The 144,179-nt window shown below is 44.9% G+C and overlaps 1 protein-coding gene across 2 annotated transcripts; it reads left to right on the top strand.

The window, feature by feature from the left end:
- The first annotated feature begins 26,263 nt into the window (after positions 1-26,263).
- On the top strand, positions 26,264-118,331 carry ZNF831 (zinc finger protein 831). 2 transcript variants are annotated; one of them, XM_061437018.1, is made up of 6 exons: positions 26,266-27,129; positions 45,513-49,061; positions 50,160-50,299; positions 62,541-62,692; positions 113,470-113,630; positions 114,417-118,331. In XM_061437018.1, the coding sequence occupies exons 2-6, from the start codon at positions 45,549-45,551 to the stop codon at positions 115,251-115,253; spliced, it is 4,803 nt and encodes a 1,600-aa protein (XP_061293002.1). In that variant the 5' UTR covers positions 26,266-27,129; positions 45,513-45,548; the 3' UTR covers positions 115,254-118,331. The 2 variants fall into 2 exon arrangements, with proteins under 2 accessions (XP_061293003.1, XP_061293002.1); XM_061437019.1 differs by lacking the exons at positions 113,470-113,630; positions 114,417-118,331 and adding an exon at positions 100,871-104,526 and having other exon boundaries at positions 26,264-27,129.
- The last annotated feature ends 25,848 nt before the right edge of the window (positions 118,332-144,179 follow it).

The following is a 144,179-nucleotide window of genomic DNA, read 5'->3' as shown; positions in this document are numbered from 1 at the left end:
TGTGGAACCCCAAGCCCTTCATTTTAATGCCTGCATCATCTCTGTGCCCTTGAAGAGCCAGGCCCCTCACTTCCTCAGTAACACCCTCTGGCCTTCACCCATTGGTCACCTGCTTCCAGACATGCATTAATTTCCAATTCCCAGGCGCCAGGTGTCAATTGTGTTATCAGTGACTCAGTAGATTTAGTTGCAGGATTAATGCCAAGACACGGTAAAGTATTTAAGGACATATTCCATGTATTAGTTTAAAACGGTGATTAACACTGGTTTTGGAGCATTTTGAAAGATTGATTAAATGACTGAAAACCACCTTCTGGCTTTGCCATGTTGTTCAACAAAAGCGTTTGTGGAAATTAGGTGTAATTCAACCACCTCATTATGCAATTAGTTGCTTAATTCTGTCTACAGGCATTCAGGGTCATAGTTAGGATGAAATGGTGGTTTCTAGAGCATGGCTGGGCTTTAGAACAGGTCTCTGTGCTTTTTAGGGTGCTGTGTCCTTCTGCCCCCTGTCCCTCCATCCCCACTGGTCCAGTCTCCCTGGCCTCCCCCTGTCCCCCCAGTCACCATGCTTCTCTGTAGCCCACTGCTTCGGTGCTGGCTCCTCTGCCTGCCTGTGTGGTCACCATTTCTGCTGTTCACCATGTCATTTTAGTTTTTCTCAGAAGCACGTGGTAGACGGCACTCCTCTCCCTACCCCTGGAAGCTAGATGGCCCTAGTAACTTGCTTTCACATCATAGACAGAGAAACGTGTCGTTTCTGGGCAGAAGGTCGCACAACCTGCATGAAATTTACCCCCATCCTTTCTGTTTGCCATGACAACTAGAGATCTTCCAGACAGCATTTTCTCCATCAACCTTGGGTCTTGAAGTGAAAAAGATACATTGCAGCCTACAGGCTTATGGACACCAAGCGTAAATTGGAAACAAATCTTTATTTCTTACAACACAGAAACTTGGAAGTTGTTTTTTTCTGAGCATAACCTAACTTCTCTTGCAGATAGTAGGGGCAATTTCCCCAGATTTTCCTTTGGCTAATGACTTTTTATTTTTGAGACTCTTCTCAAATATCTTATCCTCAGAATATTTTGCTTTGTCTGTCTCCTCCCAGCCAATTGTGATTGTAAGTCTTTTCTTGGTTTTCTTCAGAATACGTACAGCCACCTGACATTATTTCAGTTGTCGCCTTACTGCGTTCCATTATTTGGAAGTTGTGGGGTTTCCTTAGTAGCTCAGTGGTAAAGAATCCCCCTGCCAATGCAGGAGATGCGGGTTTGATCCCTGGTCCAGGAAGAGCCCCTGGAGAAGGAAATGTCAACCCACTCCAGTATTCTTGCCTGGGAAATCCCATGGACAGTGGAGCCTGGTGGGCTATAGTCCATGGCGTATTAAAGAGTTGGATATGACTTAGCAACTGAGCAGCAACAATTTAGAAGATAGATATTTTTTCACATGATCATACAGGTAAAATCAGAATATATCTTATAGTCCATGCTGTGTTATGTAGGTCCTGACATTTTTGAATTGACCATGTGTGTGAACATCAAAATAACCATCATCCAAATCTGAAGTTCCCTTCTGCAGCGGACACATGTAACTAATATGCAACTGACCAGGGTCAGCATGCTACAAGAAGATCGTGGATTGGAGGGGAAGCTTCTGTAACCCTTATGCATGTCATGGTTGTAGGGATGGAGTGGAGAACTTGAGCAAATCGTAGACATTTAGCAACAATCCTGAAATGGGAACCAAAGCAGGAAAACCATATACGATTCTAAAGTCTGCTTTGAAGAGTCCAACACTTGGGACTTTAAATCCTTTGATGGATTCTTTAAAGAAATGCCACATCATCAGGGTTATGGATGAATGCATGGAGGATGGGAGGCCATGGAAAAAACCCAGACACTGATGACACAAAAGTCAGACTCTGTGTAAAGAAGTTCGAGGACTAATGACAATTTGTTTCACTTGTATTTTCATTTTTATGTATGCACAATAGTAATATGTGATAAAAAATATTTGTCTAAAGAAGTCTCAAAGAACCCTTTCAATAAGTAAAATTAAATGTTCTAAGTGATAAGAAAGCATTTGTATCATGGTTTAACTGGCAGTGTATTTTTCTTTAACAGTGGAACAAAAAATAACGGTGCCTATTGCAATTGTGTGTCTTAAGAGTTGATGAAATATGGTATTTCTGGCTGGGGCTGCTCTTATCTAATGACATCTGCTGTGTCACTCAATTCCATTTCAGTGGAGTTTAAGCAAGGCCTCTGGCCATTTAGAAAATGGGCTCGCTTGGCCTCAGAGGCACTTTGATTTTAAATTTTACCACCTCAGAACCACAGAAGGGCTCGGGTTTTGCTTTGGATGTCCACTGGATGCCTAAGGCTTGGATGCCCACAGGTTCTGCCCCGGGATGGGACTGGGACCCTAACCCCTAGAAGAAATTCATCCATTCCTAGACCTTGGGTGTGTCTTATGTCACTATCACAAGTTTTCTACTGAATTCATGAATCACCTGTACTATCACTGAATTAATACTTTTCCCTTTGGAAACCTTTTTTCAATAATTACAAAAAGAGTAGAGAGAGCTTCTTCACCCTCTTTCATTGGTAATATCATAATAACTATAGTACAATATCAGAAGTGGGAAGCTGACAATACAATTTATTAAGGTGCAGACCTTAGTCAGGTTTCACCAGTTTTTGCATGTATTCATTTGTATGTGCAAATACAGTCTATGCAATTTTATCACACGTGGCCACTGTCAAGATACAGAACTGTCACCTCCTGGTTTATAGTCTATGGGAAACTAAATAGAATTTGTATCCTGCTGTTGTATGAAAACTGCATAAATCTTATGTTGAATTGGTTCATAGTGCTTTTCAGGCCAACTATATCCTTCTACTTTTCTATTGATTCTATTAATTTTTGAGAGTATGATATTGAAACTCCAGCTAAAAATCTTAATTCATCTACTTAAAAAATAATTGTAACATATAGTGGAACTATATGGAACTCTATTCTATATTTTCCAGGTCTTATGTAAATGTGTTATCATACTTTCATAATTTAAAAAAGAAAGAAGGAAAAAAGATATAAAACTGTCAGTTACTATGACCCCTTCGTGGTCTCACTCCACCCTCCATCCCTATGCCCCGGCCCACTAATCTGTTCTCCCATCTCTATAATTTTGTCATGTTAAGTTGAATCACACAGGATGTACAACTATTTTTTTTCCACTTAGCATAATGCCCTTGACATTCATCCAAGTTGTTGAGTGTATCAACAGTCTTTTTTTCTTTATTGCTTAATTATATTCCATGGTGTAGACACACCACAGTTTATCTACCTGTTGAAGGATATTTGGGTTGTTTCCAGTTATTGGCTATTACAAAGAAAATATCTATAAACATACATGGATGGATTTGTATGTGAAAATAAAATTTCATTTTTCTGGGCAAAATGCCCTAAAGTGCAATTGCTGAGTTGTCTAAATAAGTGCATGTTTGACTCAGAGAAGGGACCTATGGTTGCTGGGCTTGGGGGAGGATGGGGGAGGCAATAGTTAGGGAGTTTGGGATCGACATGTCCACACTCTATATTTAAAACTGATAGCCCACAAGGACCTACCATGTAGCACAGGGACCTCTGCTCAATGTTATGTGGCAGCCTGGACGGGAGGGGAGTTTGGGGGAGAATGGATACACATATATGTATGGCTGAGTCCTTTTGCTGCTCACCTGAAACTATCACAACGCTGTTCATCGGTTATACTCCAACACAAAATAAGTTAAAAAATAAGTGCACGTGTAATTTCGTAAGACACTGCCAAATCGTTTTTCAGAGTGACTGACCCATTTTTCACACAAACCAGCCACTGGTGGGTGATGCGGTTTATTCACATCTGGGTCAGCATCGGTACTGTGTTTTTTATTTCATCTTAGCCACTCTGACAGGTGCACAGTGATGTCTCATCATGGTTTTAGTTCACATCCCTTGTGGGAGATCCATTGAGCATCTTCTCAAATACATCCTGGCCGTCTGGCTGTCTTTTGATGGAATATCTGTTCATGTCTGTTGCCCATTTTCTAATTGGATTATTTTTTTCTGTTATTTTTGAGAATTCTTTATATATTCCAAATACTAGTCTTTCGCCAGATACATGGCTTGCAAATATTTTCTTCTTCTTCTTCTTTTTAAAATAGAGACTTCACTTTGTGAGGAGCAGTTTTATGTTCACATCAAAACTGCAGAAGTCGGGAGAGTTCCCATATGCCCCCTACCCACCCACTCTGGGTCAATATCCCCCATCAGACGGTGCTTTTGTCACAACTGAGGCACCTACGCTGACATATCACTGCAACCCAAAGACTCTAGCTTTCCTTAGTGTTCATTCTTGCTGCTGTATTTCCTTGAATTTGGAAAAATATACAAAGACGTGTGCCCATCATTAAAGTAGGCTTCCTTATCACACATGCCCTGAGAACACTCTGTGCTCTGCTATTCCTCCCTCCCTCTACCCCTTCAGCTGTTTGCTATCGCTTGGATTTTTTTTTTTTTAACTGTCTCTGTAGTTTTGCCTTTTCCAGAATATCATCTAAGTTTTCTTCAGTGCTATTTTCTAAGAGTTTGATAGTTTTGCATTTTGCATTTAGGTCTATGATCCACTTTGAGTTAATTTTTGTGAAGAGTCTAAGGTTTGTGTCTAGATTCATTTTTCTGGCATGTGGATGTCCAGTTGTTCCAGTACCAGCTGTTCAATAAAGCTGTTTTTCATGTTCTTAATAGCATCTTTTGCAGAGGAAAAGATTTAGTTTTAATGATGTCTAATTTCATTGGCTTTTTTCCTTTACAGATTGTGATTTTGGTGTCGTGTCTAAGAACTCTTTGCCTTGACCTTAGGTCCCAAAACTTTTCTTTCATTTTTTTTTCTCAAAAAGTTTTATAGTTTTATATCTTACATTTAAATCTACAATCCATTTTTGAGTTGCTTTTTGTATAAATTGTGGGTTTAACATAGATTTTTTTTTTTTTTTTTGCCAAGACATCCAATTGCTCCAACATCATTTGTTGAAAAGATTATCCTTCCTCGATTAAATTGCTTTTGTGCTTTTGTCAACATCAGTGAAGCATATTTGTGTGGCTCTATTTCTGGTTCTTTGTACAGTTTTATTGATCTTCATGTTTATCTCCATCAATACTGTACTGTCTTGATTACTGTAGCTATAGAGTAAACCTTAAAATTTGATAATGTGATTGCTCCAACTTTATTCTTCTTTTTCAAAATCACTTTAGGTCTTCTAGTTTGTTTGGATTTCCATATAAGTCTCAGAATATAATTTTTATTTAAATTGGCTATTAAGATGCATTTAAAAGGGATATACACAAGTTGGATCTGTTATTTTTATCAAAATAAAAATATAACTAGTACAATTTTGAAAAAATCATCTGGGACTTCCCTGGTGGTGCAGTGGATGAGAACCCACCTGCCAATGTAGGGGACAAGGGTTCGATCCCATGTCTGGGAAGATTCACATGACATGGGGCACCTAAGTCGTGTGCCGCAGCTACTGAAGCCTGCACGCCTGGAGTCTGCACTCTGTGATGAGAGAAAGCCGCCAGAACAAGGAGCCTTCACACCACACCAAAGGGAAGCCCCCGCTGGATGCAACCAGAGAAAGCCGTTGCTCAGCAACAAAAACCCAGTGCAACCAAAACCAAATACATAAAAATCAGCTGAAGACCATGTGACATGATCTCAGAAGCCACTCGATTGGCCCAGACGGTTCCCTCCTGGCACCGTGTATTGGGAAAGGGGCTCTCTGTGGAATGCCGGTGGTGCTCCCTGGGAAAACACACAAGACCCTGCTCCCTCGTCTGGGGCTGGCTCAGTGGTGGCTGACCTCACAGTCATCTGTAGGATGGCTTGAAGCCTAGGAATTGGCCCAGAAGGTAGGCTCTGTCCAACTGTGAAGTCTTTTCTGAACCAAGTGAGGCCACTGGATACTCCCTGGGCAAGTGGGAGTGTCGGGTGAAGGGGGCTGCCGGTGGGAACAGGGTGGCAGCCATGGGGGAGAGGACATAGGAGGGAGCGAGACACTCAGAAAGCAGCAGCCACTCCTGTGAAGAGCAGCTGGTTCCCCAGTGGGACACGCCTGAGCGGGGAGCCCTGGACCTCCTCTGGCACGTCCTCACAGGGAAGGCGGCAGAGCTAGACCACCAGGCACACTGTAAAATCCATTACTCAGAACTGCACTAGGTTCTGTTTTTTTTTTTTTTTTTTCCCCCTAGCATTTTATTTTGTATTGGAGTATAGCCAATTAACAATGTGATAATTTCAGGTGGACAGCAAAGGGATTCAGCCATACATATCCATATCCATTCTCCCCCAAACTCCCCTCCCATCCAGGCTGCCACATGACATTGAGCAGAGTTCCCTGTGCCATGTGGTAGGTCTTTATTGGTTATCCATTTCAAATATACCCAGTGTGTACATGTCCATCTCAAACTACCTAACCATGCACCCCATGTAAACAGAAGCAGAGATTAGCTTTTGTTTATCCATCACCATTTTGCTCCTAGTGCCAAAGTGCTGGCACGGGGAAGTTCTCAGATACACGGCCATTGCCTGTTCTGGTTAGAGAATGGGTAAGTGGTGAGGGTGGAGAAGGACATGGCAGTCCACTCTGGTATTTTTGCCTGGAAAACCCCATGGATGGAGGATCCTGGCGGGCTACAGTCTATGGGTCAGACACAACTGAGCGACTAACACACACTCAGTGGTTGGGGAGGCACTGGGCTGTCAAGACTTGCAGGTGGCCTTGCTCTGCTTTGGCTCCTGGAGGAAGCTGATGTAACTGGTGCTTGTGGGTCCCATTCTGTGTCCACACCAGAAAGCTGGCTGGTTGTTTTTCCCTTGAAAAAATAGGCCTGACCAGTCCTGACCCTCACTCCAGTCACAGCAGGACAGCCCCTAACTGCCTCTCCCGGGCTCCCACCTGTACTTCTTCATCATCCAGGAAAATCTGTTTCCAGGGCCAAGATCCCGGGTCCTGCCCTCGGGGTCCTACCAGAGTTGGGGTGCAGAGTGAGAAATGGGCAGTTTTCTTCCTCAAGGTTGGGCAGTCACCTGGAATACACATCTGAGCTTGAATTTCACTTTCCTTTTGTCCTCCAATAATTTGCTGTGTGCTGGGGCTTGCGTGGCAAGCCTGGCCCAAGATTTCTTTGAAAGAAAACCCCCGACCAGGCCAGATGCATTAGTGTTGTCAGCACAACCGTTACCCTCCTTCAGAGAAAGGTCAACAAATAATTTCAGCTTTGTTTAAAGCTTCTTTAATGGATTCTGTAAAATGCTCTAATTACCAATGATTATTCATCGAAGTGCTTGCGAGCTTTTTAAAGCTTTTCTGCACCCATTTCACTTTGTTCACATGGAGTTCAAGTTCTCTGGTGTACTTAAGCAAGAGGAGGCATTTCATTTCTTTTTCTTATTTATTTATTTATTTTAATCATGTGATTTGGAGTGTTTTCAGGGCCAGCAGGCTTTCTCTCTTCTTGGTCTGAAGCAGAAAGCTCTTACACGACTTCCCATCTGTTTCCATTTTGCCCCCCAATCAGAGATGAAATGCCACCTAAATGATAAGGAAGTCTCTTTCTTGCCAAATGTAACATAACTGCCTTCTGCTTTACTCAGAATCCTTGTGTGCATGGTCTCGCTTGAGCCCCACCAAGGGGGCTGAAGGACTCACCCGGACTGGGTCCGTCACTTCTGCTGGGCTGTTGACCTTCAGGATGGATCATTCTCTGTCTCGGGCCGCCCTGTCCATCTTCATGGGCATTCGACAGTATCCCCAGCCTCTACCCACCGGACGCCAGTAGCCCTGTCCCTAGTTGTGGCAACCAGAAATGTCCTCAGATAGTCTCAAATGCCCACGAGGGCAAGATCACGCTTGGTTGAGGAGTTTTCACATGAAGAGGCCAACGCCCAGTGCCCAACGCCCCATCGACAGTGAGCTGTAGAGCTAGAGTCTGTCGGCACTGATGGGCCCAGCAGCCCCCAAATCCAGTAGGGCGCACCGTCTTTTCCTCCCCTACTTCTGTTCGACTCCCTCCATCATGGTCCCTTCTGACCTGAGCTTCTCTATGCAGCAGGTCTCTCTCTTGGAGTTTCTATGTTTCACGCTTCTTCTATTCTGGTTCCCTAAGTCTCACACTGTCCAGGATCAGATGTGCCACCTGATCCTTAGAGTGTCCATCAAGGGTCTGAACAGGGTGCCAGAAAGCTCCCCCAGGGAGTCTGTCCCCCAACCCCACCTCTGCAACCCTGCCAGTTTGGGTCAGCTCTGACCTCAGGCAACCCCCATCCCTGGGCTGCAAAAGTGAGGTGGAGACCCACTGGAAGGGAGAGAAGCTGCACTGACTCAGCTCCACACAGCCCTGAGGAAATTGTCCACTTCCCTCATGTTCCTTGTCCAGCTGGAAGCACAGTCTCCAGTTCATGGTAACTAGCCAGAGCACCCGTGTTAGTAACAAGCTTAGAGTGTTCTGAGATGGTGACCTCTGACCTGCCTGGTTCCCAGGATCTCACTTTACCTGTCCTCTCTTGGCTGAAAGGGTTGATTTGGGGTCAGGCCTCCACTGGGGGTGGGGTACATGAATGTGTGTACAAAGTGTGCATACATATGAGTGTGTTGTCATGGGTGGTGGTGGTATTTGGGGAGAGGGGATTCTTTCATCTAAGGTCTACATGTTTTGGAAATATTGGATTAGACAAAATTACACAGGATTCTTTATTGAAGGACTTCTCAGTCTTTACTTGCCAACATGCTCTGCGACTATCTTAGAGTGATATGGGATGCAATAGTTTCCAAGGTAATTTGTCCACAGGATTTTTTTTTTTTTCCCTTTTCATGGAGTATCTTATGCCACCATTCACAGAGTATTCCTTGAGAAGGCATTCACTGGATATGAAAGTGCACCTCTCTCCCGTTCGTCAGCCAGTTCCAAGGTAGCTTTGCAACCAGGAGGGATCCAGGTGGCCAAATATGGATGTACAAACCCTCCTTGGGTGTGATGGGTCTCAGTGGCTGGAATCAGGGCAAGACCCCAGAAAAGAGAAAATCCTTCCCAAATGTCTGGGCATGCCCACTGCCTGGGGGTTGGTCTGTATGACCTGACCTTCCCGTCCAGCTCAGTGGCCCTAAGGGTAAATCGTGTGGCCAGAAGACATGGGGTGATGGGGTGCGGGGAGCCTAGAGAGAAAGAAACCCACCCTTGCCCACCTTCTCCGAAACTCCAGAAGAGAGGTGCAAGGGAGAGTGTGTGGGGGGAAGAAAAACAGAAGATTCCATTTGTACCGGATGGCTTTGTTTTTTAATCTGTTTGCAAATGTTCAGTGTAATGGTTTGAAACCCAGCCGTGTAGCTGCCGCCGCCCACACACAGAGCTGCAGTAGCACTGAGCATCGGCAGGCAAGCCGTATCTCCAGCATCGGCCATTACACCCGAACCCACACCAGGGCAGGCTGCACCCCTACCCCCCGGGTCCCTCCACCACCCCCCCACCACCCTGCACCCCTGACACCCACCATCCTCCACACACACAATTAAAAAAATTTTTCCAGCACTCGGTTTCCTCTAGAGAAGGCAGAAAGAGAAGCAAAGGCAGACATGGGACGAGGAGGGAGGAAACTCGTGCCTCATCGGAGCCACCAGTTTTCCGGAGAGCGCGGCAGCCCCCACCTGCCTGTGGACTGACCACTTCAAGGTGAGAGAGGTCTTTGTGATTTCTTTGTGCACCTGGAGGTCTGGGAGGCAAGGCCAGATGAAGGGAGCTTAATCACTGAGCCTTGTCTGTCACCTCCTGAGTGATTCTATCAGGCAAGCATGATGGATGCTCTCTTCCAAGCACACGCAGTTTTCTGTGACACAAGCCCCCACTCAGGTCCCCGTGAGTGCCTTGGAGTCAGGGGGCTTCTCAGGCCCCCTCCTCCACCTCTCAGCACAGCCTCCTGAGCCGAGACGTGGACTAAGGGCTGACCCTGCCTTTGGCTTGACCTGTTGATTTCCGACTGAGGCCACTGACCTTCCTCCTTGGAGTGAGCGCTGACCCCAAAGTGGGTCCCTACAGAGTGGTTCTCCATCTATGGGACTTTGGGAAACCTGTCTGCCCAGTGGCCCCAAGCCCGGTAATCAGAAGCAATCAGACCCAGCTGTCCAGCTAATCTCTATGAAATAGGCTTCCTTCCCAGTAGAAATCAACAAAGTTTAAAATAGAACGGACTGTAATCGGAAATGAAGCTATAGAGTTGTGTGTGTGTGAGGCAACACAGCAACATCCGTATGGAAAATATTAAGGACAAATTACATAGCTCACCGCCATGGGAGCCAGGAAAAGAAATGATTTCCTTGCTTATTAAGCATGTTTGTGGGTCGAAGGGGAACCGAGTGGGGACATCTCCTCTGGACACTTTCAACCTCTGGACCAGAAGGAGAGGGATTAGAGAAGAACGACAAAGATGGAGGGAAAGGAAAAAGGCCACAATGTAACGTACTTGGAGAAGAGAAGCAGAGAAAAAAAGCTCCAAATTCTGTGCAGTGAGGGATGAATCAGTTGGCATAGGTTTATTTTTAGTCTCTAAGATCTGCTGTTACAGTTTGCCTGGCATTAATTAATGTCATAGGCGTGTTTCAGATTCTGAAGGTCCTGAGCGTGTCATTCAAACCGGGAGGTGTCGACCCTCATGTCTGGGCGCTCTCGGGCCTCGGGGTCTGGTCTCCTGCACAAACACGAGTCCAGAATGTTGCGCTCTCTGACCTTGCCCTCTCCGGGTGTATCCGTTCATCTCCTGGCTCCAACCCGTGGAGGTCTGGCCACTGGCCAAGGGAGAATTGCAATTGTTATGCTTTGTTTTTCAAAAAGGAAAGGCTGTACGGAGTCGAAATTGGGGGGAAAAGATGTTGGATCATGGCTTGGAAAAAAAAATGGCTTTAGAGGCATCTCTACCACTACAGAGAAGGACGGGGCTCCCTAATCTCCACACGGGGTGAATATTGACGAAGTGTGTTTTGTAAACAGAGAATCGCTCCCAAGGTAGTTAGGACGAAGCGTAATATTTTAGCAGGAACTCATCATGGGACTTGGAAGTGGTCAGATGTTGGCTGAAATCTCACCTGAGGCTACTTACCCTGAAAACGCCTGTTCATATTTTGGAGCCCAGGCTGTATTGAAAGAGCAGTTTAGATGCCGGAGCTGTCCTGAGCAGGGTGCCTCGCTCTCTGAGGTGAAAACAGGATAACAGCTGGCATGAGGAAGAGGCAAGCGTGAGAAACAAGGCCGAGCAGTAGTGGAACCATTGAGACAACTGTCTTTGTACATTTGCAACAATTATTAGGTCAGTAAGAAAGTGTGAATGCATCCCAGCCCCTGATTCGAGAGGACATCTCTTGTCCTCTCTTAAATTAATTCAAATATCCCCCCACGACCCTACAGTCAGACTCAGTCATTGACGACTAGGTGTTCAGAGCCGCCTATGTATGGTCTTCATTTAGCTCCTGAGTCTTTCATGGTTGGTCCATCTGAGACAGGGGAGTGGACAACCCCACCCAGGAACATTCCAGAGCAGTGGTTGACCTCTCTATCAAGTGAAGAAATACAAAGAGTGTGGCTGATCTCTGATGGCCACTGGGCAGGTTCAGTGCTCGGGTCCTCAAGAGAGATTAGCATCACTGAATTTGAGCAGTTCTTAAGAAGGAGGGTCAGGACCACCGAGAGGGTGTGAGTAGGCAGGGAACTGACTTGGGTGTTTTGTCGAGATTGGGTTCTGTCCTTCAACCCAGGCAGCGGACTCAAGGATCCCTAGTCCATGCATGTGAGCTGTGTGTGTCTGGGTGAGTCATTCCTTCCTGACCACACCAAGCTCCTTGAACATGGCCCATCACATCCTCTACCAAAGCTTCTTCAGCAACCACAGTTGGATTTTTCTGGGCCGGGAACACCTAGCTAGCAGGTGGTGATGAGTGGGGATCCAGTGGATGGGTAACGGGAATTCCGTTCTAATGGGAACCTCTGGTTCCTTCCAGGTTTGCCATGTGTGTGGCCACTGATGTACGAGATGGGTGCCCACCTGGGCACATCAGACAGGGCAGATGACAGACCTTCAGGCTCTTGTCACCTGCTTGAGACCTGACCAGAGGATGCCCTTAGAAAATGAAGTGAAAGCTTCCCCCGGTGCTGAAAACCTGGAGTCTTTAGCAGCTTTGTAATTTGTTTAAGTGCAGAGAGGTCTGATATGCCAGGCCAGTTGAAGGGATAAGTCCAAAACTATGATCAGAGAAGGTGACTGCTGCTGCTGACTCTGACTGCCCAGTGTTATGCCCGGGAAGGAGATGCTTTGCCTGCATCTCTTTTTCTAGTCCTTGTAATGCCTGGAAGGCTGCAGCCATCCCATCACCTTCTGATGGAGGAGGAAACGGAGCCTTATGTATGTTATTTTTTGCATTGCCTTCCATAGTAGATCCACCGATCTTACCATAAAATAACTCTTTCCCCTAAAAAAGGCTTGATGAAGGATTTTCCTCTCCCTCACTCCTGGGCGAGGCACCTGTTTACCTGTGGTGTCTGCAGGCAGAGTCCTGCCCATTCTGGAAGTACAGGGGCCCCACTGGAAGAGCCAGAGCTCAGCCCACTGGAGGGAGGCCTGTGGGGCCGGAGGGGTGGCCTCCCTGCAGGTGAAGGGCAAAGGTCCCCAGCCCCGTTCCTTGCCTGCTGAGTTCCCACCCCCAGCAAAGGTCTGCAGCTAGGCGACTGTCACCTATGGTCCTGGGAAGGGCCAGTTGTCTGCAGTGCAATGCGGAAGCTCAACGGGGTGCAGCGTGCAGGTGGGCGTCCCACGTGAGGGGCGGGGTTCTCCAGGGCCCCTAGCTCCCAAGCAGCCCCATCTACAGGTCCTCCCTGGCCCCCTCCTCCTCTGTGACCGCTGTGGGCCTCACATCCTGGGGGGGTCCCTAGAAACAGGGCCTGTTGATGCAAACACACGTGTCTCTCGCCACAGGAAACGTGGGCTCACGTCCACAGTGATAACCACCGCGCTCCTCCCAGACACAGAAGAGGAACAGCTTTTCGATGTTTAACTAAATTAGGAAACATGTGTTCTCCCTGCCCCTGTGTCTCCTTCTGGCAGTTCTCAGTTGACCTTAGGTGGAGCCTCTGCTCTCGCTTTCTATCCTACAGTGGGAAGCTGGACAGTTAGGCAGTAAAGCCCTGTTCCTCTGGTCTTAGCTAAAAGCTGGGAGAAAACATGGTTTTAGTGATACTAGAAACCAGTGGATCTGGGGTCCTAGGTAGGGCTGTCCGAGAGAATACAGGGTGCCCAGCTGGACTTCAGGGACGCTGTGAATTCTCTTATAGTATAAGGATTGCACAGGATATACTAGCTTGTTCTTTGTTGTTTCTTCTAGACTCAAATTTAACTAGGCATCCTGTATTTTTAAATTTTTTTATTTTAAAAACATTTATTTTTATGTATTTATTTGGCTGTACCAGTTCTCAGTTGCAGTACGTGGGATATTCAGTCTTGGCTGTGGCATGCAAACTCTTAGTTGTGGCATATGGGATCCAGTTTCCCAACCAGGGATTGAACCTAGGTTCCCTGCATTGGGAAAACGGAGTCTTAGCCACTGGACCACCAGGAAACTCACCCTTCTGCATTTTTTTTTCTTTTCCCTTAAAAAAAATAATTTTATTTATTAAAATTTATTTTATTTTTTTGGCTGTGCTGAGTCTTTGTTGCTGTGCAAGCTTCTCTCTAGTTGCAGCGAGTACGGACTACTCTCTGACTGCAGTTTTCTTAGGTTCCTCGTGCAGTGGCTTCTCTTGTTGCCAAGCACAGGCTCTAGGCAGCAGCAGCTTCAACAGTTGCAGCATGTGGGCTCTGTAGTTGTGGCTCCCGGGCTCTGGAGCACAGGCTCAGCAGTTGTGGCACTCAGACTCCGTTGCTTCTTGGCATGCGGGATTGTCCTGGACTAGGGATTGAACCCAGGTCTCCTGCCGTGGCAGGTGGATTCTCATCCACTGAGCCCACCAGGAAAGCCCCCCATCATGCATTTTTTTTCTTTTTTTAAAATTTTCCCATCATGCATTTTTAAAAATTGATGTATAGTTTATTTACCATATTAGTTTCAAGTGTGCAGCACAGTGATTCATTTAAAGGTATATATATGCCCACATACATATATGTTTTTTCAGTGCATTCCGCATTTTTATATATTTGCTACAAGTAGTAGTAGTAGTATGGGCTTCCCTGATAGCTCAGTTGGTAATGAATCTGCCTGCAATGCAGGAGACCCCGGTTTGATTCCTGGGTCGGGAAGGTCCCCTGGAGAAGGAAAAGGCTACCCACTCCAGTATTCTGGCCTGGAGAATTCCATGGACTGTGTTGTCCACGGGGTCGCAAAGAGTCGGGCAAAACTGAGTGACTTTCACTCACTCACTCACTCAGTAGTAGTATCTGTAGTACGGGGTATGCCCATGCAAACTTGAAAAACTTGCTCTGGGAGGAGCTGGGGTCAAGTTCTCCATCAGATTAGCTCCCTGGGCCCTGAGGAGAATAAAGTTGCCTATGTGCTGTAGTGGGTACCTGGCTCCGGGCACACAGTAACATTTTATATGCAGGGTGGTCTCCTTGGGTCTTTCCCGGGGAGGCATGATGAAATTCGCTGTCCCGGGGAGCAGCCAAGACCCAGGGATGCTGGCCTGACTTTCCAGGTGCTCAGATTCCGCCTCCCTGCCTAGGACTTTCTGACAGTGGGTGGGTAAGCAGAGCAAGCGCCTAGGAAAACCAAGCTTTGGAGGAGCAGTAATAACAGGTTAGCTTGGAAACGCTCTATGCAGAGATGGGAAGGCTGTATCAACACATGCAAATTATATGCAAATACACTTGGCCGCCTGGCAGTGTGTACCTGTGGGAGGCCATGAGCTCATCCCACATGCACCCCACTACTGTCCTGGGTCTCTGGCTATGGCAGGTGTACTGGGCTGAGCGCCACTGGGACCTGGTGAGGTCCACGTTCCTGGAGCATGTTTGGCCTGGGGCAGGAGGTGTGTGTGTGTGTGTGTGTGTGTGAACAAGCACACACACATGTTCTCTGGTGTAGCTGAGGATGCGAGGGGGCTGGTGTGGAGGTGGATGCATGAGGCAGGGGGAACACACTGATGTGTGCGTGACTTGCCATTGTGATCTGTGCACACCCAGCCAGAAACACAGCTCCTGTCTCTCAGGATAAGCCCTCCTCAGGATCTCTCTCCAGAGAGGAAGAGGCAGTCCCTCTTTCTGGTCATCCTCCTGCCAAGATGCCCAGAATGGGTGCTGTTGATGAGAATAATTGCAGCTGTAATGTTCCCACTGGCTTCCACCATGGCTTCCCAGGTGGTTCAGTGGTAAAGAATCTGCCTGCCAATGCAGGATATGCAACAGACGCGGTTCAATCCCCAGGTTGGGACAATACTCTGGAGAAGGGAATAGTAACCCACTGCAGTACTCTTGCCTGAAAAATTCCATGGACAGAGGAGCCTGACGGGCTGCAATCTATGAGGTCGCAAAGAGTTGGACATGACTGAGCACACACACACAAAAATGCTCCCATTAACACTGACTGGGGTTAGAGATCCACCCGCCTTTTGGGGAGCACCATGAACTTAATTAATCCAAGTGCCTGGGGTTATTATCGTCCCTGCCAGACAGAGCAGTCTGTGAAGGCTTTGAAAGACAAAGGAACTTGTCCACAACTAGTGAGAACGGAGCCCAGGTTCAACCTTAGGTGCCCTAAGACCCCTGCTCTGAGATTTTGGGAGCTTGGTAGAGCCCTGTCCACTGAGGATTGATACCTGAATCTTGGGCACAGACTTTTTGGAGAGAGTGAATTCTCATGGGAAAGTCTTCATGGAGATTTGCAAGTTTTAAGTGAGATGGTTTGGGATTTGTGCTTTTAGAGTTAACAGGGTTGGCCCCAAATGTTGGTGCCAACTGCACCCCCATATGTTAAGAGATGTTCCCCAAGAGAGTAACTGAGCCCAGAGACTGATGATGGAGGGGTGGGCTGCCCCAGCCCCTCTGTCTTGTCTGCTGAAGAAAGGAGCTCAGGTTAATGGCTAAGCATGGTGACATGAGCTTCTTCTCAGGCTCCCCAGAAGACCCCAGATCTGAGTTAGGTCTGAAGGTCTGGAGCAAGGCAATGAGATGCAGACGGAAGGACGGACACAGAACAAGTCATGGGGCCCCCACGCCAGCAGGAGCTGAAAGGCCATGGTGGGCTGGGATGCAAACAGGAAGTGGGGTTTGGGACGGAGCCGCAGAGGTGTGCAGAGGCCAGCACCCTGGCGACAATGCAGGTGGCAGAGACTACTTCAGGGAGCTGTGACTAGAGTGAGGATGTTGGACTGAATTTTGTTTGAAAATCAGCCCTCTGGTCATGGGAGGAGTGTGATGTTTACAGGGGGCCTGGGGGTGAAGGGAGATCACTGGACCTTTGCTGCTGGTGGGCACACAATCCATTCCCATCCTGCTCAACTGCCTTCTCCACCCACAGCCCAGCAGGCTGAGCGGCCCCTGCAGACCGTGTTCCTGAGTTCACCGCTCTTGGCTCCCTCTCCTTCCCGCCTACAGAGAACACGTGCACTGGCTCCCAGCCCGCACTGCCCTGAGTTCTTCCCCTCGGGGCCAAACTCGGCACAACTGGACCCCACGAGAACAGGAAGAAGTCAATGCAATATTAAGCATGCCTGAGCCCTGCTGCCTGACTTTTGAGAAGGTCAGGGCCTGATTTGTGTTTGGCTCCCACTTCCCTGGGCTGGGCTTCCCATGGAGCAGAAGTCATGGTGGGAGGAACCGATTGCCTCACCGAGCGGTCTTGCTCCCAGGCCCACTGGGTGAAGTGCTTCATGGTGCAGGATGCTGCCCCCAGAAGCCTGGGTCTCCCAGCTGCCCAGACTTGATCGGGAGACTGGACAAACACACCTGATGGTCCTAGCCACCCCTGCCCCCACCAAGTACACCCGAGGAAGGACAAGTCAGAGGTTGAGCATCCCTGCCATGATAAGCTCTGGAGAACAGGAAGGTCCTAGAGGGAAAAGGACCTGGTAGGAAGTTGCTTTGGCCAGCCCAGCCTTGGAGAGGGAGTTACTGCCCCACTGTTTCGTGCCAGGGGGAACTCTTTCTTTGAAAAAGCTACAAACAACCTTTGCTCTCCCAGCACAGCTGGGAAGTCGGTCTGACAGTTGCTTACCAAGTACCTGTGTGGAGCTGGCTACATGTGTGTGTGCTAAGTCACTTCAGTTGTGTTCCACTCTTTGCAACTACATGGACCATAGCCTGCCAGGCTCCTCTGTCCATGGAATTCTCCAGGCAAGAATAGTGGAGTGGGTTGCCATGCCCTCCTACAGAGAATCTTTCTGACCTAGGGGTCGAACCCATGTCTCTTACATCTCTTGCATTGGCAGGCGGATTCTTTATCACTAGTGCCAGCTGGGAAGCCCCGTGGAGCTGGGCTAAGAAAGTTAAAATTTGTCACCATCTTCAAGGAGTGCAACTGGTGACAGAAGCTGATGGGTAAACCAATCATTGCAACATGCTGTTTGAAGTGCATGGGGAAGGATGTGCAAGCTACAGGAGCTCCCTGAGAGAGGACAAGTTCCCAGGGTGCCTGGACAATTGGGTCACACCTCACAGAGGATGCAACATCTAGCCAGGCTGGATCACTTTTTCCTGCTCCAGGGAGAGGAATCGTGAGTCCAGAACATAGTCACACACATGGATCGAGCCTGTAGAATGAGTATGTAACACCTTTGGAACAGGAACTCATGTGGTCCAGTCTCAAAGCAGCTTTACAAATAGGGGCTTGTAGGAGACAGCAGGTGATTTATCTGATAGGCAAACAGCAAGGTCCTTTGCTTGAGTTCCTTCAGTGCTGGGGAGGAGTCTCATGATCCACAGCAAAACTTGAAACATTTCTTCTTCCTTTTTCATCCACGTTCCCTCCTCCAATGTCCCTCTTCTCCAAACTCCAATGAAAAGCTCGTTCCTCTGTCCTGACCCTCTTTCTCTCAACAGATTTCCCAGCCTCCCTGCCATGTCTTAATGTTACTGTTAGTCGCTCAGTCATGTCCCACTCTTTGCGACCCTGTGGACTGCAACCCGCCAGGCTTCTCTGTTCGTGGAATCCTCCAGGCAAAAATACTGTAGTGGGGCTTCAGTATTGCCGTTCCCTTCTCCCGGGGATCTTCCCAACCCAGGGATCAAGCCTGGGTCTCCTGCGCTGCAGGCAGATTCTTTACCATCTGAGCCACCTGTGGCCTCAAAAGCTCTACACCCCTTGTCCTCTGCTTGGACTTTGGCCTCATCTTGTAGCATCTTCCTCTTTGCTATTGTTATGCATATCCATCAGCCTTCTGCTGGTTTTAAGTTGCCAAGTGGGTGCTCACCCTAGGACCTTTGCACATCAAACTCCCTCCATTTGGAACAACTCACCCTCAGATTTCCCCTTGGCTGAATCATCCTTGCATTTCAGCTGTCCTCATCATGTGTCACAGCACTCCATTCTTTTTTTTTTTATTCATCACTTATCTCTATCTGAAATGACTTCACTCACTTATGTGTTTTCTTCTATATGATTGTCTCCTACTCCAAAAGGTGAGCCCACAAGTGCAGGGGACTTATCTTATTCTCCCCTGATCCTTTGACCTAGAACAGAAACTTGGAACCTGTTTGGTGTTCAAGAAATAGTTGGTGAATGTGTGAGTAGCTGTGGAATGCAATTTCCCAGGAGTGGTTCTATTTTCTTCTTCATGGCTTTTTTGGGTTGGTATCTGCCTGTTTGGTTTTTGTCCTTATTTTTCCTCAAGCATCTTGAACATGTATCACAGAAAAGACGAAGAGCAGTTTGTTATTGTCCAGTTCAGTCACTCAGTCATGTTCGACTCTGTAACCCCATAGAGTGGAGCGTGCCAGGCTTCCCTGTCCTCCACTATCTCCTAGAATTTGCTCAGGTTCATGTCCATTAAGTCGGTGATGCTGTCTAACCATCTCATGCTCTGCTGCCCTCTTCTCTTTTTTGCCTTCAATCTTACCCAGCATCAGGTTCTTTTCCAATGAGTCAGTTCTTAGCATCAGGTGGCCAAAGTATTGGAGCTTCAGTTTCAGCATCAGTCCTTCCAGTGAAGAACAGTTCAGTGATGGCAAAACCTTCTCTGGGCAGTGGGAGGTGACAGGGCAGACTGGACAAAGCACAGCTTCTCCTGGACAGGAAAACAAGCCAATCCACTGACTCAATGGACATGAGTTTGAGTGAAGGACAAGGAAACTGGGTGTGCTGCAGTCCACGGTATCGCAAAGAGCTGGACACAACTTAGTGACTGAACAATAACAACACGGAAGGGACACACCCAGAGGATGGGATGGTGGGAAAGAAAGCCAGAACACGAGCTCAGAGGCCACCGAGAGAACAAAATCCCTGGGGTCTCCTAGGCCAGGACTTGGACTTGAGGAGCAGTCATCATTCGGTTTCATGAGGACAAAGGGATACTTGGCTTGGAGAAGTAGCTGGCAGAGGCTGATATACAAATCTTGGTTTTAATCTGTTTATTGAAATGTTTAAACATATCATTTTTGTAAATACATCTGAAAGACACTGATTAATCCATCTCCCAAGGGGTGGGTGGGGTGGGGGTCTTAGCCCCACCATTTTGTTCCCCATCTGGATCAGTGAACTCTTCCTCTTAAAAAAAAAGAACAAGAAAACAAACTCATTACATAAGAAACTTTTGACAGGGGGTGGAAGAGGGGAACCAGTTTTTCTTTTTATTGCTGAAACGTGGGGCTTTTTCTTTCTGGTCTAAAAAATTAATCTACAGAAACAGTGGGTGACACTGACAAAAATCACTTCAGATGCTGGGAATGATTTCATTTTTACACTTGATGATTAAAAATCAGATCAGCCAAGTGCTCAAGAGCTCCAGCATGCCTTCCTAAATAGGGGTACTATGGGTAGGGAACGAAATGCAATTGCCTTCGCCTGGCTTTTGGTCTGTCACTCAGGCACTTCTGTTCTCTCTAGCTCTGGGAAAGCAGAGTCAGGGTGACCGTCTAGGAAAATGAACTGCTCAGGCAATTACGGCAGGAGCATCAACAACAAGGCAGTAATGGGCTCCGGAGGCTCTGAATCTTTCCCTGGATGTAGTACGATCATAGCCTGATGTGAGCCAGGAAGCTGGAGTGATGGGAGCTGTTCCGGAAAAGGGAGGGGGCATTTGTTTGCTGACCAGGGGTGGAGGAGGACAGTTTTGGGGAAACTGTCTTGAGAGTCAGAAGGACATTGTCCTGATGAACCTGTGCCCCCCGCCCACCAAACCACAGCCAGGGGCGTCTTCCTGCTTCCTCGTTCAACCCTCCCCTGAATGGGTCTGGACCAGAGAAACCAACCCAAACCCAGCCCATTCCCGATATCAGAAGAGTCTAAAGGGCTGGCACATTGTCTGACGTGACATTTCCCAAGATTGGTATCTAGACCTGGGGTACTGTATTTTTTTTTTTAATTTCTTAACTTCTGTAAATTTAGGTGGAACCATTAAACACTATTATTATTTTTTTAATTGGAGGATAATTACTTCCCAATGTCGTGTTGGTTTCTGCTGAACAACAATGTGAATCAGCTATGTGCTTGCATGCTAAGTTACTTCAGTCGTGTCCGACTCTTTGTGACCCCATGGACTGTAGTCTGCCAGGCTCCTCTGTCCATGGGATTCTCCAAGCAAGAAAATTGGAATGGGTTGCCATTCCCTTCTCCAGGGGATCTTCCTCATCCAGGGATTGAACCTGTGTTTCTTACGTCTCTGTCTCCTGCATTGGCAGAAGGGTTCCTTACCACAAGCGCCACATTGGAAGCCCTGAATCAGCTATACATATATACATTTGTGTCTATGCTATATACATGTACAGATGTATCCCCTCCTTCTTGGGCTTCCCTCCCCTATGCCCCTCCCCTCGCACCCCACCCCTGTAGGTCCTCACAGAGCCCTGCGCTGAGCCCCCTGTGCTGACAGCAGCTTCCCACTGGCTCTGGTTTACACGTGGTCGTGTATGCATCTCAATGTTTCTCTCACAGTTCGTCCCGGCCTCTTCAGGAGAAGGTGTGTCTGCAAGTCATCTGCATCTCTATTAAACATTTGAAGATAAACTTTATATCTTGGAGTCATGTTCCATTTACAGGAAAGTTGCAAAGTTAGCCCTTTGTCCCGCTGTGAGCATCTGACATGCACACAGGGCTGCACAATGACAGAGATGTAGTATGTTGACGCACGACTGTAACTGAATTCCAGATGTTATCTAGACTTTCAGTCTTCCCTGGATGCTGGCTTTCTATTCTAGGATCCAGACGAGGGTCAAGTGGTGTCTTCTGACATATCTTTTTAAAAAGTGACTACCTAGGGAATTATTTTAATGGATATTACAGAAGTATATCATGACCACATCAACTGTGATTACAGTTTGTAAACAATTAAATGACAAAAAAACATGTCAGTTTGAAGAAATATGTTAGAAGTATAAATGAAAATGACGCTCAGCTTGGGGATGAGGATCCGGCATGGAGTGGTCTGGCTCCTTTTCATCACCACCGCCCTCCCCCCGACTGAAAGGGAGGGCATGGTGTACAGTCCCCCAGAAATCTGGTTGTAGAATCCTGACTGTGGAACTGGCCCAAGGGAGCCTCCAGGCCAGCAGCTCTTCCACGATCCAACAGCGCCTCCTTCCTCAGCAGGAGGAAGGCAGGAGGTGGAGGTGGAGGTGGGGGAGCGGGAGACCCTCTGGTGGGAATAAAGTTTCCATCTCAATTATTCTGCTGACCCTTGACTTCCATTATCATGGATAATCAAAAACCGGCTGGATGCGGCATGTTTTAAATAAAAACATGGTTGAAGTGGCCCAGAGGACACTCAGGCAGTTAATTACACGACCACTCCTGCAACTGCTCTTCAGGGGAGTGCTCTTTTCCATCTGCACAGAAATGAGAACAACGGCCGTGGGGATGCGTCCCAGCCCTGTGGAGGGCTCCCCTTAAGAGGAGCTCTACAGGTGAACCTCATTTCTCACTACACGGGGACTGTGGTTACAAACCTCTTTTGACAAGGAGAATGTTAAGGGAAATGGAATCCAGAGAGGAAAGAGGCTTAAATGAAAACCCGATTGCATGTTCCCAAGAGCGTGTGTGTGTGCCCCTGCCTCCCGCTTGAAGCCCGCTGTGAACACTCTGCAGTTGATAAGCTTGGAGACTTGGAGGTTTTTCCATCCCGGCAGGTCCCACCTGGCTGGTAGGTCTCTACGGGCCCCCATGCAAGGTCTGGGTTTGGCTCAAGGCTGGAGAAATCTGATGGGGTTTGTCTCTGGGTAGATAGTGTCCTCGGGCTGATCCTGTGCAGGCCATCAGGTGACAAAGAGGGAAGCCCAAACAATTACTTAGGACACCCGGGGAAGACAACCTGAGAGGGACAAGAAATGTGAGGGTCCATCTCAGGAGAGTCGAAGGAGAAGGGTGGCTGTCTGTCCTGACTGGTCTTGCATAGTCTCTTCACAAGTTGTCCTGCTGCTGCACAACAGTGAAAACAAGCAAATGACAAACAGACACATCCACTCATTTCCTTTCGTTTAACACATGCCCTGGGGACTATGATCTGCTCTGGACCCAGTTCAAGGCTTTGCAGAGGCCCCTGGAGGTAGGGGAGAGAAGGGCTGGCAGCAGGATGTGGAGAGAGGACCACATCTGGAGGCGTCTTGCAGTCACTTCAGATTTGACTCATCCGAAGCCTCGAGATCTTCTTAGCGCCCTGCTTGCTGGTGAGGCTGAGCCAGGTCCCCGGGCCCCAGATTTCCTGCACAGACTCATCCTTCTGCTGAGTCTTGGGGGAGAGCTGCTCTCAGAGCTGCAAGAAGGGGGCCAGGTGCAGCCACCCTGGGGATTTGTGCCATGTGGCTGCATCTCTGGGGGCCAGGGAAGATTCTGGGCACTGAATCCCAAAGGCAGGGGGTGATTAGGCTCCCCCTGGCCCCACTTCTGGACAGAAATTCATTGAACCCCAGAGGCACGGGGTCATTAGACTCCCCCCGTCCCCACTTCTGGAAGGGAACGTGTGTCAAGGGGCACAGGGGCCATGCAGCATTGCTCCTCATGTAAGTTCCTCTTCCCATCCAGTCTTCCTGGACCTGCAGGACATCTGCGTCCTGTCCTGGTTTTGCTGTCTTTTAGCTGCACCTGAGAGCTGTTCTTTAGAGAACTGTCATGACAGACTGCAATTTTGCCAAACGAGCCTTACTCTTGGCAAGGGAGTGATATATCTTTTTTGTTTGTTTCCTTGAGGGAGGAAAAAAAAAAAAAAAAGGCCCAAGAAAGCAAGTTCACAATAATTCGGAAATGATTTTTCTTTTTCTTTGGTGACTGGTGTCACATGCTTACTGGGTTAGTTATCTGGTTCCCAATCTGGACAGATGAATTATGTGACAGTACTTAGAAAAATTGGAAGGGGAGGGATTGTTTATTATCTTGAGATATAATTCACATACCATAATGTTTCCGTTCTAAAGTCTATGATTTAGTGGTTTTTAGTGTATTCACAAAATTGTGCACTTATCTCTATGATTGAATTCCAGAACATTCCACCCCCCTATCCCAAATAACTTCTGCACGTAGCAGCCGTCACTCCCTTCCCTAGCCCCAGCCCTAAGGAGCTATAACTCTACTGTCTGTCTCTGCAGATTTGCCTTTTCTGGACATTTCATATACATGGAACCAGACGACATGTCGTCTTTGGCGTCTGGTTTCTGCCGCTCAGCATAGCTCTGGGGTCCACTCAGTGTAGCTCTGGGTCCACTCAGCATAGTTAGGGGTCCACTCAGCATAGCTCTGGGTCCACTCAGCATAGTTCTGGGGTCCACTCAGCGTAGTTCTGGGGTCCACTCAGCATAGTTAGGGGTCCACTCAGCATAGCTCTGGGTCCACTCAGCATAGTTCTGGGGTCCACTCAGCGTAGTTCTGGGGTCCACTCAGCGTAGCTCTGGGTCCACTCAGCGTAGTTCTGGGGTCCACTCAGCGTAGTTCTGGGGTCCAGTCAGAGTAGCTCTGGGGTCCACTCAGCATAGTTAGGGGTCCACTCAGCATAGCTCTGGATCCACTCAGCATAGTTCTGGGGTCCAGTCAGAGTAGTTCTGGGGTCCAGTCAGAGTAGCTCTGGGGTCCACTCAGCATAGTTAGGGGTCCACTCAGTGTAGCTCTGGGTCCACTCAGCATAGTTCTGGGGTCCACTCAGCATAGCTGTGGTTCCATTCAGTGTAGTTGGGGGTCCACTGACATTGTTCCAGGGTCAGGATTTCATTCTTCTGTTGCCTCATGTCTCCATGGCATAGATATGTGAGATTTTTAATCTAATCATCCATTGATATGTTTATTTTCAATTAACTCCAAAGTCATGATTTTTTAAGTTACTTTTGTACAGGGAAACTTTCCCATTAAGCTATCTTCATGAAGTATATTCACACTGTAACTTAGGAGGAAAGAGAAAATCAAAGCCCTTTCCGGATGTAGAGACAGATTCTTTTCTGAGGGCTTCCTTGGTTATGGGGGACTGTCTACCTACCGCCTTCTCAGTCCTTTCTGCATCCTCCCCCATGGCTCTCTACTTCTGGGAGTTTTGCCTTACTCCAGGGGCAGGCCCAGCTCTTCAGCTCTTCCAGTCTTCTCCTCTCTCTTCCTTGCATCCACAGCTGTCCCATGGCCCTCCCTCTCCCTGTCGGGGACAGCCAGACACTCACAAACCTTTGACCTTCGTGCATTTCCAAGCCTCCCCAGCTTGCCTCTTGCTGCTACACCTGCCCAGAAAATTCTTTAGCATCCTGCAACACCCAGCTCATCTATTTTATCCAGGAAGTTCCCCAAACTGTCTTTCCCTGGGCTTCCGTGATGCTTTATTTCTGTGTCATGGTCAGGGGGTGGTTCTATGATATTTAACAATGGGAAAACTGTTAATACCAATAAACTGGATTGGATGCTGGTGGCAGTGCTGGGATCTGGGATGCTGGAGGGTCCTGGGGAGGGGAAGGGACATTGGAGCTGTGCTCATGCTACACCACTGAGACATTGCTCCCGGCTTTCCCAGTTTTACCTGCATACTACCTGTGACCACTTGCACACCTGGTGGCTCACATAGCTGGGGAGGTGCCTGAGCGTTGATGCTAGAGGTATAGGGAGTGGAATCCATATGAATCTTCAGGATGTGGTTCTTCCAAAGACCAGCTCACTCACCCAAGTAAAATTCCTCCCCAAGCCCAATCTAGCTCAGTGTGAGGCTTAGATACATGACCAGCTGGAGGTTGACATGCAGAGAGTCTTAATCACTGGACCACCAGGGAAGCCCTGAGACTCTTTTTTGTTTTTTTTAACCATACCAATAGCTGCAATTAAAAAAAATTGAAGTTGATTTATAATGTTGTGTTTCAGGTACACAGCAAAGTGATTTAACTTTACATATATGTACATGTATATATGTATTCTTTTTAAAGTTCTTTTCCATTTTTGATTATTAAAGATACTGAATATCTTTAATATCTTCAGTTCCCTGTGCTATAGGTCCTTGTTATTTATTTTCTATATAGCGGTGCATGCGTGCTCAGTCTCTGAGTCACATCTGACTCTTTTAGACCCCATGGACTGTAACCCACTAGGTTCCTCTGTTCATGGGATTTTCCCGGCAAGACTACTGGATTGGATTGCCATTTCCTCCTCCAGGGGATCTTCTCCACACAGGGATCAAACCTGTCTCCTGTGGCTCCTGCATTGGCAGGAGAATTCTTTACTACTGAGCTATGTGGGAAACCCATATATAGTGCTGTGTATCTGTTAATTCCAAACTTCTAATTTATCCCTCCCCACCCATTCCCCTTTAGTAACCATAAGTTTGTTTTCTATGTGACTTAGAGATTCATTTTGCCTCTCAACTTCCACCACTGAGAATAATTATTATTTATGTACTGAACTTGTACATACTGTATTCTTACATATTTATGGATTGTATTTATTATACTTTTCAATGCTCCATCACTCCTGTGTTTTCTCCTTACAAAGTAAGAGAGAGCAGGGCAAGGACTAGAGTGGGGAGTCAGAGAAAACTCCACCATGGATGCAGAATTTAGGGGTGCCCCAAACTGAAGTCATCAAGATAATGTTTTCATGCGATGTATTGAAAATAAAAATTAATGGTACAGCAGAAACCAACACAATATTGTAAAGCAATTATCCTCCAGTTTAAAAAGTAAATTAAAAAATTAATGCAAGTGATTCCAAATTGAGCAAAGTACCAGTACTTTAAATAAAGACAGCATCACAGAGATCCTTGTCAGGCCTTCTTCACTTGCAGTGGAAATACCCTACCTGGGCCCTGAGAACCTGCAGTATTATGTGGGGAGGTTCTTGGACGCTTCTTCCAACCCCACCTCCAGGAAGACAACGACGCTGGCTCTACTTCTTACCAGCCTTCACAGGACAAACACGTCTCTGATATGCTGGGTGCCACACCTCCATTTCCCAGCAGCAGGCTCGGTAGATGCGCTGTTAGATCAATAGTCACAATTACTGAAGGCCTCAGCAGAGGCTGTATTTTTTTTCTCTCCCTCTCTGCATCTCTCTCTTCCTGTTTTTTAAAGGTTGTTACTGTGACATTAAGTGATGTATAGAAAAGAATTGACTTCCTATTTCTGAGCCAGACCAAGTTTCATCTCTGCATGTGTCTCCTCCAGGTTGTTCAAAACGGTGCTTTTCTCAGTTAAGCCCAGTGTTGACTCAAAGGCCAAGCCACAGGAGGTCATCCTCTTTTACTTTGTTTTCTAATACACCAAGAGGGTGCCTCTGCCCTCGGAGATGCTGCCTGTAGAGTGGGCACCATTTCAGCAAAGAGGGTAGGAGGCAGGCTGGGCCAGCGCCTCTCTGCTCTGAGTTCTTTTCTGGGGCCACGGATGTCTCCCCAGCTTCAGGCCAGGTCATTCGTGTTTGAGTTGGAGCACCACTGGCCGCAGGTACCTCTCTCTCCATCAAGGTATGTAACATACTTCACGAGGTAAGCCTATAGATAATGCTAGTTTTTTAAAAAACAAACTCTTTTTTTTTCCTCACCCTGTACTCTTAATGATGTATTTATCTTCAAGCATACAGTTAAAAAGAAAATGCTGCATAAAACTGGGCTTGACCCAGTTCAGTAATTGTCCTGTGTGCTTACCATCACTGTTCTTTTTGTCAAAATATTTACTGCAAATCATAATGGCTGTCAGAAACCGAGTCTGCAATCCGTGTTCTCCTGAACATAGAAAAACCTATAAGGAAATTTGTTGCTGTTGCTTGGTAAGCAGTTCTTTTTTTTTTTTTTTTTTTTAGTGATGGATCTAATTAAACTGAAGGTGTGAATTGGTTAGGAACATTAGTTCTATTAGCCCAAGAGTCAGAAAAAAAAACATACAGTATAATCTAAATATCAAGGTATTTGAGAGTCATACTATTTATAGCAGCTCTACTGAGCAACCACCCAAGGGGAGCATTTTTCAGTGAGATTTACAAGGGACCCTGGACCTGGGACCATGTATTTATACATATATTTGGGTTCCCAGCGTCCAAAATAGCTAAGAGCTGGAGGGTCTGTCAGATAAGCCCTGGAGCCCATGTCCTGAGAGGTGGCATGCCTCTCTGCTCCCGTCGCAAATCTTCCTGTAAGAACGAGAGCCAAGATGTTATCTGCCGGAATGCAAGGGGAGACAGGATGCAACTTAGAAAAACGATAACGTCGGGAGACTGGGAAAAGCAGAATCGACGTCAGGGCCAATTTAAAATAATGTGCCTTTTAACTAATTCTGGTACCCAACTAAGGGCAAGCTTTTAGGATCACAAGACTGATACCCATCAGAGCAAGCGTTTGGGTTCTGCACAGGCTTGGGGACTGTGGGAAGATTCAGAGAAGCCAAGAGATGAAGGTTTGCTCCCTCGGTTTTACTTTGACCAGAAAGACAGGGGAGGGGGAACCCCCCAAAACTTAAATAATCACTGCCTAGTTGCCAAGGGGAAATGAGGCCACCAGGAGAGCCAAGTGGGTACCAGCCAGAGGCCCTTCTCGTGGCAGAAACCACAAGCGTGTATGCAGAGAACCAAGACTGTAGAAGGGGGTGGGGAGGTCTGTGTCAGATTAACACAGAGAAAAACACCCAGTGCAGAGTGCTCACCACCATACACATCTGCCAGTTGTCCGATCCTCTGAACAAGTGGGCATAAGCCCTGACCTTCAGAGAAGGAAAACATGGCAAGGAGAGTTGAGGCAACTTTTTCAAAGCCATAAGAGGTTGGGAATTCCCTGGCGGACCAGTGGCTCGGACTCGTCACTTTCACGGCAGTGGCCCGGGTTCAATCCCTGGTTGGGGAACTAAGATCCCACAGGCCGTGTGGCATGGCCAATGATGCCTTGTATGTGCATGCATGTGTGCTCAGTCATGTCTGACCCTTTGTGACCCCATGGACTGTATCTGCCAGGCTCCTCTGTACTGGAGTGGGTTGCCATTTCCTCCTCTAGGGGATTTTCCTGACCCAGGGATTGAACCTGAGTCTCCCACACTGGCACATGAATTCTTTACTGCTCAGCCACTGGGGAAGCCAGTGATGCCCTACAGTGCTTTAAAAAATAGTTTACAAAATCATAGAGCTTGAAGGGAGCTGAGTAAAGGGTCAAAGACAGGTATGGTCTTTGAGGTCTGGGAGTTCTGTCCTTCTGGGTGTGGCTGAGCAAAGATGACCAAGTTTCTCTGAATGGTCACAGTCAGGAATCTCTACAGAGTCTGTCAGGGTAGCCTTTCCTCTGCTCTGACTTGCAATGAAGTGAGAAGTTTCTGAGGGTCTTCACTGATATCATATTATCATTATAATCATTTGCACTCATATAATGGGGGAGCCTTGCCATTTATGGCAGTGATGTAAAAATGTCCTCTGAATATAAGGGCACCTGAGGACAAGTGAATTGACCTAGAGAAAATGATGCAGAGGAAAATGATATGCACCAAGTCAGTGTTTCTCCAAGGGCAGCCTTATGGCACCCAGGCCGAGGGATATGGTTTTAGGTCTCTAGATGCTGCAGTAAATAACATGGGCTCACATGCTATGAAGGTCACTTCCTGTTTCAGTGCTCTTTCTTTCTGTTTATTTACTATTTATTATTTTTATAAATTAGGCTTTTTGTTTTGAGATAATTGTAGGTTCCCATGCAGTTCCCATGCAGGGCTTCCCTGGCAGCTCAGATAGTAAAGAATCTGCCTGCACTGCAAGAGATCTGTGTTTGATCCCTGGGTCATGAAGATCCCCTGGAGAAGGGAATGGCAACCCACTCCAGTATTCTTGCCTGGAGAATTCCATGGACAGGGGAGCCTGGCGGGCTACAGTCCATGGGGTTCCAAAGAGTTGGACATAACTGAGCAACTAACACTTTCACTTTCTTTATTTCATGCTGTTGTAAGAAATAATCCAGAGAGATCCCATGTACCTTTTAGCCAGTTTCCCTACATGGTAACATCTTTCAAATCACAACCTGCATGTTGATTTAGTCAAGATACAGCCTGTTTCATCACCACAGGGATATCTCGTGGCCACACCCACTTCCCCCTCTCAACTCCTGGTAACCTTTCATCTGTTTTCCAGCTCCATAATCTGTCATTTCAAGACTATTATACAAGTGAAAAAAAAAAAAAAAGAACTTCCATAAGAGGTAGCCATTCTACTCCTGGGTATATATTGAGAGAAACAAAAACATTAATTCTAGAAGATTGATGTACCCCAACTTTCATAGCAGCATTTTTTTTTTACAATTGCCAAGGTATGGAAGCAACCTAAGTGTCCACCAAGAGATGAATAAATAAAGAAAATGTGGTATATACACACAATGGAATATTAGTCATAAAAGAAGGAAATGATGCCATTTGCAGTAACATGGATGGACTTAGAGATGATCATAAACCATAAAGTGAAGTCAGAGAAAGACAAATTAACTGAAGTCAAAGAAAGACAAATACTGTTTAATATCATTTACATGTGGAATCTAAAATACAACAAACCAGTGAATATAACAACAGAAAAGCAGACTCACAGATATAGGGACAAACTAGTGGTTTACCAGTGAGGAAAGGGAAGGGGGACGCGGCAACACACATCTAGGAGATTAAGATGTGCTAACTCTCAGCGGTAAAATAAGCTATGAGGGTATACAGTACAACAAGGAGACTATAACCAATACTTTATAATAATGGAATGGAGTGTAACCTTTAAAAATTGTGAATCACTGTATTATACACCTGTAATTTATATAAGATTATACAGCAACTACACATCCATTTTAAAATGGAAAAAATAAGAATAAAATAGGAAAAAAAAAGAAGAATGTCGTATAAATGAAATTACAGTGTCTGGCCTTGGGGTGTGGCTTTTTTCACACAGCATAATGCTCTGGAGATTCATCAGTATTGTTCCATGTAATAGTTCACTCCTTTTGATTGCTGAGTAATAAGGACATGGCTGGACCACAGCTAATTTAAATGTTCGTCTGTTGAAGGACATCAGGGCTGAGTTCAATTATCAGCTATTTACACATAAAGCTGCCATGACCATTTGTGCACAGTCTCCTGTGTGAATCTAAGTTTCCATTTCTTTGGAATAAAAGGCCAGGAAGGTAATCCCTGGGTTAAATGGTAGTGGCAGGTTAATTTTTGTTTTCAAGACGCTGCCGAAGTTGTGTCCAGAATGGCCTTATCACTTCGTATTCACATCAGCCATTCATGTCGTATTTCCACATTCTCGCCTGCACTAGGTGTTATCACTGTTTTTCATTTCCGCATCCTGATGGGTGTGCAGTGATATTTCGCTGTGGTTTTCATTTGCATTTCTCTGATGGCCAGTGGTGCTGAACATCTTTTCATGTGCTTGTTTCCATCTGTATATCTTTGGCGATGTGTCTTTCTTCATGTCTTTTGCTCACTTTTTGATTGGATGGTTGCTGAATTTTTTAAATTTAATTTTTATTGTATATTGGCATATAGTTTGAATTTTTTTTTAACTTAAATTTTTTTTTTATGTTAGGTTTTCATTCTCTAGGTTTAATTCCCTGGTCTAATATATGGCTTACAAATACTGTCTCCTGGACTATAGCTGATGTTTTATATCCTCTTCAAAGCAGGGGTTCTCAGAGAGGAGATATTCTTAATTTTGATGGGATTCAATTTATACATTTTCCCTCTATGGCTCATGCTCTTGGTGTCAAGTCTGGAAACTCTTTCCTATGCCCTGGATCCTAAAGAGTTTTCTCTTGTTTTTTTATTCTAGAGTTTATCGTTTTATAGTTTCCATTTAAGCTTGGTTCACATTTAGAGTTAATGTTAATATAAGTAAGGTCTGAGGTGTAGTTGAGGTTATTTTTTATCTCTGGATGTCGGTTACTCCAGCACTGTTTATTGCAAAGATTACCCTCCCCTCACCAAATTGCTTGAACTTATGTTAAAAATCTGCTGGGCCTACTTGTGCAAGTCTATTTCTTTTTTTTTTTTAATTCTGTTCAATTTGATCTATGTTTCTGTACCTCTACCAGTATGGCACTGTCTTCTTTACTGTAGTGCTGTAATAAGTTTTAAAATTTATTGAAAATTTAAACTGATTCCTCCCATTTTATTATCCTTCTTCCAAAACTGAGTTACCCTAGTTCCTCTACCTTTCTCAGTAAATTTTCAAATAATCTTGTTTATGCCCACAAAAAAAAGCTTATGGGGATTTTGATAGGAATTGAAGTAAGTCTCTCTATCACTCTGGGGAAATCTGACATCTTTACACCTCTCCTATGGCTAGTCTTCCAAACCATGAACACAATCTATCTCTTTATTTCTTTAGATTTTCTTTGAGTTTTTCATCAGTGTTTTGTAGTGTTCAGCATATAGGTCCTGGTTATGCTTTGTTAATTTTACATCTAAGTGTTTCAGTTTTTTGAGTGCTTGTAAATGGCATTGCATTTTAAATTTGGGTTTCCGATTGTTCATTGCTAGTATACAGAAGTGGGATTGATTTTTGAGTGTTGATCTTGTAGACCATGACTTTGCTGAACTTGTTAGTTCTAGAAAGCTTTTTTCCTTTTCTCTCTCTCTCTTTTTTTCTGATTTCTTGGGATTTTCTACATAGATGATCGTGTCATCTGCAAATATAGAACGTTTCATTTCCTCCTTTCTTGTCTCTGTATCTTTTATTGTCTTTCTTGCTGTGTGGCACTGGCCAGAATTTCTACATCTCTGTTACATAAAAGTGCTGAGTGATCTGTGTATAATCCTGTTTCTAATGTTTAGGAGGAAGTATTCAGTTTTCCATCATTAAGGATAACATCTTTAGATGCACTTCATCAAGCTGAGACGCTTTCCCTCTATTTATATTTTCTGAGAAAGTTTATCATGAATAGGTGCTGACTCTTGTCAAAAGCTTTTTCTCCAGCAATTGATATACATGTGATTTCCCCCCTTCTTTCCTCTATAAATATGATAGATTACACAGATGCAGGCCTCGGGCCCTGGGTCGTGGGGTGTGTAATTCTTTCTACATTGCAGAATCTAGTTGCTGATACTTTATGAAGGATTTTACATCTACATTCATGAAGGGATAGTGCTCTGTAGGTTTTGTGTTGCTTTGTTTTTGGACTATCTTTGTCTGATTTTGGTGTCAGGGTAATACCTAGCTTCATGAAATTAATGGGGAAATGCCCCCTCCTCTTTTGTTTCCCGAAAGAAGTTGTATAGAATTTGTATTAATTTTTATGTAAATTCTAGGTAGAATTCTTCAGCAATACTATCAGGATCTTAAGACTTCTCCTTGGGCTGTTTTAAAATTACAAATTTGGGGGACTTCTCTGGCGGTCCAGTGGTTAAGACTTTGCCTTCTAATGCAGGGGGTGTGGGTTTGATCCCTGGTTGGGGAGCTAACATCCCACATGCCTTGCATCCAAAAATCCAAAACAAAGAACAGAAGAAATACTGTAATAAATTCAATGAAGATTTTAAAAAGATAATAAAATTACAAATTTGGTCTGCTTAATAAATACAATGCTAATCAAATTATCTGTTTTATATTTGGTGAATTTTTGCTAACTTGTGCCTTTCGAGGAATTGATCCATCTCATTCACGTTATCACATGCATGTGGATGGAGTTATTCATGGTAACCCTTGTGCTGTCCTTTGGATACTGCAAGTCTGTCATGATATTCTGTTTCATTCCTGATGTTAGGAATTTGTGTCTTCTGTCCTTTTTCCTTTCTAAATCTTTGTAGAGATTCTAAGTAGGATTTATTTATTTAATTTTTAAAAAATTTATTTTATTGAAGTATAGTTGATTTACAATGCTGTGTTAATTTCTGCTGTATAGCAAAGTGATTCAGTTATACATATATACATTTATTTTCAAGTTATTGTCCATTATGGTTTATTACAGGATATTGAATATAGTACTTTGTGCTATATAGTAGGATCTGGTTTTTATCCATTCTATATGTAATAATTTTCATAAAGATCAATTTATTGATATTATTAAAGAACAAGCTTTATTTTTCATTGACTTGATTAGTTTTCTGTTGTAGTTCAGTCATTTTGTTTCCTTTTCTTCATTATTTCCTTCCTTCTGCTTATTTTGGGTTTCCTTTACTAGGTTATGGGTGTAGGAGCTTGGTTATTGATTTGAGATTCTGTCTTTTCTTGAATAAGCATTTAACACTATAAATGGCCTCTCAGCACAGCCTTAGCTGTGTCCCATAAATTCTGAGATGTTATATTTCCAGCTTCATTCATTCGCTGTGTTTTGGGCTTCCCTTGACACCTCCTTTTTGACTTGTGGGTTATTTAGTAGTTTGTGCTTTAGTTTCCAAGTGTTTGGAGATTTTCCTGTTGTTGTTCAGTTGCTGAGTGTGTCCAACTCCTTGCAGTCCCAGGCGCTGCAGCACATTAGGCTTCTGGGTCCTTCACTATCAGAGTTTGCTCAAATTCATGTCCACTGAGTTGGTCATACTATCTAACTATCTCATCCCCTGGCACCCTCTTCTACTTTTACTTTGAACCTTTCCCAACATCAGGGTCTTTTCCAATGAGTTGGCTCTTCGCATTAGGTGGGCAAAGTATGGGAGCTTCAGCTTCAGCATCAGTTCTTCCAATGAATATTCAGGGTTGATTTCCTTTAGGATTGACTGGTTTGATCTCCTTGCAGTCCAAGGGACTCTCAAGAGTCTTCTCCAGCACCACAATTCGAAGGCATCAATTTTTCAGTGCTCAGCCTTCTTTATGGTCTGACTCTCACATCTGTATATGACTACTGGAAAAACCATAGCTTTGATTATAGAGTAATAGTACAGGGTTCTTTCTGAAGGGCACTTAGGCTTCCCTTCAATCAGAGGCCTCTGGCTCTGTGAACTGACTAAGGTCTGAAGAGCGGACGAAGGGGCATGATTCTCTCTGGTGACTCAAGTCAGGTTACTAGTGACCACACAACCACACATAGAGTTTCTTGTTATCCAGACCAAGCCACATCCTAGGGGCTGACCTCCTATTTTACCCCTAGTGGCGCCCTGGTCAGTCAGCTACCACGGAAGATCTCTAGGACCCAAGGAACTCTGACTCCTGGCCCCTCCCCACGGCCCTGGCTGAATATGCCCACTTTCTCATGGACAGTTAAGTGCTCCCGCTTGGCCTCTGCTCTCCTGGGATTCCCAGTGAAATCGGGGAGCCCATCTCAAGGCTGACACCCCCTAGACATACCTGACCTCAAAAGAGAGCAACCACAGAGGTTTTCAGGGATGTGAGTGCAATGCCCTAAAGAGGAGAGGGCCTTTGGGTCTTCTAGAAAATTGTGGTTGGGGAGTGGGTAGGTAGGTCTGAACGTGGCACACGGTATACCCAGGCCAGCCTTCTTAGTTACCTGAGCTGCTGAATTCTTGCCTCCACATCAGACCACAGGAGTTCTGGCATCTCAGTCTCATGAAATCTAGGTCACCACTAGATTTCTAGTGGTGGGTCCAGGTTTCTGTTAACCAACCAAGGAAGCTGCAAAACCACAGCCAGCCATTCAATGAATACATTAAGTTGAGAACTTCTAATAAGCACCCCATCAATGAACGTGGCCCAATCACTGATGTTCTTTGTACCCCTTCTGTTATAACACTCTTAGGATCCACTCCCACACATGGATTCCCAGGTTTCTGCTGATATGTGTTATCAAGGATCTACAGCTATTTTGGTATATAAGCTATTTCCTCCTGGGTAAAGCTCAGGGGTATCATGGACTCAATGGACATGAGTCTGAGCAAACTCTGGGAGATAGTGAAGGACAGGGAATCCAGTGTGCTGCAGTCCATGGGGTCACAGAGAGTTGGACAAGTCTTACAACAATAATATACAATAAAAAACAATAAGATAACAATAAACAACAATAACTTAGCCTGTACCTGTTCCCTGAGTCATGCTGACATGCAGCTCTAGTTACTGACAAAAGGGTGGGGGGCTGTGGTGGGCTCTGAGAAGAGAGAACATCCCCATTCGAGGCGTCTATTAATGCCTCAAGGGAGCATACCCTGGGGTTTTCAAGCTGAGGAAGACTGGTCTTCTTGGACCTTGGAGGAAAAGCTACTGCTACTGGTCAGAGAGGTTCAGAGTGACTTGGAGTCAATATTGTCAGTTTCTCCAGGTCCAATCAGATGGCCTTATTCCAAGTTTCAGGATCTCATTCTTACCTGATTACTGACCTAATTTTCACCCTAGACACTTGGTGAGACTGTGAATCCAACTGCCATTTAAATGCACAACTTGCACCATTAAATTTTGTGTTTGATCTTCTGTCATGTCAGCCCTGAAATAAATTCTTTCAGGGCTGTTGTGGAAGCTGTCTGAGTCTCAGATCATGACTTGAGGTGGGAGTTAATAGACCTGGGTTTATAGTTTTCTAAGTGCTCAATGGCAGTCAGAAAAGTCCATCTCATACCACGTTCCTGATTGTCATCATCACTGATGTGTGGCTGGTATTCCCAAGGCACGTGCCCCCATTGGCACTTTATCATGAGCAACCAAGGGTAATAGCTTGATTAACTGTGATGACACTGCTTGTCATGGGTTGCAAGCATCCCGTTTCTCATAGGCAAGGATCTAACATCACACTTAAGTTCAAGGGCATGATCCCATCTTTAGGGATCTGTCCCTTGGGGCCCCTTCCAGTACTGATTCTGTAGTATGTGTATCTAATCAGAAGATAGACATCACATAGTTGGTTACACTGGGGAAGTTTAGGATAAGGATGATTAACTAAAATAAAAGAGTAACTATAAGACATAAGAGGGCTTCCCAGGTGGTGCTAGTGGTTAAGAACCTGCCTTGTCAGTGCAGGAGACATAAGAGAGGTGGGTTTGATCCCTGGGTCAGGAAGATGCCCTGGAGGAGGGCATGGCAACCCACTCCAGTATTCTTGCCTGGTGATACCCATGGACAGAAGAGCCTGGAGGGCTACAGTCCACAGGGTTGCAAAGAGTCAGACACAGCTGAAGTGACTTAGCACGCACGTATGCACAAGACTTAAGAACATTGTTTATAGTCCCTAGGATTGCAAGAGATTGTCCACTAAAGGGCAGATTTTGGATGGAGTTCAGACTTCATTGAAGAAGTTGTGACTTAGTCACCCAACAGCAGAGATGTTGGCTAGTTTAGCCCGACTGGAGCTGGTCTGGAATTGCTGAGCACATAATAGGTAACCCTCTGGAGTGTGGGTAGGAAGCAGGCAATGACAAAAGAGATGAGGGTGTGCATTGGGAATATGGACGCTAGTGGGGACAGAGGCAGTCAGAGCTCATGGGCTGTGTGGAGGGAAGTCAGGCTTGCAGAGGGACTGGCCAGTGTGTGTGGACCCCTGGCCACAGACAGCTGTGCTTTGCCTGCATGGGTACCCAGTTTCACTGTCAGGAAGGCTGCAGCCACATCCTCTCCAGCCCGAGCTTCTATGGTTGCAGAGAGATGGCATCTGTGGCCTGTGGTTCAGGCAGGCTCTGTCGGATATCCTCGTATTGATTATGTGGTCGCTGTTAGTATTGCGTTATAGATTCATAACTCATCATAGTCTATTAATGTCACTGCTTTACCAGCTGAAGTGAAATGTAGAAACTACCTCCTCTACCTTCTCCCATCTATAATTGTCTTAAATATTTCTTCTAAATACATTAGTGTTTTCTGTTTCAGACATCATTTGGAAAATTCAAATGGAAATATTGAATTTATCTATATTTTTTCTCTTTCCAGTGTTCTTTCTCCTTCTTGAAGTTCCAAGTGTCCTTGTTTTAGTAGTAGTAATATTATTTTTACAAGAATGGATCACACCATTAATTTATGATGACTTCTTATTTTATGCTATTTTATTTGAAAATTTGTTTGCCACACCACATGCCTTGTGGGATCTTTGTTCCCTGACCAGGTATTGAACTTGGCAGTGAGAGTGTGGAGTCCTTACCACTGTATCACCAGGGAACTCCCCCTCCCTTTATTATTTCCTTTCTATGTAGAGAACTTCCTTTAGCCATTCGTGCTGATGATAAATTCTCTGTGTTTTATTTGAGAATGCCTTCATTTCCCCTTCCTTCTAGAAGGGTCTTTTTGCTGGATATAGAATTTGTGGTTGACAGTTCTTTTCTTTAGGCCCTTGAAAAATGTTGTGCTACTTCCTTCTGACCTCAAGTTTCAGACGGGCTGAAATGCCAGACGGGCTGGCATTAGGATTTGTTTTTCCCCATAGGAAAGTTGTCATTTCTCTTTTACAGCTTTGAGGAAATTTTTCTTTATCTTAAGATTTCAGCAGTTTGGCTGTGATGTGTTTTGGTGAGGATTTCTTTGGTTTATCCTGTTTGAGATTCACTAGTGTCCTGATTCCATGGGTTTATACGTCTTTTGTCAAACTGAAGTTTTCAGCCGTATTTCGATGAGTATTGTTTTTCTCCCAGTCCTCTTTCTCGTCTCCTTCCAGAACTCAGATGATATGAACGTTATAGCTTTTGTTAATCTGATAGGTCCCTGAGGCTCTGTTCATTTTTTATTTTTCAGCCTATTTTCTCTCTGTTGTTCAGACTGGGAAACCTCTATCGTTCTATCTTCAAGTTCACGGCTTCTTTTTTTCCCTCCCTTCTGTTCTGCTGTTGAGCGCACCCACTGAATTTTAAAATTTGGGGTTATAGTATTTTTCAGTTCTAAAATGTCCATTTGGTTGTCCTTTTACTTTTGATTTCCTTCCTGAGACTGTTTTTATTTGTTTCAATGCTATTTGTAAGTATTCATGGAGACATTTTTTCATGATGGGCCCTCTAAAATCTTTGTCAGATAATTCCAACACCTCTTGCATCTTGGTATTGGCATTTATGAATTATCTTTCATTACTCAGTTTGACATCTCCCTGATATGAAAAGTGATTTTGATTGAAATTTAGTCACTCGGGTACTACATTATGAGAGTCTGGATGGATTAAACCTTCTGTTTTTACTGGCTTCCTTTGATGCTGCTCTGGAGAAGGAAATGGCAACCCACTCCAGTGTTCTTGCCTAGAGAATCCCAGGAACGGAGGAGCCTGGTGGGCTGCCGTCTTTGGGGTTGCACAGAGTCAGACACAACTGAAGCGACTTAGCAGCAGCAGCAGTTTGATGATGCTCAGCAGGGGGAGAAAACAGAGAGAAGTACAGATTGCCCACTTGGTTTCTGTTGACCCCAAGGATGAGCTCCTCATTACTGCTTCATGGGGTGGTCATTCTGGCTCCCCACTCAGTTATCATGGGTGTCTCCCTGGAAAATTGGATGCCATGTTTTGGCTCCTCACATGGCTTCCACTGACCCCATGGGTATGAATGGCCTTATTGCTACTGAGTGGTGGTGAACATGCTGGTTCTCTTTTGGGTAATGGTATAGTCCTCCTTTGTTTTCCCCTCCAGTTATTATAAGCATTTATTTGTTGGTTGTTTTTGTTTTAACTGATAGCAGACGTGGCATGATGACCTATGCCTCATACATCTTGGCCAGTGACAATAAATGTCTTTTCACATGTCTTTAAAAACTTAATTGCTTTGATTTTTAATTTTAAAAATTAATAGATAATTTTAAAAGAGTGGTTTAGATTTATAAATGGGCTTCCTTGGTGGCTCAATGGTAAAGAATCCACCTGAAATGCAGGAGCTGTAAGAGACACAGGTTCAATCCCTGGGTTGGGAAGGAAATGGCAACCCATCCAGTGGGTTCTTGCCTGGAAAATTCCATGGACAGGGGAGCCTGGTGGGCTACAGTCCATGGGATCACAGAGAGTCGAACATGAGCACACATGCACCCATAATGACATGTACCCAGTGCTACAGTATTATGCCGGACAGTTTTATTACCCTCAAAATCTTCTGTGCCCCATGTATTCATCCCTTCCTCCGCCCCATCCCCTGGAAACCACAGATCTTCTTACTGTTTTCATAACTTTGCCTTTTCCAGAATTTTATATAGTTGGGATCATACAGTCCAACTATATAGCCTTTTCAGATCGGCTTCTTTTGATTAAAAATATTCATTTATGTGTCTTCATGTTTTTTCATGATTTGATAGCTCCAGTCTTTTGTCATTAAAATTAAATTTTAATTAAAATAATTTCTTTTTAATGTTGAATAACATTCCACTGTCTGGATGCACCATGATTGACTTATTCACCCACCTACTGAAGGGCATCCTGGTTGCTTCTAAGATTTAGAATATTATGGCTTATTTAGAATATTTAGAAAATTATGAATAGAATCAATTGTTGCTTTAAACATGTTTGCAGGCTTTTGAATGAAAATAAGCTTTTGGCTAATTGGGTAATGATATAGTGAAGAAAGTGAAAGTGTCAGTCACTCGGTTGCATTCAACTCTGTTACCCGTGGATTGTAGTCCGACAGACTCCTCTGTCCATGGGATTTCCCAGACAAGCACACTGGAGTGTGTAGCCATTCCCTTTTTCAGGGGATCCTTTCAACCCAGGGATCCAACCTGGGTCTCCCACATTGCAGGCAGATTCTTTACTATCATAGCCACCAGGGAAGCCCAGTGATATAGCATCACCTTTCTTTTTACTTTTTAGAAGTTGTAAAATATGCATAACAAAAAACTGATTATCTCAACCATTTTAAAGTGCAGTTCTGTGCTGCTGAGTACATTCACATTCTTATGCACATAGTTCCCTGTTAAAGTAATGCTAGCCCAGGTGCCCAGGGATTGGGGGAAGCAAGTGGTTACCCCACACAGCACAGCAGGTGACAGGCACGCAGGATGGACTGACGTTTGGGAAACTTGCAACTAGAATGACAGTCTTGGTACCCACGTTCTTTCTGGAAGTTCCATCTGCTGAAAGTTCCATCTTCATAGTCTTGTCTCTCAGGCCCAGAAGGTGAGTTTTTAAAACCTATTTGCAGCATGCCCACTTTGTCTTTTTGCCCAGGCCCCCTTGTGGGTTGCTCTGAAGAAAGGGGCCTTTGGAAATAGTCACTTTCCTCAGGTTCCTCCCACCTTTCTGTTCATCTCCCCGTGGGGCCACACACAAGCTTAGAGGAACATAGCTTCGGTGAGTGGGAAGCCCACACGTGACAGATGGAGGAAGCGAGGAGTCCGAGAAGCTCTCTGCAGGGTGGACCCTCAGGAGGGCGACGGGGCGGGGGCAGTGCTTGGCAGTGGGTCTAGCTGAGCAGGTGGTCCTCCTAGAGCCTTCCTGGGGCACCTGCTTGATGGCGATAGGATGGCTTCCCACCCCCTTGGTTCAGAGTGAGAATCATCAGCGCAGCCCTTTGTGGTTTTCCTGGGAAAAGTGCCATGTTCCCCCTCCCCAACCTCCGGAAGGTGCTGGTGGGCTTGCTACCTTCCTGGCAGCGATCAGCTGCTACTAAAAGGTGTCAATTTTGCTGTGATCACGCAACAGGCTGCAGAGAGCAAAATAATCATCGTGGCAGGTGTGTCAGAGATGTAGCGCTCTTTTTCTGGAATTTCTATTTTGAAGCCCCACTCCTCCCACCTCAAGGCAGTCAGTTCTGGACTTCTTTTCTCTCTCCCCTGATGATGGGCTTATTTCAGGAGACAGGTGGTGCTCAGCCCCCAGCTCCGCTCACAAGCCAGCCCCCCCTCGCTGAGTCAACCCTTCTCCTGCATTGCCCTGGGTCTGACCCACTTTCCGGGTCACTCCCAACCCCCTCTTGGGTACTATGGGAGTCGTCCTGGGCTGTAGCCCTCTGGGCTGTAGGGTTCTGGGCATGGAACCTTGGGGGCTTCTTCCATCCCTCCCACTGGACTTGTCTCTGCAGCTATTGCTATTGTGGGTCTCATCACCTCCCTCTGGCTTTCCTCCTTCCCACTTCCTCCCAACCCAAGGATGGTCCTCATCAGAGTCCCCTTAGGGTTTAGGCTTTGGAATTTATAAGTCTGTCCTCTGTTTCTGCCATAATAACTCCATTGGAAGCCCTGGCCATTCATCCTTCTCTGCATTTACCACTTAGGAACAAATTGCAGGCAGTCTTGCTGGGCGTGAGATTTTCTGGGGCTACAGAGCCCACTGGGTGTGTCCCCTTGGCCAGCTGGCCATGCCAGCCATTGCGCCTTCAGCCCCCAGGGGGTAACATGTTTATATGATCTCTTGTTCCCCAACCTGGTTAGGTGAGCTCTAGGTGCCCTCACTGAGGACTTGCTTGACGATACACTCTCTCTTTTTTTTTTTTTTTAATATTTTTTATTGTGGTAAAAGTCACATAATATAAAACATACTATTTTACTATTTTAACATATTTTACTGTATAGTTCAGTGGCACTAAGTGCATTCACATTGTCATGCAACTCTCACCATCATCCAACTCCTGAATTTTTCACCTTCCCAAACTGAAACTCTGTCCCCATTAAAGACTAACTACCCCTCCCCGCTTGCCTCCTCTCCACCCTCCCCAGCCTGAGGCATCTATCAGTGTACAGTCTAACTCTGTGAATTTGACTATTCTAAGTACCCCGTATAAGTGGAATCAAACAGTGTCTGCATCTAATGTATATTGGAATGTATTTTAAGGTTAACTTAATCTATGGATGACACACTCCTTAAAGCTTCCTTCACCCTGCTTTCCCACTCCCCTGTCAGTATTACTTGAAATCACCTCCTAAACCGAATCCTTATCATGCATGGCCTTCTTTCTTGGGAACTGCACCTGAGACAGCCTCCCTTCCCGGAGGCTCTGAAGGGAGTTGGCTGCGCTGACTGATGGGGAAGAGACAAGGGGTAGGAGGGAAGGTGGGGAGGGGAGGATTCGCTCATTAATAGTTCAAAATATTATGGCGTATCACTGGAAACTCAGATGAACCAAGCACTTCCTCCCTGCCTGATGCCACCCTCGATGTTTTCATACACGTCATTCATCTGATCCTCCCAGTAGCTGTGCCCGAGTGACCTGGGAGCCAGGTGAGCAGAGACAGGAAGGCGGGCCTGATGGTTCTCCTGGGAAGCACCTGGAAATTTCTCAGCTAGTAGGAAGGACACGGCACCTTCAAGGAAGCCTCATCTTCTCTTCACGGCAGTGCTTAGGAATTCTAGTAGCTCCTACCCATCCCTGGGGATTTCTGTCTTTAAGTCTTTCCTTAAAAAATTACAAGGTCTCAAGTCTGTGAGATCTACAATGCAGACAGGTTTATGAGGAACAGAGAATGGGAACGACAGTCTTGGGACGAAAAAGAGAAAAATGATTAATTGTAGCATTTGCCAATTTCTGTGGTATAAATACTTCCACTGAAGCCAATCCCAAGCTATGACTGTGACATGTAGCTATTAAGTTGTGTCCAATTCTTGTGATCCCATGAACTGTAGCCCTCCAGGCTCTTCTCTCCATAGGATTTCCCAGGCAAGAATACTGGAGTGGCTTGCTACTTCCTTCTCCAGAGTATCTTTCCCCTGTGTTGTTGCCACCTTTTGGCTCTTTTGAATTGTGGCTATCAACATTTATGATTTATTTATTTGAATACCTATTTTTAATTCTTTTGGGTATATACGAAGACGTGGAACTTCTGGGTCAGGTAGTAGTTCTGTGTTTAACTTTTTGAAGAGTTGCCAAGCTGTTTTCCACAGTGGTTGCATCATTTTACATTCTCACTAGGGCTAAAATTTTTCCACATCCTCAGCAACATGTTACTTTCATTATTATTATAACAATGTGCTAGTTGACATGAAGTCATATCTCATTGTGATTTTGATTTACATTTTCTAATGACTAGTGATATTGAACATCTTAACATGTGTTTTTGGCCATTTGTGTAACTTCTGGGAAATAGATGGGAAGACAGTGGAAACAGTGTCAGACTTTATTTTTGGGGGCTCCAAAATCACTGCAGATGGTGACTGCAGCCATGAAATTAAAAGACGCTTACTCCTTGGAAGGAAAGTTATGACCAACCTAGATAGCATATTCAAAAGCAGAGACATTACTTTGTCAACAAAGGTCCATCTAGTCAAGGCTATGGTTTTTCCAGTGGTCACGTATGGATGTGAGAGTTGGACTGTGAAGAAAGCTGAACACCGAAGAATTGATGCTTTTGAACTGTGGTGTTGGAGAAGACTCTTGAGAGTCCCTTGGACTGCAAGGAGATCCAACCAGTCCATCCTAAAGGAGATCAGTCCTGGGTGTTCATTGGAAGGACTGATGCTGAAGCTGAAACTCCAACACTTTGGCTACCTCATGCGAAGAGTTGACTCATTGGAAAAGACTCTGATGCTGGGAGGGATTGGGAGCAGGAGGAGAAGGGGACGACAGAGGATGAGATGGCTGGATGGCATCACCGACCCGATGGACATGAGTTTGGGTAAACTCCAGGAGTTGGTGATGGACAGGGTGGCCTGGTGTGCTGCAATTCATGGGGTTGCAAAGAGTCAGACACGACTGAGCAACTGAACTGAACTGATATCTTCTTTGGAGAAATGTCTGTTCAAACCCTTTGCTCATTCTTTATCTGAGTTGTCTGTCTTTTTGTTATTGAATTATAAGAGTTCTTTATATATTCTGGATTTATCCTGCATATGATTTGCAAATATTTTCTCCCATTCTGTGAGTTTTCTTTTCACTTTCTTGATAGTGTCCTTTGATGTACAAAAGCTTTTAATTTTGAAAGAATTCAATTTATCCTTTTATTTTAATTGCTTGTACTTTTTGTGTCATAACTAAGAGCCCATTGTCAAATCCAAGGTCATGAAGATTTATTCTGATGTTTTCTTCTAACAGTTTCATAGTTTTAGTTTTTACATTTAGGCTTTAGATCAATTTCAAGTCAATTTTTGTATGTAGCCTGAGGTAGGGATTCAATTTCATTCTCTTGCATGTGAATATCCAGTTGTAGTAACTTTGCTTTTAACATGCTTTATTGAATTGCAGATTTATATAATTTAACTTTTAATTGTGGGCACATTTGGACTTCCCTGGTGGCTCAGATGGTAAAGAATCTGCCTGCAAGCAGGAGACTTAGGTTTGATCCCTGGGTCGGGAAGATCCCCTGGAGAAGGAAATGGCTACCCACTCCAATATTCTCACCTGAAGAATTCTATGGACAGAGGAGCCTGGTGCGCTATAATCCATGGGATAGCAAAGAGTCAGACATGACTGAGCATGCACACACACACAAATAATGCATAATTTTCTAGTGTAAGCAAGACCAATGCAAGAATTGAGACATAGATACATGCTAAAGAATTATGAATTGTTTCTCTGAAATTCAAATTTAACTGGGAGTTTTGTATTTTCATTTGTTCAGTCTAGTAAGCATCCCTTCAGATCAGTTTTCTTCCCTGTTGTCCTTATCCAACAGCAGAAACTCAGCACTCCAGAGTGGAAGATGCTGATTCTCTGCCCACTCTACAGATCTAAAAACCGAGGCCCAAATGAAGAAAGGGACTTGCCCCAAGGCATGGGGTCACTGTGGACTTTGAGGCCCTTAATGAGCTGCACGACTTTCTTTTGTCACGAAGTCAGCACATGTTCTGAGTGTCCCCTCTGCACGGGGCACTGTGCTGGGTAGGGGGATGTCACTGACAAGCCCACCACATACCTGTGTGCAGGGCAAGAATCAAGAGTTCTCTTTGGAAAATTAAATAAAAGACAGGATTCAGACACACCTGGGTCTGAACCCTGCTCTATCATGTTTCAGCTTCACGACAAGTCACTTCCACTTGCTGAGCTTCAGTTTCCCCCCTGTTTTTTACAAGAGCATAAGGGCATTTTTTTGCAGGGGGAGGGGGGAATTGTTGTGGCTTCAGTAGAGGTGATGAAATGCTCAGTGGGGGCAGGCAAGTGTGTACTGTACAGTGAGAGAAGAGAGGTACCCACAGTAAAGTCCGGTTGTTGCTCACAGGTTTCCCAGCACCCCAGGCCACCCAGATGATGTGGGATGGATGTGCCAGAACTCGCCTGTCCTACCTCGCCTGCCAGGGACCAGCCGGCACCTGCTTCTGGCCCCCCAGGGGCCCCGGGTGGGCAGGCATCGCCTCACTTGACCCTGGGCCCCGTCATCCTGTCTCGGGAGCAGGGCCTGGCCCCCACCGTGTTCCTGAAGGCCCTGCCCATCCCACTGTACCACACAGTGCCTCCGGGAGGGCTCCAGCCACGTGCTCCCCTCGTGACAGGCAGTCTGGACGGGGGCAGCCTGCCCTTCGTTCTCGGCCCCCTGCTGCAGCCTGAAGGGCTTGGTTCCACCCAAGCAGGGAAGCCGGTGGCCCCGGGGCTCACGGTGAACATCGTGGGTGCTCTGCCCATCCTGTCACCGGGCCTGGGGCCCGCTCTGGGCAGCCCAGGCAAGGTGCGCAACGCTGGCAGGTACCTGTGCCCACACTGCGGCCGGGACTGCCTGAAGCCCAGCGTTCTGGAGAAGCACATTCGGTCCCACACAGGGGAGCGGCCCTTCCCCTGCGCCACCTGCGGCATTGCCTTTAAGACCCAGAGCAACTTATATAAGCACAGACGGACCCAGACACACCTCAACAACTCCAGACTCTCTTCGGAGTCTGACGGTGGAGGGAGCAGCCTCCTAGAGGAAGGTGAAAAGGCGGCTGAGCCCACGGGGGCCGACCGGGCGCTATCACAAAGACCCCTTTCTCCCGGCACCCACGCCGCTGGGCACTGCCCAGTGCCCACCGTGCATGTGTCCCTGGTTGCCAAGAACCTGGATCGGAAGTTGGACGCTGTTCCCTGTCGGGGGTCCACATTTGATATCAAGGAGGCCCCTGTAGACTCTGCTCCCGGGCTCCCGCTGGCCAGCCCGCAGTCGAGGTGGAAGCTGCCAGAGCCTCGGTCCCCGACGGCCAGTAGGCCGAGCTCAGCGCTGCAGCAACAGCAGGTGGAGAAGCCTGGAGACTCCAAGCCCTCGGAGGGCCGGCTGCGGAAGTGCGAGAGCACCGACTCGGGCTACCTGTCCCGTTCGGACAGCGCGGAGCAGCCGCCGGCCGCCGGCAGCCCCCTGCACAGCCTGTCGGAGCACAGCGCCGAGTCTGAGGGCGAGGGCGGCCCCGGGCCCGGGCGCGCGGAGCGGGTGGCTGGTCTGGAGCTGGAGAAGAGGCGGCTGGAGGAACGCATCGCCAGGCTCATCTCGCACAACCAGGCCGTGGTGGACGACCCCCAGCTGGCACACGTGCGGCCCCGCAAGACGGTCCTGTCCAAGCAGGGTAGCATTGACCTGCCCATGCCTTATACCTACAAGGACTCCTTCCACTTCGATCTGCGGCCGCCGGGACCCGGGAGGCTGCCGGCTGCCCTGCGTGCCGCGCGCTCCACCTGCACGCCCCCGGACAGGGCACGCCCCCTCTTCTTCCACTCGGTCCCCACGCAGCTCTCCACTGGCACCGATTGCGTGCCAGTCACCAGGAGCAACTCACTGCCCTTCGTCGAGGGCACCGGGACGTGGCCGGAGCCGCCGGAACCCCGGGACTCCTGGCCCCGGAGGCAGAAACCTCTGAGCCCCAGGCCCACCCCCGCCCGCCCAGCTGATGCCCCCGGCGGGCACCCTCGGGCTCTAGTCAGACAGGCGGCGGTGGAGGACCTGCCGTGCCCCCTGACCGCAGATGCCCTGGCCCCGGTGGAGGACCCAGAGGGAAAGAGACCAGCTGCTGAGGAGGGGTCTGCCAGCAAGGGCCAGGCAGCTGCTAAGAAACGCGGCCAGAGGAAACTGAAGATGTTCTCACAGGAGAAGTGGCAAGTGTATGGGAAGGACACGTTCAAGAGCATCTACCAGAGAGCAAAAGCCAGTCACCGTGGAGGCAGGAAGGCTACCGAGGTGACAGTGGGCGGTGGGGCAGCGCTGGAGCGTCCTCTCCAGCAAGAGGCCTCCGGTGGTGGGGACACTGTTGTGGGGGCCAAGCCAGGGCCGTGGGCAAGTCCACCAGTCCTGGCAGGCCTCTTGGTGACTGAGCCCCATAAGCAGAGGGAGACAGTGGCCGGAACAGGAGGCCCTGACCAGCTGGGCTCTAACAGGGCCGTCTCACCCCCAACCCTCAGCAGTGGAGAAGCCCTCTGTTTGGACAGCAAGAGCCCTCTGCTTCCTCCACATGAGGGCCCGGAGCTGGAGTGTCAGCAGTTCCCAGCATCTGGTCCCCCCAAAGGGGGTGACCTAGAGGCTCCCAGGCCAGACTCCAAGCTGGAAGGTGGCACCTGCGGTGGTGAGGGCACCAAGGAAACCTGTCAGCAGGCCCATGTGGTCCCGAGAGGGCCTGGTGGGAGCTCAGGAGAGCCCAAGGCCCTGGAGGACAAGCTCCCCTCAGAGAGGAAGAAGCTGAAGGTGGAGGAGCTAAGCTGCCAGGAGCTCCTGGGAGCAGGAGGAGAGATTCCTGGTGGCCCCATGCAGACTGCCTCACCACCACCTCAGAACCAGGACACTGACCCTGGGGAAAAGCCAGGGGGGCTGCCTGGAAGTGGCAACTCCACAGAGAGTGTCATATCTGGGGCCCTGAGGTGGGAGGGTCCTCAAGACACGGAGCCTCCACCACGTCCCCCTGGGTGTCCCTCCCAACTGGCCTCCCACCCTCCGGCTCCTCACACCCTCACTGACTCGGTGGACATGGTCTTTCCTCCCCAGTACCTCCTCAGGTTTCCCCAGAGAGACACCCGCCCCCTGTCACCTCTCCCCCAGAAGCTGGACCAAGGCCAGGACTCTATCTGCAAGAGAAGGGGGCCTGAGGTACAGACATCCTTTGCCGAGTCAGGGCAGGGGGCCCTCCTGCCTCCCTGTCCTATCTCAGGCCAGGCCCCAGCTGGAGAAGACAGCTGCTGGAAATACCCCAGCTGGTCCAGGTCATGTGACCAGAGAAAGGGGCTACAGAGAGAGGAGAGGGGCGGCTTGAATGCTGGTATACCAATAGCCAGGGCCCTCAAGGGGTCAGCCTCCTTCTTGCCTGCCTCAATGTGTGAATCCTGGAGGAGTGGGACCCATGACACCCAAGAAATCTCCAGGAGCAACACTGTGGCGAGGGCCGGGCCCTCTGGGGGTGTCCTCAATTCCTGGGAACCCACTGGAGAGCTGGGGGCACCTTCTGAGAGTGCTACTCAAGCCCCTTCTTCAGGGTCTCTAGCCTGCTGCTCCCACCAGGCTGGCTCCTCTCTCTCGGCCAGCATGGCCCCCCACTGGCCTGAGTTGGCCTTGCGCACCAATGCAGAACCTGCCAGGAGCTGCGGGGTCCAGGGCTCTTTTCCATCGCTGAGGGCCGAGCCCCGGCTCACGTGGTGTTGCCTGAGCCGCAGCCTCCCCCTGCCAATGGAGCAGAAGGAGAAGGATGCTTCTGTGTACCTGGGCTTACATTTGCCTGGAGGTGGCCTCCAGGGTGAGGGTCCGGACGCCTGGCTGGTGAGCAAAACAGTGTCTGGAGCATGGACCAGGATACGCCCTGGAGATGGAGGGCAGATGCAGATGTCGAAGGTAATACCAGCTTTGCCCCAGGGCCCTGGGAGCTGAGGGAGGAAGTTTGGCAGGCAGGACTTGTGATAATGGAGAGAAAGTGTGAGGCCGTCTGATATAGCTTCTGCTGTCCTGTAGAATGTCTTCTCAGCCCACTTCCAAGGGAGTGAATAGAGGCCCCAAGAGTAAAATAAAATGAAAGAAAATCATGAAAAAAAGAAGTTTCAAAGGAAAGTATAACTGTACCTACCACTCTGGGTGAGATCTTTTTCATAACGGGACATAAACTTTGACTAGGAGCTTCCTGGTAGCAGAGGCAAAAAGTAAAAATGAAATGCTGCTCAGGGGAGCTCCCTGGGTAGTCAACAATTATAAATCAGAAACCCTTACTGAGAGACAGACACCAGGAAAAAACTCTTCAAAAGAGAGCGTTATCATTCCAGGGATTCCAGAAAAATAGTTGCTATAATCAGATTCGACTGATTCCTGAGTTTCCTGGGAGCAGTGGCAGAAAGGTTAAGGAGCTGAGTGCTCTAGAGGGTTGATTAATCCTTGGTGATTAAAAAGGCTTAGAGTCCCACCATTAGAGGGACCCCATGCACCTGGATTGTATCATCAAGGATCCTGTCCCACCCTGGGATGTCTTGGGCCAGCGTGACTGAAGAGGGTCCTGTAGCCTCTGTTCTAATTTAATCGTGTGGAACAACAGGGCCTGGGTCCCTGTAAGCAGAGCTTACAGGCTGCTCTCCCTGGTAGTACTGTCTTCATCCCAAGAGTGGTGGATTAGGAAAGATTGTGTTGGGCCTGAGAAAGGCGGAATCTAAAACCCAAGTTAGCCTCCTTCCTCCAAAAGGCAATCAGTTACTGGGAGTGGATTTTGCTGAAGGAGGGCAAGGAGACAGCCATGGTATCACCAAAGGGTAGGGCTTTCCTCTGTGGATCCAGCCCAGGCAGGTTCCAGAAGATTCTGCCCAGGAATGCACAGACCAGTTAGCAAGGCAGTATTTTGATGCCTGATTTCTCCGGGCAGGCGTCCTGTCTGCAGTGGGAGACCCCTCTGTGTTGTTCCCACCACAAGGGCTGTGAGCAATATGACGCCAGTATCACTGGTATTTTCAGCTCTCTGACCCAACAGCCCGAGGGATGCTGTCCCGGGACCGGGTGTCTGAGCCAGAGTGGAAGAAACGACGGTCTCGTAGAAGAGCGAAGATGCCTCGTGGGAGCAGCAGGTGCAAACATCTGAGCACCCACTCTAAAAGGTAGGGCGTGTGGCCTCCTCTGTCACTTCCCCATGTGACGCTGTAACTGCAAACTGCAATTTCAATAAACCTGCAAAGAAAACTTCACCAGGGATTCAAAAGGCATCTCTGTGCCCAGAGAGAAAGAGAGAGAGAGCGAGAAAGAGAAACAGAGAGAGAGAGTCCTGTTTAGGAACTGGGGTCTAGAGTTTCATGGTTGTAAGACTCAAATGTTTCCCCATCAGTCTACTAGCTCTGTGTTTTTCAATGGTGCCCTTTTTAAGGCCAGGCATCCAGCAAATATTTGAAACAACTGAGTGGAAAACACATCCATCCAGTGTAAGTCCTGAAGAGAGAGCGTGTTAATTATTTACAGGTTTTATTGCTTTTTTAATTATGCAAGTGATGCATGTCCTTTGCAGAAAAATTAGAAAATGCACATGAACAAGGAGAAGATAATAAAATATCTTAGTGATCTCACCATTCAGAGACAATCACATTGAGGTGTGTGCCCTTCTAGACTTTTCTCTGTGATCTGAGTGCATATGTAAACTCCCAACTGCAAATGAGGCGGGGGGTAGGGGCAGGTGGATTTTAACACTCCTCTTTTAGCATGTCATTCTGATTGTCCTGCCCCTTTGCTCAAAACCCTTCACATTGCCCACTGTGTGCAAGTTACAAACCAAATTCTTTAATCAGCACCACGACTCAGCTGCTAAACAGCAACGCTGCCCTGCACCCGCGGCAAGGTTTTTCTGTCCCGTTTTCCCACGGTTGTTCCCTTCCCCCTCAGTGTGACTTGTGGTCCCAGTCCTCATCCATTCTCCATTTGACACTCTGAACCCAGATCCCTGAGGCTCTCTTGCACCTCCACACCACACCTCGCCCCCTCAACGATGTCTCCTTCCAGGAATGCTTGGCCTTCTCCTCCTCTTGTAGGTGTTTGATCCAGACCTAGGTGCTCATCAGGAGGCCACGCAAATCCCTAATGCTTGCCTACAACTACTCAGAGTCTCCGTGGCTGGAGATGACAAACCCTCTTTTGAGTCCCCTGCCCTTGTTTTACATGTCTGCCAGGACCACGTTTCCAGAGCTGGCGTCACTGAGGGTTTACTGTGTGCCAGGCTCCCCATTTTTCTCACGAGGACACTGTGACACCCAGAGGGATTGGGCAGCCTCCGCAGGGACCCAGATCTGAACCAGCAAGCCTTCTTCCAGTGCTTGTGTGTGGAACGGCAGCTTGCCCTGGTGTTCCCAGCCCATAACAGACAGGAAAGTCGCATAGGGTTTTCTGTAGATTTTTTGTGATGCTGTGTCAAATTCAGTGGGTCCGAGTGCTATCCAAGAGTCTGTATTTTTTTTTAATTTTTATTTATTTATTTTTGCTAATTCTATTTTAAATTTTTTAAATTGATTTTTTCTTTGTTTTTAATTGAAGGATAATTACAATGCTAATTCTATTAAAATTTTTAAATTATGAAAATGTAACACATTTACAGGAGACTTGGAAAATGCAGAGCAAAGTTACATATAGTTTCATGATATATTATTTTTTTAAGTAGATAAAATTTTTAGTTCGATTTTCAATACCAAACTCTCAAAAATTAATAGAGTAAATATACAGAGAAGTAGAAAGATAGAGTAGACCTGAAAAGCATTATGAACCAATTCAACATAATTGAGATCTATACAATTTTCATACAACAGTAGCATACAAATTCTATTCAAGTTCCTATAGACTGTAAAGTAGGGGACACTGGAACATATCCAGGGACATAAGACCAGATACAAAAATTTCATGATCTAAAAGTATTGAAATCATATAGAGTCTGTTCTCATCACTGTTAAATTATGTTAGTGATCAATATCAAAACATATTTTGGGATAGGCTACCCACTCCAGTATTCTGGCCTGGAGAAATCTATAGACTGTATAGTCCATGGGGTCGCAAAGAGTCGGACACGACTGAGTGATTTCACTTCACTTTCACATATTTTCAAGTGCAATATGACATTTATTGAGAGAGATCTTTGGAGAGTCTGTACTTCTAACATGCTCCTCAGTGATGCTGAGGATGCTGGTCCAGAGAGTGGGCTTGGAGAGCAATGCTACATCACCTTGACCACAGCCCAGGAGCACTGGTGTGTGGCTTTGCTCCCACATATCAAGCTACACACTACACTACATCTAAGTGACAATAATCACATAAATCTCCAGACCTCAGTCAGGGTCCCAGGAGATGTGAGGAGGGCCACAAGGCTGGGGGTGCCTCGTTTATAGCTTTCTGTTCCCAACACTTGAACTAGACTGGTTGAACACACGTTCATCACGATCACGTCCGCAAAGTCTCTCTAGCCATGGAAGGTAACATATGCACAGGTTCTGGGGATTAGGATAGGGCCATCTCTGCAGGGGTGAGTGGGTATTAATCTGCCTACCACACGCTCTGTCTCCATCTATCCCCTAGATGTGAATGACTATATTATAGGATGTGTGTATCCATTTATATATCCATCTACCCACTCACATATGTATGTATGTTTGCATATCTATATCTACCTATCTATCAATATCTATCCATCCATATACCTACCTACCTTGTCTATCTATCTATTGATATCCGTCTGTCCATCCATTCATCCGTCTACCTTGTCTATCTATTTATCTATCTATCCATCCATCCACCTATCTATGCTGTCTATCTATCTATCAACCTGTGTGTTCTCTCCTTAAGAAAGAAGCCCATTTTTAAATTTATGCCCCCATTTTCACTCCATTTGTCTTTGATATTCTACAGGAAATGAAATACTGTGGCAGAGATTCCCCTATGGGTCTCAGCTCACAGAGTATTGTGAAACTCATGTATCAGCATATTCTCTCTCTGTCTCTCTTTGCTGTGCTGCATGGTTTGCGGGATGCACTGGAGAAGGAAATGGCAACCCACTCCAGTATTCTTGCCTGGAGAATCCCAGGGACGGGGGAGCCTGGTGGGCTGCTGTCTGTGGGGTCGCACAGAGTTGTATACGACTGAAGCGACTTAGCAGCAGCAACAGCATCTCCCCAACCAGAGATTGAACCTGGGCCCTTGGCAGTGAGTGTGGAGTCCTCACCACTGGACTGCCAAGGAATTCCCATCTTTTTCTCTTTTTTTTGAAAAAATAAAAATAAAGAAAAATACAGAAAAGTTTAGAAAATCTATAACAGATTCATGAGTGCTGATCCAGAATTAACAGATGTTAACATTTTATCATATTTGCTTCAGAGCCTTAAAAAAATAAAACAAATAAAATATTACTTTATGTAGTATTTAAATATTACATAAAATAAAGGAAATAGAACAAAAAGATAATTATGTAGCTTTATATGTTTGGTGCTATTTCCATCCATGTGTTCATACCTTATAATCAATGTATCCACTAATATATAAATTGTTTAGTATCTTTAAAATATATGTGTATATTAATATATATATCACATTGAATTTATCATCTTGCAGTTTGATGTTTAAACTCCATATTGTGTTTTTGAAGATATAGCCATGTTGATACATTCAGATAAAACTCCTTCATCTTAATTGCTATAGAGTATTCTATCCCGTGAGAGTTACACATTGCATTTTCCATTCCCCTACTTATGGACATTTAAATTGTTTTCAGTTTTTTGTGTATGTGTTAACTTTGCCATGAACATGCTTATGTGTGCCTCCTTAAACACAATGTGAGAGGCTTTCTAAGAAATATACCTTAAAGTGGAATTACTGGGTTATAAGATAATCACACTTTCAACTTGACAATGTGAGAGTTTGCACGCTCCCATATTCTTACTAATGTTTGTCAGGAGCAGACTTTTCATGTTTTGCCGACCCAGAATGTGTAGGATTGTGTATATATCCTAGAATTGCATATATCCTTTGCCTGTCATACATAACTACAGGTACTTCCCAAGTCTGTTATCTGATGTTTAAGCCCATGCATTTCTATTTACCCACGAAATTGTAAACATCCTGCCTCTTCATTGCCTTTGGCATGTCAAGTCTTTATTCTGGGATTATTTTCTTCTGTCTGAAGCATATTCCTGGGAACTTCCTTTAGAGAAGAAAAATTTCACTTTTTATGAGTCTGAAAATGCATTTATTTCATCCTTGTTGTTGAAAAATATTTTTGCTGTGTCTCCAGTCTTAATTTCACTGTTATTTCCTCCTAATCCATCAAAGCTCCTACTGCATCATCATTTAGTTTCCGTTTTATGGAGAGAAGTCAGCGATTCATCTGCTCATCTGTCTTTTGAAGGTCTTTTTTCTCTGGCTACTTTTAAAGATCTTCTTTAATCTTTGGTGTTTCATACTTTTACTTTGATGTCTCCAGATGCACGTCACTTTAAATTATCCCATTAGGAATCCCCTGGGCTTCTGGTATTTGTTTCCTTGTTTGACATTGCGTGTATGCAGCCTCAGTCGTGTCCAACTCTTCTGTCTGGGGGGGTTTCCCAGGCAAGAATACTGGAGTAGGTTGCCATGTCCTCCTCCAGGGGATCTTCCTGACCCAGAGACTGAACCCGCATCTCTTGTGTCTCCTGCATTAGCAGGCAGATTATTTACCAGCTGAGTCACCAGGGAAGCCAGTAAGCTGAGGTTTTGGGAACTTCGTGGTGGGTTTCTCCAGTAATTTGTTTTGCTTCTGCTAGGTACCTGGGAGCACCCATTGACAACTACTTTAAAGAAAATTCTTACTTGTAGTTTTTTCCATGTTCCAGGGTAATGTGAATTCAGATTGCAAACCCATGAGAAGATAGACTCAGTGTTATAAAATTAACAGGAGAGACTTTTGCCCTCTTTACTCAGTGATAAGATTGGAATTAAAAAAAAGTTCTCTGGGCTGGTGTTGGGGGTAGGGTGTATTATTCTGAATTCACCGAGATATTGAGGATATAACCTCTGAGGTCTCAGCTTTACGCAGGACAAGAGGTTGGGCCTTCTGGCCACCTCTCACACAGGGTAGATTCTGGGTTTGAATTCTGCGCCCCACACTGCCCCACCAGCCCATGAACACGGAACAACAGGCTCCTGTGGTTTGGCAAATGCCCTCAAAATGAAAACATTCTCACTTTTTTAGGTTTCTATTTTCACTTGGGTTTTGACTTTTAAATATATCTTACCTTCTAATCAGAACACCAGTACATTTAAATATAAGTAGTAAACATTTTCATATTTTAATCTGCATTTTTAGTTGGTTTCAGTATCAGGGTAAATAGGAAGGTAGGCAATCAGAGTAGCTAGCCCACTGTTCTGTGGAAATGGGCTTCTTATTTTTTAACCTTGTTTATGCTTCTCTGGCTTCCGTGGTAGCTCAGGCAGTGAAGAATCTGCTTGCAGTGCAGGAGACACAGGCAACACCGGTTTGATCCCTGGGTCGGGAAGATCTCCTGGAGGAGGGCGTGGCAACCCACTCCAGTACTCTTGCCTGGAGAATTCCATGGACAGAGGAGCCTGACAGGCTACAGTCTGTGGGGTCGCAGAGTTAGAAACGACTGAGTGACTAACACTTAACACTTGGACTTCTCTGATCATCAAGAAGTTGCATATTTTGATGTAGTCAGATGGAGCTCCCTTTTCCTTCATGGTTATGATTTTCTGATCTTGTCTAAGAAATTTTTCCTTACTGTCAGTCTCCCGGGGTCACAGATACAAAATGATAGTCTCATGTTCTTTCTCTATCTGTATTAACATAAAAGAAGGGTTTATTTTTATATTTATGTAGAAAACAACGGACCTTGGGTCAAATTTAGCTCTTGACTTGTTTCTTTATACCCTTGTGAGGAAGGTATGGTTTCTACATTTAGAAAAATGCATATAGGCATATATGTATATATACACATATATTTGCATAAAAATATATAAATGTATACATATATGAGCTTCCTTTGTGGCTCAGACGGTAAAGAGTCTGCCTGCAATGTGGGAGACCCAGGTTCAACCCCTGGGTTGGGAAGATCCCCTGGAGAAGGAAGTGGCAACGCACTCCAGTACTCTTGCTTGGAAAATCCCGTGGATGGTGGAGCCTGGCAGGCTAAAGTCCACGGGGTTGCAAAGAGTCAGACACGACTGAGCAACTTCACTTTCACTTTCATATACATATATATAAATATGTATTTATGTATGTGTTAAGTTGCTTCAATCGTGTCAACTCTTTGTGACCCCATGGGGGGCCCAGGAAGTTCCTTTGTCCATGGAATTTTCCAGGCAAAAATACTGGAATGGTTTGCCATGCCCTCCTCCAGTGGGTCTTCCTGACCCAGGGATTGAACCTGCATTGGCAAGGAGACTCTTTACCACTAATGCCACCTGGGAAGCCCATAAATATATGTGTGTGTAGTATATATACACACATAAAAATATGTGGTAGAGACTTTATATGGCTTGTAAAGTCTAAAATATTTATTATCTGGACCTTTACATAAAAGGCTTATAGACCCCTGGTCTAATCCACTTTTTTCACTTTTTTGCTGTATTTTAACTTCCTGTGTATACTTGGAATTTATTTCAGGGCCCTCTATTCTGTTTCACTCATCTCTCTGCTACCATCTCCAAATATGTAATGAAAATGGGTGTTTTCATTAATGAAAGTACAGGAGTTAAGGGAGAGGGATTAGAAAAGACAGGATCTGTCTTCAGAGTGGAAATGGGAAAATGTAAAAAGTTCATACTTGGACACCTAATTGCCCTGATGTTAACTAGTAGAGGTATAGAGATTCTGAGCGTCCACAGAAAATGTCTCAGCCGTGCCCAGAGCAGGCACTGGACCATGGAATTGGATTTTATTGATTAATTTGTAACTGTGTACAGTGCTATCTGAAGCATGAAATGCTCAGAGACTGGTTCTAGGAAGCTCCTGACAAATGAACAATGAATTGTGAAGCCCTGAGTGAATTGGGATGAACAAGGAGGAGATTGGAGGTTATGTGGGCAAAGGGCGCTTTGTAAACCCTAAAATGCCCGTTAATCACGGAAGCGGAGAACACAGGAGAAAACATTGAGGGCAGAATTCTCCTAATTGATGGTGTTTTTCCTTGTAAAGCGGAAGTCCGTGTGTCTGCTCACTTAGTCATGACATACTCTCCTCATTCAATGAGATAACTCTGAGGTGAGCTGTAGGCAGGGAACTAGTGCTGAGGCTCTGTCATGCTCTCCACGGCACCAGAGCCCTGATTCCAGGTCCTGTGTGGTAAGGGCGCTGAGGATCTGCTATGCCTTCCCACCGTTTCTGTTTGCTTTATTACTCCTTGTAGGATTAAGGGAGGGTCACGCGGCAGACACGTATTCCTTTTCTGGGATCAGCACATATCAAACCTGCAAGTCTGCCACTTGGGATCTGCCTTCCAAGACTTGCCTGATAGAAAGGGCGGTGGGAGTGGGGGTCAGGGTGGGGTTGGAGCAGGCAGGGTATTCAGTGGCTTTCCACCAGCATCGAGATACATGACAGCCCTACCTGGCCTGCTTTTGTGAGCCTCCCAGTGGACTCCAGAAAAGCTGATGTCCATTGCACTCGTGGCCTTGGTCCCCTGGTCATCAGGGCCCCAGCTGATGCTGACCCAGAGCAAGAAGGCTTCTTTCTGATTGGTCTTTCACGAGGTCTATCAATGAAGATACTGTGCTAATCTTACATAAGTTATGTTGGCTCTTAAAGGAAGACCTACAGAGAGAGACCAAGAGAGCAGAGGATGTGTCAGGTATGAGTTGGATTTAAAATCTGGCCCTTAAATAGCCGACTCAATGACATGAGTTTGAGCAAAAGGACAGGGAAGCCTGGAGTGCTGCAGTCCATGGGGTCACAGAGTCCGGACACGGCTAAAGCAACTTAGCATGCACATGCATATTTGAGGAGGTTTGGTAAATGCACCTGAGTGCCGCTGGGGGAAATAGGTGGGCAGGATTCAGAGGAGGAGGAGCAGGGATGACCCTGGACTCTTGCATCTGAGGTTGGGCTCCCCAGAAGCAGGGCCTGAGATGGGGATGTTGGTACAAGTGGTTCACCTAGGGAGGGTTCTCAGGAGGCTCGTGAGGGGTGAGGGAAGCAGGCCAGGCGAGGGAAGAACTCAGAAGAGATGTGGGGTTGGATGTCCAGTCGTGCTTGACCCCACAGGAGCTCTAGAGTGTGACATGTGTCACAGAGATTGTCCTGCTCTGAAGCAAAAAGACTGGGGTCTCACACCCGGTGACAATGGCTCAGGGCCCTTCCTGGGGGTGTGCACACTCTTCCAGGCCTTCCAGGCAAGTCGGTTCCCACTGGCCAAGGGCCACCCTCTTGAGAAGGTGGTAAGAGTGCATTCCTGGCAGCTGGCACCCCAACAGCTGACATGGGCGAGTAGCCAAGGTGGAGGCAGTAGCTGAGGCACTCGTGGTACCTGCTGGAGCATGAGGGGCCTCGCAGGACAGTGATGGTGAGCTTGCAGTCCTGCCCCATCCTGGCTGTGCATCCCAGGGGGATGCTGCTCTAGGAGGGGCACTCGAACAATGTTCTGGAGAACCCAGGAGAGAAAGAAATTGAGCTTTCCCACGATTAAACAAAATTTGCTTTGAAGATAATGCCAAAGTCCACTTGGGCTCCCCGCCAGGGCCAAAAGGGTCTAGATTCCACTGCAGTGAGACCCGAGTCCAGAGGCTGCAGCTCTCCTGGCAGTCTCCTAGTTATTTCCATCAAATGCAGTTCTTCGCTTTTGTCCGTTTTCCAAAAGCAGACCTCCCTGCAGTTCAAACTGTGTCATTCTTAACATCTGTGAGCTCGTGTCAATTACCCGCTAACTGGAGACAAAGGTGACCCACGGCACACAGGTGAGGAAGGTTCCCGCATCCCCGCACCATCCTTCCTGCCTTTGTCTCTGTACTTAGAAGTCACTCTCCCCCAGGCCTGCAGCAGCACTGGCTGGTCTGACTGGTTTATGATTAGCAGAACAGCAGCCCTGTGGCTCTTCACCTGGGCCAGATCATACTTTCAGGATCCTGAGGTCTTGACAAACAGGGACGGGCTGCTTCAAAGAACCAGGCAGGCACCCATGGGGAGTGACAGCTCCTGCCCAGGGCCAGGGAGGCAGGAGTGCTTGCAAGTGGAGCCTCTTCCAAACACGAATAAGATGAAGAAAAAGTCACTTTGTCCTTGTTGCTGCCGTGAAAATCAGCGCCCAGGAGGATACGGCACTCTGCAGATCTTATTTAAAATTCTGCCAATGGCCCTGGTGATGAGGGGACTGCGGCTGGATGTTGGCAACAGCTCAGACAAGTGAGAAAGAAAAATCGCCAAGCAGGTTGCCTTACCTTCCTCTGCAACCAGGTGGTTCTTAGCATCATGGTGGGAACAGAATTCTTGTAAACTGAGCCTTGGGAAGGGAGACCTTGTAGCTTGACCAGGCAGCTAGAAGTGGTGCAGATTTCTTTTCAATGGGCTGACCACCAATAATGGTCAAAATGGTGCAGGAACCTGAGTCAAGAGTCCGGTAGCAACTGGCTACATACAGGGTTGAGAGTCAGGGTACATGACAGGTGTTTGGTCTGTCTTTCAGTTCCTTCACCTGCCATTAGGGGGTGCTAGACTAGCTTGCTGGTCTGCTTTTGGCTGCACATTCCTTACTGGTAAAACATTTTTAGCCTGCACCCAAGAAATGCATGGAGAAGGAAATGGCAACCACTCCAGTATTCTTGCCTGGAGAATCCAGGGACAGAGGAGCCTGGTGGGCTGCTGTCTATGGGGTCGCACAGAGTCGGACACTACTGAAGTGACTTAACAGTAGTAGCAGCAAGAATGCATAACTGTTTATTTACCAGAGAAGGAAATGGCAATCCGTCCAGCACTCTTGCCTGGAAAATCCCATAGACGGAGGAGCCTGATAGGCTACAGTCCATGGGGTCGCAAAGAGTCAGACACAACTGAGCAACTTCACTTTCACTTTCATACATATGTTCTACTCCCCTAAAGTATTATGTACATTATAAAGGGCATGCAACAATAGATATAAGAAACTCCAGGTGAAAATAACTGTAAACAGAAGCTCAGTATTTAAAAAAAATTGTTGAAGTAGTGTTGATTTATAGTGGTGTGTTAATTGCTGCTGCACAGCAAATTGAATCAGTTTATATACATAGGCCTTTGCAGCTCAGCAATAAAAATTTGCCTGCGATGCAGGAGATGTGGGTTCAATATGTGCATGGGGAAGATCCTCTGGAGAAAGAGATGGCAAAACCCACACTAGTATTCTTGTCTGGGAAATCCCATGAACAGAGGAGCCTGGCAGGCTAAGTCCATGGGGTGGCAAAAGGAGTTGGGCACGACTTAGCAACTAAACAACAACTGTATACACTGTTTGTTATATTCTTCTCCAGTATGGTTTATCACAGGATACTGAATATAGCTCCTCGCGCTCTTCAGTCCCACCTTGTTGTTTATCCATCCTACCTGTAATCGTTTGCATCTGCCAATTCCACACTCCCACACCCACCCTAACTCTTGGCAACCGCAAATCTCTTCTCTCTGTCTGTGAATCTGTTTCATAGATAAGTTTCCATTTGTGTCATATTTTAGATTCTACATGTAAGTGATATCACATGGTATTTGTCTTTCTCTTTATGGCTTACTTTACTTAGTATGATATTTCCTAGGTTCATCTATGTCCCTGCAATGGCATTCTTTTATTCTTTTTTTACAGCTGAGTAGTATTCCATTTGGAGAAGGAAATGGCAACCCACTCCAGTGTTCTTGCCTGGAGAATCCCATGGATGGAGAAGCAGTCCATGGGGTCGCACAGAATCGGACACGACTGAAGCGACTTAGCAGCAGCAGTATTCCATTATATATATAAACCCACACCACATCTTTTTTTATCCCCTTAATCTGTTGATAGATATTGAGGTTGTTTCCATGTCTCGAGTATTGTGAATAATGCTGCTAAGAACAGAGAGGTGCATGTATCTCTTCAAATTATGGTTTCATCTGGATATATGCCTAGGAATGGGATTGCTGGATCTTATAGTAGCTCTATTTTTAGTTTTTTTTTTTATGGAATCTCCACACTGTTTTCTATAGTGGCTGCACCAATATACATTTCCACCAACAGTGCAGGAGGGTTCCCTTTTCTCCACATCCTCTCCAGCATTTGTTATTTGTAGACTTTTTAATCAGGGCTGTTCTGACTTGTGTGAGGTGGTACTTCATTGCAGTTTTGATTTGCTTTTCTCTAATAGTTAGCAATGTTGAGAAGCTCAGTATTTTCTTTCTCTGCCTTTGTTACACACCTCCCCCTCCCCTGGGATGTGAAGGCTCTGTTTTGGAGGTTAGACCTGATGACCTGGAAGGGCTTCTCTATGTGGAATGTCTGTGCTGCCCAGTTTTTTCAGTGGAGACCCTTTGGACCCAACCAGTCCAATAATGGTAGCTACTAGTCACTTGTTGGAGAAGGCAGTGGCACCCCACTCCAGTACTCTTACCTGGGAAATCCCATGGACGGAGGAGCCTGGTGGGCTGCAGTCCATGGGGTCGCTAAGAGTCGGATACGACTGAGCGACTTCACTTTCGCTTTTCACTTTCATGCATTGGAGAAGGAAATGGCAACCCACTCCAGTGTTCTTGCCTGGAGAATCCCAGGGACGGCGGAGCCTGGTGGGCTGCAGTCTATGGGGTCACACAGAGTCGGACACAACTGAAGCGACTTAGCAGCAGCAGCAGCAGCAGCAGTCACTTGTGGCTCTTTAAACCCATTAAAATGAAATTGACCAGAAAGCTCAGTTCCTCAGACATATGAACTACATTTCAGTCACTACAGAGATGCCTATGGTTAGTGGCTACCATGTTGGTCAATGCAGAGTATAGAAGGCTTTCATTACTGTATAAAGTTCCACTGGACAGCCTGTCACATAAGTAGTCATGGTCTTATAATTCAGTGTTTAATTACAGCAACTGACCTTGAGTAAGCCCTGCTGTGTGCTAGGTGGTGTGGGAAGCATTTTCCAGGTGCTGTCTCGTTTCATGCTCACAAGAGCCCCCTGAGTTGTGCCCTGTGGTCATTCTCACATCCTGGCAGGAGAATGAGGACTGGAAGGAAGAGGGGTTCCCGAGAGCTGACGAGCTGCCTGGACCTCATGCCCTTTGTGTTCTCCCAGACTCCACATGGGGACCTGGACTTTTCTCTCTGGGCATCCCGTTTGGAATTTCCATGCCCACGAACTCCAGGGCACAGGCTTTCCACGGTGTTCATGCCGCCTGTGCTTCTTGTTCCCCAGGTACAGAGGGAATTTCTTGCAGAGCCGTGTCCAGCTGAGAGTCACTAGACTACGGAAACCACACTGGGTTCTGAGAAAAGATGGCCACCCACCCCGAGCCAAGGGGCCGGACCCATGCAGGACCCAAGGGCAGGCTTCTTCAGAGATGGCAGGTAAGACTTGTTCTCCTTGGAGATGGATCCAAACTGGGCACCTGGGAACATGCTGCTGGGAACGTGAAATGCTGCTGGGAATGTGAAATGAGCAAAGGCAACTGTCCTTGCTGTCTGAAGCCTGACATCCAGCAAGGGTATTGATGGCTTATGGGGTGATGACAGAAGTGTTACCTCTGTGGGGCGGTCAAGACCCTAAACTGGGTGGGGATATTGGGAATCGAATATTGAGATGCAACAAACATCCTTGAGTATGGAGGGCCTGAGTCAGAACTCTGGGTGCCTCCACCTTCCCCCCATCTTCTTCTCTGAAGAAGCTCACTGGCCTCTTCCTGCAGGGCCACTGTGAGGCTAAATAGGTCAATGGATGGGCTTTCGAGTGAACGTGAAATAAAAGTAGCAGGAGGAGTTGTAATGAGACAGCGGCTGGGAACATTGCTTCCATGGGGCTTACAAAAGGGGCTCTTCGTGATGCTCGGAAGTAAACAAAGGATGAACTAATGGAGACTGCTTCCTGGAAATGGGCTATTTTAAGTTGCAATCACTGGGCAAATCAATTAACTTCTCTGGACTGCAGTTTCCCCTCCTTCCTCCCTCCACTGGGCATTCGTGAGCCCAGCCTTAGCCTTGTGGACAGTGTTTTGATGGAGTCAGACCAAGACCTTGTGTGAGAAGATGGTGGGGTCCCATATGGCCAGTGGTGACTGAATTAACTGTCTTTTGTGGCTGATTGTTGTCCATTTGGCTCAAGGGCTGACCCTGGGTTCTGCCTGCTGGTGGGGACAGTTGGTTAGGGTCCCCTCCTCTCAGTCTCTGCGAAGCCCCACCACCCCCTCAGGAAGATAGTGCTTCCCTGCTGCCCCTTGAGCCCTCGCCACCCCCTCTCCTTGCAATCCCCGTGCCCTCTCTTAGGCAAGGATGAGGACTCGTTTTTTTCCCTTAATGAGAGTTTAAGTCAAAGTAGGTATTTGCTCCAATGGATGACCAGTTGTAGAAGGAAAAGCACTGTCTTCTGATGGAACATCAAGGGTTAAGACTTTGGTGGGCAGCAGGCTAGACAAAAACGCAATCAGGGGACCGGGCTTTGCCCTTTCTTCATTTTCTGTGACTCCTCACGTTGAACTCCATTACTTGCCTCCTGCTCAAGGAGATACAGTCCAGGAACCTGCCCATTAGGGTGTGCTTGGGTGATACCACTCCCAAGAAAGCCCAAAAGAACCCACCAGAATTCTACCAGTTGCCCCAAATGGCAGTGCTTTCCCACCAGCTCTTTTCCCAGCACCATAGAGAGCTGAATCAAGCTGATCCTGGAAACTCACATCAGCTACCATGTTTCTATTCCTAAGCTCCATGCAGAACTGAAAAGGAGAAGAAGACAGTGCCTGCCCTTGATAAATGAGGTACAGGGTAAAGACAGACAGACAGACAGGCTCTCTGTCCATCCTTTGCTTCAATCATGTGGGGAGTGACCCTGGAAGTCAGCGAGCTCCCTCCTGGGAACCTTCTATCTGTAGAGAGGACGCTGATAGAGGTCTTACCCCCACAGTGGCTCAGGGTGAGGGTCGAGCAAGGTCGTGTACAGCAAGGAACTTTCAGACTCTAAAGTAGATGAGAAATGTTGATTCTTAGCTCTGGAGCATAATAAGTGTACGTGTGTAAGGTCTGCGGCTTCCCAGGTGGCTTGGTGGTAAAGAATCCACCTGCCAATGCAGGAGACACGGGTACAATCCCTGGGTGAGGGAAGATCCCCTGGAGGAGGAAATGGCAACCCATTCCGGTATTCCTGCCTGGAAATCCCATGGGCAGAGGAGCCTGGCGGGCTATAGTCCATGGGGTCGCAGAGAGTTGGACACGACTGAAGGACTGAGCACGCACACATGTGTAAGGTCCGGCATATGCTGAGTGCCGAGAGCATGTGGGGTGCGTGGCACTCAGTGTCCCTGTTGTTTAGTGAAGGATGAGGTCAGTGTTTCAGGGAGGAGCCCAAGGGGGAGATTTCTCAGCAGAGATATGGCTTCTTCTGGATGTTCAGACGTAGGGGGAATAGAACAGATGCTCTCTGGATTGGTAAATTGCTTTGGGCTGTGGAAGAAATTGCCACAAACGCGGTGGTTTGAAATAACAACAATGTATTATCTCTCAGTTCTGGATGCCAGAAGCTACCAATCTCTCTAGAGCCTCCAGGAGGGGATCCTACCCAGCCTCCCAGTTTCTGGGGGCTCCAGGTATCCTTGGCTTGTGATTGCACCTCTCCAGTCTCTGCTTTCATCTGCACACAGCTTCTCTCCTGTGTTTCTGTGGGTCAAATGTTCTCCTGTCTTTCTCTTATAAGGACGCTTGCCATTGGACTAAGGGCTCACCCTAAATCCAGGATGATCTTACCTTGAGATTCATAATTTAATTTCATGTGCAAAGATGTTTTCCCAAGTAAGGTCACAGTCACAGGTTCTGTGGGTTTAGGACTTGGATATATATGTTTTGGAGGGATAGGCACAATTCAATCACGAACCACCTCAACAATTTTCCCCCGGTCTGAGAACCAATAGAAGGGACCTCAAAATGTGTTTCTAAGTGGAAAAGACAGTGGCATGCATGGACACTCATCGTCTGTGCTCTCCTCGTGTGCAAATGGCTCTGGCAGAAAGTTCTCTATAAACCTAAATCAATATGTATTCGTTAAAACAGGATCATGCAGCCCACCTCCCAGTAGGACATATTCACACGTGCAGGCATGTGGTCCAAGTGAGCTTCAATCCTGAGACCGGTGTGCTGGGTCAGGGGGCCCCCTTAGCTTCTCTTTGGGAGAAAGACCTGCTGGCAGTCTGGATGAGGGCAGGCAGGGCTCCACATGTGGTTGAAATGCAGTCACCACCTGTCGGTCCAGCCCTTTGCTCTGCCTGGGGAACTGTCAGCCCAAAGCAGGGAGCTCGTCTCTCCTCCCAAGAGGGTGGGGGCATCTTCCATACGTCCTCCAATGGAGGCGGTCGCTTCTTCCTAAGATGCGCGTGTACCCCCTGTGCTCATGGTGACCCAGGGGCCTCAGTACTAGTGGAGAGACCAGCTGGAAAGTCTCTGATCTTTCATGGTCCTCCTCATCCTGTCTTCCCTTCAAAAGCTTCTCTCGACCTCAGGGACCAGCCCTGCTACTCCGTATTGAGAACATCACACTCAGTAGCTTTCTGATCTCAACACCAGCCTGTTCTACCAAAATCCAGGGAATGGGGGATAAAACCAGCCCCAAACAGAAAAGAAAAATCAGAAACAAAATCTAAATGTGGAGCTAAGATTGGGAGGCCATACGCAGTGCAAAGCCCACTGGGAACGTAGTCCCCTTCCACCCCCACCCCCATGTAGGTAATAATGTTGCAGCAGCAGAGCAAGTGGTAATAACAGATGACTGTGCTTTCGTGTTTGTTGTTGGAACAGTTAGTTGAGCCAGAGGTCTGGGTCACAGGTGCCCATTTTCAAAGGGCTTCCTCTCCCATGATTACGAAGCACATGGAATGTGTCCATTAAGGGCAGTGGGAGTCTGTGGGGTGTGGCCCCAGGGAATATTAATCACCCCTCATTCCTGATTGAAGTGTCAAAGATGGAGCAGGGATGTTGGGTCGGATAAACCAGCAAGCATGGGGTGAATGGGCCATTATGGACACCATTGCGTTGGAGGTGGGGTAGAATGCGTTAAAATAAACACCCCCTGGGAATCAAAGGAGCTCAGAGAGCTTACTGCCACCACCACCCAAAGCCAATATTTCACAGCAGAGTGACAGACACTCTGAAAGTGTTGGGTGTCTGAAGACGGAGTGCCATTAATAACTTCAAAGGAAGCTAGAGATAGGCCTTGGTCACCCACGATTTACAAACAACTTTCTTGTCTTCTTTGACCTGGCAGGTCCTGGTTAGAGAGATCCGAGCTGGCTTCTTGGTGAGAGAGCTGACCCCACTGTGTTTGTGTGTGTGTGTGTGTGCGTGTACGTGCAAGTGTGCGTACACACAACTTTGTGAGTGCGTGCGAATGTGTGTATTTTTGAGGCGGGAGGACCTGGTTTCCTCAGCATGACAATGATAGGGTGATTTGTTTGGGGTGACCTGAGGGGCTATAACGTGGCAGAATTTGAAACCCAGAAATGAAATGGAGAGTAATCTTTTGATGGGGGTGCGGGATGGAATTTCCCAATTCAAATCTGGGAAAACCTTTGGCTCACATCCTTGAAGGTCAGCTAAATCAGCAAAACATTTTCAAAGAAGTGGCCAGGAATATTTGTGTCCAGGAGCTGAAATAAGATGTTGTTATGGATTCTTTCTCCCTTTTATTTTTGGAGAATCTTCCTGTCAATAATTTATGAAGATGAGAGAGAGGATGTTTTTGAAAAATATTTTTTAAAAGGATGCTTAATTTCCCTCTTTCAACTATTCCAATAACTTGGGACTAATCATTCGAATTAACAGATGGCTTGGCAGTGAAGTCTTCTGCAAGCAGAAGGCCAGAGGAGTTATGAAGGATGGAGACCTAATTTATAAGATTTTATGATGATTGGCATCTTTGAGACTCTTCTGAGAACTGAACTTTTTATTTTTATTTTTTTGACTTTCCAACACCACTGAATTTAATGTTTTTTTTAAAAAAATTTTATTTTATATTGGACTATACAATGCATATGGTTGTAAAGAGTCAGACACGACCGAAGTGACCTAGCATGCATGTAGTCGATTTACAATGTTGTGTTAATTTCAGGCTATAGATAGCCAAGTGATTCTGTTATACGTATACATGTATCTATTCTTTTCCCATTTAGTTATTATAGTATATCGAGCAGAGTCTCCTGTGCCATACAGAAGGTCCTCGTTGGTTATTTGTTTTAAATATAGTAGTGTGTCTACGTCAATCTCAAATCCCCAGTTTATCCCTCCCCCTCATCTTTCCCCTTTGGTAGCCATGTTTGTTTTCTATGTCTGTGGATCTGTTTTTCTTTTATAAATATTAGTAATATTGTATCTTTTAATTTTTTAGATTCCACATATGGGGTATCTGGTATCATATGATATTTGTCTCTCTCTGACTGACTTCGCCTAGTGTGATCATCTCCAGGTCGATCCGTGTTGCTGCACATGGCATTATTTCATTCTCCTGGTATGAAGGTCACATGCCTTTTATTTATTTAAAATGTTTTCATAGTCCTTTCTATGATGATTTATCGCAGGATGTTGCCCTTGTTGTTCATCCATTCTATATGTAATAGCTTGCAGCTGCTGATCCCAGGCTTCCAATCCAACTCTCTCTCCTCCCACGTGGCAACCACCAGTTTATCCTCTAAGTCCCTGATTCTGTTTCTGTTTCATAGATAGGTTCATTTACGTCATATTTTAGATTCCAAATGTAGGTGATATGATAGGGTATTTGTCTTTTTTTTTACATACTTCACTTAGTATGATAATCTCCAGTTGTATCCATGTTGCTGCAAATAGTAACATTTCATTCTTTCTCATGGTCCCATAGTATTTCATTGTATACACACACACACACACACACACACACACACACATATACCACATCTTCTTTATCCATTCATCTACCGATGGACATTTAGTTCCTTCCATGTCTTAGTTACTGTAAACAGTTGATGCAGTGAACACTGGGGTATATGTATCTTTCAAACTATGGTTTTTCTCTGGGTATATGCCCAGGAGTGGGATTGCTGGGTCATATGGCAGCTCTATTTTTAGTTTTTCAAGGAACCTCCATACTGTTCTCCATAGTGGCTACACCAATTTACATACCCACCAACAGTGTAGGAGGGTTTCCTTTTCTCCACACTCTCTCTAGCATTTATTATTTGTAGACTTTTTGATGATGGTCATTCTGATTGGTATGAGGTGATTTCTCATTGTAGTGTCAGTTTGCATTATTCTAATAATTAGTGATGTTGCGTGAAAGTGTTTAAAAACCTAAATTCAGTGATCCACCATCCAAGTTTCCAGCAAAGGAGTTAGGGGAGCTGGAAGTTTCTTTGTAGATTTCAAGTAGCCTTGACTTACCAGACACTTATCAAGCATAAGAATAGGAATGGTGTGTACAACTCTGAACAGAGATTCTTATACATAACATGTTTGACAACCACTGAGGGCAAGGAGGGTAAGCAAAGAGGCGATCCATCCATCCAGGCTGCCCTGACAACAAACAGCAGTTTCTAGCAAGGAATTTTCAAATGTCCCTGCTTGCCCATGAGGTGTATGCCGTTTAGTTTCTGCGTTAAGTGCCTGAAGTTGTGACGACGTCTTAATGGATTGGCTTGTTGGGGGATTAACTAAGATATTGGAGTGTGTCTTCTGCGTGGTGTGGGAGGTAGTGTTTCAGAAATCAGGGTTTAGGTTAAATGTGCGATAGGTCCTTGCTGGAGTGGTTTCTCTTCTCACCTGAGCACCTAATCTGCCTGATGCCATTTGAAGAACCGGGGGAGTTGTTTTCCATTTTGCGATTATTCCGTGTAATTGACGTCAGTAAAAGACCATCTTTTGTACCTGAAGGGGAAGTTCACTACTAAGCCTTGTCATGAAAATGATTATTTCCCAGGTTAGGGTCTTAGGGACTTAGGAAAGGAAGCTTTGCAGGTGTGTGTTGTGTGCCCGCTTGCACATTTGCCTGCTCACATTGGAGTGTTATTTTTTCATTAGAAAAAGTCACTGAAAACTCACACGTCCATACAAAATGGGTAAAACTACCTGAGCAAAAGCCTCTACCAAACGATTCGCTTCTGTTGTGGTTATACAATTCCTGATGAAGTCACCGTTCCGAAAAGAATACTTTTCAGAACATGGGGAGCAGCGGGGATGAACTCAACATCATTCAATTCTATTTGCATTTCAAGTGGGACATTCTAGTCTCCAGGAGCTTAAAACTCATCAGCAATCAGCCTATTACCCTTTTCCTAATATCACAGTTATTGACCCTGGGCTGCAAAAAAGAATCTCATAATGAGATTTGTCCTGTTTTTGTGTTTATGTACGCATTTCTTTCTCTCTAGTAGATGACATATCAGCTTTTATTTATTTTTTTATTATTGAAATCCTTTGTGTCAGAAGGACCTGCTCCATTAACTGAATCCTGTTCTATGTACTCTGATGTGCGGATACACGAAAACACTCCTTGGTATAAAGAGTGTTCTTATATATTTCCTTAGAAACGCATTTCGCGGAACTGAATGGAGAACGCTGATGTGGTTGAGGTTAATTATTCGGACTTTTGTGGGCACATTGGAAGTCGTGCTGCTTCTGCCGGTACACAGACTAAAATTGGAACGCTGAAGAGGAGCCCAGCGTGGCCCTGTGCCCAGATGACACATCTAAAGTCATATTGATTGAGAGAGATGCTTTATTGAACGATAAGAACTCCATCGAGTTTCTGGTTTTGCAATTTCCTGCAGCTGGCGTGGCTTCTGGCAGTAAACACCGTGAGATTCAGGGTAACATTTCAAAGTGAGATTTTAGAGAAATCTCCCAATAACTAAACTCAGAAGGCACTTTCAGTTTAGGAGCTGCACCCACATCTAATCCCCCCAACAGACTTAAGATGATTCATTTTCATTTTCAGAGGGAGAAACTGAGACTCAGAGTCTCCAAGTCATCCAGTGACCTGCTCAGGGCCACCCAGATGATGAATCAGGGGTCCATGGTGTTTCCTAAATTCAATAATTCATGGACCATCTTCAGAAATGTCCCATCTGCATGTCATCTGTGTGATTATTTGCTTATGTGATCCACTTAAGCTCATTGGCAAAACCCATAAATTCTTTTATTTTCAATAGAAACTGTTTATCAATGCTGGAAATGGAAAGCCAGTATCATATGCCATTAAGAGAATGTTTTCCTGGCAAATAAATTCTGTCTAGATGGTTGTGGGCGAGAGCCCTAGATACACTCTCTTTGCTTAAAAAGAGACCTGGAAGACTTTAGATATACATTAGCATCCAATTGGGACTTTCTTTCCCCAATCAGAGGGTAGTAGGGAGAACAACCTTTTCATTGGGTGATTGCATTTTATTTAATGCTAAGCTTGTGACTCTTCCCCCACTGGGGGTCTGAGTCCCTCCCTGGGACTTTCTTGTGCTGTCACATCTGCTTTCCTCTGTCAATAACATTCCATTGGCTTCTGCTGTCTTAGCTAGGATTTCCTCAACTCTTGTAAGGCTTTCACCTGTATCAATTTAAACCCTATGTTCATCAGAGTTGGGCTGTAGAAGCTGTGAACCAACATTCTGCAAAGACCCTTCTTGAAGACTGAATCTTTTCTGCCTCATGGGGGTGGGAGCTTAGTGGTGTGAGAGGTATCCTAGGCAGTGGTGTGAGAGGTATGCCTAGGTATCCTAGGCAGTTTGAGGTATCCTCAAACTCTGCATTTATAAGTCTGAGATGCTGACCCAGAGCCTTCTGTGACCAAAGGAGGGATGATGGGAAATGCCCAGGGTGCAGAGAGGAGATGGAGGGACCAGGAGCATCTGAGACTTGGGTGGGGGCTCATCCTTCTCCTGAGGACAGTGAGGGGCCATTGAAGGATGAGGAGGGCAGAGGGCAGACCATCCATTGCAGGTGAGTGTGGAGAAATGATTGGGGCAGATAGAGTGGATGCTAGGAGGCAGATGAGGAAGTTCTTGAAACAAGTTGGGCAGGTTTGTGTTGAAAGTGAACTTGGAAAACAGGGATGCTCCACCTAGAGGAACAGAAAAGTTTAGTTCTTAATTATGTGAGTAATGATGAATCATACATCTTTTAACACATTCAATTATGGTAATGAGGCTCATGTTCACTTTGACCACCACCCCCATTCCCCATGCCCCCTGCCCCCTCCAGATGAAACTACAGTTTGGGATAGGAAGGCACCTGCCAGAGTGTTGTTTCTGTGCATGCGTGTGTGTGTGTGTGTGTCTGTGTCTAATAGGAATTGTACAACACTACCCATCTCACTGTGCAACTTGCCTTGTTTTACTCAACACCATTTTGTGGTCTTCCCATACTGTTAATACATATGGAGCTATCCCAGCCTTGTAAATAGGGACGGAGCCTCTCTGGGTGGGGCTGCTGTGACCCTAGGCAGTCATTCTCTTAACAGTGAATAGTTCATCTTATTGCCAGTACTTCACATGGAACTACTGTCCATGACTCCCAGGCCCAGGTAGGGGGGTTTCTCTAGGGAAGACCCAAGAAGAATTGCTGAGTCTTTGTTATGTTGCACGTTTAAAATACTTTATTTTATATTGGAATATCGTTGATTTATAATGTGTTAATTTCTGGTATACAGCAAAGTAATTCTGTTATACATATATATAAGGGATATATGTACCTATTCTTTTTCAGATTCTTTTTCCATAAGTTATTACAGAGTATTAAGTACAGTTCCCTGTGTTATACAGTAGGTCCTTGTTGATTATCTACTTTATGTACAGTAGTATATATACATTGACTATCTACTTACGTATAGTAGGCTATATATATTAGTGTATATATAATCTCCTTATTTACCCCTCCCCTCTCTCTCCCCTTTGGTAACTATAAGTTTGTTTTCTACATCTGTGAGTCTGTTTCTCTTTTGTAAATAAGTTCATTTGTATCATTTTTTTAGATTTCACATATACATGATATTGTATGATGTTTGTCTTTGTCTGACTTATTTCACTTTGTAGGATAATCTTTAGGTCCATCCATGTTGCTGCAAATGGCATTATTTCATTCTTTTTTATGGCTGAGTAATATTCCAGTGTGTATATATACACCTCATCTTCTTTATCCATTCATCTGTTGACGGACATTGAGGTTCCTTCCATGTCTTGGCTGTTGTAAGTGCTGCAGTGGACACTGGGGTGCATGTATTTCTTTGAATTATTTTCTCCAGGTATATGCCCAGGCGTGGGATTGCAGGATCATATGGTAGCTCTATTTTTAGTGTTTTGAGGAACTTCCACAGTGTTCTCTATAGTGAAAGTGTTAGCTGTTCAGTCATGTCCGACTCTTCGCAACCCCACGGATTGTAGCCTGCCAAGCTCCTCTGTCCATGGAATTCTCTAGGCAAGAATAGTGGAGTGGTTGCCATTTCCTCCTCCAGGGGATCTTCCTGACCTAGAGATCGAATTTGGGTCTCCTGCACTTCAGGAAGATTCTTTACCATCTGAGCCATGGGGAAGGCCCATGTTCTCTAGAGTGGCTGCCCTAGTTTACATGGAGGAGGGTTTCCTTTTCCTCACACCCCCTCCAGCATTTATTGTTTGTAGACTTTCTGATGGTGGCCAGGCTGACCTGTGTGAGGTGATACCTCACTGTAGTTTAGTCATGTTGCACATTTTTAGTAGATATTTCCAAGTTGCTTTCTATTTCACATTCCCATCAGTACCATATTAGAGTACCTTTTCCTTCTTCGATCTTATCAAGCTTAAAAAAAAATACGAAGATGTGTGACAGATGCTAACTGGAAAGCCTGTCACCAGGAGGGCCTTTCCACCCCAAGCTTGCATCTCACTGCAGGGAGAGGGGGTCCACGGCCAGACAGACCGTGAGGAAGGCTGGCAGAATCCAGTGGAAAAAAACATGGAGGGGTGAATAGACTATCTTGTTTTGAAATCACAGAGAAGAGAGTTTCTCTTGACCAAACTTTAAGTCCTCTGGGTACAATTTGATGTTCTCTCCAAATATTAATAGATTTGTTCCTCGGCTGAGGCACGATGTCTCGGTCTGCTCCGAGAGAAGTCCGTCACTGCAGAGGACACAAGGCCACATAAGACTTCCTCTGTGCCGAGCCAATTCATTAGACCTGGTGAGCAATTTGCAGAAGAGATTAATTGATTTGCAGGCTGCTGAGCTCTGAGCATTACTCAGCTACCTCCCAGAATGCTCAGGTCGCCTGGGAACTCGACCGAGCAAACAGCAATATGTGAGGCTTTAGTCAAAACCTGAGTGGCATCTTCATCCCTCATTATGGACAGAAGCTGAAGAGATGAATGTCTCAGTCTTCTCTGGTTTAGTGTGGGATCTGGGGCCACAGTCCAGACTCCTGGAATAAAATGAGAAGGCTTGCAGAGAATATGATAGCAATGTTTCTTTTTGCAAGCTTTGACTATCCCCAGACAGACACCTTGCTTATCTTATTCTGAAATGCTGCTACCAGCAGTGGATACCTGTATCTTTGGGTTCTGAGGAAAGAGACTCAGTTTAAATTGGCCTAGACAGAAACAGTATCTCAGGGAACAGAGAAAGGGGCTTCAGGCTTGGCTGGATCTAGGGGTATGAATGATGTCACCCAGATTCAGTTTCTGTCCATCGCTTGGATCTTCTCCTGGGGCATCATCACTGGTTCCTCTAGGACTTGCCTTGCCTGAATATGCTTGACTCCTTTCTGTAACCCCAGATCTCTGAGTCTAGGTGGCCTAGTTGGGAGCAGGTGTCTCTCCAGAACCAATCACTGGTTGAGTTGAGTGACTTGAGTGACCAGGTTTAAGTCACACACCTGCCCTTGTATGGAGGGATGGGTTGGGACCTTTAAGAGTAGAGGAGAGACAGTTTCCCAAAAGAGAGAGGGGCCCAGATGTCCAGACCACCTCTTACTCATGGTTGAATGGGATTCAGCTTCTGTGTGTCAGAGTTATGCCCTTAGAGTGAGGAGAAGCAGAAGATGCCATGAGTACTCTCCTAAGGAGCTTGGGGACCGGTTGGTGGATTGAGACACCTTTGTGAAATAGATGAGAGTTCATATGCAATTAGTCGGGCCCGCTCTGTGCCAGGCAGTGTGTGGGAGCAGGAAGAGAGGCAAACAAGAACACGCCACGGCCCCTGTCCTTAGGGAGAGCCCAGTCTGGCAGAGGCAGCCGGCACAGACTGGTAAACAAGTCATTACACATGCAATGCGGTAAGCTCGCTGATATGATTAAGCTTCCAAATGAGGGATCCTGACAGGGCCGGCTGGAGCGGGGAAGGGAGAGTGGGCTAGCGTAAACAGGAACAAAACAGGAGGGGGCCACGCTTCCGCCACATCTCCCCGTGGCCCCTCCATCCGGGCCCCCACTGCAGGGGGAGCGCGGCCCCCTACAGAGACCTGCAGCCTGTCACTGCATCATCCCTTTTTCTCCTCCTTGGATCATAAAGAATCTTTGCTATCCACAGAAAACTGCTGGAAGTGGAGGCGCGCAGCACTTAACTACTATTTACTTATTTATCTAAGATGCTAAGTGTTTCCCTTGGCAGTCGCTAATAGATTCCTGTAGAAACGGAGCGACACATCCTGAATTCCAATTTCTGCACCAACAGAAGTTGGGAGCACGAGAGTATGAAGTGCACTCGTGCCTGGCTCCACTGGGGAGGCCAGAGGTCAGGACCACAGAGTCATTTAAAGAGGTTGAGATTTGGAAAGATAAACTGTATTATGCTCAAAATTTTCGTTTAAAACAAAAGAGGCACATGCCTTTGATCACGAATCTGAATTGGAGACTGTTCTGCTTTGGGAGGGCTTTCTGGAGACTGTCCTTACCTTGGAGTTGGGGGAGCCTCTTCTCAGCAGAACCCTCAAAAAGAGTCTTATTCTAGAATATTCTATGTTGAAGGACTGGTAGACAAATGGCATCAGAGGATGAAGCAAGAGAAGTGATGATTTCAACAGACCTACCAATGGGGGACAAAACCATGGAGGGTTCCGGTCACCTTGTTGAGTCTTTCCTCTCTGACCTCCACCTGGGACCTGATCTTCCGGAGGGGCCAGGCTGTTTTGCTTTGGGGAACAGGCGAGCCTTTAGGGTTAATTTTAAAGGTGAATTTTAACTAAGGGATTAGTAGCAAAGTGAGACCTGAATGGCGTCAACAACTCTTAAGTGATAAGTAGACCAACTGCATTGAGTCACAATGAGAAGGTCATTTGTAAGCCTCAGTTCCTTTGTAAGCCTCTTGATTACATCACAAAGGAAGTCACCCTTTGATGCTAATACATCTTTAACACCTGCCTGCCTAAGTCTTGAGAGAGGTTGGGTTTCAACCTCTAACTAGAATTTGAGAACTAGGTTCTGTTTTTTTTCCTGTCTGTAGATTTACAGGTACCCTCTTAGGACAGATACTTCATCCTACCCAGTTGCTTCCTACAATAGACCTTGGAAAGCCAAATAATTTAAAAAATGCCAAATGCTCCTTATTCCTCCCTCTCTTTCAGCCCCTCATTCGGCCAGTAGTAGTGCAGGGCAAGAAACTTTGTTTCTGGAGTCTGAAGAATTCAAGTCCTGACTTTTCTTCTTACTACTTCCTTGGCCAAGGTCATCCTTTCCCTTTCCCTCAGATCCTGATCTGTAAAATGGGGCCGTGTCTGAGTCCATAGGTATCAGAGACTCACTGACCTGGCACTTGAAGAGCCCATGAGGCCAGTCTAGATAGCCCACTCATCTGTCCAGGGGACTGGCAAGATACCCAATCTACATGAGATGGTGAGTTAGAAAGAGGCTGTGTCACGCATTGAAAGGACTTTGTGGGTGTCACAGTGGTTATCCTGGCTGACAGTGGGGGCTGTGGGTTATCCTTCCACCCAAGTCTGGGAAAGACTTCTACAGGTCAAGGGGATGAGTCAAGGAACAGTGAAATTCAGATGGGGAGCTAGGTGGTATGGAGTCAGAGGGTGCTCGGGGGCACATGAATTTATGCACTTGGGTACAGATGGCCTGTGAGCGAGACTGGCCCCAAAGGTAGAGGGGACAAAGGGATTTGAATAATCCTTTGGGTTCTGGCGCCTTCCTGGCACTGTGAGTTCTGCTTAGGGACTCTGCCTTTCTCTAAATAAATGCATTCACTGTGGCCTTTGCCCCAAGGTTGGATGCTGGCAGGGAGCACAGGGGAATCGGGTCCAACAAGCTTTGCTTCCTGCTTGAGCACTGGAATTTCTTCTTCTAATTTTCAATATGGCCCCTTGGGGTCAGCAGGGGGATGTCAGGGCCATTCTCCATTCTAATTAGGAGTCCTGCCCAAGTTCAAACATGGAGGAAAAGAAACTCAAGTTGCATTCTAACGCTTTTTTTCTTTTGCTAAAGCTCTATATTTTTGCTTGTTTATTTCCCTAACTTTCAGAGACACGAAGAAGTAATTTTTGTGCCCCCACCCGCTCCGCACAGACATTAGCGATCATTTTCAGTCACTTCAGCTCTCCCTTTTTGCTACGAGGCACCTGGCATGCCGGGAATGGACAAAAGCTATTTCTCTAAGTACTCGCGTTTGAAATTATTAAGTGTTCATTAAGCACCCCCGGGTGCAAAGCACTCTCGGAGATGTTTGTTTCTCAATTTTCTATAATTTCCTGATTTTTTTCCCCCTTCGCAAAAGGCAGATTGAAAAATGAACTCAGTGCATCTCAGCCTCTGAATCATAGTTAATGTACGACGCCCCCTCTCATAACCGCGCTGTTTTTCTTCTGCCTCCTCTTGTCTCCTTTCTTATCAATCTGAGATAAAGTTCTTATTCTTTTTAACCCCTATTCCAGAGTTGGGGTTGGTGGGGGTGGGGACTGGAACTTTTTTTGCTTTGTTCTCGACTCCCTGCCAGGAAGAAAGGAGTGCAAGAGCGGTGACCAGCACTCGCCCGGACTGCGGGTGGGCACCTCTGATGGGCATTGGGGCTGTGGGCGGCTCTGTGGCACCCGAACAGGTGCATCAAGAGAGCTGGGACTCTGCTCCCCGGGGGACCTGCCCCCTAGCTGGTGGGCAGCAGGGACCACCCCCCCGCCCCCGCCCCGAGAATCCCCCTGTGTGCGGACCCTAGTGGAAAAATACAGAAGCCCGAAGCCCCGACTCCCGTCCGCCCTCACGCCTGGTGATGCTGAGTCTTACATGAGTACAGAGAAAGGCTGTTTTTCTCTTTCTCTTTTTCTATTTTTTTTAAAACAACAACCTCATATAACCTCAAAAGTTGCCCATGAATTTACCCAAACTTTTTTTATGAAACTATTCTAACCTCTGATGGGGGTTAAAAAACAAGCCCTGTGAATTTATTACCGAAGCGGGGAAAAAATAAAAAAACTTTTTATTTGATGGAAATTGTCTTCCAAGCTTCAAGGGCGCCCCCTAGCGTCTAGGAGCAGGCAGCGAGGCTGGCTCCTTCCGTCCGGGAGCCCTGCTGAAAGACCAAATTCGGGGTCCCTCTGTGGGGGACTCTGATCTCGCCCAGTTGTGGGTCCCGTGTGGATCGGACCCTGACTCACGTGGGGAGGGGACTGCTCTGACTACCAGAGGACCCCTTGGCACGAATTTATTTTCTGTTCTTTGGAATTTAGATGACTATAGCCCAGGGATGGGAGAGGAGGGTTTTCATCTTAAGACCCCCTCCCCACCCCATTTTTGAGATAGGCAGGACCACTTCTGCTCAAGAAATGGCCCTTGCCACTGTTTCAGCATGCAGGGGACCCCGGCTCTTTCCTGTCCTCCCATTTTTCTTATAAATGAGAAATGCCACCCAGATGTGCAAGAATAAAAACCAAAGCTAAGAGAGGAGGCAGAAGCCCCAGCCGAGGATGGAGGGAAGGAGAGGGGAAGAAAAGAGAAGAGTGATAGGATGAGGGTGAAATAAAGGACTAAACGGGGCCGGGCAGGGGTTTGGGTGGGCTGCAGGACCTTGGCCGGCTCCCCATCCTGGTATGTGAGCAGGATACGGGATTCTGCTGCAAACGCAGACTCCTGGCTCCTTGCACAACAAACAGGGCTTTTCAGTCTTTCTGTGTCATGTATGTGAGGTGTTTCTATCCTCCCCAGCTTGGAAACAAACCAGTTGTCCTTCAAAGCTGACCATGTTTTTAAGAAGCACACGCTAGAAATATTATAAAAAAAAAAAAAAAAAAAAAGGAAGCAAATGTTCTAACCCAGAGATGCAGGGAAGGAGCAAGCCTGCAGCAGCCAGCCCAGCAGGGGCACCAGTGGGACAGCATCTCCCGAATCGGTTTGGAGGGAGGCTGCGGTCCTGTGTCCTCGGCTGGTCTCAGCGGCACCCTTACCTCAGTTTCTCCGTCTATAACTCCAAGACGAAAAATGCCAGTATCCATTTGATAGGGCTGTTGAGATATCGCTTTTATCTATCGTTTAAAACAGGGGGCTTAATATCTTATTTGACAGTGAGCATCCCAGATCATGACTTTTAATCTCTACCAAGGAGCCAGAAACCCAGAATTTTCCATTAAGTTAAATCTCCCGATTTTTACATGACAAGAGTGAATTCACATTTTAAAAAAACAAGCGCATGCATACACACTGGTCTGAGCCCCAGTATAGTCAGGAGCTTTGAGACCTTTGCCAGCTGCCAGGGGGCTTGGGAAGGCTGCCCCCACTCCCTATGTCAGCCCCCACCCCTACATGCTGAAGCCGGTGTGCTTACAGTTCTTTTAGCATGAATGGATTTGAGGGAAATGACCCCTTTTCCTCCCCCTTCCCCGAGAATGTGGGAGGGGCACTTTTGAATCCATGCACACCAGGAAGCCACAGTGGAATGTGGCATGTGGGCACGCATGTGGGCAACCACGGAGACGCGGGAAGGGGAGACTTCTCCTCCTTGTCCCTGAAGCCCTCGCTGGCCCCTCCCAATAAGTGTGTGCTTTTCAGCCTTGGTGCTTCAAGGTGTGTCTTGGCTTCTGTCCTGGTTTTGGTGGCATCACCTGCCAGGCTGGCTTATCATGTGTTCCTGTACCAGGGGAGGCCTCCCCTCTGCCCAGCCCCTCCTGGGTTTCCTGTGTTCCCTCCTGACTGGCGTGCCCTTCTGCCCTGATGCCTGCACACAGCGTCCATCTGCTCTTGCTGCTTGGATGAGCTGGTTGCTCTTTGCACATGGCCCCACTTCCTTCACTCAGCCCTCCACACTCTCAGGGGCCGCTGATGGAGCATCTTCTGTGCTGTTACATTGTCTGACGGGTAAACCAAGCCCATTTCACTGAGCTCCCTTTGTCTCCAAAAATGTTGAGACCCAAGCTTCTCCAAGTGTCATAGACAAAACAACAACAGAAATTACATGGCACAGTGATTCCAAAAAGCATGAGAGAAAACACTACCGAGAACCAGAGACACGAATTCCCATTTATCTTTGTTCGAATGGATTAAATAGAGTATGCTATTGATTTTTTAAAATCCACACATTAATGGTTCAAAAGAAATTCGTTTTGTATGTTTTAATATGAAAGCAATTATTTTCCTTTTAAAACTGCTTCCTGGGTCTGTTATGGTTTGTTCTTTTCTTTCCCTTTTCATTCTGCAGAGCAGAATACTGCATGTTGCTAAGTGGAGGGAGGGGGGAAGCTCTTCATTTTTCCCTTATTAATCTCTATCTGCTATACATTTTAAATGCTACATTCTATAATGCTTAATTTCAATTAATTTGGATTCATTTAAGTAACATTTCATTATAGATTCAATGCACTCATATTTTTCTGTAAATTAAGAAATGAGGAACATTATTTAGTGACTTAAGTCATCCTGTCCGGAGAAGGCAATGGCACCCCACTCCAGTACTCTTGCCTGGAAAATCCCATGGACGGAGGAGCCTGGTGGGCTGCAGTCCATGAGGTCGCTTAGAGTCGGACATGACTGAGTGACTTCACTTTCACTTTCACTTTCATGCATTGGAGAAGGAAATGGCAACCCACTCCAGTGTTCTTGCCTGGAGAATCCCAGGGACGGCGAGGCCTGGTGGGCTGCCATCTATGGGGTTGCACAGAGTCGGACATGACTGAAGTGACTTAGCAGCAGCAGCAGCAGCAAGTCATCCTGTATCAAAACTAAGAAAAACCACGTAGCCTTGTTTAGTCTGGAAGTTTCCTTGAAGAGGAAGAAGTTCTTTTGGGTTTTGTGTTTGTTTACCTTTCCCATCTCTTCCTGGATTTTCTGCAGCTTGTTTAGTAAGACTTGCGTTGGTTCTGACAGCTTGAGGCTTTCAATGCTTCTGAGGACAGAGGACATATTTCTCTCCAGTTTTGCTACTCAATAAATTTGAGGAGTCATGAAGCCATCATCTGCGTAGTTAGATAAGGAAGAAAATGATGATTGCTCTATTATTTTGCTTCGAAGAATGGGAAACTAGATTAATCACTGTCCATTGGAAGTGCCTCTTTATAGAAGAGACTGGCTCCTTTCAGTGGAGTCATGATGTGTCCCCACGTTGGATGGTTTTCCGGGGACTAGGAGCAGACAATCAAGCTTTGAATTTTAAGTCTGTCACTAGGCGAGGTTTGGTAAATTCTTAATCCCACTTTGAATATGGTTAGGAAAGTGGTAGGGTGGGAGAGGGGAGGAATACCCATGGCACCCACCCACCTCCTTTGCTGGGACAGAAGGAAAGTAAGCAATGTCTGTAAGAGGAAAACAGTTTGTCATGGCTTATTGATATAATTGTTGGTAGCATGGGACCAAAATCCAACTCAAAAAGATTTAAGCACATAATTGCTTGTGAAACAAGAAGCCCAGAGACTCAAACAATATCACCAAGGCTCTGTTTATCCCTCTTCCTATCTGAGCTGACCTTCTTGGTTGGGCGGGGGGTACTTTGTTCCCTGGCATGAAGTGGCCCCCGGCATGCATCCTACCCTCTTAACAATTGCAGTAGGAAGTGTCCTATTTGAATTGAATTGAAATCCAGCACCAACTCTGACTTAGTGAGATTTGGGTCATGTATCTAGCCCTGAGCCTTCTGTTTGTCCAAATGAGTGGAATTTGCTTGCTTCTGGAGATGGGAAGTGGTGATTGGTTAAAAACCAGCCCACTTATATTGAGAAGAGATATTCCAAGAAGGTGGAGGAATGACTGCTGAAATCAAGGAACAAAAGACATTTATCACAACCCATTCTTTTTAGTTCTTGTTTTTATTTGTTTCTAAATTGGAGTGTAGTTCCTTTACACTGCTATATCAGTTTGTTCTGTATAGCCAAACAGCTAAATGTCCACATCAGTTCAGTTCAGTCCAGTCGCTCAGTCGTGTCTGACTCTTTGCGACCCCATGCATCGCAGCACGCCAGGCCTCCCTGTCCGTCAACAACTCCCGGAGTTCACTCAAACTCACGTCTGTCAAGTCAGTGATGCCATCCAGCCATCTCATTCTCTGTCGTCCCCTTCTCCTCCTGCCCTCAATACCTCCCAGCATCACAGTCTTTTCCAATGAGTCAACTCTTTGCATGAGGTGGCCAAAGTACTGGAGTTTCAGCTTTAGCATCATTCCTTCCAAAGAAATCCCAGGACTGATCTCCTTTAGAATGGACTGGTTGGATCTCCTTGCAGTCCAAGGGACTCTCAAGAGTCTTCTCCAACACCACAGTTCAAAAGCATCAATTCTTCGACACTCAGCTTTCTTCACAGTCCAACTTTCACATCCATACATGACCACTGGAAAAACCATAGCCTTGACTAGACAGACCTTTGTTGGCAAAGTAATGTCTCTGCTTTTGAATATGCTATCTAGGTTGGTCATAACTTTCCTTCCAAGGGGTAAGTGTCTTAATTTCATGGCTGCAATCACCATCTGCAGTGATTTTGGAGCCCCCCAAAATAAAGTCTGACACTGTTTCCACTGTTTCCCCATCTATTTGCCATGAAGTGATGGGACCAGATGCCATGATCTTCGTTTTCTGAATGTTGAGCTTTAAGCCAACTTTTCACTCCCCTCTTTTACTTTCATCAAGAGGCTTTTTAGTTCCTCTTCACTTTCTGCCATAAGGGTGGTGTCATCTGCATATCTGAGGTTATTGATATTTCTCCCAGCAATCTTGATTCCAGCTTATGCTTCTTCCAGCCCAGCGTTTCTCATGATGTACTCTGCATAGAAGTTAAATAAGCAGGGTGACAATATACAGCCTTGATGAACTCCTTTTCCTATTTGGAACCAGTCTGTTGTTTATGTCCAGTTCTAACTGTTGCTTTCCTGACCTGCATATAGGTTTCTCAAGAGGCAGGTCAGGTGGTCTGGTATTCCCATCTCTTTCAGAATTTTCTACAGTTTATTGTGATCCACGCAGTCAAAGGCTTTGGCATAGTCAATAAAGCAGAAATACATGTTTTTCTGGAACTCTCTTGCTTTTTCAATGATCTAGTGGATGTTGGCAATTTGATCTCTGGTTTCTCTGCCTTTTCTAAAACCAGCTTGAACATCTAGAAGTTCACAGTTCATGTATTGCTGAAGCCTGGCTTGGAGAATTTTGAGCATTACTTTACTAGCATGTGAGATGAGTGCAATTGTGCAGTAGTTTGAGCATTCTTAGGCATTGCCTTTCTTTGGGATTGGAATGAAAACTGACCTTTTCCAGTCCTGTGGCCACTGCTGAGTTTTCCAAATTTGCTGGCATATTGAGTGCAGCACTTTCACAGCATCATCTTTCAGGATTTGAAATAGCTCAACTGGAATTCCATCACCTCCACTAGCTTTGTTCGTAGTGATGCTTTCTAAGGCCCACTTGACTTCACATTCCAGGATGTCTGGCTCTAGGTGAGTGATCACACCATTGTGATCATCTTGGTTGTGAAGATCTTTTTTGTACAGTTCTTCTGTGTATTCTTGCCACCTCTTCTTAATATCTTCTGCTTCTGTTAGGTCCATACCATTTCTGTCCTTTATCGAGCCCATCTTTGCATGAAATGTTCCCTTGGTATCTCTAATTTTCTTGAAGAGATCTCTAGTCTTTCCCATTCTGTTGTTTTCCTCTATTTCTTTGCATTGATCGCTGAGGAAGGCTTTCTTATCTCTCCTTGCTATTCTTTGGAACTCTGCATTCAGATGCTTATATCTTTCCTTTTCTCCTTTGCTTTTCACTTCTCTTCTTTCCACAGCTATTTGTAAGGCCTCCCAAGACAGCCATTTTGCTTTTTTGCATTTCTTTTCCATGGGGATCCTGTCTCCTATACAATGTCATGAACCTCTGTCCATAGTTCATCAGGCACTCTATCTATCAGATCTAGTCCCTTAAATCTATTTCTCACTTCCACTGTATAATCATAAGGGATTTGATTTAGGTCATACTTGAATGGTCTAGTGGTTTTCCCTACTTTCTTCAATTTAAGTCTGAATTTGGCAATAAGGAGTTCATGATCTGAGCCACAATCAGCTCCTGGTCTTGTTTTTGCTGACTGTATAGAGCTTCTCCATCTTTGGCTGCAAAGAATATAATCAATCTGATTTCGGCGTTGACCATCTGGTGATGTCCATGTGTAGAGTCTTCTCTTGTGTTGTTGGAAGAGGGTGTTTGGTATGATCAGTGTGTTCTCTTGGTAAAACTCTATTAGCCTTTTCCCTGCTTCATTCCGTATTCCAAGGCCAAATTTGCCTGTTACTCCAGGTATTTCTTGACTTCCTACTTTTGCATTCCAGTCCCCTCTAATGAAAAGGACGTCTTTTTTGGGTGTTAGTTCTAAAAGGTCTTGTAGGTCTTCATAGAACCATTCAACTTCAGCTTCTTCAGTGTTACTGGTTGGGGCATAGACTTGGATTACTGTGATATTGAATGATTTGCCTTGGAAATGAACAGAGATCATTCTGTCACTTTTGAGATTGCATCCAAGTACTACATTTCGGACTCTTGTTGACCATGATGGCTACTCCATTTCTTCTAAGAGATTCCTGCCTGCAGTAGTAGATATAATGGTCATCTGAGTTAAATTCACCCATTCCAGTCCATTTTAGTTCACTGATTCCTAGAATGTTGATGTTCACTCTTGCCTTCTCCTGTTTGACCACTTCCAATTTGCCTTGATTCATGGACCTAACATCCCAGGTTCCTATGCAATATTGCTCTTTACAGCATCGGACCTTGCTTCTATCACCAGTCACATCCACAACTGGGTATTGTTTTTACTTTGGCTCCATAGCTTCATTCTTTCTGGAGTTATTTCTCCACTGATCTCCAGTACCATATTGGGCACCTACTGACCTGGGGAGTTCCTCTTTCAGTATCCTATCATTTTGCCTTTTCATAGTGTTCATGGGGTTCTCAAGGCAAGAATACTGAAGTGGTTTGCCATTCCCTTCTCCAGTGGACCAAATTCTGTCAGATGTCTACATACATCCCCTCTTTTTGGATTTCCTTCCTATTTAGGTCACCACAGAGCTTTGGTTGGAGTTCCCTGTGCTCTGCAACAGGTTCTCATCAGTTATCTCCCTTGCACATCACTGTTACTGTTCAGTCTCTAAGTCGTGTCTGACTCTTTATGACCCCAGGGACTGCAGCACTCCAGGCTCCCCTGTCTTTCATTATCTCCCAGAGTTTGCTCAGATTCATATCCAATGAGTTGGGGATGCTACCTAACATAGTAGTGTATACATGTCAGTCTCAATCTTTCAATTTACCCCATCTCCCCTTCCACCTTTCACCTTGGTATTCATACATTTGTTCTCTATATCTATCACAGCCCAGTGTTGTTTCCTGGTAGAGGAGAGCAAAGAGCAAGACCATTTCACTCTGTACTATAGGGTGACAGTTCTGGTGAAAGCCACTGGTGTCCTGCCCAGATCCCTTTTCAGACTGGGTGCACATCTCTTTATGTGTACCTTCTCCAAGGGATTGGCCCTTGACTGATGGGAATTACTTTCCCCCAACATACATGTAGTCATGTATGGATGTGAGAGTTGGACTATAAAGAAAGCTGAGTGCTGAAGAATTGATGTTTTTGAACTGTGGTGTTGGAGAAGACTCTTGAGAGTCCCTTGGACTGCTAGGAGATCCAACCAATCCATCCTAAAGGAAATCAGTCTGGAATATTCATTGGAAGGACTGGTGCTGAAGCTGAAACCCCAATGCTTTGGCCACCTGATGGGAAGAACTGACTCATTGGAAAAGACCCTGATGCTGGGAAATATTGAAGGTGGGAGGAAAAGGGGATGACAGAGGATGAGATGGTTGGATGGCATCACCAACTCAACGGACATGAGTTTGAGTAAACTCCAGGAGTTAGTGATGGACAGGGAGGCCTGGTGTGCTGCAGTCCATGGGGTCACAAAGAGTTGGACACGACTGAGCGAATGAACTGAACTGAACATACACACAGTTGCTGAAGGCTGGTCCACAGTCCTTGATTGATTGATTGATGGAGGGACAGGACCACTCAGGCTTTTTGCCTTCCGGAAGAATGAGTTTTGTGATTATGGTTTGTTCTCCAGAGCTCCCTGTGGCCATCTCCCAAAATCCTTGTTGTCTAAACTTCTTCTGGCTTCTCTCACTCTTCCCAAGTTTCTTCTGTAACTGACTTCTTGATAAGTCAGTTACACAAGAGAGCAAGACACCGACTATCTACAAATCGTGAATCACAGCTATTAATGTTTACTAGTTTTACCTCAATATAAGGCAAAAGGAGAAGGGGGTAGTAGAGGATGATATGGTTAGATAGCATCATTGACTCAATGGACATGAATTTGAGCTAACTCGGGGAGATAGTGAAGGACAAAGGAGCCTGGCGTGCTGCTGTCCAGCAGGTTGTAAAGAGTCGGACACAACTTAGCAACTGAACAACAAGGCTATCTCCTATTTTCTCAACACAAAGATCCAAAGGAGTTTCTGGACCACCTGAAATACAACCTCAAGATGGAGATGAAGTAGGCAAACTTCTCCTTATACTGTTTTATGTATTCAGCTAGTTGCACACAGTCCTTTAAACCACACATTACATAAAAGATCGGTGTAGGGACATTATGTTTTTTACTCACATTTCACAAAGCCATTCTAGCTGAACTTGTAGCATGAATCTTTAAGATGGCTTTTGTCATCGCCAGAGCCCCTGGTTTGAGTCACCTAATACAGATTTCCGAGCACAGCATCTTCACTTTCAACCCAGCTCTTTGAGATTTAGTACTTTTAGAATCTGAGCACAATGCCATCGTAGAAATGTATCCACTACGTGAGCACCCATTTACATAACATTAGGACAGTCACTTTCATTTCTCAGGTAGATGCCTGTTTGAAATTTCCACGAAATAAACACATCCTATTTTGTTTTTTAAAGCAATCTTCAAGGGACTTGTTTGCAACAACACCCAACGCTTATAACTGTGTCCTCACCTCCCAGGAAAAATGACTAAATGTGTATTCAAGGTCCTCCCTCCCATCACCTTTTTGAAACCAAGTGATTCAGTTTACATATATGCATATCCATTCTGTTTCAGATTCTTTTCCCATATAGGCTATTACAGAATATTGAGTAAAGTTCCCTGTGCTAATTACAGTGATTCTTGTTGATTATTTTATATATAGTGGTGGGTATATGTTAATCCCAAACTCTTGATTTATCCCTCCCCACCATCAAGTCTCCTCTTTGGTAAACATAAGTTTGTTTTCAAAGTCCATGCTTTATTTTAAAAGGACTTCCCTGTAGCTCAAATGGTAAAGAATCTGCTTCCAATCCAGGAGACCTGGGTCGGAAAGAACCTCTGGAGAAGGGAATGGCAATCCTCTCCAGTATTCTTGCCTGGAGAATCCCAGGGACAGAGGAGCCTGGTGGGTTACATCCATGGGGTCTCAAAGAGTCGGACACAACTGAGTGACTAACATGCATTATTTTTAAAAGTCATTCATTTCAAAGTCTTTTATTGTAAACACTTTTATTCTCAAACTTCAATTCCATTCATTGCTCAGACAAATTATAATTTGTCTGCAGTGTATTATCTAATAAGAACCGCAATAGGAATAATCCTAGCTAATATTGATGGGTGGTCCCCATCACTAGTCACTATTCTGAGCCCTTTTATTACCCCTTGTAAAATTCTTGATGGAAATACAAAAGTGCTAAAATTATACTCATTAAAATTTTTTTGTTGTTTTTTAATTTTTACAATGTGTTGGTTTCTGCCACACAACAATGCAAATCAACCATAATTATACTCTCCTACACTCATTTTAAAGATGCAGAAATAAGATTATACAGCAAGCAAGTGCTAAAATATGTGGGCAATCTGCCACTAGACCAAGGTTATGAAATCTTATGCTTCTCGTTCCCAATCTCATTCTTCTCGTTCCCAATCTCATTAGTTATCATTGGACGTCCCCAAATGTAATATATTTACATCCAATATTTATAAACAAATATTCTGAAGGAATTTGTGTCATCCCAAAATATGCATATTAATCATCATAAATACACATCTCTTGTATCAAATGTAATGACACATATATTTACTATATAGTGGTATCTGTGTCAAACATAGGTTTACCTGTGATATGTTAGCTACTGTGGTGTAACAAAACACCCCTAAACTCAGTAGTTTATGAGTATTTATTCTTGCTCATGAATCTTTGGGTTAGTGGGCTATCAGGTTTGGCTGAATTGGCACTCAAGTCTTGCTGGGTTTGGTCATGCATCTGTGGGGTCCTTGTGGGAATGGCTGAGACTGGCCAATCTAGGATGGCATCACTCACATCCTGGAAGTTGGTTGGCTATAAGCAGGGAGAGTGGGGCTGGTGGTCTTTCTCTGTAAAGGTCAGATAATACATGTTTCTTTAACATTGCTGACCATAAAGTCTCTGTTGCAACAACTCAACATTGACATGTTAGGGAGAAGATGGCCACAAACAATATGTAAATGAATGGGAATGGCTGTGTTTCAATAAAACTTTATAAAAGTAGACAGAGGGTCAGGATTGGTCTGCAGGCTGTAGTTTGCTGATCCCTGGCCCAGATAATTTGTAGATAAGAAAAAACGGGTGAAGGCTTAATACTTGTTGGTCAACAGGCAAACCAAATTTGTCAAGTCTGTATGGGGATAACCAAAGTTTAGGGCTTGCCAGGTGGCTCAGTGGTAAGGAATCTGCCTACCAATGCAGGAGACACAGAAGACATGGGTTCGATCCCTGGGTCGGGAAGATCCCTTGGAGAAGGAAATGGCAACCCACTCCAGTATTCTTGCCTAGAGAATCCCACAGACAGAGGAGCCTGGAGGGCTACAGTCAATGGGGTTGCAAAGAGTTGGACATAACTGAGCATGCACACACATGCTAACCAAAGTTTAGATAATAGTCTAAAGTTTATTAGACTCCTACAGGAAAATATTTCTCATCACTGTGGTACTAAGTATGATAAAGCTTTGGCTTCTCTCTTGAAAAGTGAAAATAACTGAATTTAAAAGGATATGAAAAGTTTTATTCCTCTCACAAATAACTATTGTGTGTAACTAGAACAGTCTAGGAGAAGGCAATGGGCACCCCACTCCAGTACTCTTGCCTGGAAAATCCCATGGACAGAGGAGCCTGGTGGGCTGCGGTCCATGGGGTTGCTAGGAGTTGGACACGACTGAGTGACTTCCCTTTCACTTTTCGCTTTCATGCATTGGAGAAGGAAATGGCAACCCACTCCATTGTTCTTGCCTGGAGAGTCCCGGGGATGGCGGAGCCGGGTGAGCTGCTGTCTCTGGGGTCGCACAGAGTCGGACACAACTGAAGTGACTTAGCAGCAGCAGAACAATCTAGGATGGTGGTTTCATGGTAGGGACCCAGGTTCCTCCTGTCTTGTTGCTCTGCTCTCCTTGTCTCCTTGCTTTTCTTGTTTTGTGGTCTAGGATGGCTTCTTCAGCTCCTGCCATCACATCTGCAGTCCAGATACTAGAAAGGCAAAGGAGGACTGAAAGGGGACCAGCCCTTCCTTCAAGGGCCTGCCTTGGAAAGTGCATAGATCATATCCTCTCGCATCTTTTTGCCCAACATTTAGTTACCTAGTCATACTTGGCTGCAAGAAAAACTGGAAAATGTCGTTTTTAGCAGAGCAGCACACCCTATCCAGAAAGTGGGTTTTCGTTGCTAAGAAAAAGGATCAGAAACAGGGAGGCAACTCTCAGGCTCTGCCACAAGGGCTAGAGATATAGACGGGGTAAAAGTCCAAACTTTAAATTCAATGAATATTCATGCCAGGAATGCCATTCTCCAGGTGCTGTGTATGTGCTAAGATTTTCTCTCTGTGCCTGAGCTCGTCTCTCTGGGCAGCAGTGACATCTTATTCCTTACCCTACTCTCCATCACAAGTTAAAACAAAAAAATGACAGAACTTTAAAATTCTAGTTTGAGAAAAAACATGTTTTTGTTTGTTTATCTCCAGAGAGCAAGTGATACCACTTGAAGAATCTTGTTACTAAACACCCGTGTTCATGCTGACAAGCTCGGGGGTGTGTCTCCTCCCCAGGTTCTCTCAGTCTCATGCGCTTCTGCTTTGAATCCCTTTGGCATGCTCCCCCCATGCCTGTGATGGCCAAACAAGGAGCCAGCTTGCCTCCTAGGTCCCCACAATTCCAGAGCCTATATCTCACAGTGCGTGGCTTCATCCTTTCTCTTCTGTTAGGTCTTTGCAGCTTTTTCAACGTTGCCCACTGATGGAATCTCAAATTATATGGTGAGCTACAGTAATAAGAGTAGGAAAAACACCTTGCTGTTATTTACCCAGAACGAGACATCAAACTGTCATAACTGCGTGAGGGTGTCCCATTATCTACACGTATCCTACTGTTTCTTCCTGGTAGCCCCCCTCCCCCACTCATCAACCAGGGAGAGCTTGTGGTTATACCTATGTATCCCTGACAAGAAAATTAATTTTGATGGAATAGAGAGGGTGGAAGCTGTATGGAATGCGGAAACGTGAGCTGGCTTGTAAGTTTCAAGGCTCTGTTTCTCTTCCTGAGGAAAACAGGGTTGTGGTCACCTTTAATCTTCTTCTTCAGATTACCTTCGGGCTCAGAGCCCGTTACCTTCAAAATTCATATGGAGATTTTAAAGAGAACAACCCCTTTAAAGAAAAAAAAAATTCTTGATGAATGCAGATTGACATTAAATGCAGTTTAAAAAAATGATCAGGGTTTTTAAATATGATTATCATCAGTGGGAATAGTGGAGCAGAGTCAAATCATTACTGATCTCATTCATGGGGGTGGCATAGAAGGACTGCTGTGAATTCATCAGAAAATGAGCTTTTCTCTAAAGCCTGACCAACTGCGGATGCGCCCTGGGACCCCTGCCTGAGGCGCTGAGATGCTGCACATATATTAACCCTTGCAGAACCTCTCTCTGGAGATGCATCTACAGTCACAAAGGGCAAGAAACCTCTGTGCAGGAGTGAGAGCTGCCATTGGGAGGAATGAAGGTGAAAAGCAGCATCTGGCCTAAGTTTCAGAGTCAGGCTGACGAGGTTGCACTCTCATTCCAAGGGTATTTATCAAGCAGCTAATATGTGCTGTTCCCTCAAGCCCTTTAGGTACTGGAAAAACGGGGACCACTGAGGCAGGTCAGGTCCCCTCCCTCCTGGAGCTGATGTTCTAGGTCGAGGGAGATGGGCTATAGACCACAAATTAATGACTAAGATAACAATATAGACCTGAGTTTTATCCCAGGTCCTGAGCATGGTGTGTGTGGTACCCACTCATCTAACTCAAGCACCCCAATAGGCAGTGCCGGGTTCCTCACACTGCACAGACTAGGATACAGCAGCACAGAGGGAAAGCATCTGTGCGTGAAGGTGAGTAAATCCTTCCAGCTCCTGGTTGACTCAGTAACCGCCAAACGGTTGGCTTTATGCCGCACAGGTTCGCCATTGTGGCCAGTGGTCTCCTCCCCACATCTGCCTTTTTGCTGCTCTGGGTACAAGGCTGGGGGGAGGTTGAGTGGCAAGGTGGCCTTGCCAGAATGCAGGGGAACTCCGCTGCATCTGTGAAAGAACCTACAACTCCATAAACAGGCTTCTCTGGTGGCTCAGATGGGAAAGAATCTGCTTGCCAGTGCCAGAGATGCGAGTTCCATCTCTGGGTCGGGAAGATCCCCTGCAGAAGGAAATGGCAACCGACTCCAGCATTCTTGCCTGGAGAATTCCATGGACTGAGGAGCCTGGTGGGCTACAGTCCAGGGGGCGCCGCAAAGAGTGGATCATTACTGAACACACACATACACAACTCCATAAACACAGGGACTGTGGTTGGATGACAGTTTTATTTATCAAACCTAAAGCCTACCTGTGCTTTATCCCAAACACATGGCAGAAACTGGGGACAGACCTTGAAGAATTCTCTCAAGGCCTTTCCAATTTTCCCAAGGGCCAAAACTGACAACTGCCTTCATCATGTGTCTGCTGTTGAAAAGTTAATCCTTGTGTGTGTAGTGTGTGTGTGTGTGTGTGTGTGTGTGTGTGTGTGTGTGTGACAACCACCACTCCTCCAGACCTTCTGAAAATGAATAAAAGAGAAAACAACCCAACTGAGCCTCTCCTTCTCACAGAATCCCTCTCTCCCCATTGTGGACTTTGGGTTCCTCCCTGAGAAGAAAGGTCAGCCAGGGGTCAGGGGGTCTCGGGGTCCTTTGGGGACTAACAACACAGAGAGGTGTGTTCCTCAATTTGAAACACAGTCTCGCCTCAGTCCACATAATGCCATTTTACAAAAGCTCCATTCCTCAGCTCTTTCTGTCCTTGAAGAATTGTTGTGTTGGTTCTTTTCCTTGTTGATGTGAAGATGGGCTTCTTCCATCTTAGCAGTCAATACCTGCTGAGGGAAACCCTAGCGTGCCTGGGAGCTGCGCAGCACACAGGGCCAAACTCGGAAGGCCCCGTGCTTGCTCTGCTGGGCTGACTTGAAATTCTTTCTTCCTTCCAGTTTTACTAAGAAACAGCTGACACACAGCACTGTATCAGTTTAAGGCAGGCAGCAGTAGGAGTTGACTTACACACGTTATGAAAAGATCACAATAAGTTTAGCAAACATCCATCCTCTCATAGAGATACAAAATTTAAGAAATTTAAAAAAATGTTTTCCTTGTGAAGAGAACTCTTTGTCCATAACATAGAGCAGCGTTCATTATGTTTATCACATTGTACATTACACCTCTAGTATTTTATAATTGGAAGGTTGTACCTTCTGGCCATCGTCATCTAACTCCCCCTCCTTCCATCCCCTGCCTCTGGTTACCACAAAACTTATCCCTTTTCCTATGAGTTTATTTTTGAAGTATAATTGACCTCCAACACTATGTTAGTTCCCATTATACAACATAGTGATTCGATATTTCTATACATTTCGAAATGGTCAGGATAAGTCTAGTTACCATCTGTCCACATACAAAGATATCACATAATTATTAACTGTGTCCCCCACACTGTACATCTCATACCACAACTCATTTAGTTTGTAGCTGGAAGTTGGCACCCTGTAATCTCCCTCACCTATTTCTCTGTGCCCCCCATCCCTGTCCTCTGTATCTATGACTCTGTTTCTGTTTGGTGATCTTTGTTCATGGTTTTCTTTAGATTCCACATGTAAGTGATATCATGTAGTATTTTTGTGTGACTTACTTCACTAAGCACAATACCCTCTAGGTTCATCCATGTTGTTGCAGATGGGAAGATTTCACTCTTTATGGCTGGGTAATATTCCATTGCATGTATATACCACATCTTAATATCCATTCCTCCGTCTATGATGGGCATTTTATCCATTCATCTATTGGTGCTTCCATATCTTGGAATTCTTAACCATTTTAAATAACGGCCCACATTTTCATGCTCAGTGAGCTCTGCAAATTACATAGTTTGGGCAGACAGCACAATACCCTGGCTACTGTTAGAGAAACTGGTTTGAAATGGGAGAACTGAAAAAATACATATATTTTTTTTTACTTCAAGACCCATCAAGGAAGGAAAAATGCTTTCCTGACATATCTCAGAGGAAAAGCTGCATCGCGGATCCAAGATCTGAAGAATAAGGAGAGAAGTGTGGACTTCCAGAAGGTTCTTAGGTGCCTCTTGTGTCTGACGGCATCTCTAACTTTCCTTGTATTCTATGTCCTCGACAGTTGGGAGGACTCTTGCTCCGTGTTGTGGAGGGTGTCCCTCTACTGGGGTTTGTCTCATGGTTTTATCATGGTTAGACTGGGGTGGGGGGGTGGCTTTGGCAAGCGAGACTCCAGAGGTGAATTGACCTTCTTGTCACATCCTATCAAGGGTGTGCCATCACATGACTCACCGTTACTGATGTTGACCTTGATCACCTGGCTGAGGTCTCTCGGGTTCTCCCTTGTCAAGTTATCCCACACCTGCTCCCACCTGCTCCCACCATTGGACTTTTTACCCACAGGAATTCTGCTTCTCTCTCCCGGTTATATCCAGGATCTCCTCTGCATCCCTGTTCCACCGCTGATTGTAAGCTTTGCCCTGAAGACCCCCACTCACCCCATCCTGTCCCTGTGATGCATGACGTAATTATTATTTTTAGAACAAAGATAACCCGGAGCCATGACCAAAGACCAAGTAGTATCATCTCTACCCAAACCAAAACATTATTGGAAAAGTAAATTACTTTTATTTGCATTGAAAATATTTGATAGGAAGTGCATGAGAATGCTCACTGAGAAAATAGACCCAGAACCTATCATCAGAGGAATGATGTTATCTATAAAAAATAGGGAAGAACCATTGGGTACATTTCCACACTGAAACCTCTTTCGAATTTTATCCTTTACCCTGTACTCTTGCATCTATTCTCATCTCCTCTCCTTGAATTTATGAGCACAGGTGGGCACAGCCTCCTTCCCCTTGTCATGACGAAACACACACTCGATTCTCTGTCATCAAGGGCAAGGCAGTGGGGGAGGGTGATTTCAGTAGAAAATGGGTTGCCTTGGGGCCTCATCTAGGGGGAGAAATATTTCTGCACAGCCAGTCCCCAGTTAGATCCCCTTCCCCACATCCTGTAGGGGTGGGGACATAGTTAGCAGATGCAAATATAAGGCACCCAGTTAAAGCTGAATTTCAGATGAACTAGATATAAGCATCTGAATGCAGAGTTCCAAAGAATAGCAAGAAGAGATAAGAAAGCCTTCCTCAGCAATCAATGCAAAGAAATAGAGGAAAACAACAGAATGGGAAAGACTAGAGATTTCTTCAAGAAAATTAGAGATACCAAGGGAATATTTCATGCAAAGATGGGCTTGATAAAGGATAGAAATGGTATGGACCTAACAGAAGCAGAAGATATTAAGAAGAGGTGGCAAGAATACACAGAAGAACTGTACAAAAAAGATCTTCACGACCCAGATAATCACGATGGTGTGATCACTGCCTAGAGCCAGACATCCTGGAATGTGAAGTCAAGTGGGCCTTAGAAAGCATCACTACGAACAAAGCTAGTGGAGGTGATGGAATTCCAGTTGAGCTGTTTCAAATCCTGAAAGATGATGCTGTGAATGTGCTGCACTCACTATGCCAGCAAATTTGGAAAATTTAGCAGTGGCCACAGGACTGGAAAAGGTCAGTTTTCATTCCAATCCCAAAGAAAGGCAATGCCTAAGAATGCTCAAACTACTGCACAATTGCACTCATCTCACACGCTAGTAAAGTAATGCTCAAAATTCTCCAAGCCAGGCTTCAGCAATACGTGAACTGTGAGCTTCCAGATGTTCAAGCTGATTTTAGAAAAGTCAGAGGAACCAGAGGTCAAATTGCCAACATCCGCTGGATCATGGCAAAAGCAAGAGAGTTCCAGAAAAACATGTATTTCTGCTTTATTGACTATGCCAAAGCCTTTGACTGTGTGGATCACAATAAACTGTAGAAAATTCTGAAAGAGATGGGAATACCAGACCACCTGACCTGCCTCTTGAGAAATTTGTATGCAGGTCAGGAAGCAACAGTTAGAACTGGACATTGAACAACAGACTGGTTCCAAATAGGAAAAGGAGTATGTCAAGGCTGTATATTGTCACTCTGCTTATTTAACTTCTATGCAGAGTACATCATGAGAAACGCTGGGCTGGAAGAAGCACAAGCTGGAATCAAGATTGCTGGGGGAAATATCAATAACCTCAGATATGCAGATGACACCACCCTTATGGCAGAAGGTGAAGAGGAACTAAAAAGCCTCCTGATGAAAGTAAAAGAGGGGAGTGAAAAGTTGGCTTAAAGCTCAACATTCAGAAAATGAAGATCATGGCATCTGGTCCCATCACTTCATGGCAAATAGATGGGGAAACAGTGGAAACAGTGTCAGACTTTATTTTTTTGGACTCCAAAATCACTGCAGATGGTGATTGCAGCCATGAAATTAAAAGATGCTTACTCCTTGGAAGGAAAGTTATGACCAACCTAGACAGCATATTCAAAAGCAGAGACATTACTTTGCCAACAAAGGTCCGTCTAGTTAAGGCAATAGTTTTTCCAGTGGTCATGTATGGATGTGAGAGTTGGACTGTGAAGAAAGCTGAGTGCTGAAGAATTGATGCTTTTGAACTGTGGTGTTGGAGAAGACTCTTGAGAGTCCCTTGGACTGCAAGGAGATCCAACCAGTCCATTCTAAAGGAGATCAGTCCTGGGATTTCTTTGGAAGGAATGATGCTAAAGCTGAAACTCCAGTACTTTGGCCACCTCACGTGAAGAGTTGACTCATTGGAAAAGACTCTGATGCTGGGAGGGATTGGGAACAGGAGGAGAAGGGGACGACAGAGGATGAGATGGCTGGATGGCATCACCAACTCGATGGACATGAGTTTGAGTGAACTCCAGGAGCTGGTGACGGACAGGGAGGCCTGGCGTGCTGCGATTCATGGGGTCAGAAAGAGTCGGATACGACTGAGCGACTGAACTGAAGTGAACTGATATATATATTGTTGTTGTTTTTTAGTTGCTAAGTCATGTCCAACTCTTTTGCAACCCCATGGACTGTAGCCCGTCAGGGTCCTCTGTTCATTGGATTTCCCAGGCAGGAATACTAGAGTGGGTTACCATTTTCTCTTCCAGGGGATCTTCCTGACCCAAGGATCAAACCCACGTCTCCTGCATTGGGAGACAGATTCTTTACCACTGTATCACCAGGGAAGCCCCTAAACACACACACACACACAAACACACATACATATATATACACATCCGTATGTGTGTGTTATATATATTAGCATAAGTATGCTCCCAAGCTTGGCAATAGGATACACTTATGTTACAAATGATCCATTGTTGACCTGACGTTCAGGTTTAACTCGGCATCCCGTTTCATCTACTACCCTTCCCTGAGGCCCTCAGACCACCGTTTCCAGCCTCTACCATCCTGCAGGAGGGGGGCTCCATGTACTTGAAAACGCACCTGACCGTTCTTTCAAATCTAATTCCACTTCTGCAACTTGATCAGTGTGGTGGTGCCCTGTCCTCCATGCCCAGGCTGGGGGGGCACAGGGCACCACCTTTGTTTGCAGATGGGTTGGCTTCTGGGCTGTCTGTTGTTCAGACTCCTAACCTGTTACCTCTGAAGAGGCTGGTTCAGGGTCAGCTGGTCGGATCACCTGTTCTGGGTCACCTGGGCACATGCATCTCCCCATTTGCCCTGCAACTGGTTCTTTTTGCTGTCTCTCTCTTTCTCTCCTTCCCTTTGTGTCTCTGTCCATCTCTGCCTTCTGGCTCCTTCCCCTGGATAAGGCTTTTCTTCCTGTGGCCTGAGGCCACTCAGCAAGTCACCTGGACCCCAAATGAGGTCAGTGGCAGGGGCAGGCATCCTCCAGGCTGTGTTACTCCACTAGTGAGGACAGGCCATCTTCACTTTCTCTCTTTTCCAAGCCAAACCCTGGAAGGAAAGGGCTTAGTTTTCTTTTCGAAAAATCCATGCGGGAGGCGGCATCAAATCTGTCAGTTCTGGCTAAGAAAATACACTCAGAAGCTGTAATCAGGGGCGAGTCTCGACCTTCTAGACACGGTATATCTCTATACTAAAACCTAAATTTTATCGTCTCCCGCATGCTATTTCATTTCCTCCTGCCCTCCCCACCTCTTGTATTTATTAGACACTGGGTATGGATTTCTTTCCCTGAGAGAACTTTCATAATAATGAAGTATACTTGGCAGACATTCACAGTGAATATACAGGGTTGGAGGCTATTCTGCAAGGAAAATGGTCAGGCTTGTTTTCCTCTGTGGGAGAGAAATATTTGAGATCAGGTAGACTAATCATTTCTCAAGATAGAAGTTTTGAAGGTTGCTTTTGCCTAAAGAAGTTGAAAACTCCTTGAAGGGGCAGAAAGTTTCTGAGATGTTCACCCTTATGATTTCCCTCCATGGCAGTCTGCCATCATCCTGTCTCTCTGGGTACCAGCATCCTCTGGGGCTCAGTCCACTTCACATCTTTCTTCTGCTTTCCCCACGCTGACTTTTTTTTCCCCCTCTTTTTAGATTTTCACGAGGGGTCTGACTGAGAAAGCCAAGAGAACCACTCTTTGTGCTTCTAGCCCTCATTCTTTGATGGATATTCATGCAATTTTCTCATTATTTTTCTGTCAGCATTCACAGAAAACGTGTAAACTACTTTATTTCAAAACCCTTAAGTTAGTTTACTCCATGATAATTTAAGCCATGTATTCTTTTTTCTGATTTGAATTTAGTAATAACATATTTTAAACAGAAGTCAAGATTTCCTGAATAAATTTTCGATGATGACTGCTGACGTTTCTGGGTTCCACCCCACCTCCTTCTTTAACCTCCTTTTACTGGACCTTGCTCTACATATGTGATGAGTTGTCCTTTCTTTCTCCGGGCGTTTTAAACAGACTCTGGGACTTTTAGGAGGAGAAAATTTTGGAGGGGAGTGGTCGTCTTATCGACCCAGCTGTCTTTGATTCAAGAAAATAACCAAGGGGACTTCCCTGGGGGACCAGTGTTTAAGACTTCGGCTTCCAATGCAGGGGGTGCGGTTCAATCCCGGACCTGGAAGCGAAGATCCCATATGCCTCTGAGCCAAAAAAACAAAGCATAAAACAGAAGTAATATTGTAACTAATTCAGTAGACTTAGAAAAGAAAGAAAGAAAATAACCAGGGGCCAGATGTGTGGTCAGGTGCACAGGTGCCCCAATCCCAACCCTGCCGGGGACCACCCCCAGGGGGGATTCCAGGGACTGCTGGAAGACAGGAGTTTGTAAAGATTGTCTTCTCTCCCTGTAGCCAGTTTTGCCTATTTTAAATTCTGTTTTTTTCCCCAGCCTCTTCGCCTTTGTATATAGTGCAGAATTTTGTATCTGCTCCAAGTCTCGTCTCCCACTCCATTCCTTACCTCTTCCCCACGTGGAATTTTCTGGATTCCCGACATTATTTCTACTCCTTTCCAGGCAACAGTTAGAAGCATCTCCCACTTTCTGTTAGATCTGGATCTCCCTTCCTATAGTGCTCTTGACTTGCGAAACAGATTCCCTTTGTGGGTGATGGAGGAGAAATCTTCAAGGAATGATGTAAAGATTTCTTATATGCTTGAAAGCCTTGACTTTCTCCATGGTTCTAATACGTCAATTGCTGTTCTTAAAAATCTAGAAATCAAATTTCTTAATGAATTTCGCAGCATGAGCATTTATACATTTATTTCTATGGAGGGATATTCTTGCCTTTTTATTTTCTCTTTCTCCTTTATGTTGCTTTAGGAGTCCTATCTGTACTTCCAAGAACGCTTTCAGTTGTGTAACTGAGGTTTTACATTTCCAGGGCATTTTTAACCAGACTGATTATATGTAGAGGAAGACAAAGTCTGTGACTCCAAGACTGGGAGAGTTTCTGAAGTTCAAAAAAAAAAAATCCTGTAATTTAAGTTTCCCGTTATAAAAGGCAGAATTTCTAAAGCTGCTGGGAGGACAAAAGACTGACTTCCTAGGATTCTAAAAGAATTGGGTCCATCTCTTCCTGTTAGTACTCTTTCCCCTTTGTTACACGCGCTTCCAAGTTCCACGTAACCTTGAGGTTGGAGCCTCTTCATCACAGGGCAGAGTCAACCCTTGATATTTTATTTCCTGCTTCAGCTGAAAGAACTCATGACTGTCCCCCTTTATTTTCCTCCAGCATCCATAGAAACCACATCGAGGCTTTTGCTCAAAACACACTCCTTGAGTCTCTTTGCAACGGAATTGCAGTCGCAGGAGGGCTCTTTTCTTTTGAGGTGGAAATCTTGAGAAAAGCTGAAGCCAAGTTGAAAGTCCTTCCATTATGGGCAAAGTCCGCCCGGTTGAGTTTCTTTCATTATTGAGAAAACCACACTTAGGAAATCGGGTTGAAAGCATACATTCTTGAGTAAATTTTGGTCTGAAAAGTTTTCAAAGAGTCTTTTGAGTTGCTTTTATTCCTTTCCTTTTCTCCCAGTCCCCTTGCTCCTCTATAATAGAGTTTAAGAAATGCTGTTGAATTCTGGGTACGGGATTTCACATTAGTGAAATATTTTACACTGACTCCTTCACTAATGTTGTTTAGAAGAAATATCTGAGTGAGAGGAAGTTTTCAGCTTTCTAAATACTTGCCTTTCCTCAAAAAAAGGTAAAGGCAGGTGTTCTGGAGAAAGACAAAATGCCCGAGTAGCACATGCGATGTAGTATCTAAACACGTTACAAAAACAGAAAAATGTTCTCTCGTTTTGTTTCCTGGGTTTCTTGTCTTATTGATTTTACTGCATTTTAGGTTTGAGGGAAGACAGAGATTCTCCCTGGATATTATCTTTTCACAGAGGCTAAACTTACAATGTTTCTTTCCTAAAGTGATTGGAAAACCAAAATGGATTGAGGCCAATGCCAATATTTTCTTTCTTGCTTTTGTTTCTAGTTAGAAATTAGTCCATTTCCCCCCTTATCAGGATTAATGAAGGAGAAAACAAATGCTCTTTCTTCTCAGCTATTATCATTGAAATGGATCAATTTCTTCTTTTTAAGAATGCAAATCTTGAGGACGAATTGAGCTTCTCAAATATCTCAATTGTATTTCAATAAATGGACAGTCTTTTGCAGCCTCATTTTATAGGCTCATAAAGAAACATTGAGAATCATAATTCAAAGAGGATATACTTTTGATTTCCATCTCGGTGTTACAGATTCCAAATAGTATTTTCAGTAATTGTATTTTTTTTTTTCTCCTTCACCTCATGCCCACAGTGGCTCTCTAAATTTTAGGTACATACTTATGGTCTGGGAACAAACTTGCAACTTCAGGGTTGATTTTAAACACAGCTTTCCACTCAACATCTTTCAGGGAAAAAAAATATCTCTGAGAGGGAAATCTTAAATTGATTGCCTTTCATCAAAGAAGAGAAGTAAGTACCGCTAAGAGTAGTTTCTGAAGGAAAACATATGATTGCTTAGAAAATTGCATTAGGAGAGAGAAATACTCTGGCATGGAGTGGGATTTAGTAAATGTATTTTTCTGTCCCTCTGGTGGGTCCTTCAACTATATTCTCTCTGAAGAACCCAGCTGAGGTTTCATACTATTCCTTTCCAGAACAGAGGGAACCTACCTCAACAAAATAAAGGCCACACATGACAAGCCCACAGCTAACATCACACTCAGTGGTGAAAAGCTGAAAGCTCTAAGATCGGAAACGAAACAAGGATGTCCGTTCTCATCACTTTCATTCAACACAGTTTTGGAAGTCCTAGCCACAGTAATCAGAGGAGGAAGAAAGGAATCCAGATTGGAAAAGAAGTAAAACTGTCCGTGTCTGCAGATGACATGACACCATACATAGAGAATCCTGAGGATGCGAGCAGGGTTTGGTCAAGTTTCAAGATACAAAATCAATGCACAGAAACCTGTTGCAATTCCATAAACTAAGAATGAAAGATCAGAAAGAGAAATTAAGGAAACAGTCCCATTTACCATCTCATCAGAAAGAATAAAATACTTGGGAATAAACCTACCAAAGGAGGCAGAAGACCTGCACTCTGAAAACTTTAAGACACCGATGAGAGAAACGGAAGCAGACACTGTGTTCTTGGGTCAGAAGAATCAATATTGTCGAAATGACTACACCACCCAAGGCGATCCACAGATGCAGTTCAACCCTTGGATGGTTCTGCAAGGTGACATCTTGATTCCTCAGGCTGGTCACTTCCTCTCAAGCCTAATTAGGTGTCCTCGTGCCATGATTCATAACCCATCTCCTCTGTGGCATTTACCACAATACCAATCTTTATGTAATTATGTCTTAATTTTCCTCTCTTCAGCTACGTGTACACTACATCAGTGAGGCGGAATTGAGCTGCTTAAATCATTGACAATAAACCCTTATTTAATTCCAGGGTGAAGGAGGCACTTCTATGCTTTCTTTCTCACTGGAATCTTTTCTTTTGAATTTTCTGTCCATACCTAAGCTTTTAAGTGACTGAAATATTTTAACTGATTTTTTTTCCCATTAACATAGTTTAGGAAAAATTCTTCTGAGGCAAACATTATCAAAGCAGCTATCTTTCATTGAAAAAAAAAAAAAGAAAGGTAAAGAGAACTTCTCTGACAGGTACTTCCTGAAATAAAAGGTTTACTGAATCCTATTGAAAAGGTGGAATAGCTCAATATTATATGAGGATGGTGATGTAGTTCTCTGAAATTAAGTATATTTGAATTGTTTTTATCTTTTCACCCTTTCAACTTCTGTTAGTCATGAGTGAACTGGGACTGGTGGAGATGGGGGGTGGGGGTTGGTTTACTTCATGTCTCTCCTGACCTGCTCCCTTTGTCACAAATCACCTCCAAATGTTTCCCTGAGAGAAACAAAATGGCAGCCTGAACTCCAGGGTTCCCTCACCCACCAACTCCCTCTCCGCCTCTGACTAGAGCTAATGGCTCCGTACCATTATTTTTCCTGTCAGATTTAATGGGGAGATATTCTTTTCCTAAAGCCATTAGTTAAGTAATATTGCTTACGGAATCGCTGAAACAAGGATAACACCTCCTTCTAAGGGTGTAAATCTTAAGAAATGATGAGGCAATTGCCTAAACACATCAATTATATTCCAAAAGCCTGAACTTCTTTTTTTTCTGCTACGATTTTCATTTAGAGTTAAGAAAGTTTGAAAGTAATGATCTCTAAAGTAGGTTCTCTTGATTCAATTTTGGCACTAAATAATTCAAATAATATTAGCTGGGTTTTTTTGTTCTTCATTTCATTTTCCTTCTTCCCCACAATTTGTCCTCTCTTTATTTTAAGGCATTCTCTTTTTGTCTGAGGATGATTTGAAGTTTCAACTTACCAAAAGATTTTAAGCATACTTTCCCACTAAATATGTTTTTTTGGAGAAAGTGGTAAGTGAAGTGTTCTCAAACTGATTGCTTTTCATCAGAGAAGGAGAAGAGAAATTTAAACCATAGAGAAAAGTGGTTTCTGGGAAAAAAAAAAGAGATTGGAAAATGATTACTTGGAAGTAGCAAAATTTCATACAAAAAAATGATAGAACAGAAGTACTTCAGATTTGATTAAAAGATGGAAAAATATATTTTTCTTTTCCTTTTGCGTGTCTCTCAACCTTTCCTCTGCCTAAGAAACGACCTATTGTTATGAGAGTATGATGGTCTTCCTTGTTCTGATAGAAATGATTTGCCCTGCACAATCTGGAGTTTTTCCTCATGACTTTCAGTCTGAGTTTTAAAGCCAATGTCATTATTGGCCTCTAATTTTTCTTTCAGACTAATAAAACCATACCATACTTATTGCAACAAAGAAAGCAACACTGACATATGCAAGGAAAATTTGACAATCCCCAGCCTCATGAGCCCTAGAGGCTGCCAGAGTTGGGTTGATGCACCATCACGCATTTCTCTACATACATAAAAATATGGACAGACACTTTATTTTGTTGTTTACACAAAATAAGAGATCACACCATATTCAGTCATCTACAACTCTTTTCTTCTTAATACACCTTGTATGTAACTCTAGCATATATTACAGATTGATGGATAGATCATTTTAATAATGGCACAAAAATCCCACAGTATAGCTGTACCATAATTTATTTATTCAACTCTTCCTTCATTGATGGATGTTCCTGTTGATTGCTATTGCTTTTCCTACCACAGCTATTGCTGCAGTAAATATTCTTGCTCAATTTCCCAGAGAGCAGTTGCTGGATCAAGGCACGTTTTATAATTATAAATTTCATTTTATAAGACACTACTAAATTACTTTTCAAAAACAGGATTACTCTCCCATAAATATCTTTTTGACAGTATTTTTTAAAAGAAACTTTGCTTCTGCAAAAGAGCAGAGGCTGAGTGGAGACTAAAGCCTTGCCTTCATCCTTGGTGCCCCCGAACCTCTTCCCCAACAAAGGGTCACTCGTTGGCCTCTCTTGGCAGCATTCAGGCCACAGATAGGTTGGTTAGCACAGTGATGTGGTTTGAAAATTAATTTATCAGTGTTTAAAAGGGAACCATGGAGCTCAGATTTCTGGTTTCTCATGAAAAACTGATAGCTCCAGCAAATTTGCCTCTTGGTCCTTGCTGGTCTCTGTGAGTGGGGCGTTGAGGGGCAGCCTGGCCCTTGAGGCTGGGCCAGTCCTTCTTCTTCATCCACAGCCCTCGTTTCTGTTACTGATCTGGCCCTGTAGCTTTTGAGTTTATGATTTTTGGTTTCAACCAGGGTTTCCCAGTCGTGACCCTGTTGACCTTTGGGTTTGGGGCCATCCAGAATGGGATGGGGGTCTATCCTGTGTACCACGCATTGGAGAAAGTCCCTAGACATCACCTCTGGCTGAAAACCACTGTCTTTGACCCATTAGACACATTTTCTTCAGGAGCTGTTCAGAAAAGCTTTTCCAAGAGTGTTCCTGAGTTGCTTTCATTACTTGTCTTTATCCCGAAGGCATCTGTCTTGCTTCCTGAAGGAACATTGTTGAACTCTATACACGACCAAGCTTTAATGTCACGGCAAGATTTCAAACCAACCCTGTTCGCAGAGTTGGAAGAAAATATCTGAATGGAGAATGTGATCAAAATGCTTTGCTTTCATCTCAGGAACAGAGGTGTAGACATGGCCATGATTACAGGTGGTTTCTCAAGTAAAAACTCTTCCTAATTACACTCACATAAAAGGGCCAATTTCCAAACACTGGATGAAGAGGCTTGAATACGTCCCCAGAATAAAGGGTGACTGTGCCTTTTTTCCTTAGCAGTTTCCTTTCCTTTTTTCTGTAGCAGTTTCTTTTTGTGATTCAGGGCCTCGGGCCAGCAACCTTCTCCCCTTCTGTTCTCAAAAGAGTCCTCAGCATGTTCCAGAGCATCCGAAAGAATTTGGAAGGCAGAGGAGGGGTCTCTCCTGGGCTGTTCTCCCACTTAGCCTTCGCTCTCCTCCTCTGACAGGAGCTAATGACTTTCCTACATCTTTTCTCATTAGAATTAATAGAGAAGTATTCATTCTTTCCCTAAAGCTATTATTAATAGTTAAGTCGCCAAGCTCTGGAATTGCTGAAACAGAGTAATTTCTCCTTCCTTCCAAGGTGTAAATCTCAAGGAAAGATGAGAAGCCATCGTGAGTGTATCAGTTAGGTCCTGGGGAAGGGACCTTTGTAGACAATTGCATTTAGCAACAGGAAACTTTTAAAATAACGATACGGAGAGTGGATGGATTGCATTTAGTCTCAGCATTTAAAGTCTCAGGTGGCCATTTCTTTGATCGTCTCTTTTCCTGACATGGTTTCATCATTCTATTTTCAATCTCCGTTATAAAGTCACTCTCTTGTTGTCTGGACAGGATCCAACTGTTAACTTCAAGCACGATTTTAAACAGCAATTTCCACTAAACATAGTTTAGATAAAGAATTTCTGTGCAGGAAGATTTCTTGTCCTGATTGCCTTTCATCAGAGGAATAGAAAAGAGATGAGAGCCACAAGGAAAGTGTTTCTGAATAAAAGATTCATTTGTGATTAGTTAGAGGCCAACTTTCCAAAGATTGCATTGGGATAGCACAAAAGTGCCCAAGGTTGCTCTGGATAAATACCTTTTCCTGGTTCTCTCTCTCCAGTCCCTGTCCATCTATGGAACTAGAATCGAGCACTACTTGCTCCCTATCACCCACGGCCCACCCACTTCTGATCATTTTCTGATTGGAATGAATGTCCCCAGCCTCTGCCTGCAAATAAATCTTCTTCCTTCCATCATTTTCAGCTGTACTTTTTTCTTCTCTGGAGTTCCTTACAAACAGAAATTGTAATAGAATGGCAGAAACGAATGGATTTGCTTGCAAAAAATTTTAGTTCAATCTGAGAGCCTTAAAACTATTGGTTGAATAACTACTTAAATGAATGATTCAGACTAGGTAGAGAGAAAACCAGCCCTAAACAGGTAGTGTGGGTTAATAGTTTTACAGCATGCATGGTTTTACTCCTGTTCATGGATACAGGTGGGGTCAGGACCCCCTTGTACCATCTTATCGCACCCTCTGCTTTTTCTTTCTAGCATTTGCTACACCTACTTGGTGATTTTTTTAATTGAAATTTTATATTTTGAAATATTTCTTCACATTCTTTTCCATTATGATTTGTTACAGGATATTGGATATAGTTCTCTGTGCTGCACAGTAGGCCCTTGTTGTTTATCTATCCTGTATATAATAGTTTGCAGCTGCTAATTGCAAACTCCCAATCCATCCATCCTCCGAGTCCCCCCGCCCCCGCTTGGCAACCACAAGTCTGATCTCTGTCTGTGACTCTGTTTATGTTTTGTAGACAAATTCATTTGTGTCATATTTTAGATTCTGCATATATGTGATATCATATGGTATTTTTCTTTCTCTTTCTGACTGACTTCATTTAGTATGATAATCTCTAGGTCCATCCATGTTGCTGCATATGGCATTATTTTGTTCTTTTTTATGGCTGAGTAGTATTCCATTGTACATATATACCACATCATCTTTATCCGTTCATCTTTTGATGAACATTTAGGTTGCTTCCATGTCTTAGCTATTATAAACAGCTCTGCAATGAACTCTGCTTGGGGTGTATGTATCCTTTTGAACTATGGTTTTCTCTGGATATATATGCTCAGGAGTGGGATTGCTGGATCATATGGTAGCTCTACTTTTAGTTTTTTAAGGAACCTCCACAATGTTCTTCTGAGTGGCTGCACCAATTCATATTTCAACTGACAAGTGCAGACGGGTTCCCTTTTCTCCACATCTTTTCTAGCATTTGTTATTTGTAGATCATTTTTTGGTGTAATGATTTGCTGGCTGAATTTCTCCGCCATTAGACTGTCATTTCCATAAAGGTGTCTGCCTTGGTCACTGAATAAACTGCCTGTGTTCAGCGCAGTTCCTGGCAGAGTGTTGACTGTGGTCAGTAATAAATATTTAGGCACAATTATATGGACTCATAAATAGCTCAAGAAATAGGGACTCAAGGACTTTCCTGGTGGTACAGTGGATAAGAATCCTCCTGCCAGTGCAGGGGACATGGGTTTGATCCCTGGTCTGGAAAGATTCCACATTCCACAGAGCAGCTAAGCCTGTGAACCACAAGTACTGAGCCTTGGTGCTTACAGTTTGTGCTCTGCAACAAGAGAAGCCCCCCCAACAAGAGAAGCCACCCCAAAAGGAGAAGTCACTTCAACAAAGAGTAGCCCTTGCTCACTGCAACTAGAGAAAGCCCAAGTGCAGCAGTGAGGACCCAGTGTAGCCAAAAATAAATATTTTTTCAAGTTTAAAAAGCAACAACAACACAAAACAAAAATATGGACTCAAAAAAATGTGCTCAACTAGTATTTGGATGAGCAAATAATTGCCCACATAGTGACTCCATTTAGAGCTCTGCCCAGCTTTCCTGAAGTAATCGCAAATTTTAAATGCTAGCCCATTGTGCATCTTTCAGTGGCAGGGATGCTTGTAAACAATTTCGTATCATATAAATTAGTAGTCTGGTGATTACTCCTGGGATCTTGTTGACACTTACAGTTTACTTAACGAGGCCCACGTGGAAGACTCCTTTTTACTCCTTTCTTATAATTCATCATCTTTGGACTCTAAATTCATGGAGGTTTGGGGTGGTTTGGGGCAACTGATGAAAAAGCATTGAATTTCTTACATTTCAAGATAATGATATTTGAGTAATATGTCTATTAGCATTTTAATATGGCCTCGCCATGACATAGCTGGCAGGAGGCTTGGCATTAAGGGTCTCACCAGTTAAGCTGTAAGTTTCATGGTGTCATTTCTTCATTCCATTATCCTTCTAATTATTTACAGTTTCCTATTGCTGTTTCAAGATGGCTAAATTTAAATTTGTTGTCACACTAAGCAGTCTCTTCCTCTCTCCATGTGGTTCGGCAGTTATTTCTGAAAGTGAAAGTGAAGTCGCTCAGTCTTGTCCGACTCTTTGCGACCCCATGGACTGTAGCCTATCAGGCTCCTCCGTCCATGGGATTTTCCAGGCAAGAGTGCTGGAGTAGATTGCCATTTCCTTCTCCAGGGGATCTTCCTGACCCAGGAATCGAACCTGGGTCTTCCGCATTGCGGGCAGATGCTTTACCGTCTGAGCCACCAGGGAAGCATGTTATTTCTGAGGGAAATTATTAAACATGCAGCCGTTAATGGGGAGGGGAACAGAAGTGATGAGACATGAGTTCTCTAATAATAAGATGCTGATGATTGCATAAGAGCGGTTGAATCTGCAAAGATTGCCATAGGACATAGAAATCCACAATTTCTGAAGGTGTATGAAGTGATTCATAGAATGATGCCAGAACATAAACAGGACCCTGTTCTGTGCTTTAACATTGGACCTGAAAAGTTTTTGAAACGGGCCATCCATCTAAAAGCAAGGATGCTGTCCTTTCCCAAGAATCTCAATTCATTTAACACACTTTAGTGACATTATTTGGGCATTTTTCACAATGATTAAAGATAACTCTCTTTTCTCTGTAAGACTGTAGGTCACAAGCAAATTAAATCAATGGATTTTCTCCTCTCGCTTTCTCTGATGAGTCAGAAGTTATTGGTCAAAGGCACACATGGCCTTTTCGTTAAGCTTAAAAACCCAAACAACCTGCTGAGAAGATGCTTGACCAATCTGATTATTTTCTCTATACTAATTGGTTTTTACTCTTCATTGAATTGAATGAATTGCCTGATGGTTTTGTCACTGTAGGGGCACGGCTTAATCCACTTAGAGGGAGGCGCGTGGGCCTGGGACTCTAGAAACGTCTTTCATCATTATTGTCTTTGGGTGGTTTTTCATAGATGAGAATGAAAATGATCTCAAGTCTATGTTCTCCATTTCTCTCCCCACTGCCCTAGACATGCCATCCCCCCAGTCCCCTAGATGATCCTGGGAACCTTGTAACTGGTTTTCCCACCGCAATGCCCTCTCCTCTAATTCAGTCTCTGTATAGTAACCATGTGCATCTTTAGAGGATGTAGACTTCTTGATGGAAACACTGGTTTCTTCACAATGAATGGTGAATAAAATCTAATCCTTTCCCAGGGCTTCTTGCATCCTACAAGACCTGAGCCCCCTGCTCTCCACTGTGCTTCCAGCAAAGCCTCCTTCCACTGGGTCCATCCTCTGAGCTCCATCCCACTGCAGGTCCCCTGCCTCTGTTTCTCTTTCGTCTGGAATGGCCTTTGAGGGCTGCTGGTTCTTCCTGATCCTGAAGATCTCATTTCAGGTGGCACCTTATCAGAGATACCTTCTTCTACTAGGCAAGCCAGTTAACTGTCCCACCCCAGTTACTCTCTGTAATCTGCCCCTTGGATACTGCTACTCTCTATAATACTCTGTTTATTATCACTCTCAGTATCGTTCTCCCTTCCCTGTTTACTGCATCTCTGTCATAGCCTCCTCTGTATTGGTCCTCCCTGGAGTAGTCACCCCTCATTTCTTTCCTTCTTGACCCCCATCACAACCTCAATTATCTTACATGCCTCTGTTTCTCTTCCTTGTTGGAGCAAAGTCTCATAAGAACCAGGGCATCTTGGTCTTGTTCTCTGATTCCTTAGGGTTGAACATGGTGCCTGGTTCCTTGGAGGAGCCCAAAACATGTTTGTTGAGTGGATGAATGAAATACCAAAATCCTGGTGCTATGTCTTTAGATGACTGTGGTATGGTGGTGCTCAAGTAAAGATTGTATTAAAGGGAAAATTACAATTTCCTTTGCCAATCATTGCAACTTGGATAGATGTTTAAGCTGATTTGCTCAAGATTAGTGCGTTCAGGTCATCTTGTGACCTGTCCCGGAGGTATAAAAAGTGGATCTGTTCCTTTGGGTTCAAGATGGAGGAGAGAGCATGTTCACTTTCTTCCACTTTCCCCTAAAAACCCAGAAATTAGTGAGGAATGTGTTTAGAATGTCCAGGCCTATGGGCACTAGGTAACCAGAGAAGAAATAGTGCCATGGTTGTGGGAATTAGAATGCAGAGGCTGAATGGTCACTGAGTAGCAGACCCAAGCGAACTTCATCCTGATTTAACAGTGGTCAAGTCAAGAATATTAAGAAATTCATGGTACCAGGTGGGACTGAAAACAGGAGTGTTGGTTGACCACTCCCCACCCCGCGGAAACCTCCACCCCCACCACTGATTCTCAGATCCTGGTCACATCCTTCATTTTCACTCCCAAATAATGCTTGGGGCTTAGTCTCTGGAGACCCTACAAAATGCTGGGGAGCAAGAGGACTAGGTTGAAAACAGAGGGTTTAACCAAAGGTTGGCACTGGATGCTGAGCCCCTCCCTGCCCAATCCCAATTCGGACTGCAGAATGCTGACACCTGCCTTACAATTTCCAGGCAGGACATCAGAGAACTCCTTCTGCAAAAGTCGACTAGCCTGTGTGGAGACCCAAAGTGGATGACTTCAGGGTTTTCCATGTCAACAAGGCGACAAGATAACCCTGCAGGGAGGTCCACGATGGACACTTTACATTTGTAGAGTTTCTAACCAGCTTTTCAGTACCTCTTTCTAAAACATGGGCAGATAGATTGCTGGATATCTCAGGGAAGCCTTTAAATATGAAAGAGATAAAAGCAAACAGAAACAAAGGAACCTAGAAGATAGACAGTGTAGGGACAGGCAAGTTTCAGCAATGACAGCAATGGCAACATCTTGCCTGAGACAGGTGAGAAGATGCTGGAGCCATGAAGTAGTAACAGGATGCTATAAAGAAGGGACAATAATAATAATTAATAATAATATTAACTATTATTATTAATCATTGGAATAATTAATAATCTTGAAATAATTATTCCAAGAGGGGGCTCTTGGAAATTAAAAACATGATACAGACGTATCAATCCTACCTTTAAGGAAGACTGATGCTGAAGCTGAAGCTCCACTACTTTGGCCACTTGATGCGAAGAGCCAACTCATTGGAAAAGACTCTGGTGCTGGGAAAGATTGAGGGCAAGAGGAGAGAGTGGCGACAGAGGATGAGATGGTTGGATGGCGTCACTGACTCGATGGACATGAGTTTGAGCAAACTCTGGGAGATAGTGAAGGACAGGGAGGCCTGGCATGCTGCAGTCTGTGGGATTACAAAGAGTCAGACACGACTCAGCGGCTGAGCAACAACAGACATAGACACTTGTAAGTTGGAATAGAAAGTTGAAGGAATTCCCCCAAAAGAAAAGAAAAAGAAATAGAAAATAGGAAAGAAAAGAAAAATAGAGGGTTAACTCAAGAGGTCTAATAACCTAGTAAGAGCAGTTCTAGCTAAAAAAGAAAAAACATAAGGAAAAAATATATCAAAGAAATAATATATTTTTGTAAAACATAAAGACATGGTTCAGATTGAAAGGACCCATTGAAAGTGTACAGACAACGAATGGAAATAGATGCAGGACCATAGTGATACTCTCGTAAAAAGGAGCTTAGGAGTTTCCAGAGAGAAAAACAAAACCGTTTCCTCCAAAGGATTGGGAACAGTAAATCATGTTGGCTCCAGACTTCTCAACAGCTAGAGCTCTGTGGAGCCACATCTTCAGTTCTGAAGGAAGATGAATTTTAATTCAGATAGCTATCAGGCAAGCCGCTAGTAAAAGTCTAAAGAATTTTATTTCACCCTTTCTCATGAAATTGCCAGAAGTTTTGCATTAGGAAAGAACACAAAGAGAGTAAACCCAGGAAAAAGAAGTATGTGTGTGTCTGTGTGTGTGTGGGGGGGTGTGTGTGTCCAGGAACCAGAGGTGAAAAAAACTGTTAGGATGGAGGTGTAGGGAGATGCACTGGCTCAGCCCCACTTTGGGCCTAGTGAGCAGTGGTCCACTGGGAAAAGGTCAGAACGTTCTGAGTGAGATGTTTCCAAGGCAATGAAATGAATGAATAAAATGAAATAAAAGACAATTGGGAAGGAAATGGGAGGTGGTTTTGGTAATAAATTCGTGCAAAAAAACTAGGCAGAAGAAGAAGACAAAATAATGATTAATTTCAGGAAAAACAGTGTTGGCAAGAAAGGCAATGTAATCACAGTACACCATCTGACTTGGTGGTGAAAAGCATGTTCCTGAACATAATGATGTAAACATTGCATATCCCCAACAAAATCTTGACAGCATAGTCATATAACGTATAACTGAAGAGAGGAGAGAGGGGAGGGATGTGTGCCCACGGGTGGGGGTAATGAGGCTTGTAGATGAGGGTTCTAAACCCGCCTCTCCCCTCATGATATCATCAGCTGTTCTCCAAAGTGGAGAAGGGGAATCTAAAGTAATGCTACATGCTTGTCCTTAGGAGAAAAGGAGATAAACATGAAAGGAATCCCAAGTGGGAAAAAATGAGTGGGTGGGCTGTTTTTCTTAAGTAGAAAGACAACTTAAAAAAAAAAAAAAACCCTGTGCATGTGTAATGTTAATCAAAATAAAAGCAGGTTTAAAAGTAGATTGACAAGGGGGGAGTGGGTGGGGGAAGGAAGGACTAGAAGTTTGGTATTAGCAGGTGTAAACTACAAGGTCGTACTGTAGAGCACATGGAGCTCTACTACACTCAATATCCTATGATAAACTATAATGGAAAAGAATATAAAAAAGAACGTCTATATATGGCTAGGGCTCCCCAGGTGGCTCTGTGGTAAAGAACCCGCCTGCCAATGCAGGAGACATAAGAGACGCAAGTTTGATGCTTGGGTCAGGAAGATCCCCTGGAGGAGGGCATGGCAACCCACTCCAGTATTCTTGCCTGGAGAATCCCATGGGCAGAGGAGCCTGGCCGGCTATGGGCCATAGGGTTGCAGAGAGCCGAACATGACTGAAGTGACTTAGCACGCGTACATGTATAACTGGGTCACTTTGCTGTACAGCAGAGATTGGCACAAAATTGTAAATCAGCTAAGCTGTTGTTGTTCAGTCACCTAGTCACATCCGACTCTTTGCGACCCCATGGACTGCAGCACACAAAGTTTTTTTAAAGTTCATAAACTGAAAAGTGGTTTAAACCCTTTTCTCTGGCAACACAGTCCTTATAGAATGCTTTTCCGCTCTGCTCTCATGATGGGATCTACATGCTCTGAAGTTCCATGATCCTTCTGACCTATATCCCAGGCCAAAATGATAAGATGGAAGAGAGAGTAAGGTTCCCTTGAAAGGGAGATGATATTTGGTGGGGACCATCAAGACCATGTCTTCGTCGCCCCTCTTCCCACACTCATCACAAAAACCACCACAAAACAACAGCAACACAAAAACCCATCACCCTCCTGCTGTCAGTGCTCTGATGGAGATCAAGACATCCAACATAACAGGGAAATTTCCTTTCTCAATATTTCTACTCTGGCCTCAGTTGAATGACCACAGAATTCAAGCCAATCCAAAATTAACCAATGTGGCAAGGAAGATGACTCTAATGAAAAAAAAAAGATCCATATGAAATATTTATTAAAATCTGTAATCAAAGGATTTTTCTACCTTAGGAATTAGTTTTTCCATCTCTCTCCTTAGCAGAAGTGGAGACATTTTATTTACAATGTGAACTGATTCAAGGTAAATCGAGTTGGTGGACATCCCATGTAGGACGCAGTTGATGAGCTCGGAGCTGGTATCGAAGACATAGGTCAACCCCTGGGAAGTGGCTATTGGCTGATTTTATAATTTCAGGTGTGTATCTGTGTGCCCCCCCTTCAGGTGTGAATCCGTCAGGGGAGCCCTCTTGTGTCACCTCAGAATCATCTGTTTGCATTGAGAACAGAGAGCAGGAGGAAGAGGAGAGCGGACACGTCTCCAGGAGTTTCTGTCCTAACACAAGCTTAAGAACCATCGGGGACACAGACAGACCGATCGCAAAGGTGGGAATTGTGATTTCGAGTTGTCTGTACCCATCTGTGGTCCGGATTTATGCCTCTCTTTTCCTTGTTAGTGTCCAGTGTGGCGGAACTCACTCAGGACACCTAGAGAAGTTTCCTGGCATAAAAAGCCCCTCGAGGCAAACAGATGCCTCAAACATGGTGCTGAATGAGTGGACGGTGAACCATTGGGATGATCTCAGAGTCAGTTAAAAAAAAAAATCCCAAGTCCCTTTATAATTCATACTTGAATAAAGATGCTTCCCAGTTGGTGGCGGTGGTAAAGAACCCACCTGCCAATGCAGGAGATGCAGGTTTGATCCCTGGATCAGGAAGATCCCCTGGAGGAGGAAATGGCAAACCACTCGTTTTCTTGCCTGGAGAATCCCCCAAAACAGAGGAGTCTGGTGGGCTACAGTCAGGGGGTCGCAAAGAGTCGGATAGGACTGAGCATACACACACACTGAGTAGCACACATTAAGTAATGATCTAAAACTGGATGCTCAGAGCTGGTTGGATAACTGAGTGATTGAGTTTTCTTAAATCCAGATAAAAATACAGAGCAGTCTCAGTAGCTTATTGTGTGTCAACAGGGAACTCTCCTAGAGTTAATGCATCTATTAGTTATTAATGGAAACTGAGGAGAACATTGTATCAAGGTTCACACTTGGTAAAGAATTAGGACCTCCAGACCTTGTTCTCAATGAGGACCACATCTCTGACCACAAGTTTTTTGATACCAATTAACTTTTTTTCCCTCCATTTATTTTCCTTTGCACTTTATTGCAGGAGATTTCATCTGCTGGCGAGCATGGGGCTGGTTGTCCTCTAATCACGGCTGTGGGGTCAGGTTTATCTCTGCCATCTGACTCCTTGGGGGCTAATGACAGCCTTCCAGCCCACAGCAAAGGTCTCGACGTGGGATCATTGGAGACTCACCTGCTGCCGTCCCAGCAGCACATCTCAACAGACCCTACACCATGCGTTTTCTCAGATGCTCAAGAGCCTTCTTCCTTTGTGTCCAAAGGAACCTCTCTCGGCCATGACCTTGCTACCTCTGCAGCTGCCTTCTGTCCTTCCCTGGGGGCAAGAGCAGGCCACACAACCCTGGGAATTCACAGTGTGGAACCGCAAGACCACAGCCAGGGTGAAGAGGAGACTCTCGCACAAAGCTCTCCAGACAGAAAAACGATAGCAGAGGGTGTGTCCCCAAACCTTTTGCCAGGGAAGCCTTCATCTGGGCAGAGAATTTCAGGTTCAGTTACACCAGGGTCCACTGGAAAAATTCATCTTGAAATACCAGCTTTAGGACCAGCTTCAGCTAGTTCACACCAAGAGGAAGGGAAACACAAGTCATGTTTTCCTTCTGGGGGGCAATGTGGGTGTAGGGAAGGACTGGTCCCCTGCCCTCTGGTAGGACCTGACAGTGTGAAATGTCAAGGAACTGGATTCATGGCTCTAAAGGATGATGCCATCCCTTCTAACCCAGGGCTGCCCACGGAGGTCCCTGCAGCCTCTTTGAAAACCCTCAGGAAGAGAAGTTTGGAAGGAATGAGAAAGCAAACTCGTGTGGAGTCCAGCGACACCAGCAGCGATGATGAAGATCGGTTAGTGATAGAAATCTGACGCTTCCAGAGAAAGATGGTGTCTGTCGTCAAAGATGGTTGATACTTTGCAGTCGATGCCATCAAGTGGGCGGCAGAAATGAACTCTATTCATGAAGCCCCTGCAGAGAGGAAAGCCATCTGGGGGTCTTTCTAAGATGTCCCCAACCCACTCTGAAACCCAAGCTCAGCCTCACTCCTCCCCAGATGCCCTGCTCACAAGGTGCCAGCAGGGCAAAGGTGGCAGTGAAACAAAGTGTAAGCAGGGTTGACCTGCATGAGGACTGTGGCTTGACTCCTAGCTGCGTCCTCTGCTTTGGTTCCTCACTGCCTTACCCAGAAAACTGGCATTGACCCAGACAGCCACAATTGACTTGCTTCTGAACCAGGGTCAAGGTGACAGGTCTCCTCCATCAGTGAGCTTGGGGTTGGCTTCAAAGAGGGTAATGGTACTTGGGAAAGTTGGGGGAGCCTGCAAAGGAGCTGGGCAGTGAGATACTTCTGTTCATTCTGGATTCCTCCCAAAACTGAAGTTTGGGCTCAGTAATTTGCCTCCTTAGTGGAAGCTGTAAATACACTTCAAAATGCCTATGATCTGATGAAATACTGAGTGTCTCTCAATGTTGCACACATGGTCAATGCTTACGTGTGATTCAATGACACAGCATGTTTCGCTTGTATTCCTGGTGCCTTTTCTGTGGAGACCTCTGGAACCCTTGGTTTTTCCAGCTCTTGCAAAAGGAACATTGTGTTAAAAGTTGATAGAACAGTCTCTGTAATGAGTCATTTTTGAGGGGGAAAATTCACTTGTTTTCCTCCAATTCTCTCTGTCATATTGTGCTCTGAGCAATTTCAATTAGAGGGTTACATTTTAGTAATCTCTGCAGCTTAAACTGATGCCTGCTCATCGTGATGGGAGCCTTTCAGATTTCCTCCAGAAGCTTCAAGGTTACAAAACTAATTGGAGTTTTGACGCTGTTTTACATCTTGGTAATTTTATTTTGGGGGCTTGGTGTTACTTTGCTGTCAAATTAAATCAGCCTCTGTATTGTGCAAGTCAGAACAGCACAGAGAAAATTCCCCAGGATTCCAAGCCCATGCACCGCTGTGCAGAAGAAAATAGCTGATATACGTCAGTGGTGAGCAAAGCCTCCAAGTTACCACACTCTTCTCCTCTTTAAATGGGAGAGGAGAAACTTCAGGAGATCCACACTGCTGCATTTCAATAAAATTTTATACTTGCTTTTGGTATGATTTTGTACCATTTGGAATTTATAGCCCAGCTCTTTTGGCTTCACTTTGATGTAAGGATGTTCCTACGACATAGTTCAAACGCAACGCAAAACATCTCGCACGGTATGAAGATGCTTTAATATGTCCTTGTCTGTGATGAAGGACGGTCAGATTTCAAGAGTCTTCAAGTGAAGTTTCCCATTTAAGGGTTGTTTATACAGAAACTCTGTGGTAGGGTCAGCTTCTCCCAGTGACTTAGCTTATGTCTGTGGTCATTTCAGATGTGCTTCGACATAGCCTAGTGATTTCAAGTCCAGTCAAGGAAAACATAAGAAGGAGGCTAGGCGTTTGCTTCCTGTACTTTCTAAACCAAACAAAAGTGATGTAATTATCTACCCTTTGATTTATCCTTGCCACTATAGTGAGAGGCCTAGCAAAGTGTTCTGAGTCCTGAAGGAAGAGGGAGAGAAGGCCTGACCTTGTGCAGAGCTGGCTAGGGAATCTTGGTGAAGACTTATGCCCTTTCGGCACCTTTTTCTCCTTCTGGGAAGGAGAGAGTATGACTAGATGCACTGAATGCTGCTCTGGGCCCCGATTCTCATGAGCGTGGCTTGGAGGAGAGCCTCATGAGGAGTAGTCTTGCACCCAAGAAGTTTGGGAGGGGGATGTGGGGAACTAAACCCAATTATTATTTTTTTGAAGAATGTGGACTCAGGGAAGCTCTTCTAATTTTTTCCCCAGAGTTCCAGGTTTAGGGGGATGCAGTGAACCCATTTCTAAATGGTGGCTTATGATGTAAAAATTAGAAGCAAAGACAGAACACTACTGTGTAGGAGGAAGCCAGCATATCTGTAGGATGAGCTAGTTACTTTGTCTTGGGAGGCACTGGTCAGGGAGGAAGACCATGGTCTAGACCCTTCTTTCCCGGGTGGTTGCTGAGCTGCTGGCTGCATCACTGTACTGAGGTCAGTACATCACAGCTCCCAGTAGCACGACCTCAGGAGAATCAGGTGGGAGCTCTATCCTTCTGCAACCCATCATTGCTGGCTGCCACATCCCAAGCTCCATCAAACATGGCAGAATGCTGATTCCATCGCTAACTCTCTGTGCCTCTCATACAAAGGTGAGCAGGTCACCGATTTTCTTCTCTCCGATGGTCCTTTAAGCTAGTTGGTGGCAATGTTTACAAGTGTACCTTACTTCATATCAACATGAATTTGTGAAAAGCTGTATTTGAGTGGATTAAAAAAAATTAAAAAATGTAGTTTGAATGACCCTAGAGGACTTGGCTCTTGAAAATCATCCCAAGGTAAATATTTTTTTAATGAAAAATTCTTTTATAAAGCAACAGACAATCTCTGATTTTATAAGTCTTAATTTTCTCATGTTCTTAAGGATTTTCTTAAAGTGAACTGCAACTATAGGGGTACGTTTTAAGGATATTATTGGTGAACTATAACCCAGTTAGGGTTATCAAAAATAAAATTTCAGGATTATTGATTGGTCATTGCTGCTATGACTGTACAAGTGTGTGCTGTGGAATGGTTAAGGGAAAGCAAATTTATTTTAGAACAGGGCAAAATGGAGTCTAAAAATCAGGGATTCCCCTTTCTTCCCAGTGCTGTTAATTTCATTGTAGCTTGAGGTAAGGGTCTTAACCAATGGGTGTCTCAACTTCTCCCACAGAGAATAACTCCCAGGATGCTGTCATAGACAAAGATAAAGTGCACTTGGAATTCTTTCCTATTCTCTTGGAGTGAGGTATACAAATGCCATGAACTGTGATACTCAAGACACCACCAAGTGTGCCCCTCCAGCTGTACCTACACCCAGCCAGATCTCACTTGTTGACAATGCATAGAGAAAAGAGGTTTCACACTCCCCCGCTCTTGGCAAACTATACTGTTAAGTGGCTCTTAATGCCATGTGCTTTTTGATGGACAACCTGAATCTTCCTTGATGTAAGGCATGATGGAGACAACTCATGCCTCCTTGTTGTAAGACTTGATAGAGACAACTCATGCCTCATGATAGAGACAACTCATGGCCTTTGAGATTCGGGACCAAGCTAATACCCCTCATTTCACAACCCAGGAGAACTTATGGTTCATCTTCCAAGAGGCTAAAAAAAAAAAAAAAAGACAGGGGATTGGTGCTTCTGTGTTCGAATCAAAACCCTGTCAACAGCATGATGGGTAACTAAGGGCAAGTTAAACTTCCCTCTCCTGAAATCCCTCCTCTAGAGCTCAGATGAGGAGTGTGGCTTTGTACAATCGCATTGTGACCACAGATCTTGCCATGACAGATGAATGATTTCTGTCTCATGCCAAACTGTATTTCCTTGCATTTACATTCATTACTTAGAATGACCACATTATTCATTTTTTCTCCCAGCATAGAAATTTGCATTTTGCACAAAAATCTGCCTGGTGCAGCAGATTTTGTAGTTATGGAAGCTGTCATCATTATCAGAATGTACCGCTGCTCAAATCTCCAGACATAATTTAATCTGGTGAGGAAAAAAAAATGAGCTGCCTGGCTCTATGGAGGTCATATTTCTACAGCCATGGCAAACAGGGCTTGCTCATTTCTTCTCACTTCAATTGTGACTCCAGAACGCTTGCGAGGGAGACTCTTTGGCATTTGAAACACTACATTTCTCAATCTGTAAGCACAGCCTTTTGCTCTTCTTTCCCAGATACTCATTAAACCTAGATGTCAGGACCCAAGAAATCCTATGCGCTAGATCTGTACCCTGTACAATCCTTTTCATCCATGCTTTGTATGTTTGTGGGGATACACATAATTCAATCTGAAGTATAGGATGTTGAGTGTATTACTTTACCACTGAAAGAAAAAAGAGCCAGGGAAAATAATCAGCTTCTGTCATTTGGAGCCCTAGAGGATGACTCAGTACTTATATATGCAGCCAACTCTTTAGAACTTACTACACTATCCGTTGTTCAGAATCAAGAAGCTGTTGGCTTCTTGGTTGTTTGTTTAATGTATTTCCTTCTTTATATGGTTAAATTATTTTGTTTTGATAAAAATAAAACTGAAAATAAAAATGTCTTGTTTGATTTGTTAACATTTTAACTCAAACTACCACCAAAAATATATCCTAGATAAGTTGGATATCTGAATATTCCTGAAAAGTTGACCAGACATTTCATCCGCCATATTGGTATCCCATTCCACTCAATGAAAGAATTGGGTAATGGCAAATTATCACATTTTCTTGTGTTGCTCTTTTTCCCATGTGTCCCTTGTGTCATTGTCTGCCATATTTCAAGGCTCGTAACTTAGAAATGTGGTTTTAAATGTAGCTAGACTTTAAGGCCACATGAGGGCACTATCCACAGTGCAATAATCCCAAACTTTTCCCTGTGGAATTGATGTTACTTGGATATTTAATACTATTCATTAACTGAGAAAACATCCTTACTTCAAAAACAATGCCTCCTTATGAGTATAAATCATGTACTCTTGGCAAGAATAGTAGACTTATTTTTACATACCAACACAGTATTCTTTGTCTATACCTCCTGGAGCCATTTGAAGTCAATGGAGACATAATGCATTGGGAGAAAAAGTGTGAATGGAAACACGGGAAGAGCAGATATACTGACTGATGGATTTTCATAGTCTTTTTTTTGCTAACTCATCAAACGCTTATAGTCATAAATTGATCTATTCTTTCCAAACTTCCATCATTTGAGAACCATCTTACTGCTTTTTGCCGTATTTGTCCACACGTGGGTACATTCTTTATTTAATACTTTTATTTAAATCATCTCTGTTTAAAGAAGCTACTCTTTTTGTAAATTATAGTATCTGTGAAATCTCAGCCTTAATTTGGTAGTTGTGTGTATTTTCCAATATGAATTAAAAGTATTAAGATTGATCATCGCATACCAGTTAAATATCATCTCTGTACTACCCAGGATAACCCCTCCCACACACACACTCTGCGGGGAAACATGGAACTAATCTAACAGATACTTGTGTTAGTTTCTTCAGTTATTCCAGCTTTTATTAAGCTCAGCTCTCTCTCAAGCCAACAGAACTGGTGAGGGCAAGTTGCACTGTAGGTTTATCAGATAAGTGTCTTCAGTCAAACTTTACAGCAGAGCAATTAACATTCCAAGTCAAAGGACGCTCACATCCATTAGTCTCGAAGGAACAATCATATAATAGCTGGTTGCGTCAATATATTTTTTCAGTGTTTTGTTGTTTTATTGGTTGGTTGGTTAATGAGTGCAGAATCATACACAAGAAAGTGTATTAGGGATTCGTGCTGAACCACCAGCAGTCCCTTCAGTTCTGGTGAAAGACCAGCTTCCTTACTCTTGAATTTGAAGCAAGTGGATTTGGCTGTGCTAACAGCCACCGAGAGCAAGTCTCCAGTCGCGTATTTGGGGACAGCCTGTTAATCTCCAGGCTGCAAACGCAGAAGGAACTGCTTGGTGGCGTCTAAGACATTTGTCCCCAGCTGTGAATGACGTCTGTTCTCGGTCTCCCTCAGCTTCTGCCAGAGGCAAATTCAACACTCTTTACCTCTGAGGATCAAGCATTAGTCCATGTGATTTCTACCCATAAGTAGAGGAACTATTCTCTGGATAAATGCAGTTTTGAATGGTTTCCTATAGGAAATTAGCAGCTTTGTACGTGCAGCATCTGTGGATGGGACTCAGTCCTGTCTCTGACCTCAGTGGCAGCCAAGTTGTCTTCTATGTGTATGTTGCATGAAACTGGGAAGAGTTCATTAGAAGTCAGCAGAAATTCAGACAGAGTCCCTAGACTTCATCATAAATAAAAGGTCAGGTATCTAGGCTTTTTTTTTTTTCTATATGTTAGAGTTACCATAAGACATGTTTGCTCTAAGGAGTCCCACCCTATGCCCATGTGTGCACATGTAAGCCATACTCTACTCAGAAAGTCCCCTTCTTGTTAAAATAAAGAGCTGGGTGGTGGAGGTCCATGAAGTACATAATGAGACAGCCACATAAACAGCCCCAAAGAGACTCCCTTGGAGGCAGGGCATGGTGTCTTGAGGTTCTTAGCAACTGGGACAATGCCTAGTTCATAGCAAGTATTAATGTACATCTACTAAGTGAAGGAACAGAAATGGCTCACTAGGCATCAAGGGGAAAAAAGAAAGAGTCTAAGATGCGTGACTTGGCTCCACCCCTTTTCTGATTATTGCCTCATTATCAGAGACGAACAAAGTCATCTAGAGATGCTGCTCAACATCCTATGAGGCACAGAGTGGTCCCCACCAAGAAGTATCCAGTCTCAATGCCAATACTGCTGAGGTTCAGAAATTCTGATCTAAGAAGCTGAGGTCACAGTCTATTAGAGACCCCAGAGCAGCCTTATACTTGGACTGGATAAGACTAGAATGGGGAGAAAAACTTGCCTTGGCAGGACAAGAAGCAGAGTCTAGGCTCCATATCCCAGTCCTGATGCTTTCTGTTACATCACCTCTGGAACTTCCCCAGTTGTGTTCAGTTCAGTTCAGTTCAGTCACTCAGTCCTGTCTGACTCTTTGTGACCCCATGGACTCCAGCATGCCAGGTTTCCCTGTCCATCACCAACTCCTGGAGCTTGCTCAAATGCATGTCCATCGAGTCGGTGATGCCATCCAACCAACTCATCCTCTGTCATCCCCTTCACCTCCTGCCTTCAATCTTTCCCAGCATCAGGGTCTTTCCCAATGAGTCAGCTCTTTGCATCAGGTGACCAAAGTATTGGAGCTTCAGCTTCAGCATCAGTCCTTCCAATGAACATTCAGGACTGATTTCCTTTAGGATTGACTGGTTTGATTTCCTTGCAGTCTAAGGGACTCTCAAGAGTCTTCTCTAATACCATAGTTCAAAAGCATCAATTCTTTGGTGCTCAGTTTTCTTTATGCTCCAGCTCTCACATCCATACGTGACTACTGGAAAAACCATAGCTTTGACTAGACGGACCTTTATTGGCAAAGTAATGTCTCTGCTTTTTAATATGCTGTCTGGGTTGATCATAGCATCTTTTAAATTCAAAGCAAGCGTCTTTTAATTTCATGGCTGCAATCACGATCTGCAGTGATTTTGGAGCCCAAGAAAATAAAATCCGTCACTATTTCCCCATCTATTTGCCGTGAAGTGATGGGATCGGATGCCATGATCTTCGTTTTTTGTATGTTGAATTTTAAGCCAGTTTTTTCACTCTCCTCTTTCACTTTCATCAAGAGGCATTAGGACATGCATTTTGAATCCATGCAGTGTAGACCATCTATGGGTTATGGTCCAATTAACTTCATTTTTTTCACTCTTCATTCCATTTGAGGAGAAAGAACTAGGACATGGGAATTTAAATCCATGTGAACAGATGTTTAAATATTGACTAGACATCCAGCAAATACAGATCTAAAGATCAGCTTTTACTGTGAGGGTAGATGCAACCCAGAGCCCCAAACAGTCTTCATTGACCTCTATAACCAAATGGAATGAAAGAGTATGAATACTGCTTCTGGGAACCAAGGAGTTTTCAGATCTGGTTTTGTTCTTATTTAGTCACTAAGTCATGTCCAACTCTTTGCAATCTCATGGACTACAGCACACTAGGCTCTTCTGACCTCCACTATCTCCTGGAGTTTTCTCAGATTCATCACCATGAGTTGGTGATGCCATCCAACTATCTCATCCTCTGCTGCCCCTTCTCCTCCTGCCTTCAATCTTTTGCAGCATCAAGGTCTTTTCCAATGAGTTAGCTCTTCGAATCAGGTGGACAAAGTATTGGAGCTTCAGCATCAATCCTTTCAATGAATATTCAGGGTTGATTTCCTTTAGGATTGATGGGGATGCACCAAATCTGAAAGGTTGTTTTGCATCTTCTTCTTTGTAGAGGAAATTGAGAACCTGAGGATGTGGTCCTGGCTTGAGTCAGAAGCAAGGATATGACTGATATCAAAGCCTCAAAGTCCAACATGCTTGCCATGACATGACTAGATTCTGCCTCTGAAATTGTCCATTATCTCCACTCTCCTTGATAAGAGCATCAAGAGGATCAATACATTTTATAAAGGTTTTCTGCATCAGGGTTGGGAAATATCAGTGGAGTTCTGGTTAACTGGAAATCAGCCAGAATAAATATATTATCCAGACTAACCCATCCTCCAAATGTTCCAGTTAATCTAGATGTGACTGTGTTGGTTTTGCAAAAAGAAAACTCTCTCAAGACATTTGGACTCAAATAGATGTGATTGGTGCCTATGTGGTCCCATAATTTATGTATTTGAGTTGCTGTTCTATGGGCAATTTGGCAGGGATCACAAGTGTAGACAAAGAAGATGTTAACAGCAAAAAAGACATCACCAAAAGCATTTGGAAGACAAACACGTCACGTCTTCAATTATAAGACAACCTGATGCAGGGAGAGAATAAATTAATTTAAAAACCTCCTGCACAAAGAAGATAATGGAAAAATACATTACAAATAGTTATCACTTTCATGCTAAAAACAAGTGACTTAGAGAAAACAACTGATGGAGCTGAATGTTTTAGTCTTATTATCTTTCTCTGGTTTTAAATTCTTAGGGGAGAAAGAGAGAACAGGAGAAAAAAAGAGAAGCTTTCATTGTTTCAACAAACATTTGCTGAGTACTTAGTATGTTGCCAGGCACCAGGACTTTCTGTGACTTTTTCTACTTTTAAAATTACTTTCAGTAGAGAACTTCAAGTGCCTCATTGCTGATTCCAACAGTTCTAGAAAGGCCCTTCTTCTCAGGTTTTTGCCTAAACTGTCAGCTTTATAGATGCAGCTGGGAATCTCGCTGAGTGTCCCCCTATCCACCGCCACCAGAAGCCTGACTTTTAGGGCTTGGTCCATCCTAGGCTTAAGGGGCATCCGTTTTCTAGGAGAGGCTTATGAGTCTCAGGTTAGCTTTTCCCATAAGCAGACTCTGAAACAGAGTTTAGTGCCTGAGGTCTACCTGGAAATGCTCTCAAGGTCCAGCCCTGTGCAAAGGAGAATGAGGAAACACGTTGGGCAGAGGGAGAAGCTGAACTCTAACACAGACTATGACAGCCTTGGCCAACCTGTGGAATGCTCTGGAGAAGGGGTGTGACCTTGGGGAGGCAGCTGTCTGCAGCTGAGGCAGTCGCCATAGTGACCAACAGTGCCGATAGCACTTCCAGGGGCCGGGGCAGCAGCCCTTCACTAGAGGAGATCTGGGGGTGCCTCACAGTATCCACCACAGTGAGGCTCCGCTGCAGGTGCATCTACGCTCTCTCCTCCCCTCCCTCCCCCGGCCTCCCTTCCTCCCTTCTTTCCATCTTCCTCCCCTTCTTCCTCCCTTCCATGCATCCAACAAACTATTCATTGAACTCCTGCCATCTGCCAGGCACGACCTGGTAGAGAAGATGTCGTGAAACAAAATATTACACATTATTTACTTACAATTTTTCAAATGCTAAAAGGGGCCATACCAAGTGAGAAAAGAATGGGGGCAACCCACAGAATCATGGTACCTTGAGAATGAACGCTGAAGGATGAATTAGAATGAGAGGAAAATGGATTTTCCAGGTGGAGGGCGCTTTGAGGGGAAGGAACCGAAAAGACAATGGGATGGCCCCAGGCACAGAGGGGCACAGGTGTGGACTGGGGAGCAGGCAGTGAGACTGCAGGGGGCAGGGCTGGACCTGGGGGATTTTATGGGCAGAGTTAGAGTATATTTTATCCTAAAGCTATGACCAAGAAATCCACACCATGCTTGGGGATCTAGGAAGGAGGTTCTTCTGGAACTGAAAAGCTGAAAATTGACCTAAAATGTAAATGCACACTCCTGTCTACAAGGTGTCTACTGTTCCTGAGAATGGGAAGTACCTAAGATGAAAGTAGCATTTCCAACCAGCTCAAGGCGGAGTTGTGTAGAGCTGCGCAAAACTCTATATGGACACATTTAGGGTTTTCTGTCAGCATCTGGTTTAACCTGACTTTCCCCCCTGCCTTCTTTAATTTTTTCAACAGCTCGCCCCAACTGTTAACACGTGAGTAATCTAAGGCTTAAAACAAAATACTTAAAGGGTCCATTGACCCCAAGGCTTGAGAACTGCTGTCCATAAACCCTCTGATAAAGGAGTAGATGGCTTTAATCGCCTTGCAGTTTTTACAGTCATCTGGATGAAAAGATGAAAGGGAAAAAGTCACCGTAATAACAGAAAAATCCGAATGCCTGCCATCCGGTGTTGAATCTTGTGAGACGCGTGGAGCGAGACGGTCTCTTCTGACTTACGTAGGGACAGAAGTGAGACACCCTGGGATCTGATAAAATTCAAGAGGCTTAGGTTTGTATTTGGAGTCTTCCTCTTTCTCTCTCATTCTCTCTTCATTGAGATGGGGAAGCATTTGAAAAACAAGCCTGTTTTTGGCTTGAGAAGGAGCGGTTCTATCCCACGTGTGGTCTCACCCAGGACTCACTCAAAACACCCCGCCCACCGAGGCTGCTTTATTTTGTTCGGCCATCTTCATTCTGATTTCACATAAAGTTTGAAAAGCTTAACCTTTTCCATTAGTAGCTGAGTCCTCCCCACTCCCCCATAGAGATCAGCCAATTAAAAAAAGCCAATTCCTGGATCAGTGTAGATGAGTCATCTTTTGTTTGATGCGTATAAAAATGGTCCGCATCCGATGAGGAAGGCATCGGGAAAAAGCACTTCAAAATGTGCTGCCTTCAAAGTGTCAGAAGAGACCCCTTCAGGGCTGGGAGCCTGGGAACAGAAGGCGCGTATTGGTCTTTAATTAAGAGAACTGTTGAGAAGGAAGAACATTTAACATTTTATCTTCCGGTGACTTCATGGCCACATGAAGCACCTGGGTGGCGAAGATGGGCTTGTTGCCCTGGTTGTCCTCATACCTGCCTTGGTCTGCGCAACTGACCCAAAGCTAAATGCTTCCCACCAGGGGTTGGGGTGATTAGAAATGATCGTGGACTTCCTGTGCTGTGACAACTCAATTTTCACCAGCGGTGCGGGAAGCAAAGCTGTAGTCCCCCTCCTGCGGGACATGTCTGCCACAAAACATTAACAGAGCTGGAGAAATAACGGTTCTCTGCCTGGACATTCCCGCAGACCTGGGAATGTGCAAAGGGCGCTATAGGACCAAGGATCGGAGCCTCACTACACAGATTTCAACACAATTTCATCTGAGGGAGAAAGAGCTTCTAAGAGTATGAATGGAGGGGAAAAAAACCCTCTGGGTTGTACTTTGATTTTATAACCAGATTGTTGGAAATTACTGACAGATGGAATAAAATAATATGCTTTGGAGCAGCAGGGAGCTTCAAGGTGGAAGTCTAATTGATTTCTACCCTAAACCTAGGAGCTGGGGAGTGAGGTGGGAGGAGCTATGTTATTAATCACTCCTGTGGTCACTGCTTGGTGGTTTCCTGCCTAGTGGGAGGAAATGTCATTTTCAATTACATACGTATGAATTTCAGATGACACCTGGTGTACCAGAGGGAAGAATTTGTGTGGATAGACAGTTACAGCCCATCTCTGGATGCGCTTGGGCAGAACCACATCACCAGATAAAATAGTGCAATTATAAAGCATTAGGGGTGGACTCAGGGAGGTGGTGAAAAGCCCCCATCTGTAAGAAGCCCACCTGGTCAGCTGTCTCTTGGAGCCATGTGCTGTTGTCCTTCTTGCAAAGCCTTTGCCGTAGCCCTGGCCTGAATAGACTGCAGATCTGCCTCGAATATGAAATACCTCTGGGGGCATTCAGCCATTTTCTACCCTGCAAGTCAGAGAGACAAAAGGCAGATTTGTCTGTATTTAAATGACCTTTCAGGGGTTCACTAAATGTCGAGATAAGATGAAGGTCAGCGAGGGAAGGTTTTTCTGAATTAATATGAATTCTTTAGCATCCAAGTTTGATAGGTAGTTTTCTGTTACGCTTCCAGGGCTTTCTTCCGGTTTTCAAAAGACAAGGATTTTGTGACAGGGTTGATTCTTTGAACAAGAAAGTCTTTGGGCTTTTATGGAGAAGAGACCCCTCAAAATCATCAGGCATGTCTGATTTGCTTACAAGTAACTACTGTGGGTCCAGCCCGTTTCTAGACATCCCAGATTTCAAGACCAAGTTAGACCTATTTCTGCTAACGGGAAGGCTCAATTATACCCACCTGAGTTGGAATGCTGATGTTGTGATGGGGCCCACCCGGCATGCACATTTGTGGAGAACAAACAAAACTTACACATGTAAGGGAGAGGGGTGAAAGGTCACATCAGCACAGGTCTCTCACGCTTCAACCAAAAACATGGGTAGTCGATTCAAATGACTTGCAGCTGGTGGTATGCTCTGAGGCCAAGCAAAAGCAGAGGCATGTGTCTCACATTAAAAAAAAAAAAAATTTGTGGACCACTTTTGGCTCAAAATATGCCAAGAGTTTGCAACTCACCTGTTCCCGTTTGCTGGTTCAAAAGGAAAAAAAAAAAGGAAAAAAACCAGCATATTAGAATTCATGGGAGGACATGGGGTTGTTCTGAGACCCTGGCAACTGGATTTCTTTTATTAGCATAAGTGAATTATTAATTCAGCATAAAAGGAACATAGATCTTTGTCATATAAGAATTGCCAATACCACAAGGGACCTTCATAGACTAGGATGAAAATAATATCTTACTTATATTTGCATAATGCTTTGCAATTTCTGAGGCCCTGCCATATACTCTGGTGGCTGGTGGGTTTAGCTCTGGTGGTTGCCTGGAATGGAGTTTTGCCCCATGCAGGATAGCAGGGTGATTTGACTTCATTACCGTCAAGCCCCCTATCAGACATAAACACCCTAGATTTAATCAGAAGCACCTAGGCAGGGAGGAAAGTCATTAATATTTAGGTTTTTTTTTTTTTTTTGCATTCCCAAACTCCACCAAACTTTTCTAGAATGTGCCTTTGAGACTCAAGGTACATGGCCCCAGCTTTGGGGAGTGGTCCAGTCTGAGCCTTCATGAGCTCCATCCATTCTTTTATCCCTAACAGGATAGAGATGTTTGGCATGGTGACCAGCTTGTCTTGGTTTGCCTGGGACTTCCCCCATTTTAGGACTGGAAGTGTAACATTCCAGGGTCCTCCTCGGTTCTGGGCAAAATAGGAAGATTGGTCATCCTGCATTTGCCAAATCTCTGATATCACACACGTTGTGCCCATTATGGCCCTCTCCTGCAATGCTGAAGACCCAGGTTCCATCCCTAGGTGGCCCTGGAGGAGGAAATGGCAAGCCACTTCAGTATTCTTGCCTGGGGAATCCCGATGACAGAGGAGCCTGGTGGTCTACAGTCCATGGGGTCACAAAAAGTTGGACTCGACTGAGAGACTAACAGTAATGTATTTATATATCTTTATCCACTCATATGCTGATGAACACTTAGATTGCTTCTATGTCTTGGTTATTGTAAATAATGCTGCTATGAACATTGGGGTGCATGGATCTTTTCAAATTAGTGTTTTTCTTTTTTTCAGACATCTACCCAGGAGTGGGATTGCTGGGTCACATGATAGTTCTAGTTTTAATTTTTTGAGAAACCTCCATAACGTTCTCTACAGTGGACGCACCAATTTACATTCCCATCAACAGTACACGAGGGTTCCTTTTTCTCCACATATAGAAATGTGTTTTCCCTGAGAAGCCAGAAGTTTGTGGACAAAACAGCCCCAAAGGCAATGACCTCAGAAGGGCCTGTTTGCCTGTGAGGACGTCTGACCCACCCTAGAAGTCGACGGCTCAGAACACAGTAAGCCTCCTCTTCCTGTGCAGTTCTGGGAAGATCCAGAAGGTTATACTGAGGAGGATTTAGTAGCTAAAGCTGATAGAAAAAGAAAATAAATGAATAAAAGAAAGTAATCACTGTCTTTCAGAATGTAGCCTGAAAAATAACAACATAATCCTGATTTCATAATAATTCAAACCAGATGAAGAGAACTTCACATCTACCCCACACCAATTGCTCTGATTTCTAATCAATTATTGCGGAAGTAATCCATCTATCACCCACCCATCCATCATCCATGCACCCACCAACAGCCTCTGGGAAGGGGAGGTGGGGGTGCTGAGCACAGGCTACAAAGTCAGGCAAGACTGGAGCCAAATTTCTTTTTTTCCCCCATATATCAGATCTACGATTTGGGGCAACTTACTGACTTTCCCTGAGCTTCAGTTTTCTCATCTGTAAATGTGGGCTTCCCAGGCAGCGCTAATGGTTAAGAACCCATCGACCAGGGCAGGAGATGCAAGAGATGTGGGTTCATCCCTGGGTTGATTCCCTGGAGGAGGGCATGGCAACCCACTCCAGTATTCTTGCCTGGAGAATCCCATGGACAGAGGAGCCTGGTAGGCTACAGTCCATAGAGTTGCAAAGTAAATGGGGATAGTAATTGTTTTTGCTTCACAGGGTTAAATGCACATAAAATTCTAAATGCTCAGAGCCTGACACACAGAAGGTTCTCACTCACCAGGAGCCCTCTCCTCAAATTTCACAGAACAAGACTCAGGGCACCATCAGATGGTGGCCACAGAGAGGCAGGGTCAAGGTGTGCGACAGCAGAGCTCTTGAGGTCCATCCGTGGCGTGGTCACTGACATTTTCCCTTTCAACTAACATGTCTACTTTTAGACTTTGTCTTAAAAAAGTACATTGACAGGTGCACCAAGGCAGTTGTAGTAGAATGCAGCATAAATGCCCACCAGCAAGTAAAAAGTTCAATAAACCGGAGTACATCCATTCAAGACATATGTTTCAGGGTCCAAAAGAATGAGTCGATTGATAAATATGGTAGGGAAGGGCCACCGAGTCTAGCATAAGAGTGTTTATCGGATGTCCCCATTTTTATAAAACAAACAAGAAGGAATAATGTGTTGGAACAGAGCCTAGAGGAAAACAGTGGAATACACAGGACAATGTATCACACAACAGTTGGTAAGTTGAAAGGTTGACTTTTTTGGGGGGAGGGTGATGTCATAAGGAGCATGGTCATATCATTCAGCAGCCAACAGAAGCCCCCTGGGGTATCACAGGGGACTTTCCTTGGCGTTGAAGAGCACTCAGGACCCTCATTTGCTGGTGACAAAATCCCTGGCAAATCTTCTTGGTTCACATCCCCCTCCCACAAACCCATATTCACTGGGACTGTGATTAAGCCAGGCCTGAACAAGGGAGGGAAGGCCTCTCCCAAAGAACCTTGAAGGTAAGGAGCCAGCTGTGGGGATGAAGTACCTCCCAAGCTGTCATGGGAGAAAAGGGAGACTGGATGCTGAGGAAGCAGAACCCATAGTGCCCAGCACGGTCCATGGCGAGTTTTTGCAGCACTGGAAGTTTATAGATCTGAATGTCATTGGGAGAAATTCACTGGAATGACGCAAACACCAGAAGCAAGGGGACCTTCCAAGAAATCCCAGTGGATAAGGCTGGAGCTGCTGAGGACTCAGAAAAGAAATAACATGGTGAAGAGGGAAGGGACCACGGGCCCCAGGCGGTGAAAGGGTGTGTGTTTTCTTCCTTGCATGGGGCGATGGAGTGTGCTTTGAAGAGCCAGCCATGGGGACCGTGGAGTGAGATGCTCCGGAAGGAGGGTTTGCTTATCCTGATTGGAAGCAGCTGTGGGTCTTGGACTTCGCAGAGAGGCAGAAAAGTTGGTGTCTCGATGGTGTGAGAGGTTACTCTGGATGATTTCCTGCTGCCCAGGCCTCACAGAATTGGAACAATTTTTCAACCTCCTCAGACATCCAAGACTTCCCAGGAGTTCTGAGGAGGTCTCTGAACATCCCTTTAAATCAATCTGGCGATGTTTTCCTGAGCTCCCAGACCTTGTTGGCTTGCTCTCTGCCCTTCAGAGCAACCTGGGTGACTCAACTTTTCAAGCAGAGAAATGACCCCTTCAAGATCTGCTCTCACATTTAATTCTCAGGAGGCTTGGGAGGGTTTCCGTGGTGTTAACAGGAGCCTCAGAGCAGGGTGGGACAAACTGCTAGAATGATAAGCAGGTTAGGAGACAATAAGTTTTGACTCCCCTGGGTAGTAGTCTCACCATCAAATTGGGGCAGTTAAAAATCCCTACTTTAAAGGGTTCTTTTTTTTTTTTTTTAAAGCAAGCTTTCTAATTTAAACATGTTTTTTATTTTAATATAGTTTCAGATTTACAGAAAAGTTGCGAAGATAGTACAGACAGTGTCCATAAACCTTTACCCAATGAAAAATAGGGGTATTTTTCACATCTTTCGTTTCTGTAGTGCATTGGTGACAATGACAGTTCCGACAAGGGACTATGAATGAAACGCCACAGTTTATTCAGATGTCATTAATTTTCACCTAAGGTCCCTTTGCAGGTCCAAGACCCCATCCTGATCACCCCTTTGCATTTGGCCATCATCATGTCTCCTTAGGCTCCTCTGGGCTGTGATAACCTTGACAGTTTGGAGGAGGATCGGCCAGTTGTTTTGTGGCTTGTCCCTCCATTTGGGTTTGTCTGAGGTTTTCCTCATGATTGACGTCCCTGGTGGCTCAGATGGTTAAAAAAAAATCTGCCTGCAATGCAGGAGACCGGAGTTCGATCCCTGGATCAGGAAGATCCCTGGAGAAGGGAACGGCTGGCTACCTACTCCAGTATTCTTGCCTGGAGAATTCCATGGATAGGTGGGCTACAGTCCATGGGGTCACACAAAGAGTCAGACATGACTAATACTTTTTGGGGGCTTCCCTGGTGTTTTCCTAGGGATTAAGCTGCAGTGGTGGGCTTTGTGGAGGGAATCACATAGGTAAAGGGCCCTTCTCATCACATCATATTAGGAGTTAATGCCATCTTCTAGCTTGATCATGGAACATCACTGTAAGGATTCAATGTTATCATGCTTGTAAGTTGCTTGGAAGAGTTCTTGGCCCCTAGAAAATCTGTGATGATTTGACTAATGAACTAACAATGGACCAAGTGGTTATTGAGGATTTTCATCTTGTCAGTTTGTGTGTCTGTTTCAAAGACAAATCAGCCCCCATTCCTACCCTCCAGGACACTCCAGTCACGAATGTAGACAGCCACCTCCAACTCCAATCCATAATGCTTTGTTTATGATGCCTTTCTTCAGCTATTTCTGAGTTAGGGCTGTAACTGCTGGCAACTGGAGTGTGTGCGAAACCAGAACATGAACCTACACAACAACTTCTGGTCGGGGATGAACAGCCCCACAGACAAAGGGATGGCAACTTACAGAGCCGCCGCTCAGCATGCAGTGGAGACAGTGAGTACAAGAAGGGAGGGGATCCTTCTGAAAGAGCTCTCAGTGGAACCCAGAAGCTGAGAGGAATACCCGTAGGGTGTTTTGCATTGATTTCCACCTTAACCTTGGAAGCAGCCTTCCAAAATGGCCATTGTTGTTTCCTTGAATGCGAAAACAGGGACAGTCCTAGGGGAGCGTTCTTTCTCCCCAGGTTCTCTCCAACTTAGGTTGATGAGACTTTGGGTACAGGGGGACACAGAGACCAAAAAGCCCCAGTCTTCCTGCCTCAAAAAGCTCAGCTTTAGAATATGGTGAGACTCAAAAGGTACAAAACATGTAAAAAGTGCTTTGAAGGAAAACAGTGCAAAACAAATGTAAGGTTTCTAAATAAAAGGCTGAGGTGGTCTCACCTGTCTTTCCAGTCCCTTTTTCTCACCAGCCTGGTTACACCATTCTATATATCAGATCAGATCAGATCAGTCGCTCAGTCGTGTCCGACTCTTTGCGACCCCATGAATCGCAACATGCCAGGCCTCCCTGTCCATCACCAACTCCCGGAGTTCACTCAGACTCACGTCCATCGAGTCAGTGATGCCATCCAGCCATCTCATCCTCTGTCGTCCCCTTCTCCTCCTGCCCCCAATCCCTCCCACCATCAGAGTCTTTTCTAATGAGTCAACTCTTCGCAAGAGGTGGCCAAAGTACTGGAGTTTCAGCTTTAGCATCATTCCTTCCAAAGAAACGCTTTGGAGTTTTTGCTGCCTCTGAGTGGCCAGACTGAAGGGAAATTTCCATTTCTTACAAGAAATATGCAATTTTTAGATGATAAGCTTTTAATCAAACACAAAATGGTTAGTGTGACTCCCTGACACCCAAACCTGTAGTCTCATCCTTTTTTAAAAACCTTGGAAGATATGCTTCAGGAACTTGTTTCAATTCAGCAAACAATGGTTTTCAGAGGAGCATCTAACAAGTTCCCAGCACTGATATGGGGGGATTCTTTAGTGGCAATGAATGTCCAACTAAACTCAAATGAGTGTTTATATTTTTGGCAGAAGAAGCAACAGCAATGGGTATGTGTAGAATGTTCCTTCTGCTCTTTGCAATTATGGGAACATGTTAATCATGACTTCCTAATCAGTAAAGAGCTCATGACATATGTAGGATCATGAGTGAAAATGGATACCAGGAGAAACCAATTATTTTTTATTTCTGAGGGCAAGGGGAAGATGTTAGCTTAGCACTTGTGGACTTATAAATGGACTTAGGACTCATAAATGCTCCAAAGCTCACCAGACACCCTTTCAGCACAGTTCTGATGGGCAAGGCTGTAAGGAACATTTCCAAAGTAATTTGCACAATGTATATGTTTAAGCTCAAGAGTTTGTATAAATTACATTTATTTTCACTATGATTTTCCAGGGAGAAGTTCAAACCTCAGAGGTGAAGTAATCAATCCTAGAGCTAGCAGACAATAGAAAATCAAAGGGCTCCAGCATTGCTTTTTTTCTTTTCTCCCAACCTCCACTGACGAAGAACAGAAGTTCTGCCCAGATCAGGCAGAGGATCTCAGTAGGACAAAGCCCATAAAATGAATGCATACCTGAGGTTTTTTTTTTTTTTCCCCATACCTGAATTTTTGTTTGCAGACATGTTGGCCCTAGTGAGCAGAGTTAGAGTAAGCATACCAGGGGTACTCATCAAAAGTTTTTATTGTTCAGTCACTCATCCGTGTCTGACTCTTTGCGACCCCAAGGACTGCAGCACACCAGGCTTCCCTGTCCTTCACCATCTCCTGGAGCTTGCACAAACTCATGTCCATTGAGTCAGTGATGCCATCCAACCATCTCATCCTCTGTCACCCCCTTCTCCTCCTGCCTTCAATCTTTTCCAGCATCAGGGTCTTTTCCAATGAGTCTATTCTTTGCATCAGGTGGCCAAAGTATTGGAGCTTCAACTTCAGCATCAGTCCTTCCAATGAATATTCAGGGTTGATTTCCTTTAGGATTGACTGGTTTCATCTCCTTGCAGTCCAAGGGACTCTCAAGAGTCTTCTCCAACACCAAAGTTTAAAAGCATCAATTCTTCAGTGCTCAGCCTTCTTTATGGTCCAACTTTCAAAAGTTACAGATGTCGATTTTAGTTGCTAGAGTCACTGGGGTCCCTGTAGTGCCTCAACTGATTTGCATTGGATTTTGTGTCTTGTCATCTAAACCTCCCTGGTTTCTAAACACAAAGCCTGGCTTGCAAAGGGCTTCTCTGTAGGCATCCCTGTCTGAATGACTGACAGCTTTAGAGGACACAGTCCTGTCCAGGATTCCCAGCCTTGGCACATTGACGTTTGGGGCCAGAGGCTTCCTTGTAGCGCTGCTTTGTGCACTGGAGGAGTTTATCAGCACCCCTGGCCTCCATCCAGTAGATGCCGATAACTAACCTCCCTCCCCCAAGCGGCTGTCACCGAGCCCAAGCTCATTCTGCTTGCCACACGACAGGCCAATAAATTGGGAGATGAGTTCTCTAAATTTTTTATTTATTTTGGGCTTCCCTGGTAGCTCAGATGGTAAAGAATCTGCCTGCAATGCAGGAGACCTGGGTTCAATCCCTGGGTTGGGAAGATCTCCTGAAGGAGGAAATAACAACCCACTTCAGTATTCTTGCCTGAAGAGTCCCATCAGAGGAGCCTGGAGGGCTAAGTCCATGGGGCCACAAAGAGTTGAACAAGACTGAGCAGCTAACACTTTCATTCTCATAGCCAAGTAACAATGTTGTGATAGTTTTATATGAACAGCCAAGGGACTCAGCCACACATATATTAATACATGTATCCATTCTCCCCCAAACTCCCCTCCCATCCAAGATGCCACATAATATTGAGCAGAATTTCATCACCATTGCCTGTGAGAAATAAGATCTTGACACAAGAAATAAGATCATTTCAATTCATCTTATCTCATTTTATTTTATTTTTTGGTGTTCTCATCCAGTCCATGTGGTACTTTTTATAGGTGATGTTCAATAAATTCTTCAAAATGAAATATTGCAGGGGAGTTTACATCAGTGACTCTCACCTAGGGGTGATGTGCCTGCCCACACCCCACGCCCCGCCCTGGGTAGTTGAAACAAGGACTAATGATTTTAATGGGAAGGCTAGCAGACTAAGAAGATGGCAGACTAGCATCTAGCATCTCAAAAAACCATCTTCCCTTGGTCTGAATTCAAACTCCTTTTACATATAAAGGTGGGGGGTCAACTGTGGTGCCAATCAATGGCTGAGTTGGGCCACTGTAACTGGTACCTGCCTCATTGCCACTGCACCCCAGGTCTGAAGGACCCAGCTGATCCTGCAACATTGTCCTTTAGCCCTCGGTGGAATGAGGTGTGCAGATGGCAGAGAGCACGGTGGCCATGTGGAGGGTTGTCAGGTACTGTGGGTTCAGCCCACCCTGGCCCCAACAGTCAGCTCCTGACCCCAACAGTCAGCTCCTGACCCCAGAGATAGGCCCAGAGCTGGTGCCCCCAGGGTGGAGCTCCTGTCTGCTTGCTAGAGCAGTGCAGTGGGTGGGTGGCAGGAGTAGGCTGGCCTGATGGGCTAGGAGGGGCTGTGGACCGAAAGGTCCTTGCCTCAATGGAGCACTTGGGCCAGTGCACTCAGGCCAATGTCACGGAAGGAAGGGCTGATTACACATCAGGTTGGGGTGGGGGAGGCCACCACTGCATGGTGACAATCAGAAGTGTCTTCAGACACTACCCAGTGTCCCCTGGGAGCCAGACACACCACTCCCAGGTGAGAACCACAGATATAAACACACTTTCAGTACTTCATTTTGAAGAATTTATTGAGCATCTCTTATTAAAAAAAGTATTGGATGAGAACACCAAAAAATAAAATAAAATGAGATAAGGTGAATTGATCTTATTTCTTGTGTCAAGATCTTATTTCTTGTGTCCCTTTTGGTTTAGAAGAGGTTTTGTAATAGAGCGTGGCCCAGTACAGCCCTAGCACCAGACGGTTGCTATGGGCCATTACCCCTCCTCCCCCACCACCCTGTTTCCAGGTGATGATTACTGCAGAGCAGTTAGTGGTCCCCGTTCAGCTATTGGTCAGCGCTGCAGTGGCCCCTCCCACAAGCAACCAGCTGTCAGTGAGTGACCCTTAGTCTGGGCATTCAGCCAATGGTCTGTGGAATGGTGGTCCTCAGACTGAGAGTAGGATAAGAGGTGGAGCCCAGCCTTCTCCCTGGGGCCCTCCAGTTCTCCTGGCCTCGGCCCAGTGGGTGAGCCAGGAGCCTGGGGAACAGGCTGCAGGCTGTGTCCTGCAGGTTCCAGAGCCCTTGCCAAGGCTGCCCACTGCTGGGCCCAGGCCTTGAGGTGGTTGTGGTGACCCTCTCGCCTATCCCTGCCACAGCCATCTCATGGCAGCGGCTGTCTGCATAGGGTGCAGCCTACTGGCCCCCTCCTTACGGGCAGCCTGAGGAGCCTGAAGGCCAGTTGAGTCCCGGGCGCCTGGCTCCCTCAGTGATGGCAGCTGGACAGGATCTGGGGACCTGGACCTTCTTGTCAGAACAGAGAATAACATTCATTTGGTATAGATTTCCCAGAACCTAATTACCTGACCATGACCTGACCTCAAGAACAAAGGCTGTGATGCCAAGATGTTTGCAACCTTGTGCCTCCTTCACCTTTCCTAGAAAAGGGTTTTGCTGAAAGCCTTCCAGGACCAGAAGGCTGGTTATTTTTATTTAATAAATTAATTAAAAGGCTGGTAATTAATTAAATTAATTTATTTATTTTGGTTCTGCTGGGTCTTCATTGCTGTGCAGGTTTTCTCTAGTTGTGGCAAGTGGGCTTCTCACTGCGGTGGCTTCTCTCATCACGGAGCAAGGGCTCTAGGGCACAGGTTCAGTAGTTATGGGGCACAGGCTTAGCTGCCCCAGTGCCTGTGGGATCTTCCTGGACCAGGGATCAAACCCATGTCTCCTCTGTTGGCAGGCAAATTCTCTACCACTGAGCCACCAGGGAAGTCAGAGTTCGGTATTTGTAAGGAATGAGCCACCGTCTCCTTGCAGGACCCTGCAGTAAAGCTTTCTCTGTTCCAGTCGTGGATGTTTTGGTCTTGTTTGGCCTCACAATGCGGTGGACACTGTGCTGTTGCCCTCAGTCACAGAGGTGTGTCCAAGTCTTTGTGACCCCATGGACTGTAGCCCGCCAGGCTCCTCTGTCCATGGGGAGTCTCCAGGCAAAAATACTGGAGTGGGTTGCCATGCCCTCCTCCAGCGGATCTTTGCAACCCAAGGATCAAACCCAGGTCTCCCGCATTGCAGGTGGATTCTTTACCATCTGAGCCACTTTGCATTTCAGCAACAGTTTGCCATCTTCAGTTGCCAATGCAGAAGCTGATCCAAGCCATTTATACTCCAGAAGCTTTGGGAGAAAAATTGGTTTCATTCATCGGAAGCTGCCAGTCGCCCTCCACCCTCTGGTCTGTTTTGGAGTCATTTACTTTCTTACCAGACTCTTCCTGTCCCACTCTGTCTGTATCCTTCTCTCTCTTAATAATGAAGGGGTTTCGAGGAGGGAGATGTGTGCTTATCATCCTAATTGTACTTATTTAGAACATCGAACTCCTCTCGAGATGACAGATTTGCTTTCTGCCAAAGTTCTGCAGCAGAAGGTTTATAACACATCCTGAAATTAACTGGGTCCTGTCACAGAATGCAGGCTTCCCTTTTCTCTGGTTTGCAGGTAGGAGAAGTCCCAGAACTGGCCTTGGCAGGTGAGGCTTCCATCAGCTTTAGCTCACAGGGATGCAACCTTGTAGGCTCTCCCTGTGTTAGGGGAAGCACACTGATTAAAACCACCCACCCTGGCCAGGCACTATAGTAACCATTTACATGAGTTGTTTCATGACAGGAGCGCCTGATAAGGAATATGGAACTAATAAGCCACCACCAACCAGAAGAGTTCAGGAAAGATCTAAAGGAGACGCCGTGTGTCGGTCCACTTCCCAGAATCCCTCTCGCTAGCACCCATCTTGGCTGAGTGATGTGTGCACCATCAGGAAAGACTCTGAATGATTGGCCAAAGACCACCCAGAAACTAATCCCATCACCATAAAACCAGAGACTGCGAGCCACGCGGCAGAGCAGTTCTCCTGCGTTCCCTTACCCTACTGCTCTCCACCCTGGTGCCCTTTCCCAATAAAATCTCTTGCTTTGTCAGCACATGTGTCTCCTCGGACAATTCATTTCCAAGTGTTAGACAAGAGCCCAGTTTCGGGGTCTGGAAGGGGTCCGCCTTCCTGCAAAAAATGGCGACTCTGGAGGGGACTCTTCTTTGCTGAGACTGACATCCTGACCACTCGGGGAACTCAGGGGCCAGCTTGTCTGCCAATGGACCAGACCCAGCGGCCTCAACTGGGACCCTTTTGTCCCTGGTCTCTTCCTGACGTGGACAACTGGCCAGAGTGCCCCGACCAGTAAAGAACAAGAGACTTTACTGACCTCTTTCCCCTTCCCTCTCCTTAACCCTTCCTATCCTTCACTGTTTTTCTAGTCCCCTGGTCCTGGACGCAGGAATCTGGTCGAAGGGCCCTCAGCCTGAGCTGAGGATTGGAGATTGATCACTTCCTCTCGGCAGAGAACTCGAATTCTGGTTCTGGTCTGGTCTGATTTCTGGTAGGGCTAAGCTCCAGTCCTCCCTTCTCTGGAGGCTCAGGGAAAAGTCCCATAAAGCCTGGGTATCTGTAGGTGGCAGGAGACGTCTGTAAGGCCACCCCTTTCACCCCCTCTCCCACCTCCTCCCCCTTCTTCTTTCAACCTGGCTTCCTTTCCTCCCTTTGAAATCTTTGATGTTAGTACTTGGATCTGAAGTTCTGTGTCTCTATAGGAGGTTTTCTGAGAGACTGTATTGTATTTAAGGGAGTGTCTGATGAGGACTGCCAGGTTTATATGTGTGTGTTTCAGCTCTGTGTTCTGTGTTGTGATTTTTGATGGCCATTTTGCTTTGTCTGGCCACCATTTGGTTTAGACCTGCCACCATTTTGTTAGAACTCGATTTTCTTTCCCTGTTCCTTGAGAGCAGGGCTCTCAGGAACACTTATCTAGACCATCTCTAACTCCTGAGACTGAGGGAAAAGGGGAAAAAGACTTTAAAATTTTTATTTATTTCAACTGCTTTTTAAATAAACTAGTAAATTTTATATTGTAGTATCTAATTCATGACTAAACTTAGAAAATGAAGCTAGATCTTGCACTGTGTCTGTCTAAATATGTCTTGGTATGTCTTTGTCTCTGGGTAATATTTTTGAGGTTAATTTGTAAATGAGCTCTATTTAACTGGCTTAAAAAAGGTAAGTGCTTACAAATCAAATAATTCTAAATTAAATGATAAATTCCAGGTTCATGTGAACTGGGAAATATTCAGTATTAAATACCTGATATTAATGTTTGTTTGTTGACCTATCTAATATAGACATGTCTTAGAGTAATTAACATTAAATAGAATATTTTCATTGTACCTAGGTTTAATACAAGTTAAATATTATATCTGTTACAAGTTTGTCAACAAGGAAATTACCTCAAGTGAAGAAACTTCTAAAAAATGTAAATGAGATATGAGCTTTTATATAAACTTTATTAAGAATAATTATTCTTTAGAAATATCTGTCTAAAATAGTCTCTCCAGATTGGTGTAACTTAAATTTCTAAGGGTTGTGCTAAGTGTGCTAAGGGTTGGAAGTCTATTGAATAGTTAGGTCATTTCCAAATAAAGTAAGATTTTGAAACATTTACTACTAAACACTAATTTCCTTTTACAGAGAAACTAAAGAGATTTGGGACTATAAATGAATAATGTTTGGTGCCATTCTAAAATGTTCTAAGAAAGCAAGAGTTTTAGAAATTATCACTGGTATTTATGCTCACCAATCTATAAAATGCTGATATAAAAGTTAGTTCTTGGTTTGCTAAGTGAAAGTAGGAAGTGTGTTTTCAGTATTAAAAAAAAGAAAGAAAAAGGTGTGAAAAATACTAAAGAGTTATGCATGATCAGGATTTTCTAAAATTGGATTACAATTAGTTAGATAAATGGATTTTGTTAGAAATGACACATCCATAAGAAAGCTGGTTAGTCAAGTAGGTCCAAGATGGCAGAGCTGACTTTCACTAGACCTTGAGCCTTGGTTTTTAGGCCTATTGTAACATATCAACAAGCTAAATGATACACCCATCAACATTGACTAAATCTGACCAAATGTTCTAAACCCTTTTAATTGATCTTTTTGATAAAACTTCCTAAATAGAATTCTTCTGAAGTTCTTTTGACCTCTAGCTAACTTTGGGGTGCTTCAGAGGGCCCCTGAAACATCCCAAAGAGAGATATTAAACTGTGTTTATTTGGTTGGTTAAATTACATGAAAAAGATTATCAAATGAGTAATAAATCCATTCATGTTATAATGTATGGTAAAATTACGAATACAGATATCCTAGAAATTATATGGAGTTCTTAACATTCTGATATGTCCTGGTACTCTAATGGAAAACCTGATGACTTCACAAAAGTTAACAGAAGGACTGAATGGACCAGTGAATATGCTTATAACTTTTATGGTTTGTATCTGAAAAATTATGGGTTTTCAGGGAGTAGGGAAAACCTTCCTCTCAAACGAATTATGACAATACTTTGGTAAAATTAAACGTTATAAACAAAACAATTATATTTTCTCTCTGACTCCTCCAAAAATTGGAAATTCTTAGGTTTCCAGTAAGTTTATCAAATGAGTTAGGAAGGTTATCTCAGGGGTACAAAAATCTCAAGAAATTTTTGAGACCTTAAAAAAGGAAGAATTCACCTAGATTTGTTAGGCAAAATCTGTGATAAGCCTTTGGTGTGAGTTTCCCAGCCTTGTTTTATTTTAAAAGTTCAGTCTGAGACTCTATAAATGTTTCAGCATATTAAAAGTCTATAATCAATTATGGTTATATAAATCATCAGACCAAAATTAGTGAGAACAGACCTATTTTGCAAACAAACTAGGCTTAATTTGGTTATATTTGATAAAAATGAGGGTAACTTTAGGGAGAAAAAGATATTTCAAAAAATGTTAAATCCCAGTTTGTTAATGGAGGTCTGCGTCTAGTAAGACTTATCTCTTAGATAGTTCTTTGCTGTTATGTGATATTAATGTAAAATTTAATTGAATGCTTAAAGAACACCTTAAGTTTGTTTCTGAAGCTTATCTCAGTAATCTATCTTTGGATGAAGATCAGATGCCTCATGATCTGCAACCAAGACTAGAAAACGACATAATTTAAGGGACTGTCTCCAACCTGGATGGAAGGACTTTTTATCAGGAGAAACTACACTACACCAGGATGAGAAGACGATGACATCATACGCAGACAGCTTCCCCAAGATGCTGGACCTGATTCGTATGATCATTTATGTTTTCTTGACTTCTTAGACCTTTGCATATAAATCAAATGCTTTTCTATCATAGGCCTGATTCTATGCTAGTTTCAGAAATCAATTCAATTGTTGGGTTTGTGGCCAATTACCTGTGTCTAGTTCTGGGTTACCTTGGTAAATTTCTCTACTACAAGACTCTAACTGGTTGGCCCTGAGAAAATTTACTTAAAAAAAAAAATTATAGTCATACTCAGGTTGCAGTGATAGTACTAGATGGGATCCCCTCACCGGGCCAATTAATAATGCCTGCTCTGACTCTGGCCATAAATTTGAGCTTTTTTCTATTACTCAAGCTCAATCAGAGCAACAAGAAAAGTTTCAGCACAGAAGGAAAAAATCTCCCACAATTATGGGATGGATTTATATAGATAACACCAGGCTATGATAATTTAGGTTTAAAGTCTCCTCTGTGTTGGAAACAATTAAATCATACTAAGGACAATCGGTCTAGTACCACTAGAAAACGGGGCTATGTGCCTTATAGACAGTGCCAATATATAATTTCCCTGGAAGATAAAGATTCTACAGAGCAGACTAAATCAGATGACCTGAGATATACTGGGCTACATCTAATGGAAGCTCTTAAGTCTTACTTGTGACTTTACTAATACTGCTGGCTATGTTATTTGTATTTCACCTGTTTTACAAAATTACTGTTTCTTACACCATCAAATGTGTGTGTGAGGCCTCTAATAGAATAATATATAGTCCCATATGAGATCGATGATGGTAACAGTGTAACTCTAGATATGGGAAGAAGCAACAAGACGGAATATTTTCCTGGACCAAGAGGCTAGTAAGACAGGTGGTCCAGAGAATTTTGGATACTTTTTTATGGCCTAGTCCAGTAACAGCACATTGAGTGGCCTGTCAACAAAATCTTTGCCAAACCTGAGAATGGACATTCCCAGCACCATGGGATAAAATGGTCATGAAATGCCCCCCTGAAAATCATGGTCAAGTTTATGAGCAAAAAGGGGCTCTGCCAACTGAAGACTGACACTTGCCGGCTACATCTACAAAGATTAAATCATGGCCGCTGCAACTGCTGACTTTCAACGCCCCTGAAAGGAGTTCAGGGTGAAAATCAGGAATGAGGCACTCTGTGCTCTGGGAAAAACTGGCAGAACAGGCCTTCAGATAGTTAAATCTTTTCAGGAGAAGATTTTATGGTCCCAATTCTTGCATCTTCTCATACCTAGAGAAACACTGATGTCATTAAGGAAAAGTTTACAATTAAAAGTCAAAATAGAGTAGCTATGGTTCAGATATCCTGGGAAATAATTAGGTGATGCTATGGGTGTACTTTCAGATTAGACCTTGTATTGCTAAACACTTGAGTTTTCTGAATTGTGTCAGGCGTGGATGCCACCATTCTCAAAACAATGTCTGCTGGAAACTAGTAACCTTATTTTTTATAAAACTAGGCAACTGGCTACCCGGCTACAAGTCTCCCTGAAGTGCCAGCTCTGGACTGGGTTTCAGGTCTATTCTTCTAAAAAGAAATGAGATTTATTTTGTCTTCTAAATTCCAGTTATCACTCCTCCAACTACTTCTAATTGGGGTCTGTTACACCAAAATGGCAGACCAAGGGATTGAGATTTTGTAATCATACAAGACTCAGATCTAGAACTTGGAACTCAGAAATACTTCCAATTCAGTGTCTATACTCCAAGCTGAGGCAGCCCAATGCTCCATTTTGACAGGAAGTTATCACAGTCATAGTTGCCTAGTTCCCTAAATTAAAACTGAGTATAACTCTGTGGGGCTCTGGAGTAGAGATCTGTTCTGTGTTCTTCATTTCTTGTCTGTAGGATATATGCTTCATTCAGCCTCCTTGACCTTCCCTGAGTTCCAAAGGGTGGATTCAAACCCTTGCTAATCAGGGAAGGGAGGGGATACAGAAACAGGAACAACAATCAAAGGTTGGTACAGCCTCCAGACAGAGTCCTGGTTCCTACTCAAAGAAATATGCATAACAGTGTCTTTGCGCCCCCAC

The sequence above is a fragment of the Bos javanicus genome, chromosome 13, assembly GCF_032452875.1.
Source record: "Bos javanicus breed banteng chromosome 13, ARS-OSU_banteng_1.0, whole genome shotgun sequence".
NCBI lineage: Eukaryota > Metazoa > Chordata > Mammalia > Artiodactyla > Bovidae > Bos > Bos javanicus.
The sequence above is the reverse complement of the archived record's forward strand: the minus strand, read 5'-3'. Positions and strand labels throughout refer to the sequence as shown.

Excerpts from the sequence above, each read along its gene's own strand:
- ZNF831 (XM_061437018.1), top strand. The coding sequence starts at position 45,549 with ATGGATGTGCCAGAACTCGCCTGTCCTACCTCGCCTGCCAGGGACCAG. Across the intron at positions 50,300-62,540 it reads CTGAGCACCCACTCTAAAAG|GTACAGAGGGAATTTCTTGC; the intron begins GTAGGGCGTGTG and ends CTTGTTCCCCAG. Across the intron at positions 113,631-114,416 it reads CAGACAGACCGATCGCAAAG|GAGATTTCATCTGCTGGCGA; the intron begins GTGGGAATTGTG and ends ACTTTATTGCAG.